Here is a 144179-nt window from a genome sequence, read left to right on the forward strand (position 1 = left end):
AAGCTACCCAGAATAAGCGTGAAAAAGACTGGAAGTTTGCTTGGGTGTCAGAAGGCGCGATGCTCATGACAAAGCATGAAAAATCAACTGTTGTTCATGTGACATGCAAAGAAGTGCTTGTAAATATAACATAAAGTTTCCATCCACTTCTCCTTTTGGCTACATCACACTATGCCTGAATGACGTACATAAAAGCTGAAATCGATCAAATCTGCACGGCCAATTCCATGCTGATATTTCATTCCAACCTACTAAGCCTAATGAAAAACCAGCACCTTCTTGAAGCATTTTTATCTCAACATACTCACTCTTTCCACGTCATTGCCATCAGAGAGACTTGACTAAAACCGGACGAACATGTACTTATGTCAGGGTATACAGGGATTTCACCCGCACATGATACACATTCTCGTGATGGAGGTGTTGCTCTTTTTGTAAAGAATGGCTATAGGGAACCTAAGCTCAAGTTTCGCCGCGCGACGGCAGCGCCGCATTCCTGGCGTGGTGGCGAAATGTGAAACGATGGGACTTCGCCGGAGCAGACGCTCCGCTAGCTTCCTGTGCACGCGTGGCGATCGCGTTGCGCCTGACTGTTATTTGGCGATACAAAAACGCTTCCGCTGATGCAAAACAGATGTACTAAGTAGCATTGTGTCATGGGAAGCCACAATAGTAGGCGAAGCACCAAAAGACGAGGCTCACGTATGAAACTTTGCAGATTCGTTTGGAAGCGTGTCCGCAAGACCAGTTTTCCAACTGTATGACAGCGTTCTGAGACGTCTCGCGTTCTTTGTGTAAACGAAAAGAGCCAATTTCCCCTTTCTTCGTAAACTCAGAAATGTTGACAGTTGACAAAGATGGCTTGGAGAGGCATCAAAAAGTACAGTGGTTGAACACCATGCATAAAAGGGAAGAGGATGGAAGATTATCCTGCTCTTCGCTCCCCACGTGTCTAGTTTTGCCGATTTTCTGTGCTCTAGCTCTCCCTGCTATGTGAGTGCTCTGAAAGCAACCAAATCAACAGATCCGACGTCCGCGATCGAGACTGATGTGTGAATGTGTCCTAAGTGTCCACAGCTGCCTTTTCATTTTTAGATTGACCAAGAAATTAAATATCTAGGAATGAGGCCGAAGATATGTCGGAAGTGCAGTACAAAAGTGATCCTTGCTATGGCTCGACTGACACTACTCGCACGGAGCACACCATTCGTGTCACAGGGTTCGTGAGTGCAAACCAAATATTATCACAAATGAGCACAATCATTTATTAAGAATCGAAATAAAACACAATGTAGTACAAGCTTGGATTTCACCTGCCTTCTGAGCCAGCGAGCCGGTTATGTCGCGTGCAGTGCACGGAGAACGCATGTGCTTATGAAATTGCTAGCGTTCTTGTCTTTGAAGAAACACCTCCTTCGGACTATATACTTATTCTTCTACTGCACGCTTTCCTTTGGTATAGTCGTAATAATAAAAAACAAATCCGTATGTAGCTCGCATGCTATAGGCCAAAACGATGGTAGCGAGCGGGCCACTTTATTTCACAGTACTGATGATACTTTAGCAGTTTTTAAACATATTATATACGACAATATAATTACATAGCGGACTTACCTCGGGATGCACTTCCTACGTTTTTGCTAACGTGGAACGCATTCACAATCAATATTTACTCATCCCCGTCTGCTCTACAGTGCAGACGTGAATAAAAAGTTAAGTATCCTTCATGGAAATACGCGTCAGTTTGCCCAATCAAGACGGAATGCACGTGGCATGTCGCAGTGCGCCTGCGGGGGCGTGTCAAGGCGCGTGCTCATGAGAGAGAGCGCACGGCGCACGCCGTGAAGGCAGCGAGCTGAGCCTGCGGCGTCCAGTGTGTGCTTTTCTGTCCACGCGACAAAGCAGCGCGAGACGTCTGCACATGCGCGGAAGCGAGCGAGCGAAAGGAGAAAACATGCACGGGATGCCTGGGTGGTGCCGCCGCGTGTATCCCCAGTTTCTATTTTTCTGTCAGAGATGGCGCTCCCTGTCAGGAGCAGCAGCGCCGCTCGACGGTGCTTTGGAAGACTATAGTTACAACCTGGCGCAACATCCACGTCCACGCAATCATCAACGCCTACATGCCTCCAGTCTGCTTCGTCTTCGGATGGAACGACTTCGGCTTGTCCAATGGATTGCTCCGCCGCCTCTGTGCCTGTAACCCTCCCTCAAGGAACTGTGCCCGTCGCACCGATTCAGTCTCCCTTCCAAGGCCAACTACAGCGTGTCAGCCCCTGACACCACCACAGACGCCGCCAGTGAGTCGAGCCTCGCTTCCACTTGCTGCTAACTCGTTCCGCGTCACCATCAAGCCTACATTGCGCTTTGATATAACGACTATCCCTCCTCGGTGTGTCCAAGCCACAATTGACCAAGTTCTAGGTTCTACTAACTACTGTGGATTTGTCGTCCATCGCCCATCGAACACCATTAGGGTGAACTTGCCATCCTTGGTGGACGCCCAGAAAATGTGTGCAGTTACTCAAATTCCCCTGGATGCGAATGAGCATGTCCCAGTGCAAATATATTTTGCCTCTGGCCCTGACACCCTCCGCTGCGTCGTTTACCATGTTGACAGCAGAAGTCCTTCTGAGGAGGTGCGAGCAAATATTCGCTGTTCAACTCACTCAGTGTTGCAAGCACGGCCTCTAGGGCGCAGGGGTTCATACCTACTCACCCTACAAGGCCCGCTGACTTTGCCTGAGTACCTAACCTATTATGGTGCGATTATCAAACCACAGCCCTTCGGACCTCGTCGAATATTTTGTTATCACTGCCATAAAGAAGGGCGCATGAAAATACCTGCCCTAATCCGGCAGCTGTGGCCGACATGAATGAACCAATACCGCTTTGTGCCCTATGCAAATCGGCGGACCATGACATGCGCTCCCCCGCTTGTCCAAAGAAGAAGCGAACGAGGCCGTCGCGCAAGCCGCCTGGAAAAGAAGATATTCCTACAAGTAATCGCTTCGCTGCTCTTACATGTGATGAAACCGACTTCCCTGCACTTCCTTTACTTGACCCACCTGCTCATCATACGTCTTCTCAGCATGGTTCATACGCACAAGCTACCCACCCTCGTGGATCAAATGGTACACCAAAACGGCCAGTGCACCAATCACATGTGGATGCCGCAGATGAAGACGCTGTTTTAGACAATGCCATTGCAGAGGCTCGCCAACGTCTAGACAAACTCACCCAGCTCCGAGAACAGCGTCGCTCTCACCCCTCTCGAAGAACTATAATACCTCGTGATAAGATTTCAAATGAATCACCTCCAATAAGCATAAAACCACAATCACGTGCAGACAACACGTTAACCCCGAATACCCCGACAGTGGATAAAATATTAGCCCTTATGGAGCAGGTGACCTCCCTCATCGTAGAAGTTCTTCGGCCTCGCAATGGATAATGCACGGTCTCTGGTGGTGCAGTGCAATTGTCGAGGTTTTGCGAATAAGGCCTCTGAAGCAAACATCCGTCTTCGTGACAAAAAGCTAAAGGCGTGGGCCTTCTTACTTCAAGAGCATAACTCACTTCCTCGCCTTTCAGGATTCTGCGCTTACCATTCACCTTCCATTCCTGATTGCCGTTGTATCACCTCTTCCCACAGCCCAGGTAAATCTGCAATTTATATTCACACTTCAGTTCCCCATACACCGATCGACCTTTCACGCTGGTTTAACACTCGCCAAGAGGTGGTAGCACTCCTAGTTAAGCCTGTACGCACGCCACTTATACTAGTTTCCTTTTATGGCCGTCCTGGTTCCGCATCTCTTAATCTTGGATGGGTTCGTTTTCTGCGTTCTACCTACTCTGGTATCTCTATTCTAGTCGGTGGAGACTTCAATGGCGCACACACCTCGTGGGGTTACCCGTCGGACTCTCCCAGGGGTGCACACATCCAGGGAAGCTTTTCAGATAATTCTTTTCATCTTTTAAACCACCCGCATACATCTACCCGTCCACGAGGTGGGCCTTATTCACCTGATTTGACTTGGTGGTTAGGCCCTGGTAGCCCTCGTTGGGCTGTTGAACCAGATACCTGGAGTAGTGATCACAGTCCTATCTTTATCTCTCTCACTCCTTGGCGGATACGTAAAATACGCCGTAGCGTACGAATAACATCTTGGGACTCTGTACGCGCAGAGAATCGCTTAACTGATTCCACACCATCATCAGCATTGTCTACTCTCTCTGCTGTTGTTGCGTCCCACACGATTACCACCACTGTAAATGAAGACGAGCCAAACCCGGACATCCACCTCCAGAATCTTTGGGCTCTGCGTCGCCAGGCAGATCATTATGCTGCTCGTAACCCCGATGACCCATCGGCTATCCCTGCTCTTCACAGGGCTAGCGGGCGTGCGAGGCGGTATGAAAAGCGTCTAGGAGGGCTACGTTGGGCTTCATGGTGTGAGCGCCTGTCCTCCAAGCAGAGTAATTGACAACTTTGGAGAGTGTTTCACGCCATGGAGCGCTCTTCTCAAGTTTCTGATTACACAGAGAGCATTCGCCTTGCTATGAATGCAGATGAGGACACATTTGCAAAACAGGCGGCTAGACAGTTTTTTCCCCACTATGATTCCACCTAAACTTCTCCACCTTGCTTACCGGTTACCGAACACCCCGATGCGATTACTTCTGACCTAACCATGGCAGAGCTGCTGGCCTCCATTGAACGCCTCAAATCTAACTCTGCTCCCGGGCACGACGGCATACCTAACTCCTTACTCCGCAACTTGGAAGGGACTGCTTTGCAGGCCCTGCTTGATGCATTCAATGACGTGTGGCATTCTAGTGTCATGCCGGACGAGTGGAAGCATTCTATTGTTGTTCCAATACCGAAGTCAAGTCATCCTCCAGTATCTCTCTCGGCCCTTCGTCCAATTTCCCTGACGCCAACAATCTGCAAGCTTTACGAAAACATTCTCGCCACTCGCTTATCGTGGTGGTTGGAATCCCATGATTGTTATCCAGAATACCACATTGGCTTCCGCCCGCAAGTAGGAACGGACGACGGTCTTGCTACTTCGGCTGCTGACGTGCTTCACCACTCTCCGCACAGACATCTTGTTAGAACTGTGATCGCTACACATATAACAAAGGCATATGATAACATCCTTCACTCAGCCATTCTTGCCTCCCTACACACTCTTGGTCTTCCTCACAGGTTTCTCCTCGCCATTCACGCATTTCTAACAACTAGAACATTCAGTGTGCGTGTCCATGGAAAGCCCTTTGGTCAGTTCCCCTCAAACAGAGGAGTGCCCCAGGGCTCCGTTCTCGCCCCTACATTATCTATGTGGCCTTTATTTCACTTATTCGAGCCGTAGAGGCCATCCCTTCTATACGCGTGCTTGCGTATGCCGATGATATAACATTATGGTGCTGTCACCCAGATACGTCTGTCCATAAGGCGGCCCTCCAGCATGCGCTGGATGTATTGACATTTCGCCTCCCTCCTTTGGGCCTAACTCTTTCGCATACAAAATCCTGTTTCATTCGAATTTTAAATAAAGCTGGCTTACGAAGAGCTCCCACTATAAATTTTATGATAGATAATACCCCAATTCCTCAGGTACAAACCATTCGCATTCTTGGTCTTCTTCTTCATTCCTCTGGGACTGGCACCCCGTGGCTGACAGCCATCGGTAAGACCGCTCACGCTACTTTAGGTCTCATTCGTCGCATAGCTATGCGCTCTGGCGGCGCGCGTGCTCACACGGCCCGCCAGCTTGTTCGCTCTGTCCTCCAGTCACGTATAATATACCAGGCACAGTTTCAACGCCTCACCCGCAGACAGTGGGACTCCCTTGAGGCCATCAATCATGAGGCTATGCGTGCAATAACGTATCTTCCCCGCCTAACACCCATACCAGTACTTCAGGAGTATGCCCAGCTAAATACGCTCACTGAACTCGTTGATCAGCGGATGGCAAACAGAGCTCGCAAACAGTCTTTACAACTACATCATTTAAAGACACTACCTCCATGGTCGTACTGCCAGCTCACGGACAATCTCCCCACTGCTTCCCCGTCGGTATCATCCGCACATCTGCCTGAAGGGTGCATATTATATACCGATGCATCACATACTGCAGAGCGAGGAGTTACTTCTGTGTATAGTCCTTCTCATCCGCATCTCAACACTCACGTGACATATACCGCGGATACGTGCACCCCTCTGGCACTGGAACTTCAAGCAATTTACAATGCTATACATTCCCTTCCACCAGTTCCTACATTCAATGCAGTTCATCTTTATACAGACTCTCTCACTGCCCTTAAACAGCTTAAGGCCGTTCGACGCACATTCCAAATAACACAGTCCATACATTTGCTATGTTCAAAGTACCCATGTCCTATTCGCATACACTGGATTCGCGGCCATGCTCGCGATCCACATAACATACAAGCAGATGCTATGACGCATATAAACACATCAGACGATCCACCACCTTCCCCTCTTTCCCCAAATCCGTTCCTGTCCCACGTTTCTGATTCGCAAGTTCTGCGCCAGCGAACACGCGCTCTCATTCCTCCGTGTTCGCACCCTCTCCCCCGTAGTCTTACTCGGCAGGAGGAGGTGACAGTGCGCCGGAGCCGGGCAGGGGCGGCTCTGGCTCCATCTGTTCGACATCGATGGCGGGAAAAGATCTACCAGTGACTGACAGGTGCCCTCACTGTGAGACTCCGCCTTACGTCTGCGATGTGCGTCACTGGTTGTGGACATGTCCATCAACAACGCACATTAGGCAACGGATAATCATGAAGGTGGGCCTGCGGTGGAATCGCGATAGTGATTATGAGAAATGGACAATGGACAATCGCTATACTGCGATCTTCTCGAATTCATAAGCACAACTGGGCTGCACTCCTTCTTTTAACTTTCTATCTCTTGCATCCTATTCCCCTTTTCTCAACTTATGCCTTGTAGCAAACTCTTCGGAAAAAAAAAGCATAGCATTCTTCAATCACTCACGAGCACCTCTTCTGAGTGTGAAACGCTTTCTGTTCAGCTTGAATGTCGGATTAGCATGTGGTTGGTTTATCGCCCACCGAAATCAGATGTAATGGCTTATTTTGAAATTCTTTCAAACGATATTTTGCAATTTGCAGGAAAAGCGCTATATCCCCGTAATTATAGTGGGTGATGTTAACATTGATACCTACAACACACGTCACCAAGATTACGTATATCTGCTGGAATCTTCCCACTTCCGAAATTTAATCTCCAAGCCAACACGCATTACTGCCACGTCGGCAACACTTCTTGACCATGCTCTAAGTAACATCAGTAAGGGAATTCAGGCTGACGTGTATATGGAGCCGATCTCTGATCATTTTCCAATTTTTGTTTGTTTTGATAACACTGGTAGTATGAATCTTCCTTCAGCCAAAACATTACTAGAAATTACTGCGATGGGCTCAGTAACAATGTTTTATTAAGGAATATTGACAAAGTATTTCATTAAAATGTTGAAGTAGAGTTTAGTAACTTGAGCTCATTACTAAAAACGGCTATAATTATTAGTACTTGTAAGATATGCACACGGTCCTATGACATGACCTGTTTGCCCTTGGATGACAAAGGAAGTCTTGATTGTATTGAAAATTAAGAATCATTGGTATCAAAAGTGGATACGCAACAAAGAATACAAATTTTTCTTACTTCAATTCAAATACTTCTTAACAAATCAGTGTCGCTACGAGAACACATGAAAAAATCAATTTTTACTCGCGTAATATTAAACGAACAGAGGGCGATACAAAAAAGATGTGGTCTAATGTTAACGAAGTAATCGGTTGGACTCAGAAATCTATGATCTTTCCGCCAAATCTGGATGAAGAGACTGTAATACCCACCCCTTATGTAATACCCCGAAAGAGGTCTTTAATGTAATAAAATGAAATTAAATGTTGAGAATTTCAATACCTTTTTTTTCAATCAATCAATCAATCATTTATATCAATAAAATATACGAATTGCAAATAATCTTGGGCCAATAGCCGAAGCTAGTTTAGGCCCGTACGTGCATACATATATATACGCAGCAGTGGAGACAGGCTAAAGGACATGAAACAAATGTTTTCAGGCTTATACACACGCAAACGTAATAAAGCGCTGTCCGTAGCAGCATAGATTCCAAGCACGGACAGTAGCCCTTGTATTTCTATAGTCAACACGTTTTATTGTATGATATTGAAAGAAATGAAATATGCATCTTGTTTCTAGTCACCCAATTATTAAATATCCAGGTCTTGATGGAATCACACTAAAAATAGCCAAGCAAAATTTTGATATATTAGGACCTCTCCTTTGCAAACTTTTAATTATTCCTTAGATTTTTCAGTGTACCCTGCTGATCTAAAGATAGGCGAAGTGTTTCCATATATAAACATTGAGACAGCTCTCGCCCATCTAGGTATCGACCGCTATCGATATTAAGTGTGTTAAGAAGAGGATGGACATTTTGCTGGACGCTGAAAAGACGCAGTCTTTGGAATTGTTATCAAGCAGATCGTCGCGCTGGTTTGAATCGCTCCGCTTCCTTGCCGACCTTGACGCTGTTTTCGATGTGTAGATTAAACCATCTCTTACTTTTGGCGGAGATGCAACTTATCGATCCCCTTGCCTGACGCTGGAGCTTCGCACCCGCATGATACCGGCAATTCGCATGGCCAACGATGAACACCCACCAACCGCCCCGATTGCGCCGTCGGTCGTCTTCTCTGACTCCTTACACCATTGAGACCCTGCGCTCATCAGTGGGACATACGACACCGACTGTGACTACCGGCTTGCTACATACGAGCGAGTGAGTTCATACAATAAGTGAGATGACGCAACAAAGTTAACGAACAATATCTTTTATTTGACCGAAGTTGCCAACCTGTGGTATCGTAACCACGAAGCCGAAATCATGAATGGAGACTCGTTTAAGGCGACCCTTAGCACCGTCTTTGGTCGTACTGCTACACGCAATCTCTGCGCCGAACAACGCCTGCGCCATCGCACACAGCGGCTCGGCAAGGCGTTTCCCAGTTACATTGAATTGATGTGCTCCACCTATGCAGTCACGTAAAAGCCCAGATGTCCGAGGCACAAAAGATCAAGCACATCCTGAAGGGCATCGAATATGATGCCTTTCAAATGTTAACATCTCGTAATTTTACAACTGTTGCACAAGTTGTCAGCCTTTGCCAAAGCTAAGATGAGTTGCGCAAGCAGCGCCTCCTTCCTCGACAGCCTTCCGCGCCAGTGGTAACACTTTCTGCCCTCTCGGCTACATCTGTGACCTTATTGCTGCTGCAGCAGCTCAAAGACTTCATCCGCGAGGAATGTTCTCGCCAAATATCACTACTGCCAACAAACTGCCAGCTCTCCCACAATTTGGCGCCTCTTCCACAGGTCATTGCCGACAGCGTGGCGAAGGACCTTCCCTCTGCCCCTCCGCCAGCGGCCATACCTCAGCCCACACCTGCCACTGAGACCCTCGCTTACGCCAACGTTCCTGTCGCTCCACCAATAACATGTGCCGTCGCTTCTGTCGCATCGCTTTGCCGTCGCTATCCGACCACGTCCATCCAGTTACGCTGTCGTGTACGCTAAGCCTCCAGGGACTGTACAGGAATTTTTTAGGCACCACAGCCTTTCATTCCACCTCGTCCGCAGCGTTGAAATCCGTGGCGAGCAAGTGATAAGTGTACCATCTGTTATTCTTGGGGATCTGCTGGCCATATTGCCTGGTACTGCCAAAATCGCACTCCCGATGATTTTCTATCGGGCCGAACGTCCGCTTCATGGCAGCCGACCCGAGATAAGTACGCAGCCACCGGTCCATCTGCAGGTTCCGTTACTAATGACCGTACTATCTTCTCGCCATTCAACCTCGCCGTGTCGCCGCTCCCTATCTTCTCTACGACGGCGTCCCAATCTTGTACAAGAGAAAAACTGAATGCCACAGTTCCTGATGCGAGAGCTGCGTAACGAGTGAACTGTAAGAGGCCTCACGCATCTCCTGCAAATCTTCTTGAACTTTCTGTTGAGGGCGTTGTAGTACTGGCTCTGGTCGACACCGGCGTCTCCGGCTCTTTCTGCCATAGCTGCAAGTCTTTGCCATTCATTGCACAAAGTGACGACTAGTATTTCAGGATTCTTGCTATGCACGGCAAGTGCCCAGCATGTAGAGCCTATAGTGGTGTGCACAGCTCGAGTCATCATACAAGAAGTTGTGTACGCAATATAGTTTGTCGTTTTGCCTTCCTACTCTCATTATCTTATCTTGGGTTGGGACTTTCGGTCGTGTCATAATGCGGTGATCAACTGTGCTCATGCCGAACTGGAGTTTTTTGCAATAGACGGAAAGATTAAACCTTCTCTTACAAGTGCAATAAGTATCATCCTTAATAAAATAATTGCTAAAAGGTATAAACGTTTTCTTGAAGGCCGTAACGTGCTACGTCCGCAGCAGCATTAATTTAGAGCTAAACATACCACATCCTCGGCTTTATTATCACTTTCAAAGATTGTTAACCATGTCTCCTATAGCCGACTGCCAGCTACCCTTCTCAGAAACTATCTCTCGGAACGGGAAATCAGGCTTGTGCGTTGTGCACTAGAAGAATGCTTCGAGAGCGCATCTATGCGAATTCTTCACGTCATTTCTAAGTGAATCAAGGTGTAGATCCTGCAGCAACATTAGCGCTGTAGTCTTCTGCACGCTCTTCTCAAATTTAGTTTTCTCAAAAAATTTCTCAACAGCTTCACTAGCTTTCTGTTCAGACGTTCCTTTGGGTAGCAGCACAAAACCACCTTCTTGGTCAGGCTGGACTATCATTAGTCCAGGCTGTTGCATATAGCTGACCAATTTTCTTTGCTGAGGCAAGCGCTTAAAACATTGACTAACACTTTTTGTCACCGCTTCAGCTCCATCACAAATGTCTCTATTCTTATCTCTCTCCTTTGCTGTTAATCCTATGCGTCGCACCAAGGCCCGTAGTTTCGGCTTCCCTGTTGTGGTCTCGAAGCAGTTTTGACCCCTTTTTCTATGATGTAGCGAATGTCATCCTAGAGCTCGACGCCACACAGCAAAACATGTAGCACCACGCAAGGTCGACATCAGCGACCGTTTTTGAGCCTTGTTAGTTTCAGTTTAGTCGTTCAGTCGTGTCCGACTCTTCGTGACCCTATTGACCATGTCACGCCACGCTTTCCGGTCTCTCACTATCTTCCTAACATCACATAACTTCATCTGCAGTGCCTCGAGGATGCCATCTAACCATCGCGTTCGCTGCCGACCCCTTCTCCGGCGACCCTCAACCTTTCCCAACATCAAATCTTTCTCCAGCGACTCCTCTCTTCTCATCAGATGACCAAAGTAGCTGAGCTTTAACTTTAGAATTTGACCCTCCAATGAGCAGTCAGGGTTTATGGCCGACAATATTGACTGATTTGATCTTCCGGCAGTCCAAGGGACTCTCAAGAGTCTTCGCCAGCACCACAATTCAAACGTGTCAATTCTTCGGCGGTCAGCCTTTTTCACAGTCCAACTCTCGCATCCATACATCACAACTTGTTAGAGTTCTATTTAAAGTCAACTGCCGTTAATATATTAACCAGTTTTACACACAAAAAGCTGGAATTTGCCTCGGGTCATGTGTGGCCCCCGTCCTGTCTGACATCTTACTTTCACGCATTGACACGGGACCTACACATTTTTAGGTGTATAGATGACAATCTGGTGATAATGGGCAAGCCTCATACTTTATTAACGAAGCGGTTGCAGACGTTATTGCTTCATTTAAAACAGTCGCCAAGGGTTACAGTTTACCCACGAACTCCCACGTGAAGACATCATACAGTTTCTTGACTTAGGAATTTCATTTTTGGAAGGGTGCATATCTTGGATGTATAATCCTAGCTCACAAAATGCACTATCTTCCCATACAGTTGTGCTCATTCGAAGGTAGTAAAGTGAGCGAGTGCCATGAAGTGCTTCAGTTCCGCGTTGAAAAATCATGTTACCACCAAATTTGTAGAAGTATACGAATCGTTCGAAATATTTCGAAAAAGGAATGCATTTAGGGCGCTGAAATTTCGGAAATAGAGCAACAAGGCCCAATAGTATGTGCGCGATTACAGAACTATAATACATTAGATAACCGTGACATGACACTAAGAAGGTTGCAGAAAGATACAATTTATTGTGCTCTTCTACACTCCGAATCAACTCTCAAAAATTTGTCCAATGATGATGACAGCGAAAAAGCCGCACTGTAGCATCAAACACCAACTGTGGTTCAAGCAGTGTATTACGAAGGTAGTATACAATATTCCGCTCATTTGTAATGCAGTGTATATTAGGCAAACAGGACGCTGTTTTAACGACACGGACAAGGAGCACTACTATCAAGTCAAAGATGGAAAGGGAGTAATCTTGCCATGCACAGCAGAGACTGTAAGTGTAAGCCCATTTTTTGAAAAAACAAGCTTCGTGGGCGCGGCAAAGATCAGACTGAAAGAGAGAGTGTTGAGGCGTATCACATCAGAAAAGCGGGAGGTCAATGTGCCAGCACCCTGCCATTGTTTCGGCATGATAATAAAATGGCCTTGCTGACAAACACGATTGACTACCACGTGGCAATAATAGCGCTGTACTTAAGATTAGCTTTTTCGGAATAAATTTAGTTGTAAGTGCAGAATTTTTCTTGTCGTGTGTGTTCTTCGTGTCGTCGTTTTTTCATGTTGCAAATACTTTAAAGATGGATAAGTAGCAACAGTCTCAAACTTCAGTGTTGTTGAACAGTATAAAATGATCTTAAATTATAAAAGTTCCCTAATGCTTTGTAACCTTTCCCCTCAATGTTCACTGCAGAGGCTGTCGAGCACAGGTTAAGCTGTACAGAATCCAAAACAAGAAAAAACGCTTACTTACTTAGGCTTTAGAGTCGAAGCATTAAAGAAAATTAACCTTAAGAACATATTTTGAAATAGAAAACATGTGAAGGTTTAGAGGTAGCAGTGTATGATTTTTTTAACAAGCTTCAAATTTCTCCGTGGCGCGCTTTTCAAGTAGCTGACAGCTGCCCTGGAAAGCTCTTATCGTACATGTCACAGCTGTCACAAAGCTTCTGCTCCATGTTATTCTACATTGCAAATGGTTTCAATGAACCCGACCACTATAGGTCGCCCAGTAAAATTGAGCACCGGAGGTCTCTAAGCTGTCCACTATTTGAACGTTAACATTTAAAACCAGAAGTTTTCTACAATTTGTTTATAGGTACAGCGGTGGTCTGAATCTATACATTTTTATTTGCGACTTTCCATTTCAGTTCAATTTTGCTTTTTAATATTCTAATGGACGTTCTAACGCAACAAAAGAGCTCAGGCAGAAAACTCGTTTTCGTATGATTTGTATTCCGAAATATTTGCCCCATTATTCTTTAGTATCCGTTGCTAGCTTGCACGTTAGGGCTGACAGGAAACAACGCGCATCTCTTGCTGCAACTCATTTCGCAGCATTCAGAAACAACTTGCCGACAGAGAAGATTTTGGTTTCTCCAGTCAAAAACAGGCGTGAGAATATTGCTCTTCCAGTCGTTTTCGGGTACAATTACCACCTGAACGCATACTGAAAGCTGCACGCAGCACGATTTCGACACATTATTGGTGCGAAATCCCGTGCATATGAGTACTTTTAGGACAAGTTTTGCACATCGTTTTTAAGTGGGATACGGCGACGGCCCTTCTGCCGAAAGAGCACAGTATGTTATAGCGTAAAACTCGTCTTGCCCTTTGTAGCAGAAAGTAATAATTGAAATTCACTAACACGAATTGTAATCCCCGCGTTCAGTTGGCTTGCTTCAACGCCTGTAATAAACGAACTCTCTCTGCAAAAGTTGTTTATTCCAAGAAATTTAATTTCGTTCTGCATGCAAAAAGTGAGGCTAGTGATGCCATCTTGTGGTGTCCCGGGCCTCTGAAGTCGTGCTGAAAAACAACGCAAGATTGCAGGTTCTAGCCTCTCCCTTGCGTGTCGTACATTTGTTATGTAACTGTGAAACCATTTTCTGGTGTACACACTACACAGTCGCAAAAAAGGGCCTGATGCTTAAATGGAGTGGTCATGTTTATCGGGCACTTCACTTGGATATGCGGAAATTAGCATCAGCAGCGGGAATCGATGTGCTAATGTACGTTCTTTAGCGCTGTTAAAACAGCAAGCGTGATCTCGTAATATCTCTGCAAGCATACCAGTTAAACGGAAATAACTGCAAAAAGACAAGAGCGGCACAAAGCGGACGTCACCAGTGCAATTATCAATATCCCTTCCTCACCAGCTCGTTTCCAAGATGTGAGCTACTGCGAAAGAGTAATACTGGTGGTTATCGAAATAATTGGAATCTTGGAATCGGCCACGTTTACAGCATACTTAGACTCCTGCCAGCTTACATGGGTTGTTTAAAATGGCAACATATTGTTACGGGGTGTTCCCGAAGCCTCCCTTAAAGCGCCAGGAGCACCTCAGAGACACCAGTGCACAACCACACAGCAGCTTCAGCGTCGTCGTTTATTAACCCAGCGTCCAAAACATCTTCGTCGTCTTGTTACATCTTCGGTTACACTCGTAACATTACCCCCCCCCCCTTGTAAATAAGCAGAGTCCTGGTGCTTGCTGAATCGCAAAGTGGGAATAGTAAGGTTTAAGACGTGCGACGCAGACAGTTTGTGTGGGTGGGGCAGAGGAGTCGCCATGGGAGACAGGGGCTGCTTTGATAGATCATATCAATTAGTTGGTGCAAGACTCGGTAGATATCCACGTATCGAGGCATTAGTTGGTCGCACAGTCCTATACGACGGGCCGGGTTTCAGAAGAGGAGGAGGGAGCCAGGTGGATAATGCACATCTGGGTGGTAACTGTTTTAACGGCGGTTCTGAGAAGCCATGAGGTGATACAGAGCAATGTTACAGACTGCGTCGTCACGTGCAGTGGCATCGAAAGCATAACTGCTGCGTGGTCTTCGGCAGGCAGCAAACTGTCGAAAGGCGGATGGGGGTTGCGGCCAAAGAGGAGAGAAAAGGGTGAGCAGCCGGCTAGGTCTTGACGGGACGAATTGTATTGAAATGCATCGAATGGCAAATTGACGTCTCAGTCGCGATGGTGGTGATAAACGTGCATAGACAGAATGTCCGTAAGCGTCCGATTAAGGCGATAAGTTAGGCCATTCGTCTGGGGATGGTATGCCATCATAAAATTGTGACAGGAACACAGCATGCCCGGGGCATGTCATTAACAACTTTAGAAATGAAGCAGAGGCCTCGATCACTAAGCAATTGACGGGGAGCACCATGAAGAAGGATGACGTCGTGAAGACGAAATCAGCTATGTCGGAGGCACAGCTGGTCAGTATAGCTCGCATAATAGTGTAGCGAGTGGTGTACCAAGTGGCGACCGATCTCGATATGTTCCTAGAAGTCGATGTCGGGAAAGGGCGAAGGAGGTCAAAGCCAACGCAGCAAAATGGGCCGGAGGAACTTCAATGGTTTGAAGACGGGCCACTCGGTTGAAGCTGTGGCTTCTTGTGCCACTGGCACAGGCACAAGCCACAATGTAGCCGCGAACAGAGGGATAAAGGCCCGGTAAGAAAAACGCGGCGGCGCACATTGTCATACGTGCGCGACACTCCTAGGTGCCCTGCTCTAGGGACGTCATACAGTTGGGCCAGAACAGTACAGCGGAGATGACTACCGACGACGAAGAAAAGGTCCGCACCATCTGGGCGTATGTTGCGTTTGAACATTGTATCCTCACGCAGCACGAACATGCTAACGGAAGGAGCAGAGTAACCAGTGTGCCGCTGATCGATAATGTGTCGTAGCAACGGGTCAAGGCTCTGTTCGGCGCCGATGCATAGAACGCCTGTGATGGACAACACGTAGACGTCAGCAGTACGTTCAAGTAATTCAGGAATAATGTTACGGACGAGAAAACAGCGGTCACTGACATTTCGCTGTCATCATACGTCTGTATGCTCTTTGTTCTTTGCGTTCATCGGCCTGCCACCCAGTAGCATTTTAGTGGAGCATGCGTGATATGTTCATCTCAGCTCATCCTAGGCAGGAGCTTCTGTGCCCACTGCTTTCATCGTCGACAGCGAGTTCCTCGAAAACATCAACTAGCTGCTCCCCAACTTGCCTGACTCGACCTGAGACCGCAGCTCTCCCCCCCCCCTCCCCCTTATTTTCAGCCTAGACCACAAGGAACGAAGCAAGACAACATAGCCCGACGTAAAGACTTCATCGATCCGAGAAGCCACCAACACGGTAGGACACATCACAAGACACAGCGGCTCAAAGACCCAATCAAAGACCAAAAAGACCCGAGACGCCGATGAGACACGCCCACCGACCCGATACAGCACAAGTAAGAGCATCGCACCTGCCTGTACCATTTGATGCGTGCCTGGTACTCAGCCATCGAATCCTGGCGACTTGTCGACCGAAAGCTTCCTGGGCCAGCCTTCAGCGCTCATCTTCTTCTTCTTCTCTCTCGTTGTAATGGCACATACCCACAGTGGGGGATTGGCCAGTATTCGTTGTAGGTGACATAATATTTTTGATAATGTCGATTTGACTGCATGATATATATGCTAATAATTAGGAGCTAGTGTTGCTGAAATAATTTGAAATTTTGAGGCGATGCAACAGAAAGCAATGAAAAAAGGAATAAAATTGTTAATTACTAAAATTAATTATAAAATGAGAAAATAACAATTCAGACAGATCAGCGCTAACACACAAATCGTCCAGTAGCAATATTATAATTATGAAGTAAGTCACACACCGGTTTTAGGGCATACCCTTTGACGGTTGCACCAAAGGAGAGGAGGACAGGAACTGTAAATGGCAATTCTAGGCGAGCAAGAGGTATTTCTAAATAATTTCTTCTCTGAGTAGCATACCTGTAGCAGGAGAGGATGTAATGTTCAATTGTTTCCACGTCATTACATGACGCACAAAGACTCGACGGCGTAAATCCAGAGCGACATAAATAAAGATTGAGGGAAGGAATTCTACAATGCATGAGCGTCATGGAGACCTCACATTGCCTCAAGGTACACCATCGGACATTCCAATGGAAATTTAAATGGTTAAAATCCGTGGTCGCAAGGAGTGGCTCATAGCTCAAGGAGTTTAAGGTTTGAAACCGTTCAAAACGGCATATATTTAGCAAGATAATATTGGGTACAACATCGGCAACATGTCCATTGAGAGCTGAATTTGCTAAATAATCCGCCATTATATTAGAAGCGATGCCGCAGTGTCCCGAAACCCACTGAAAACGTACTTCCTGTAAATGTATCGGAAGGAAAAACATCAGAGTTTCTTTCAAACGACGCATTTTCGGGCTTTCTAATGCTGCTAAGACTGACAGGCAGTCAGAGAGTATGATTACGTGAGTAATATTACTGGGAACGCTTTGAAGGGCCAAATCAATTGCAAGCAATTCAGCAGTAAATATTGGTGCGTAATCGGAGATCCGTACAGAAAAACTCCAATCAGGTGCTTGGGAGTAAATCCCTATTGCTGCATTTTCATTTCGTTGTGAGGCATCTGTGAAAATAGCTACGTCTCGTGGATACTGTAATAGATAATCTTCAAGGTGTCCCTTTGTTACCGTGGTAGTCAAGTGTTTTGCTTTAGATGGCAACGACTGGTCAAAGCACAGTGCGGAAGTAGCTTGAACATTGCCAACACGTCTTACTGACATAAGCGAAACTGCAATTTTGGACAGCAAGGACTGAGTAAATACAAATTGGGGTTGCTTATATTGCGGCCAATGATAATCTAGAAACTGAGCTTGGTGTGTAATAAAAATGGGAGAAGCCACTCCAGACAGAGATTCCAGTGCTCGTAAAAAGGTTCGCACAGTGAGCAGCTCAAATCGAGAGTTCGTCACGTACACGGGCCTTTAAATAGAAGACTGCATTTAGAACTGTTTTGGCAACCGCAAACATAGTCGTAAAGCGCGCCTCTCCAGTAGCCACAAAGGTGGTAGTTTGTATTTAGGACTGCCCGAGAAAAGAACACAGCCGAACTCCAGAATTAGTCTGAAATAAGTTTTATAGAGAAACAAAGGAGTATCTCTACGCATGCCGAATTTCTTATGGCTAATTCGAATCAGACGACCAAGGGCTCCCTCACCTTTCAGGCAATGACTTTTGATATGAGGCCGCCAGTCTAATTGGGAGTGGTATAATACACCCAAGTACATTAAGGATTCAACCTGTGGGATTTGTGAACCGCAATACGCAAGGGAGATATAAAGAGGGTGTGCCGGTGGGAAAACGAGTACTGAGGATTTCTTCACGTTGAGAATTCATTTTACTTTACCGAGCCAAACTTCAAGGGCATTCAAGTAGGCTTGCAATAATTGGTATAAAGAGTGAACATCTCGTGCAGAAGAGAAAAAAGCAATATCATCCGCATACACGTACACTTTTAAGTTTCGATGAACAGGAATATCTCTCATTAATATATTAAATAGCATTGGAGACAGCACCGATCCCTGAGGCACGCATCTAGTTTGGTAATAGGTTTCAGAAGTTATAGAACCTCTCGTGCAGAAACATTTTCTATTGCTTAAGAATTCTTTTAGCCATGCAAAAATGTAAAAAATTGACCTAATTTCGTTTATCTTATTCAACAGTATAGAGTGTTCTACACTGTCATATGCTTTGGCGATATCCAAAGTGACCAATGCCGACACTTTTTTCTTCTTCATTGCTAACCTAATTCTACCCTGCAAATCTCTACGAGCCGTCCAAATCGAGCACCCTTGACGAAACCCAATTTGTGTATCACTAAATGCATTCAGGGTCATCACATGGTTTGTAAGGCGCAGGTGAACTATGCGTTCAATAAGTTTCACTGGATTTGAAGTTAGAGAAATCAGCCGAATATTATCCAAATCAAAGCCTTTTTTCGGATCTTTGAGGATTAGTATAATGTTTGCAACTTTCCAGTCTTCAGGTAACCAAGCGCGTTTCCAGAGAAAAATTGACAATATTCAACACTTCCGAGCTGTGGTATTGCACTGAATATTTCAGCATAGCCACTGTAATACCGTCACACCCAGGAGCTGCTGGTTTGAGAGCAGCCGCTATACAATGCAATTCCGGTGGCTCAACTGCAATGAAATCAGCACGTGGCTTAGGCGAAGTAATGGAGCCACCGTTTGCGCTTGAAAGCGAATAGCAAGACCGTTCGCGATTTGTTCGAGTTACTCTTTTGCTTCATTGGGTGATAACACCTCTGACTCGATTACTTGTGGTGGAGAAGAACTTTGGTTGCGTTCCATGAACCTATACAATGCCTTCCGATTAGTTGGATTAGAGAGATAAATATTCATATTAGCATTATGCTCATCCTTTGCTATACGAATAGTTTTTTTTTTAAATGAAGCCGCATAAAATTTATAATTTATCCAATTTTGGGGACACTGATTTTGGGAAAGGCTCTTCCACGCAGCTTTTCTACGACGGAATGCTTTCTCACATTCTTCGTTCCACCATCGGCATGACATTTTGATAGGGACAGACGATTTCACAGTGAACACTGAACGCTCAGTGGCATCTATCAGAGAAGAGAGTGCTTGTTGAGCACGTTCAGAATGTTGAGGTGATGCTATGGGGGAAAAAGAGGAATTCAGAAACTTTTTAAAGCGTTTATGGTTGACAAATTTTTGTTCACAAGTAGTTACTCTAAGGGGAGTAGATTCTGTATTAAACGTAAGTGGAAAGTGGTGGCTAGATGTACCACAATCCACCGTAGCCCATGGTGAGACCCTTTATCCATTTGCTGCTAACGTTAAATCAATTACTGACCTAGAAGCTGCCCGCATGTAGGTTATGCCTGGACTATTACAGCAATGCACATCATTTATAGACATCCAGTTCCAAAGTCGCTGCCCACATATATCTGAACGGTAACCCCAAATAACATGGTGTGAATTAAAATCGCCAGCAATAGTCCGTTGGTTGAACTCAACAGATCACTTAAACAATCTGTTGTACGAACACCTGTTGGGAAGTAGACATTTGCAATAGTAAGAGCAGCAGACTGTGGAATTGCGATATCAACTGCAAGCAGTTCGCAGTCTTGCCCTAGACTTTTGTGTGACACCTTCGCCCGATGAAATGTTTTTGACGAAATTAATATAAGCAAGCCGCCACCCCGGCCGCTAGTGCGATCTGCTCTATAAGCTCTAAAATACTTTAGAGAAAATGGCCGATTTGCAAAAACCAAGTTTCTTGTAATAAAATTATGTCTGGGTTGAAACTTGAGATAAGATTTTGTAAATCGTGAAACGAAGATGCAATTGAACGACAATTCCACTGTAGTAATTTTAACCCCGCCGCGATTATTGTAGAATCCGGGAGGCTGTAACAGCCTCCTTTAAGACATCAATGTTATTCTGAAGATTAGGGGAACTTTGTTTACTTTTAGTGTTAAAATGGGCGTATTTTGAGGGAGAGGAAGAAGCGTGACGCTTCTGGGATGAACATGTCATCTCTACATCCGATGGGTAAACGGTGGACACGTGGGTATCCACAGGACCCTGACCCTGTACCTTCATTGAATAAAAAGGAGTAGGCGTCGTCTGGGAGTAATCTCCCTCAACAGAGGCCCTAGAAACCATAGGAGCATCGCATTCAGCTATACCAGGGTTGCCAACTTGCAAAGCTACAATTTCGGTCGAACCAATCTTTGTGGCTATGACCTGTGATACAGCTTCTGTAAACGTGCTTAACATACGCTCGAAGAAACCCTCAAGTGATTTCTCTACAGCTAAGACAACCGACTTTGTCATGCCTGTTTCCATATCCGAAGCTAGTGTTTTTGCACAAGCTGCATACGAATTCCTCTTATGGTCTAGCTGTGCGTAGGCATCTGCTCTAGAACGCGTTTTATGCTGGAGAATGTTGAGAACAGTTTGCTCATCTGCGCGTTTTGGGCATGTATCAGCATCAGCAGGGTGATCTGCGTGACATAGTGCGCAAATTACATCAGAGGTGCACATGTTAGTTGAATAGTTGTCTCCGCACAGTCTGAAGCGTGATGCGGATTTGCACGCCTTGCTGCTGTGTCCGAATCTCCAGCAGTTTTTGCACTGCAAAGGGCGAGGCTGCGGGGGTCTACACGGTACACAATGGGCCATACCTTAATCTCTGTTGGACAGTTAGCCCCGGCAAACGTCGCTATCATCGATTCTGTCGGCACCCTAGAGCCACCAGCATCCCTGCTGCAACGGAATAGTGATAAGATGCCAATGCCAGCCTCATTTAATTCCTCGATCATTTCTTGCGGAGAAGCCGACGAATCCACGCCGCGTATAATACCTTTTGCACATGCCAGCTGTTAAGATATAAAAGGCTTTACTGGCAGTGATGCAAACGATGTGCATCAAAGCAAGTCCGACACACACTGTATATTCCAGGACTTACAGAGGATACCTCTCCTGCCAAACGGATGCACCTCAGAGATTTCAAGGTAGTAGGGGGTGGCAGCCTTTAGCTGCTGCTGGATTATTTCTGGATTTTTCAACTTCAGGAATCCATCCACAGTTGGTACAAATGCCACCGGTATTATGGGTATTTCATTTCGTCCGAAAGATTCCAAGTCCAAGCTTTGGGCCGGCAGACTGGCAAACCAGGACGCCGACCTCCCCCCCCCCCCTCCTCCCCACTCGGGGAAGCTAGAGACATTATAGGCCTAATTGTACATGAATCCTAGTTTCGGTTGAAAACAAATACTGGCCAATCCCCCGACGTGAAATAGCCTCGCCGGAGAGAACGGTCAGGCTCGCGGACAAGACAGGATCCAGCATTCAGGAGAAGAAAGCAGAACAGCACACCAGCACACTAGCACAGTAGCACAGTCGCGGAACAAAACCAGCAAGCTTCGTCCTGTCCTCAGTCACAGCCAGTGCAAATTGAGGTCCGGTTTTCTTCTGTCGCCGAGTGCTTCTTTCTCATCTTCTTCATCCTTCCTCGTGTCGGTAAGCCGTTGTCTTCGTCCTTCTATCATCAGCCATCCTGTCACGTCCATCGTTGTGCCATGGATCTCATCGACATCGAGACACGTCCTTGTCCACGAACGGGACAATCACTCGGCGGTCCCGGGTAATGCTACGGACGAGGAAGAAGCAGCCAATGGCAAGGGCAGGAGCGCAAGCCCTAGGCCCGCAGCGATTTGTTGCAGGGTACATCTCGCTGTTCTCTGCTCTTTGCGCTCATCGGCATGCCGCCCCGTAACAGCATCCCGGACGAACTTGACGTCCGTAATACTGCAGCGCTTGAAATAGAACGCGAAAATTGCAATTAACGGCCGTCCTGGTGTGCCACAGTGGAAGAAGGTAGAAGAGCTCAAGACACGACTGCGAATTAGGGAGTTTTGCATGTGAGCCATTTCGCTACTGGAAAAAAGGTCTTGCCATAAATTCATGGCATCAGTGGTTACATATCTCTTTTCTATGACTGGCCGTCGTCTGCACGCTGCTGCTCACTCTGGAAACGCGGCAATATATGCACTTTCCTGCTTTGCGCCTTTCTCTCAAAATTTGGTGCACATCTAATCAAGAGGCAGTGGCAGTGTCTGCGAAAATTCCTAAAGGAACCAGTGCGGCTGTTACATTTTGCGTTTAACCAGCCGGTGGCACCCCTTCCACTATATACCTTTGCTTATTACGCGTCCGTCAGCAATACTCCGGGTGTCCGATTTTAGGCGGAGACGTTTTCAACGCCCCTGCGGATTCGGGGTATCACACTTTAGGCCTTCGTGGAAAATGTGTGAGGGACGCCTTCACGTACGCCCTTGTTGTTCTGCTCGAACATCCTGGGACAGCAACATGGCCTGAACGTCACACACGCTGTGATCCCCATGCTCCAGACTTAGTGTGGTAGTTTGTTCAGTGTGGTAGTTTGCTCCATCATGGCACATAGAGTCAAACTGCTGATAATAGGGTGGGGATCACTTCCCAGCAGTTTGACTCTATGCGCCATGATGGAGCAAACTGCTGGGAAGTGATCCCCACCCTATTATCATGTATCCATCCCTCATTGTTGCGTCCTTTACGCTGGAAATGCTCCGGAATAAACTGCGAAAGCATCTCTTTAGATATACCATCACTCTTTGTTGAACGCATATAAAGTGAGTTAAACAGTGCTACGCCCCCTCCTTCGCCTTGACTGATGTTGACCCGCCGGCACCAGATCACCGCCTGCTAACTTCTGGGCTTCCCGCTGACAAGATGACCTCTATTTTACGTGAGACCCTACTTCAGCGCAGGAATGGGCACGACAGAACTGTTTTGCTGCTAACGCTCCAAGATATGAAAATAGCCTCTGACGACGCGTGTGGAAGACGTGGTGTGAACATTTTTTAGTTTATTATCCAATGCTTCAATCTGGAGAAATGAAACGTTCTGCTTCGTAAGGTGGTTCATCTTGCAAAGGGATACTTTTAGCGCGAAACAAGTAGGAAACGGATGAAGGCAGATCACAAGACACGAAAGAGTGCTCTTTCGTGTCTTGTGTTCTATCCTCGTCCCTTTCCTACTTGTTTCGCACTAAAGGTATCCCTTTTCAAATCTGAAGAACGTTCCGCGCAATGGAACATGGTAAACATTCAGCCGACTCAGCGGCGAACGAATGATTTGCTTTTATGTTCTCGCCGAATGATTTCGCCGAACAAGCACCTAGAAATTTAAGTTTTAATTTGGTAGATATTCCACTACCTACCTGCAAACTTCCGTCTTCTGACGGTGCTGACAGAGTTGAGGGTCTGTTCTATTGCCCGAATTGTTAGCTACAATAGTTGATGCGAAAAGGAAAACTGCTTCCGGCCCGAACAATATTCAGTATGAGGTTTACGAGAACCTATAAGCCAAGGCGCTACCTAATTACTACACACCATAAACAAAGCATAGCTGCAAAGTGTGCCTCAGAACTTTAAATCCGCTATTGTCATCTTTATTCCGAAACCAGGAAGGTCTCCAACGGACCTTGCCAACCTATGACCTATCTCTTAACGCAAACAATGTGCAACCTGTCAAGAAAATAATAGCTGCATGACTGTCTTTATCTTGAGCAGCACGGCTTCTATCTCTCCGCTAAAAATATATTTCACCTATATTACGCACAGAAGACGGTTTGGCGCCCTTGGCATCCGCAGTTCTGTCACCCACCCGCAGCGCAATATGCCTACAGTTGTAGCTGTGAACACTGTAACGGTACAAGACCTCATTGGTCCTACTGCCATCCTGAACTCGATTGACATGCTCGTACTCCTTCTGCTGTGTGCAGGGTTGTTGAATCGTTTTTGAAAGGGAGACAATTTGCAATACGTTGCTGTGGTGAAGCGGTTGGACACTTTGTTTCGTTAAGCGGTGTGCCCAGGGTACCAGTATTGTCGCCGATATTATGCAATTCCGCTTGCATTCCGTCAGCATTGCGCCTAAATTAGATGCATGGAAAAACGTTTTTACAACGCTCGAATGATATCATGGTGTGCAGCGCTGATAACGTCTGCTTATTTAAGAGCCTCCCTACAATCACTTATTTTCAATTTAACCTAATGTTCATGTACTAAGGAGGATATGATGGATGAGAGAAAAAGCTACTTTTAAGCTGTTGGACAAGGCTCTAACCCACTACAATCAGAGTAACTGCGACGCACACCAAACGTATTTGCGAACATCGCGGAAAACCCTATACTTTTCTTCAGAAAGACATGCGGAAGTCTGTAATGGTAACGAAATTTGCAACAAAGCAACAAAATTTCCCAGACAATCAGGGTTGGAAATTACCTCTGATTACGCTTCATGAAATACTCTTCAGTTTTCCAGGGGCAAAACTGCATACACGTCTGTCACCAACCACTGTGGACCTTGTAAACTTGCAGCAAGTCCGATTTCTCGCTTTCTCTCAGGCACTCCACTACAAGTAAGTACGAGTGGAAAAATTTTGCGTGAGTGGACAATTACCAGTTAGAAAGAACGAAAGCTTGACTCTTTCGGGAAAAAATGCAATAGATTCAGTCTTTGGGCTTCAGTAGCAGAATTGCTCCTAAAACAGGCGGCGCTGCATGGTTCATCTCTTGCACGCCAATTGGTCAGGCCAGTTCTGCGGGCACGTATTGGTTATCAAGTCCAATTTCATATATTACAAGATCATAATGTGATTACTTTGAGGCAGTGAACCGAAAAGCTATGAGGACCATTACATAATTCCATGCGTCACACCAGTGGTGACTTTATAAGAGAATTCACAGCTCAATATCATCGACGAACTGGTGCAGCAGCGCCGTGATGCTCGAAGACTTAAAGCCAATTTATCGCTCTACACCGCGCATGCACTGATGGTTTATGCGACTACATACTCCGCTCTCTACCGCCAGCGTAACCTTCTTCCTGCCCGGAAGTATGCGCAGCTGAGGCAAAACAAGCCAACAGGTAATCGTAAACCAACGTCTATTAATTGACCATCGTCGCTTCAGCAGAGATTCGAAGAGCAAGAGGCTAACCTTCCAGAAGAGTTTATTGTTGTATACGCGGGTGGAAGCATCCACGTTTGTGAAGCGATAACAGGGGCCGCATCCAGCACAGGTTCCTTTCGGGAACCGTTCTCTTTCAAGCTGACGTCAATTTGACGTCAGCAAGACAGCGGGCGCCACCTCATGGCGAGGACGGTAAAGACAGCGGCCAATCGGCGATGGCGCCAGATCGTAGGCGTGTCAAGGTAAATTCAAATGGTCGAGTAACTTGGAAGAAAACGCGCGCAGCTGCCTATTGCCAGCGGCATAAACTCGATGATGAGGGCCCCTGCGAACTGTGAGGCAACTGGCAAGTTACTAAAGCACAGAAAATAAGATCTACCAGAACTCCACAGAACTAGAAAGTAAACGTAATATTCGCGCTCAGGAATGAATGCAGTCTTTGTTTCTTGCGTAAGAAAAAAACCGTGTCACATTTATAATAATATTTTAACTTGTTTCTAACGGCCTCTCTAGGCCATTTAGTATCCGCTGCGTAGTTGCCCAAAGCTCAGATATGGATCAGACCAAACATTTTTTCATGCGCGGAATGGGTGCGCCATCGGCCCCGGTTCAACGTTCATCGTTGCGTGCTGCGTACAAAGGGGGTTATCTAGCTGCACCAAACAGTCAGTATTTCATTCTGCTGGTTGAGGTAGAGCTTTACAACAAGGCGAAGACTGTGTGTGCTCTTTGAGAAACTGATTGCCGCTGCATGTGCGCATTTCCGGACGACGGGACAATGCTGCATCACAGCGCGGCAGCTCGGCTCGGCCAGTTCGGCCTCCCAGACACGTCTCAAAAGTGGTGGCTTGTTTTACGGATACACGTCTGCCTTAGCGGCGTATCGCTGCATGTTTTAATTGAACGGTGAAAGTGAGATTTTATTGCCCCCAAGACGCGTGTCGCATTGCGCAAAGCCTTCCGTCCCGCTCCCTTTGCTGCGTGTTTAGCTTACTGCGTCGTATTACCGCACCAACGTTCACTGAATGTGCTTTAGCTGTTATCACAGGCATATTCCTATTGTCTATGGGATCTTTCTTACGAACATGTTAAATGCTTAAGTTGCAAATTTGTAGCCTCACATTGACTCCTCTCAGTGGCAAATGAAGTGCGAGTAAAATAATGGAGTCGTGAACAGGGCGGAATTTATTGGAGCGAAGCTACATCGTAGATATTTTCACTTCTCAGACGTATTAACTTTTAAATACTAGCAATCCCAATTTGAATTGATTACCTAAGCCCTTACAGGTTGGTGTTCTAGCGCTAGCGTTAGTTATTCCGTTCGTTTGTTTTTTGTTCTTTGACACTGATATGTTGTACTTTGTGTGTTAACAAGGTCTTTTACGCATTTCTAATCTCTCCGCGTCTCGTTTGGATACCTACGCTCAGGTCATTTTGTTATCACGAGGATTTCATGAAGACCGTGACGAATGAGCGGTGGTCGCTTTCCTACACTTAAAGGGGCACCGTGACGAGCATAAGGCCGCTAATTCCAGCCAACCTCTAGGTTCTTTGTACCGGGCTGGTGTCAGTAAAAAAAGAATTACAAAACTCGATGCACGGAAACCAGAGTTATTCGGTTTATAAAATTCCAAATGCAAGAGAAAAAAAAAACAAGTCAGAGCTGGTGCGAGAGGGAGTCTCTCTCCCATTTCGCTCGCCCAGCGCTCGATTCGGGCGGAACCTATCAGAAACGCAGCTTTATAGTGACGTATCAGAAGCTATCCACAATGATAGCCTGTGCGCTTCATTCTATAGCCGCGCTTTTTGGAAGCGTCGTTACCATGGTAACAGCAACCACGTGTGCTGCATGACTGACGGCAAGCAAACGCTTCACTCCGCTTGTCCGCCGCCACGCTAAGACCACGAGGGTCATGCAGAAAAATGAGTTTTGCTGACTTGAGCGATATTGAACGCTAACCCCTACGTCGAAGTGAGGACCTCAGCGTTGTTCCTTACGCTGACAAGCCAAAGGAGGACGCGACACGAACAAGTTCACAAAGCTGCGCCGACGTCGCGAAAGATCAGGCATCGCCGCCTGAAGACCCTGAGCACGATGATGGCACGGATTGGTAAATACCGAATGACAGTTCATGTCTTTATTTTTAGAAGTGTTCGACACTCGTGCGGTTCTTCAAACTGCAGGTGTGATGCGGCCGGTGCGTCGCGATGCCAACGGCGGCACAACGGCTTTGCTGCCGGGACATGCCGCAATGCACTGACCGCGATGCGGCATGCATAACCGAGGATGAATATTTTTCCACCCTTTGCCTGGATGTACACGTGCTACGCGTCGCGTACTGCGACCTCATAGAGAGAAATGAAGGGCCTGAAATGGACGTTCACAAGTAGGTCTTTGTGCTTTGTTGCGTGTGTGTGTGTGTGTGTGTGTGTGTGTGTGTGTGTGTGTGTGTGTGTGTGTGTGTGTGTGTGTGTGTGTGTGTGTGTGTGTGTGTGTGTGTGTGTGTGTGTGTGTGTGTGTGTGTGTGTGTGTGTGTGTGTGTGTGTGTGTGTGTGTGTGTGTGTGTGTGTGTGTGTGTGTGTGTGTGTGTGTGTGTGTGTGTGTGTGTGTGTGTGTGTGTGTGTGTGTGTGTGTGTGTGTGTGTGTGTGTGTGTGTGTGTGTGTGTGTGTGTGTGTGTGTGTGTGTGTGTGTGTGTGTGTGTGTGTGTGTGTGTGTGTGTGTGTGTGTGTGTGTGTGTGTGTGTGTGTGTGTGTGTGTGTGTGTGTGTGTGTGTGTGTGTGTGTGTGTGTGTGTGTGTGTGTGTGTGTGTGTGTGTGTGTGTGTGTGTGTGTGTGTGTGTGTGTGTGTGTGTGTGTGTGTGTGTGTGTGTGTGTGTGTGTGTGTGTGTGTGTGTGTGTGTGTGTGTGTGTGTGTGTGTGTGTGTGTGTGTGTGTGTGTGTGTGTGTGTGTGTGTGTGTGTGTGTGTGTGTGTGTGTGTGTGTGTGTGTGTGTGTGTGTGTGTGTGTGTGTGTGTGTGTGTGTGTGTGTGTGTGTGTGTGTGTGTGTGTGTGTGTGTGTGTGTGTGTGTGTGTGTGTGTGTGTGTGTGTGTGTGTGTGTGTGTGTGTGTGTGTGTGTGTGTGTGTGTGTGTGTGTGTGTGTGTGTGTGTGTGTGTGTGTGTGTGTGTGTGTGTGTGTGTGTGTGTGTGTGTGTGTGTGTGTGTGTGTGTGTGTGTGTGTGTGTGTGTGTGTGTGTGTGTGTGTGTGTGTGTGTGTGTGTGTGTGTGTGTGTGTGTGTGTGTGTGGCATGCGCCGTCAGCGAGCGCGAGTTCGGCTATTTTTTTTTCTAAATGCAATTATCATACTTCATTGTTTTTTATCGCGAGGACGTAATTGAGGTAAATGCTGTTAGCGGCACCAAGTCGTTCCTCGTTTCGTCGTAACACGCAGAAAGATGTCAATACTGCATTGCAGCAAAATATGTATGTACACCTCTGCGCAAAAGTGGAGAGACCAACCACGGGTTTTGACAGAACTGTACACCAACTTTTTATGCAGGTGTAGCGGTGATTTCTAAGTTATGCATAGGGTAGCCTAACTAATATGCTTGCCATCTTGCCCAAGCATATTTGTCAGGTGCATCTTTATATACCGAAAAAGAATAATTCTAGGGGGTAGCATGGTCTCTTCACTTTTGCGCAGGGGTGTACGTTCAGCAATTATAGGAATAAAATAGCGCAGCAAATATTAGCAATTCCATGCACTGCCGATATTGCAATAAAAAAAAACATCTGCATGCATAAGATTAACAATTTAATTTGTTCGCTAAATCAGCGGAATTCCGCGTTGTAGGTCACTGCTCTGGGTACGCGCTCGCAATATTTTATGCAGTGAAAGAAACACAATAGCACCGGGGATTTTCAAATGTTTTACTCTTTATCCCACGAACCTTACATCCATGTTACACAGCGAAAGAATGCACACAAATGCAATTTTATTCATTACAGAAAATACAGGTACACAGCATACTGGCAGTTCACAAGATGGATGTGGGGCCGTCTCGGCCAAGGACATCGAAAAGCGATCCCATCCTGTGCAGTGTGCATGATAAGGAAAATATTCCCGTCATAAAATTATCAGGGTTTTAAATACCCGGAATTGTGAGCAAATTCTTTTTCTGTCGAGATACCCCCTTGCCCTTCAGAAATTTTAGCTGCAGCCCTTTTATATGGGAGCAGAAAACTGCTGAAAACTGAGGACAGAAAGAAGTCACACGGACAGGCACTTGACCAACAGCATTACTATATTAAAGTGCTCGGGCAGGTGCATGCCTGCGTCGCTTCATTTAAATCTTTGTTTCTCGGCGCTGTTTTTTACTCATGGTTTGGTTTGGTTTGTGGGGTTTAAAATCCCAAAGCTACGCAGACTATGAGAAATGCTTTTACTCATAGTTAATTACTAACTACCAATAAATCTATGATTAGCATCCCGAGGATTCGGTCTTGGTTTGGTTTAGAGGGCTCAACGTGTGGGTGTCTTGCTTTTTGCCTCTATCGAAAAGCAGCCTTTGTGATTTTTCTGTACAAGTAATACTCTTTTTGGGGTTTGTGGGTATGTATTAGAAGATAGCGTAAAACATATTGACGCAGGGAGATGCACAAATGATAGAATGCTCTACTCTGGCATGTTGACAAAGCAATGAGGTAGACACACACTATGACAAGTTCATAGAGTAAGCTCAGATGAAAAAAGAGCCCAATGTAGAGGAAATCTGCCCAAGTAATGGTTTTGCTTGGATGAGTTGGTACATGTTCCCGGAATTAAGTAATATGTTGTGTGTTAATCTTGCTGTCGCATCAACATGCTAGTCTCACACTATTTAAAGATGTGCTTCTAATACTTCTGAACCTCAAAGCTAAAACTTCGGGACGTGAAAACATGCCAAGCTTTTTCTTTGTAGATGTGCTTAATCATTTGCCAAGTTCTTTGTCATCGTCTTCCATACGTTTTTGTTGGTAGCGAAAGAATCAGGTTAACGAAAGGTGGCCTGGGTCATTCCTATTTTAAGCAAGGTGGTTGTTTTGTGTTAAACTATTGTCACATACCATTACTTTCATTGCAAACTTATAGAACATATTGCCACTTGTATTCATGGGTTCCTAGAGCCCAGTTCAGTTACATCAAATTGCCGGCATGGTTTCCAGAAAGGATCCTCTACAGCATCTGAACTGGAACCTGTGTGCCGCTGTTTTGCCTCATTCTTCGAAATTAACAGCCACATTGATACACTCTTTCTTAGACTAAAGCAAATCATTTTATGTACTAATAACAGGCAAATATCTGAATTAACACGGATTTATCTCCCCCAGATGTTTGTCTGGGACAAGTGACTAGGAAAGTAACTGATAGCAGTTCATCACTCTTTTTTTTTCGAAGAGTTTGCCACAAGGCATAAGTTGAGAAAGGGGGAATGGGATGCAGGAGATAGAAAGTTAAAAGAAGGAGTGCAGTTCAGTTGTGCTTATGAATTCCAGAAGGTTGGCAGTATAGCGATTGTCCATTGTCCATTTCTCATAATCACTATCGCGATTCCACCGCAGGCCCACCTTCATGATTATCCGTTGCCTGATGTGCGTTGTTGATGGACACGTCCACAACAAGTGGCGCACATCGCAGACGTCAGGTGGAGTGTCACAGTGAGGGCACCTGTCAGTCACTGGTAGGTCTTTTTCCCACAATCGATGTCGAACAGATGGGGTCAGAGCCGCCCCTGCCCGGATCCGGCGCACTGTCACCTCCTCCTGCCGAGTAAGACTACGGGGGAGAGGGTGCGAACACGGAGGAATGAGAGCGCGTGTTCGGTGGCGCAGAACTTGCAAATCGGAAACGTGGGACAGGAACGGATCTGGGGGAAGAGGGGAAGGTAGTGGATCGTCTGATGTGTTTATATGCGTCATAGCATCTGCTTGTATGTTATGTGGATCGCGAGCATGGCCGCGAATCCAGTGTATGTGAATAGGACATGGGTACTTTGAACATAGCAAATGTATGGACTGTGTTATTTGGAATGTGCGTCGAACGGCCTTAAGCAGTTTAAGGGCAGTGAGAGAGTCTGTGTAAAGATGAACTGCATTGAATGTAGAAACTGGTGGGAGGGAATGTATAGCATTGTAAATTGCTTGAAGTTCCAGTGCCAGAGGGGTGCACGTATCCGCGGTATATGTCACGTGAGTGTTGAGATGCGGATGAGAGGGACTATACACGGCAGTAACTCCTCGCTCGGCAGTGTGTGATGCATCGGTATATAATATGCACCCTTCAGGCAGATGTGCGGATGATACCGACGGGGAAGCAGTGGGGCGATTGTCCGTGAGCTGGCAGTATGACCATGGAGGTAGTGTCTTTAAATGATGTAGTTGTAAAGACTGTTTGCGAGCTCTGTTTGCCATCCGCTGATCAACGAGTTCAGTGAGCGTATTTAGCGGGGCATACTCCTGAAGTACTGGCATGGGTGTTAGGCGGGGGAGGTACGTTATTGCACGCATAGCCTTACGATTGATGGCCTCAAGGCAGTCCCACTGCGGGTGAGACGTTGAAACTGTGCCTGGTATATTATACGTGGCTGGAGGACAGAGCGAACAAGCTGGCGGGCCGTGTGAGCACGCGCGCCGCCAGAGCGCATAGCTATGCGACGAATGAGACAGAACGTAGCGTGAGCGGTCTTACGGATGGCTGTCAGCCACGGTGTGCCAGTCCCAGAGGAATGTAGAAGAAGACCAAGAATGCGAATGGTTTGTACCTGAGGAATTGGGGTATTATCTATCATAAAATTTATATTGGGAGCTTTCCGTAAGCCAGCTTTATTTCCAATTCGAATGAAACACGATTTTGTATGCGAAAGAGTTAGGCCCAAAGGAGGGAGGCGGAATGTCAATACATCCAGCGCATGCTGGAGGGCCGCCTGATGGACAGACGTATCTGGGTGACAGCACCATAAGGTTATATCATCGGCATACGCAAGCACCCGTATAGAAGGGATGGCCTCTAGGGCTCGAATAAGCGGAATGAAGGCCACATTAAATAAAGTAGGGGCGAGAACGGAGCCCTGGGGCACTCCTCTGTTTGAGGGGAAGTGACCAAAGGGCTTTCCATGGACACGTACACTGAATGTTCTATTTGTTAGAAAGGCGTGAATGGCGAGGAGAAACCTGTGAGGAAGACCAAGAGTTTGTAGGGAGGCAAGAATGGCTGAGTGAAGAATGTTATCATATGCCTTTGTTATATCTGTAGCGATCACAGTTCTAACAAGATGACTGTGCGGAGAGTGGTGAAGCACGTCAGCAGCCAAAGTAGCAAGACCGTCCTCCGTTCCTATTTGCGGGCGGAAGCCAATTTGGGATTATGGATAACAATCATGGGATTCCAACCACCACGATAAGCGAGTGGCGAGATTGTTTTCGTAAAGCTTGCAGATTGTTGGCGTCAGGGAAATTGGACGAAGGGCCGAGAGAGATACTGGAGGATGACTTGACTTCGGTATTGGAACAACAATAGAATGCTTCCACTCGTCCGGCATGACACCAGAATGCCACACGTCATTGAATGCATCAAGCAGGGCCTGCAATGCAGTCCCTTCCAAGTTGCGGAATAAGGAGTTAGGTATGCCGTCGTGGCCGGGAGCAGAGTTAGATTTGAGGCGTTCAATGGAGGCCAGCAGCTCTGCAATGGTTAGGTCAGAAGTAATCGCATCGGGGGGTTTGGTAACCGGTAGGCAGGGTGGAGAAGTTGAGGTGGAATCATAGTGGGGAAAAAACTGTCTGGCCGCCTGTTTTGCAAATGTGTCATCTACATTCATAGCAAGGCGAATGCTCTCTGTGTAATCAGAAACTTGAGAAGAGTGCTCCATGGCGTGAAACACTCTCCAAAGTTGTCGATTACTCTGTTTGGAGGACAGGCGCTCACACCATGAAGCCCAACGTTGCCTTCCTAGATGCTTTTCATACCGCCTCGCACGCGCGGTAGTCCGGTGAAGAGCGGGGATAGCCGATGGGTCATCGGGGTTACGAGCAGCATAATGATCTGCCTGGCGACGCAGAGCCCAAAGATTCAGGAGGTGGATGTCCGGATTTGGCTCGTCTTCATTTACGGTTGCGGGCAACAATCTGGATCTTTTACTATCAAGTCTGGTTTGCCCCACGGAAAGATCTCCGGGCCATTACTGTTTGTTTCACAGTGTCCACTGTAAAGCTAGCGAAGAATAGCAAGGCAACTAGGGGGTTTGCAATGAGGTACACACGCTGGAAAGTTCTGAACTCCATCTTAATTTAGGGTACACGCATTAAAGTCCCTTCCTGACTGCCTTTCAAGAGTTTAGTCTTCGGGTGCCTGCACTTGACCCATCCTCAACATTTAGTGCCGAAACAGAGCAATGGTTGGCGAACCGAACCTTCTAAAGGCATCGAGCATGGTTTCCCCATTGAGAGGCTCACATAAAGGGAGACAGCTCGAAAGGTGCACAGCCCCCAATTTATCAATCAAGCAAGTGCTCTGTGATATTTGGTACCCCAACACTTATCCAACTAACGTGCCTCTATGAGCACCTGAAGGCAAATAATGATGAGTGAAAGATTAACGATGAGCTCAAACCACACATCACAAGACACATTCATCTTTTCAATATCTAGTATTAGACTTCCTGAAAGCAAGCTCAGACACGGAGTGGTTCATCCTACAAGTAGACTCAATAATTTTTGACACCACCTGACCTTCTTGGCCCTTTCATTATCTCCATATATATCTTCCAAAAACTGGTCATGTGGAGTCGCATTAAATGGCAACAGTGATGTTATGTTCGTTGTTCGGCAGGTACAGAAGCAGAAGACGAGAACAGTAGACGATGATCTGATGATGGTCAGGAGGAGATATATGTTTACAGATGAAAAATATTATTTACATTGGCAAACAGTTACGGTAACAAGTCACACAGACAACTGCAACTTAAGACAAAATAGACTCTCACACAGAGAAGTCACTACAAGCCCTTACTTTTCTACCGAGCATCTCGGTTAAAGCCTAGGGACTGTAAATACGTGCTAAGCAGGGAGCCTCGATCTTGACTGACAAACATGGTCCGAGGACCGCTTTTTGATGACAAACATCAACGAAGGCCCGAGGGTGGTCACCTTCGGTGATCCGCCCCGAAAATAAAGCAGCCAATCAAATTATTCAAAACCATGCCACAACCCCCCTGGGTTGAGAATAATCTCGGACCCAGGTCCTTAATTACTTCAAATAAAAATACAACATTCAAAACACACACTCTTTCCACTCGCCCGTTCCCAAACCCTCTCACACGGCGCCTGTCTTTCCCTCCACTCATCAGCGTGTTTGGGACGCGACCTTGCAGCTGCGCCTTTGTGAAAGAAACGCCGCGGGGGATAACGAGACGAGGTCACTCAGCCGTCCCGTTCGAGGAAAAGGGGGCGAGGGGCACTGTCCCTGAGCAGTGTATAGTCGCCATCGCTCGGAATGTCCCGGGCACAGCGGGAGAACGCTGGGCTGATTGCCTACTTCGGGGGGGGGGGGGGGGGGCAAGCGTCGCGCCTATTGTCGCCCTCTGCTGACCGTAAGCTGGTTCGCAGAAGCGTGCCACTGTTGATCCCGGCTGCGTTCGCGTCTTGGCGACGCCTTGGGGCGAAAGGATGAAACAAACCAGGCCTCCCACGCGCCCCACGAGCCCGCGCCCAAGAAAAAGGGGGGAAAAGGAGAAAAAAACAACAACAGCGCATCGACCGCCAGCGCGACTCCACGTGCGAGTCGCTTTTCACTGCGGCCTTACACGCCCCTCCCAAGAGGGTAAATGAGCTTGGAATCCGGTCATTTCAGCCCAATACAAATAAGGCCGCAACAACCCGCGAAGAAAACAAAACATGTAAGACACTTCGCACGTGAATGGAAAACGAAATGAAACTCGCGACACAAGATGGGTATAACACAAAACAGATCACACTTTCGCATTGGCGGACCGGACAGTGTTCGTGAAAGTTCCGCGCGCGAGCAATTGGATGTCCTCACGTCAAGTTCACGTGCACTCCACCGGTCACATCACACATTGCACCGGGTACGCGGGAACATTCACGCGTCGTCGAAAGGCCATGGCTCAAGCGTGTGCTTGCTCTACGCCTCAAGTCACATTGAGGAGACGGGTTAACGCGTCGGCGTTACCATTGCTTGACCCTTTCCTGTGGGTCACCGTCACATTGTAGCGCTGTAAGGCCAGCGCCCATCCCGCGAGTTTTGCCCCATGAGGCGTACTAGTAGTGAGATAGGAGAGGGGGTTGTGGTCAGACGCCACGTTAATTTCTGCCCCGTACACCCAATGATCAAATTTCTTTAGTGCCCAGATAATGGCGAATGCTTCCCGCTCGATCGTAGCCCAGCGGGTCTGCGTTGGCGTGAATCGGTGGCTGGCAAACGCTATCGGCCTTTCCCGTCCCTCGTCTCCCATCTGCGCCAAACAAGCCCCCGCTGCAACGTCGGACGCGTCGGTGAACAGCCAATATGGCCTTTTAATGTCGGGGGTGTTCAGCGATGCAGCTTCGCACAGAGCTGACTTGAGCCGGTCGAGCGCGTTTTGCGCTTCCTGGCTCCACGGAATCGTGTTAGGTACACCTCACCTCGTCAAGGACGTGAGTGGTGCGGCCACCTCGGCGTATCCTTCCACGTAATCGCGGTAGTAACCACATAAGCCTAGCAGACTCCGTAGCTGTCTCTTTGTTGCGGGGGGCACGAGCCCACGAATGGCCGATATCTTTTCTGGGTCGGGCCCGTGGGTTCCGCCTCCCACTATGTGTCCTAGGTACTTAATGTGGGCCTGTGCGACCTGACACTTTTCTCGGCTCACTTTAAGCTTGGCGTCGCGCAACAAATCAAAAATTATTTCTAAGTGCCGCAAGTGTTCAGTCCACGAGGAAGAGAAAATGCCGATGTCATCGAGGTATGCGGCCGCATAAGCCTGATGTTTCGAGAGGAGGGTGTTCATTATCCGCTGAAAGGTGGCCGCGGCGTTCTTTAGCCCGAACGGCATGACGCGCCAAGCATATTGTCCCTCGTGAGTTACGAAGGCGGTCAGATGTTGGCTCTCCGGAGCTACCGGCACCTGCCAGTATCCGCGTCGCAAGTCGATAAGAGTGATATACCTAGCGCGGCCCACCTTCATGATGAGCTCTTTAGGGGTGACATTGGAAAGGCATCCGTGCGCGTCGCTGCGTTTAAAGCGCGATAGTCAACACACATGAGCACCGATCCATCCTTCTTACCCACGCATACAACGGGATGGGCGCACTCGCTTTCCAACGGATACACCAGCCCGAGGTCTAGCAACTCGTTTGCCTGGCGGCTCACCTCGCTCCTTAATAACTCCGGCACGCGATATGGGAAAGTGCGTTTGTGCTGGTGGCCTTCGTGCAGCTCTATCTTATGTGCCCCAACTCGTGCGACTCCCGGCGTTTCGCTGAACAAATCCGCGTAAGCGGCAAACACCTCCGAGATCTCTAGGCGGTCCTGAGTAGGTAGGTGTGCGAGTTTCTCCGCATCTATCAGACAACCACCACATCTCTCAAGCACAGACCGAGGGGTGTACTAGATTTCACCAAACTCCTCGTCTTCCTCGAAAACTACTCCGACATGGCTGACACGTGCGTAGTAGGGTCGCAGCCTGTTCGCATGCACTATCGCTGTAGCCTTTTTTCCCTTGTCGATTCTGTACGAGTTCTGCCTCTCTTGCGCGGTTACGACGAATGGACCGAGCCATTTGGGGGCCATTTTACTGCCAGGGTCTGTGTCAAAGAGCAATACCTGGTCTCCGACGACAAACGTCTTGCTCCGTGCGCGCCTGTTATACGCCTGCGCGTAACTTCCCTGACGTGCGCTCGCCGTCAAACCCGCTACTTCTGCTGCTACTTCTAGCTGCTCGCGTAGCTGTCGCAAATACTTCGCGGGTTCTTCCCTGAGTGTGTTCGGGAGGGGTTGCTGGCCTGTCCATGTTCGCTGCAGAATTGCTAGCGGTCCGATAGGGTCTCTACCGAATAAGAGCCGGAACGGCGCCACGCCTGTAGTGTCATGGGGGTCTTCCCTGTAAGCCCAGAGAACGAACGGGACCAGTCTATCCCAGTTCTTGGGATCTTTCTCAATAACATGGAACAACATGTTCTTCAAAACGCGGTTCCACCTTTCCACTGTCCCGTTGCTCTCCGGATGTTCAGGAGTCGAGAAACGCGGCGCGCATCCCAGTCTTGCTAACATCTCACGCGTCAGCTGCGCCGTGAAGTTCGTTCCCTGATCTGAACAGACTACCTCAGGTATACCTGTGCAGCTGAAAATCGTAAGCAAGGCGTCGCATGTTGCCCTAGCGGTTAGGGATCGCAAACAGACTACCTCCGGCCACCGCGTGCACAAGTCAACGAGGAAGAGAGCGTACCTATGACCCCTGCTCGACGGAACATCGAGCGGCCCGATTATATCGACATTTACGACCTGAAACGGATGGTCGGGTCTGGTGAGAGGTGTGATGGGAACCCTATCTTTAATTCGCCTGTCTGAGCGGACTTGACAGCTGTGACATGTCCTGCAGTGTCGCGTTACGTCCCCTTCTAAGCCTGGCCAGAAAAAGCTGTACTTAATTCTGGTCTTTGTCTTCCGTGGCCCCAAATGGCCTCCCCAAAGGGACTCATGCGCAAGGCAGAGTACCTCTTCACGCCTGCTAAGGGGGAGAACAAGTTGCTTCACTTTGCTACCGGAGATCGAGTCCCAGTGATACAACAAACCGTCTGAAACAAACATGCCTGCCTTCCCTGCCTTTGCATCAGCCCACGCTTTCTTTAAGGTTTCGTCTGATAATTGGTCGGATCTGAATACCTGGCGCTGTTTTAGGGCTGCGTCCGCGTCATCCTGGATCGAGATTACATCTTCCTTCTCGCTTTCTTCCAGATCTACTTCACAGGGCTGTTCCGTCGCCACACCCTGCTCACCACTCATTAGTTTGTCTGCTCAGGCCCCGCCGCTTGCTCCTCGTGTGATGTAGAGCTCAGCTTTGCGCTCTGCTCCGCCATGGTGACAGACGCGCTAACTGCTTCAGAGAAAGGGCAGGCCTTATTCATAACAAGTGCCTCGTAGCGACTGTCTATCTCCGAAAGCAGTTCCCAATCCTCCCTGGAGAGCAAACAATCCACTCCCTCTGCCAGCTTATCAGAAAGCGCGCAAACAATGTCTACTGCCTCGGGCCCTGCTATGTGCGCGGTGGGCCGCCTGATGCTTACCGCAAGAGTGACCAGTTTCGCGTTAACCGTCTCCCCAAAAGCCGAAACTAGCTTTATCGAGCCGGATGGCTCCCGACATATACTTGGCACGAGGCCTTCCCTAACCACGGTTATCTCGCTACCGGTATCAATTATAGCTGTCGCCGGTATCCCTGCGCACTCAATCTCCACCTGCTGTAGCTTTGATTTGCGTACCTCGTCGAATGATTGGGGCGTTTTCATCTCTGCTACTAGGGTTGTCTGGGAGGTTACTGACGCCGGTGTTTCGCATGTCTCTACGTTGGCTACAGCTACCTTTTGAACTCGAGCGCGTTTCTCCTTCTTTTGCACGTTTTGTGAAACGCGAGGGCATTCCTTGGCTCGGTGGCCAGGTGCGCGGCACTCATAACACTGAATTGCCCGTTTGCTATCATTGTTCGCCACTTGCGGGGATCCCTTCGGTTTTTCCGCATACAGAACAATTTTTTTCGCTGCGCGCCCCTTGCCCTTAGCCTGTTCGAACGTTTGGAGAACGTCGGATATTTCATCCGGTTTTAGCCACCTCTCCTCCTCACGAAGACGCACATACTCCAAGCCCTCAGGGCTCAAGCTACCCTTTATGCGATCTGCGATGATCAATAATACCAGGTCGTCTTTTGTTTCTACGTCCCGTGACCGAAGGTAGTACTGAAAGTACGTCTTAGTGCGCGAGGCGAACTGCGCCCAAGTTTCATCGCGGCGTTTCGTCGCGCGCTCAAAGCGTTCGAGGTATTCTGAGGGGTTAAGCTTCAGCTCCTTTAAAACGGCTGTTTTTACCGACTCGTAGATGCCACACTCATCGTCCCCGAGGTTACGGAGAAGGTACCTGACACGCCCAGCTAGTGCTGGCATGATTAAGTGAACGCGGCTTTCGTTTGGCACCTTGTACGTCGTAAAAATTCTCTCGACATCCTCGAACCATAACGGCACGTCCGCGTCACACGGCAGCTTCAATCCCTTAAGGACTTTAGCGCATAGGGAGACTGGATCGGGCCCCATTCGACGCTGATCGTCAATATCTGACGTTACAGACGTCTGCCCGCTTCCCGCTATCGCCATTGCAACCGCTGCATCTAGCCCAAGTTTCTGTAACTCTAGGCGTTCCTGTGAAAGAATTTTCATTTTTTCCAGCTCAAAATCTAGTTCCATGCGGCGAATTGCAACCGCATCGGATACCGACATCTCCGCTACTTCACGTAGCGCTCCTGCTACCGGCTGAGTTGTCGCATGCTCCGACTGCTCGCTGTCATCTGTTATATTTCCCCCCGTCTCTCTCTCGCCTACGCTCGCCATCATGCTCCGTGTTAAAACCATGCGCCACTTTACACTTGAGCCATAGCCACTTCAACAAAGCGCAAGAAATCCCGCTTACCCGTGCTGGTGTCGCATGTTGGCGCCTCCGTCCCTTGGTGCCGCAGCCTCGTCGGAGTCCTTCCCCAGAACGCTGCCTCTGGTTCGGGGCATGGATCACCTTGCTGCTTCTGGCTGGACGTGCGGACGCTTGTTGCCTAGTGGGTTCCCAGGGCCTGGGTGCTCTCTCTGGGTGATGCTCGTGGTCGCTGGTTGCCGAACCCTGTCGTGCTGCGCCAGTGATGTTATACTGGCTTCGAATGCAGTGAACTAGTGGACGATTGGCAGATGATTGAAGAAGGTCATATATATTTACCGATGGAAAATATTTTTTACATTGGCAAACAGTTACAGTAACAAGTCACACAGACAACTGCAACTTAAGACAAAATAGACTCTCACACAGAGAAGTCACTACAAGCCCTTACTTTTCTACCGAGCATCTCGGTTAAAGCCTAGGGACTGTAAATACGTGCCAAGCACGGAGCCTCAATCTTGACTGACAAACATGGTCCGAGGACCGCTTTTTGATGACAAACATCAACAAAGGCCCGAGGGCGGTCACCTTCGGTGGTCCGCCCCGAAAATAAAGCAGCCAATCAAATTATTCAAAAACATGCCACAACCCCCCTGGGTTGGGAATAATCTCGGACCCAGGTCCTTAATTACTTCAAATAAAAATACAACATTCAAAACACACACTCTTTCCACTCGCTGGTTCCCAAACCCTCTCACACGGCGCCGGTCTTTGCCTCCACTCCTCAGCGTGTTTGCGACGCGACCTTGCAGCTGCGCCTTTGTGAAAGAAACGCCGCGGGGGATCACGAGACGAGGTCACTCAGCCGTCCCGTTCGAGGAAAAGGGGGCGAGGGGCACTGTCCCTGAGCAGTGTATAGTCGCCGTCGCTCGGAATGTCCCGGGCACAGCAGGAGAACGCTGGGCTGATTGCATACTTCGGGGGGGGGGGGGGGGGGGGGGGCAAGTGTCGCGCCTATTGTCGCCCTCTGCTGACCGTAAGCTGGTTCGCAGAAGCGTGCCACTGTTGATCCCGGCTGCGTTCGCGTCTTGGCGACGCCTTGGGGCGAAAGGATGAAACAAACCAGGCCTCCCGCGCGCCCCGCGAGCCCGCGCCCAAGAAAAAGGGGGGAAAAGGAGAAAAAAACAAACAACAGCGCATCGACCGCCAGCGCGACTCCACGTGCGAGTCGCTTTTCACTGCGGCCTTACAGCAACCTCCCTGAAAAACTTCTTTACAAATGTCATGAATGGGTATGGCAGCTGCTGAAAATGAAAGTACTTGCAATTCTGCATTACAGTGGTGGTGAAAGCAAACTACCTAGCATAATGAAACTATATGTTTTTGTCATGCAAGCCCAATAGTATATGTTGCACCTGGCTGCATGATGATGACCACTCGTAGAGAAGCACAGCTGCTTATCACAGAGTCCCATGTGGTCCCTCATAAGAGAATGAGATTGAAGATTCTCAGACCACTGATATGTGAAAGGTTGCTTAATCACATATCCAGCATAGCTGCATACACTACACATGCTACATCAAATGTAAAGTTGCTTGAAATAACGCAAGCTTACAATAAGTTAAGCAACAGTGTAGTCTACACTTCCATTCTGTGATACTAAATAAGAAGTTAGGCTAGGCCTTGATTCATTAAATTTCACAGATTGCTCTTGCAACTATCATACCAATTTAATAACACCACAAATAGAACAAACAAGCCTGTATAAGTTTTCTCTTTCTCTCACATCATTCCTGACTACAATTGTCAACACAGGCCTTGCTATCCTTCCCTAGACTAGTGCTTCAGTTGCTGCATTGTTCCACACCTTGAAATTCACGGCGACTTTTCAATATTCTGAGTTGCAAGCTCCTTGCTTGTATCAGTAGTGCTGTATGCTGAAAATTGCCACATAATACTATTTTCTCTTTGTGTGTTAGACTCAAAACGTTTTGTAAATTACATTGAAAAGTCTGTATGTTCTGTACATGTTCTTGTTTGCTCTCTAAATTTTGTATATTTTTCCTACTTTTTTCCACTGCTGTGTAAAGTCTTAAAAAATGCTTCCATGAGAACAGTATCAAGGTTTCAAACATTCGGACTTGTCCAGGAAGCCGAATGAACCATCCTTTCCTGTATAAGATCTTCACCTGCCTAAAACAGAGGTTTAAATGTTTTTTGATTTTGATTTTGATTTTGGAGTGAAAAACACTGCTGAGAAACACGGATGCATGGAAGGAACGTGGGGAGGGACCGGCAGACCATATGAGGAAAGGAAAGTCTGTCCATGTCACTCCAAAGCAGCGGGCTTGTACTAGTGTGGTGGTTCGATGCCTCGGGAGTCGACGGCGAAATGAAGTCGTCACATTCATGCAGTTTGTTATGGGAACAGGCAATGACGGCACGGAGACGCTTTCTTGAAAACAAAACAACGAACCTATATTGAAATTTTTGTATTATATAGGGGGATCGTCAACAAGGTACAGCACACAGGTCTTCTGTCTTTCAGTTCGCGGAGAAGAGTAAATGTGATCCTCAGGCCAGCCTCTCTGTCTTGGCGGGCGAGTTCCCCTTTATGTCTACACTCCCAGGCGCCAGACCACGAGGTAGAAGCAGAGAGGTTGATCGCGAAGCAGCATCTTACTACTGCTGGCCTCCCACGCTGCGCAGTGCACAGGAGGAGATAACACCCCCTCACACACACAACACAAAATGAGGGGAGGAGGGATAGGGGCATATTTGTTGATCACTGCACACACAAAACTTTCATCCTCCCAGAAAAGCAACCACAACAAAGATATAGAAGGTGAACCGGCGGTTGCACAGTGGTTCCTTTGGGCGCCTTCAAAACGCAGGCTCTAATGTTGCCGTCTCCTCCTGTGATCACTTCCACTACCCTGGCAGTCTTCCGCATTTTTCGAGGTTTCTTTTTGTGGTGAATTAGAACCAAAACTTGAAGTTGGGCTAGATGGTGCATTGTAATTTGACTGAAGATAAAGTGCACGGGAAGACACACACAAGAGAAGAAGACACAGGACACGCGCTAACGCGCGTGTCCTGTGTCTTCTTCTCTTGTGTGTGTCTTCCCGTGCGCTTTATCTTCAGTCAAATTAGAACCAGGTCACCGACGGAGGTCATTGTAGTGTGCTGGCACTGACGGGTTAGCCAACCTATGAGATAAGAGATAATATTTATGCTAATGTCTCCAAAACTGCTCAAGCAGTCGTTGGTGATGCCCCCACTTAAGTGTCTAAGCTTGGGTTGACAAGATGACACATCAGGATATGATGATGGTAACGATGTATGTAAATCTCGTTTCAATCAGAAAGCGGGCTGGTGCAAGAACACAGAGTTCTGGCGCTGCATAAACATGGCTCGGGGCGGGAGTTCACAATGCTTTTGACCTCCTGTAGAACAGTTGTAAGTTCTTCGAAGGTGAGTCTTGCATGACTTAGAATTTTATGTAGACAAACCTCTACAGTTCTCACCATCCTCTCCCAGAATTCACCCCATCATGCTGCTCTGTTGACAGTGAATTTGCACTTAATTCTCGACTTAATTCTTGTCTTGGCACAGTGGTCGTGCAACTTTCCATCAAACAAAGTCAACTTTAAAAGTCAACTTTGAGGGTGTCCTAAGCGCCGTCGTGGGTATTTCGTAAATGACCGTCATGACTAATGAGCTCCTGAATAGGTGGCTGGGAGGAGGAAGGATGCGATGCTTGGCCTCTTCATTCGCATCGGAAAAATGCAACTTGCACCAACTCTGAGTAGTCCCTCCTTGTCTAGAATGGGCTGTAGTTTCCGGATGTTCGATTGAAAACCCACTGGCAGTCCTTGGAAACCGTTCGTGTCCTCTATTTATAGGTAGGCGCACGTCTTGTATGCTCGCTGGCTGGCATAGCAACTGTACACTTTGCGGTTTAAGTACAGGAGGAACACATTGTGGTTCTGTCTATCAGTCAAGAAAGGTCTACCAGCTCTGACATTTACACTTCCCACTTCTTGGCAATATCAGTAGCAATGAATCGTCCCAACCAATGTGCCGCTGCCATATTTCAAGTTTTGAAAGGGTCTGGCCTGCATGGTAAATGGCACTAGCATTCGGAGAGGTTCAAATATACTTGCGATTGTTTGCAGAATACTTATTTTGCAGCTGTGCTCACTCTTCAGAATGGTTGAAAGTGGCTTTGCGGCCACAGTAATTGTCTATTCTGGATTCCAAATAAGGCCGAAAGTCATCACAGTTTTATTTAAACCGTTCCGACCTTCTTGCGATGCGAAGATATCTTGCAAGCGCTTGGAGCTCAAAGACTACTTTTGCAAACTCATTTCACAAGCTTCAAGAATATCTTTTGCTTGAGAAAAAATCTCTGCCTCTTCATCCGTGTCAGTGCCAACTAACAAAGAGGTCGTCGACATAGATGAATTCTGCCAGAAGCGCGGCTGTTTTTTGGTTAGAGGATTTAACAGCTTTGAGGTGATGTTGCAGAGTGGCATTCAGCAGGAAAGGGCTAGCTTTGGTGCCAAATGGCACCAGTTTCACATGCCATTCTTTGATTTCAGCGTCAGGTTCAGCATTTGAAGGGCCTTTGAATCAGAGAAAATGTGGAGTGTCTCAGTCTTCTTTTTTGACACTGTTCTGTAAAAATGCTTTCTCAATGTCACCTGTCAGGGTGATCTGATACAGTCGAATACAGATCAGCAGTTTGACTAGATCAGTGAGAAGACAAGGCCCCTTCTCTATATGTTCGTTCAGGGAAGAAGCACCTTGCTCATGCAAGAATGCATCAAACACAAAGCGCACCTTTGTGGTTCTTGAGTCGCTGCGCAAAACTGCATGGTGAAGCATGTAATAAACTTGAGAGGGGGACTCCTTGTCAGTAGTCACGCGTTCACAGTAGCCCATCTGCATGTAGCTTCACATAATAAACTCGCACTGGGCTACAAATTCCTGAGTAGGCTGAAATCGTTTCCTGAGACATTTCAGTTGCTTGTGCACTTGGAATTGGTTATCAGAAAGGGGTTCGCTGTTTTCTTTCCAAGGAAGGGCAACTTCGTAGCAGCTGTTCTGCATTCTGATACTTCTTTCGAATTGATAAATGGTCGCTTCCATTTCCTCATCAAGCCCTCCAGTGTGTTCCACGATGCTGATGCTTTCCAAGTCCCAGAACCATTTTACTAGGTTTTCCGTGGTATCAAGCTCCGTGCTTACCCACAGGACACAGATGTTGGATGAAGTGTCAGCTGAGGTATGCAATGATATCGTGATATCGTATCGTGACTCTCGGAATGCGATGAGCCCAGATGGTTAGCCTGTTGATCTTACGACAGTGTCAGCAGTAAGATCTGTAACAAGAATGTCGATCATCATTATAGAATATATGGTTGAGCTTACATTCAGTCCCTTCAGCCTGTGCACATGGCACTGAACATGATCGAGTAGCTTCCTTAGGCCTCTCATGTCGTCCAATGATGCAATAGATGGTAGCACTCGAAGCTGGGCCAGGCTCTCCCGGATGATCTTTCGGGTGTAGACAGGTAGACAACAGAACTGGTCGGTTGTAAAGCATCGCCGTCCTCCCGCTCGGCTCCCACACCACACTGCACACCGGAGGAGGTAACACCCCTCTCACACACACAAAGCCAAATTGGGGGGGAGGGGGGGCCATACTTGTTGATCACTGCACATGCGCAAACTTTCTTCCCAAAAGAAAAGAAAACACAGAAAGCACAACACAGCTTGCTGAAATGCGGAGTAGTGAGATGGTGGACCGAAGCCGTCACATCACTGCGCACAACACTCAGGCAACAACCACTGCTTTTGAACAATAACATTATCACACGTCACTCTAACGCCACCACGTGCACACCACGTTGTCTTCTTCGGCACACCTGCCGCTACAGCAGCGCCACTAGCACCACACTTCCCCTGTCGTCCAGAAAGTTGTATGCGCAGGTTTGGGTGCACATAACTTGAACAGTCGTCAATCAGTTCACACATCACAACACGAGCACTAGTGACACACAAACGAAAATAGTCACCAAGCCGACGCGGTTACCATGCACACATCAGAAGGGAACAACTTCATACTCGTGGAGGAGACTGGGTGGAGCAGTCCGCTATGTGCTTGTAGCAGCACGATACAAAGGTGTTTTGATGATGTGTCTGTGCCGAAGACAAACTCCTTTCTCAAATTAGGCGACATTAGTATGGGTTGTTTGAAAGGAGCGCCTTGAGTGTGTCAAAAACTTCTTGGTGTTCACTATGCCAGTTAAGCTCGTTGGGAGCTTCCTTCTTGGTCAACTAAGTCACAAGATGCAACACTTCCGCGTACTCCTGAATAAAGTTTCTTTAGTAGCCAGTGAGACCTAGAAACGCTAGGATCTTTTTTTAGCTTGAGGTATTATGACCACTTGGATCTTGTCCACAGTGTCTTGAAAAGGTTGTAGTATTCCAAGTCCTACAACATGGCCTAGGAAACACTTGGTCGGAGAATCAACTTCGCTTATCTTAGGTTTAATTGTCAGCTTGGCATCTCGCACATTGCAGAACAACAGCTGGAGGGTGTGGACGCGCTCCTCCTAGGTCTCGGCGCCACCAAAACATTGTCAAAGTAATGGTGTACTTGGAGGACGCCTCCGATGACCTTCCTAATCAATCGGATAAAAGCCGCTGGGGCGGTCATAATTCCGAACGGCACGAAGTTGTAGTGATATAGGCCAGACTCACAGGAGAACGCTGTGGCTTCTTTCGAATCCGGCGCTATTGGTGCCTGCCAGTATCCCTTTGCAAAATCAAACTTTGAGAAGTACTTGCACCGGGTCATCTGGGAAAACATTGTATCGGCACAATGAATTGTTTCAGGGTCAGGAACGACCATCTTGTTTAGTTGTCGGAAATCAATGCATAAACGAATCATACAATACTTCGTTTTTACGACAGCAATGGGCGAGTGATATGTTGACATTGCGTTCAATAATTCCCAGACGCAGCATATCCTGTATCACCTTTTCAACTGCCTCCTTCAGGGTAAACGGTATGGGAAACTGTTGAACTTGGATAGGATTAGTCATAAGGTTGATTCTAAACTGCATAGACCCCGTTTGGCCAGGTTGATCCCAGAAAATATTTTTGAATCTACATAAGGTTCTTCTGGCTTCCTGCCACTGTTCGTCTGTAAAAGTTCAGCCGATATGCTGACGTCCCTTCTATATTGAGTTTGATGCAGCATTGGATATGGAACATTCTCAGTGAATGTTTTTTCATCTTTCAGTTCATCATCATCCTCATTAGCCGTGGCAGCTGCTGATAGCTGCAGAACGGCAGTTTTTCCAGGATGCGGAACATTTTCTCCGATGTCTTTTACTTCATCCTCAGTAGCCATGACAGGTCGCTAATTGCGGCCCAAAATCATACTTGTTAATAGGAAAAGGGTAACTTTGTGACACAAGTGAACAAGTGAACAACATAGACTACTTCATTGCGTCTCTCCAGAACTTCAAATGGTTCTTTCGATGACAGAATGGGTTTATTGAAGTCGGTTGGCAAGAGAACAAGAACTCTGTCACCCACGGCCAGGTCTCGCTTCCAGGCTGTCTTGTGCATCTTTCTTCTTGCTTATGCTTTTAGTGCATATGTGCAGTCACAAGCATCTCGTGCCATTCAAGGATCGAAGTCAGCGTCGGGAGCAAGTAAAGCCGCTGGTCGGAAGCACAGCTGCCAGGTGTCCACCGGCAAACGGCGACGCAGTCGTAGGAGCATGGGAGACAATGGCGAACCGAAGTCGTTGTGTCCTAGCAGCTCGCCGAGACGCGGAGTAGTGAGGTGGCGGACTGAAGCTGTCACATCGCTGCACACAACACTCAGGCAACAACCACTGCATTCGAACACTATCACAGATCACTCTAACACTCTAACACACACAAACCATGTCATCATCTTCGCACACCTGCCGCTGCAGCAGCGCCACTTCCACCACAACTAGCGCATTAATTTCACATCTGAAATTTACAAGGTTAGATCCCTGGTGCCACCAAGTGCCCACCAGTTTTCCCATTGGTAAGAGATTTATTGTGACCTTATGGTCGCTTCTTTTGGAGTGAAATGCTTAGAAAAAGCATTGGACCAAATTGTTGCGCAGATGAGTTGGCAATTAGGTCTGCCGCCAGACAACTTAATGCGCCTCGAGTTGTAGAAGCTGTAGAGTTGTAGAGTTGTAGAAGCGAGTTGACAGCAAATCAGGGGCTGTCAAATAGATTAAAATAATTTGAGGTGAACACGTCGAATGTTGCCCAGGAAACATAACCATGCAGGAGTGCAACACAGATGACTCGTGCAGCAACTGGATACGCATGCGTGCAATTATCAAATTACAAAAGTAAAAAAAAGCATGTTTGAGGAATTGTTTCCGTAGGTAAAAACATCTATACGCATGCTCCAACAAAGAAACAGGCCTACGCATTACAATATACTGCCTTCATCGTCTACATAGTTACGTGAGCAGTCACACCCACACCAGAACGGTGCCAAGATCACATCACTTGTCGTAAAGAAGTCCAAACTCAAGTTATTCGCAACCTTTGAGCACGTAGACTGCTCAGGCGTAAAGGTGAATAAGCTCAAACTTAGCCATGACAAAAATGCTGCATATTCGGTGAGCCGGCATCAGTGTGCAGCCTTTGCACTTCACCAAGGCGGCCCACTATTTACGGCGACCTTCATTGGCATCAAACATGTGCAAGCTTACTAAACTTCCCTTTCTGTGCCTTTTAGCACATGCCCTGGCAACGCAACTAGTCAGTATGGTTTTCATTTTTTTTTTCAGCATCACCGAACTATCCCCGCAATAACGGTAGGCAAAAGCAACTGAATTTTTTTTGCCTAACGCGTGAAAGTCACTAACAACTACAGCGCCACCGAATCTTCGTGATGAAGCTAGAGTGAAAGAGGTCTTTATTAAGCTCCATTCTCTTCTAGATTGAGGAAATATGTATAAGGCTCAACTTGAGATACCACTGCCACTCGTGTGCTGCAGTTATTTTTTCGAGGGCGGCCCCTGTACTGTGTACATGCAACCCACAACATGCCACCGCCTTGTCGCACTTCTCAGTCACTATATAAAATTTCATCGAATTTAAGATTTCGTAGGCGATACCATTAATGACCCACAGAGTGGCAAAATCATGGTCCACTAAATTTGATAGTAAAACACTACAGTAACCCGTTTGAAGCAGTTCTGAAGCAAAATTGTGATTTGAAGCAGGACGGAGCAGGATGAAGCCAATGAGGTAGTACTTCCACTCCTGCATATCCGAGCATTATGAGTGCAACCTTGTGAAATAAAGTGCACTATTATGCACAGCCCTTTGCTCCGCCAAATTGATCATCATAGTACACTGATTAGTGCAAAAGTGGTTCTTATATACTGTGGAAACTACTACATGCCTTATTTCATCAAACAAGCATCCCATCAGCTAATGGCCTATGCAACCCAAAACTAAAATGACCCAGGCACAAATGACAGCATACAGCGGGCAGAAACTTCGAAGCTATGGCAATTGTCAACTGCAATGCTCAACTACCAGAAAAGCATGCATCTCAGTCATCAACCAGCCACTGAGGCCAATCTTGGGATCCGATATATAGAAAGCACCAAATCTCATCGAAAGAGTACAGCTGTAGCTAACTACGGCTGCACGCACAGCAAAACAGGCCTTAAGGAACGTGCGTTGTGGCTTTTATCGTGTGTTTCAGGGCACTGGGAAGTAGCCCGCAGTGTACTCCATACAACTGAGATAAAGAGCAGCACCTATAATGAAGAAATGTTCTGTTGCGGAGCTCCAGTGTCGAAGGATCGCTGTCACCTCACCACTTCTAATAAAATACCTTGCACAGGACACTATGCCGAAAACAATGCACAGAATGTCCAGCAATCAGTCATAGTTTGTTCAAGCACACTCATGAGGGTTGGAGCGAGCGTTGTGCAGTTGTTGCTGTCTTCCTCGAGCATCAGGCGCTGAAGATTCAGGAGACGAATGGGTGTCCTAAAAAACAACCATCTTTCTTATGTAGCCCCCAGCAGTAGTCAGGTGAAGAGGACCATATAGGCTACCAAGTCATGGTGACAAAAACGAAGGGGAAGGCGAGGATCTGCCCCTTCGGGGTGGTGCAGTGGTTACGGCGCTCGACTGCTGTTCCCAAGGATGCCAGATTGAATCCCGGCCTTGGCGACTTCTTTTCGGTGGAGGTAAAAAGCAAAGCGCCTGTGTGCTGTGTAATGTCAGTGCACGTTAAAGAATCTCAGGTGGTCGAAATTTCCGGAGGCCTCAACTGTGACAGCCGGAAGCGCTTTAGCACGTAAACCCCACAAACCAAACCAAACCGAAGGTGAGAATCTGTAAGTATTGCTTCTCAAATATTGCGCCACACCAACATAAGAACAACATCATTGCCTGAACCTCGTGGATGCCATTGGCATTAGGTATGAGCCAGCGCTGACTTGGAAAATCGTGACTGGCGAGTAGCCACTAGCTCAGTCTTGGACTTCCTGCTTCCTGTCAATTGCACCAATGGAAGACGTTTTGTGGCACTGCTTCTCCTGCGCTCACGGAGTGACTGCTTGAATGATCCCGACTCAGCACAATGGAGCAGCCTCTGGTGCATGAGCTGCACAATGCATTTCACTCCACATACCATAGGTGTCCTTTGTCTTGACAGGGCAAGCGATTTCTTCACCCTTCTTTGCTCGCAGCATTTTCCGTTTCCATCTGGCATCCCCACTTTTTGTCACTGCTTACGGCCTGTTGGAATTTTCATTGTGGCGCAAAGCTGCGAGCTGTGTTCGGAAAAATCAAAGATAGAGATTAGCAAATGATTTCTCTGTACAAATGAGAAGCTATACTTGGCGTTCGCGAATGGCAAATTTTCGAGCTTTGAGTGTGCCTTGCACGCATCATCAGGGGGGTGAATGCAACAGACTTTGGAGCAAACCTGATCAGCAGGCTGTGATAAGACTCAGGGCTGTAGGTTTGGCCAGAACAAGACAGCTGCTCAATATCTATGAGCAGCAACTTGTCCTTAGTGATGGCGACGAGGCGTGCATAGGCTGGGGTACCTGTAAATGGGATTTCCCACTACACTGCATAATTATGCAGCAACACGTTTAGCATTACCTGGCAGCAGGCACTTCCCATCCGGTATGTCACCATGAAGGCATCTCGGGTACAAATCTCCATGACCATTATGTACGTTGATGACGTGGTTGAGCATGCCTAAAAGTTGTTCAATAATTTTAGAGACAACACACTGGGTGATGTGATGCAAAATAGTGACATTTCCATTCCACTGTGACCTGGAAATGAACTTGTCCACCACACTGCACAAAAAAATCACACAATCAGCAGCCCAGTAATAGCCATGTCCATTACGAGCCAAAAGCCTTTTTTGCATCTTATCCTTTTAAATAACTATCAGGTGGTGCAAGCTTACCTTTGCAGACTTTCTAACCTGACCTGCCAACAAGCACAGTACAGACACCTGCAACATTTCTTCTTAGTTTTGGCTTCAGGGATACAGATAGAATACTATTTGTGATGCATACCTGCTTGCCAAACAGACTCCATTTATTCTTATTCTCCTAATTATTTCAGCTTTATGATAATGATTATTGTCAATACCTGCCCAAAGGAGACATATTCCCTCACAAACTCAACACTGGAATGCCTGCATGCTTGGCAAGGGTTGAAGAGAAATGTGTAGAGCCTATACATTTTTCCAATTAGTGGTCACTGGGCATCAACATATCGCTCACCAGACTGCTTTGTGCACTTTATACTAATAGTATGGTGGAACCCACAGTGGAGTATTTAGACATTTTGCTCGCCCACTGGAAAGGATGCCATTAACATTAATGTTCCACTTATTTCGATATCACCTGATTACTGGCATTCAGATAGTCCATTACCAAGTTCACAAACCCCAGCCTGCCAAATGGTTATTTGGGTGAATAGCTATAGATTGCCAAAAAGGATGCATTGCCGGTAATATTCAATACATTGCCTAAATAGGTGACAGTGACCTGCTGCGGATAAGAACATTGTTTTACTCTTTAGCAGCAACATAGGAAGCTCCAGAAGTTTTTATGTTAAGAATAATTACAGGTTTCATCAAATATGCTCACTTTTCCATATGGCCACAAGCAGCTGTTCATCACCAGCACTAAGAGCCGCACACCAGTACAGATGGTTCAATACTGGCTGGATCCACTCCTGAAGCGCCGCGCAAGAATATTTTTTGCTCTCTGCTGTGAGCCGTTTCTTGATCAGTGCCAATGAAATGGTTACAAATGAGACACACTATACAGTGCAAAATATGAGGCCGTAAAATCCGTTTCTATTCAAAGTCTGCAGTACTGCACTGAGAAACAAATATCAATTGATGGAACAGGTATGTTTATTCTTTGAGGATTTCAGCAGGCATTAAACTTCTCCACCATTAAATACTGCACATCTGTACACAACCGAAACTGCTAGCAATAAAGTCAATCCCAAGAAATGAAATTTTAGTAGCGGTAGCAAACATTCCTTTAGCAGAGAACGAAAGCAAAATACCAGATTTGTTACTTACTCTTCGCAACATGCCACGTGTAAAATCTGTGGTTGATGCCAGGCTCTTTTGTTCGCATCTGCTTTTTAATAGCAGGGTGCCGATCAGTGGTCAAGGTGGCGACTGCAACACCATTGGACTTGAGCTCTTCAAAACCTTGCACCAGGCCATACTTTTGCATGGAGTTGCTTGTCTTAACTTGATCATCCTGCATAGTATTCGCACCAAATCACTGTTAGCACAAGATTATAAGTGAAAGCTACCAGTCGAAAAGGTTTCTGAGCACCTACCTCACCAAGCTGCACCTGTATGAAGTGAATGACCTTGTTCGACTGAACATCCATGAAACTATATGTCATATATTTGGCACAGAACACAGGGAAGTCGCAGCGACCATCTCCTGGCAACTCTGCTTTCCCTTTCCCATTCAAGTCTCATATTATGTCATTCTGTTCAGCCTGCCACACCTGTAACAAAATTCAGTAAATTGTGAATATCCTCGGCTGAATTTTCCCTATGCTTAATGCCCTTCTGCAGGCACATATGCAAAAAAGTATAGAAAGTGAACACAAAGTAATTCACCTGTCAAGCAGCGAGCTCAATAACTGGCCACGCTTCAATTAGGACTACAGCACTGTGCTTTGCATTCCTATTCTGCACTAATTCCTGGACATCCACATTTACATAGCTTGTTAGGTTAAACGTACTTCGTGCTCGCTGGATGTTCATTCGCAAATGGGATTCCGTTAAGAGTGAAAGTTCTAATTGGTGAGCCAAAACTTTACCCAATCCCTATTAGCAAGCTTCAAAATGCAAGCATTGACTATAAGCTCTGCACATAATGCAGCATTAAATGCAGTAATCAATTACTGTCAACAAAAAAACAATAACTCTCAATACAATATCTCATACCGTACAAAAAAGCACAATTTCACTTCTTTTAAAACTTCAATTCAGCAATAACTTGAAGGCCAAAACAAAGTATGCACATTTCTCTGGATACATACTTGTTGGACGGCAGGCTGGAAGAGTACACGCTGGTAGATGTAGTACATCTCAGCTGACGGGACCTGAATGTTTATCTGCTTTAGCAGTCTTAGCGTCTTCTCCGAGCTTGACCCAGAGAAGCATATGGCAGCACACAAAAGTAAACTTCCAACTGGCTTCCTCTTGAGCCTTGGCTGGCTATACCACATTTGTTCATGCATGTAGGGGCAGGTGGGGCTGATTGAAAGCAAAGACCCCGAGACTTTAGTGCTGACCTTGCATGGAGCTTGGCACACACCGCACACTTTAAATAGCGTCAGGAGGCAGCTCTCAAAAACAATAAACTTCCTCTCCACTACTGGAGATTCAGGAGGTGGTGGCTCAGCTCTGTAAATACGAAACGTTAAATGTAATTAGCAGCATAGCAGCCTGGAGTAAAAGCACAACAATACACGTTTGATATCACAAAATTTAATTGACCAGAAGGTAAAGTCTTACATGAATGAGTCCCCAAATGAAAGCTCGTACGTTCTGTCGCCTTTCACTGGAGATGGCTCTGGAGTTTCTGAACCAGGTTCACTTCTGTAAATACAAAAGTTGTAAATACTTTGCTTCATGATTGCAGACTGGGGGATGCCGCAGGTTCACGAAGCTAGCTCCGTACAATAATCCTTGGCAAGGTACCATTACACGTGCATGCAAACATGAAGTCTTACATGAATGACCCTCCGAATGAGCGCTCGTGTGGTTCCAAAGTCTCCTGGCAGACATGGTGCAGCTGGCTCAGGAGCAGGATCAAATCTGTATAAGTAAAATTCAGTAAATACTTAGCACAATAATTGCTTATTTAAAGGTGCGGCAATAATTTTAAGGCAAACAGTCTGGCAATGATAGGTAAACAAACAGTCTGGTAATGCTAGGTAAGAGATATAGTTACATCAGTAAAGTAAGAACATGAAGTCTTACATGACTGACTCTCCATGTGAGGGTCCAGGCACTTTATGAAAAGTAGGATTTGCTGTAGAGCACCTACGGGTGCCGTGCCTGCGTTTGACATCTACCTCATCCTCTACGCCAGACAGAGTGCAAGAAAGGAGCTGCAGTGATGGTGACTTCGTCTCTGTTGACCTGGAGACCACCCTCTTTAATGCAAGGCCAGTCTGTACACCTCAAAATAGGTGAATAGTGGCACAAGCTTGTTTTTAAAGCAGTGGAGAGTAGGCTGCATTCCTTTCCAAGTACACAGATAAAAAAATGATCAAACCAAAATATGATCACTGAAATAGTTAGCCAGCATATTGCCTTAAAGTTTAACTAATGTCATTAGTCTACAACTTCGATAAAAATGCCTTGGTTTTGCCTGCAAGAGAATAGTTGAAACGTGACTTCAGAATGAGGTACACTAAAACTGCTACAGTCTTCCGAGAGCCCAGTGAACTTATTTCCTAACCCTGGCAAATTTTAAGTATCGCTTTAACGACTGACGAGACAAGAACACTGTGCATTCAAAAGATCTGTCAATCACTATGACTAACCACCACTAACTATCATTATCTATCACTTTCTACCACTAACCAAAGTTCTTCACTGACAAGCTTTAAAGATAAACAGTCCACAGTCTCTATGGCGACTGCCTTAGCGTGAAGCTGAACAAGGAGAGCCAAGATACGTTTCTCACGTGCTCGGCGTGGGTGTCAGGATGATTGACAGCAATAAGTGTGATGGAAGTGTGTGACAGAATCGTGGCCGACCGTATTTGCTGTTAAAGCCTTAAAAACTTTATGTGCAGTTCTGACTCAACATGAACCAGAATAACATGTACACAACGTAAAAATGATGCATACATATGCGTAGCCTTTTTTTCCCAAAAGCACTGGCAGCTGCAAATTATTTAATTTTCGTTTAGGTTCTTCCACTACAATAGCAAAAGCCTGTGATAGCGAATACCACATATAGGAATGAGCGCCTACTTTTGGATGACAGCTTTCGTGCAGCTGCGTCGTCAGTCTGAGTGCCTTTGTGGTCATTGACCCTGCAATATGAATGATCTCCTGCAGCAGTTCAGATTTCTGTATGCTGAAAATAATGAACATCAGTGTAATGGAGGATGAACACCTAATCTTTTATTGAAGTTACTTGGCGAAAACGCACCTAGCTTGTGCCATGCGATGATGTCGACAGCATGCCAAAGCCTGGAACATGTTCTGCCGAGATTTCCACGTTCGCACCAACTTCAAGAATAAATATCTGATAACCATTCTCCTGTTAGAAAAAAATGCCTCAAAATAAAAATTTTTTTTGCTCCAAGAATAATTACAGGATGCCTCACATGAAAACCTGCAGATGACGTATCACCTCCTTCCTCTTCATTCAGTTCTGCTGCCACAAGAGACTCCTGCGAGATAACACCATAAGTGTCAACCACACCAGATAGAGAACAACAAACATAAGTAGAATACCACTTTACATAAAATATGCACTCACACTGTTTCACCATGCTAGTAAGACTTTTTAATTTCTCACTGCTCTAAAATTACCACAAAAGAATGTGTTCATGCGTGAGATGAATTTGTAGAGAAGCCATTGGGTTTTCATCAGATTAGCAGAGATATACAAACATCTCTCTGAAGCTGCTGACTGGAGCACAGAAGACTAACATTCACCATACTGTCCTCGCCGATCACGATGTGTTAGAACAACTTGACTACGCCAAATATTACCATAAATTAGTTGGGGAATCCCCTCCTGACTTCAGTAATAACATTTGCTCTCGATACGGCTATAAAGCACGCTGAATTGTGATTCTGATTCATGATTCATGGAAGGTAGACTGCACCTCAGAAAGAAAAAAATGTGAATAATGTCAAAGGCAGGCACGAAGGTAGCGGAAGAAAACGGTGATGCTTTTTCGCCTTACCTAATGAAAAATCCTCAATGCGAAAACCATGCTGAACTTCATAATATAGATGTAAGTTGTTCACCCAAATCGCATGGTCTGAACGGTACTGTTCTGAACCTTTCTTCTATACTTCTTTTTTATTTATTTCTTGTCTTCGGTCCCGCCCCCCTTTTATGCCTTTTTTATTTCTTGTCTTAGGCACGGGATGTTTAAAAATAAAGGTCATTCTCGTTCTCTGCGTCCGATACTCAGCGTCAAGCGCACAGCGAGCTCCGTCGGATGGTGGCAGCTGGAATGGTTGCTCAGAGTGCCTCCGTTATCCATGCATGCACACGCTCTATACCAACAGCTGCAAATGTAAAACTTCGAACCCTGGGCAAACCTATACTCATTCGAAAGTTTAGGAGAATATCCTATAAAAAGGAAAGCTATCTTTCCTCCACCTTGCGGATTCTCCTAAACTTTTTTGGGCTAGCACATATTCCCACTTCAGAGTTATTGACCTACTCGCTATCGACCTGTAATCGCGATGTGCTGATCGACTTGGTTAACTCAGTTGGTAGAGCGACTGCCTGAAAAGGCAGTGGTCCTGGGTTCGATCCCCGGACCAGGACAAATTTTTCTTTAACTACGAAGTTTATGAGAAACTTTCCTTTGTAGCAGTATGGCTGCGCTTAGATGGATGCCAACGAGTTATCACTCCGTTACAAGCACTATACTCACATGGTTCACAATATTCAGTACGTTGCTCAGCAGGGGCGCCTGTAGTTGGCACAGCGCCACAACGAAGCCGTCGGCGCTTGATACCAGCGTTCTTTGAGGAACTGGGCTTGAAGGCGCTTTGCTCAAAATGTTGGCAGTGTCACTCGGCGCGCCAAGAGCTTCCAGCCATAGTCTCCGCTGCTCGCCGCGGGTCGGAAAGCGATGAAACGTTACCTCTGGGCAATTTTCGGTACTCTCGCAGCCTACGGCTGCGCAGCGTCTTTTTGCCATGGCTCGAGTCGATATAAAGAGAGCGCGATCCGTGCGACGCGGGAGAAAATTGTCGAAAGAAAGAACGGAAGTACCGTTAGTAACGGGGTAACAGGGGCTGTAGAGGAGACATCCGCCTTGGAGGAGAGAGAGAGAGAGAAATGTAGATAGAGTAATTACCTAAGAGCAGCTTTGAAACTAGTAGAGAAATACGCCCTTTCTATGCCTTGCTATACCTTGAAGTAATCTGTTGTTCAGCGCATCACCGCCCCTAGTTGACAACACCACATTTACTTGAGTTTAGAGTCCCTATCTTTACAAGCACTTCAAGAACACACGCGGAACTAAAACAATTTTTATTTGTTTTCTACACAGTAACTTGTAGAAGATTCGATTATAAAATATAAAGTTCGTACTGAACCAATCAGAGAGGCAGCACTTCAGCGAGAGGGTACGTCACATCCGTTTACGAACTTTTGCCGTCGGGTGTCACTCACGGTGGTGCCAGAACGCTGATTATTGAAATGGATTAAAATATTAGGCGCTACGGTTTCGCTGTTATGATTGGGCTTTAGGGCATCGGGAAGGTGTAAAGAACCTAGCGGCGGGCACGAAATGCATGGTCTGGAAAACGTCACAGTGCCCCTTTAAAGATTTGCATTGTCGTGAAACGTCTATGTAAGCAATCGTGAATTAATAAAGCCTGGCTTTCTATGCAGCACAGCTTCACTCATTTATGCCCTTAGTGAAATCTCTCAAGCCATGGTGATTCTATCCATGTGCTTGCCGAATTCACTTGAAGGCCCTTATTCACAAACGTGCCCGAAGAAATAAGCCCCAGAATGGGTTTACATGACGCGCGACTAAAGCGCAGGCTAACGACGACGGAGGCAGAACGATGCTATGATAAGGTGGTTAAAGATGCCGTAACATTTCAGTTAACGCAAATCTTGACAGTACAAAATCCATGTCAAGTAAAGTTGGCTGAACAATTACGGTGTCCATTTTTCTGCCTTATCCGAGCATCGTTCGGCCTCCGTCGTTGTTGGCCTTGTATTTCGTTCATAAGTAAAAAGACAATCAAATTCACCGCCTAAAGTCACAAGCAACGTCACCTGTTTGTTTTGCCTCACAGTTCGCAGGGGGTGCCGGGAAACTAAAGCCTCGCTCAGAGTCGACACGCAGGCTTCTGTGGGAGTTACGCTACCATACAAATCTACCTTGGGTGTCCACCACGAGCACGTGGCTTTTTATGGCACCAAATACTTGTACCAAAGTGGTGTTAAGTACGAAATAAATCTAATAATTACATAGTAATGCAAACTAGTAAATAAAAGACTCAAATAGTCTTAGAAACTTCCTGTTCACGTGGCTTTTTATGGTACCAAATACTTGTACCAAAGTGGTGTTAAGTACGAAATAAATCTAATAATTACATAGTAATGCAAACTAGTAAATAAAAGACTCAAATAGTCTTAGAAACTTCCTGTTAACAACTGCCAAGCAATTTTCTTAGTTCACGAGTGCCTTTTCGCCGCTAGATGGTATCTAGCGGCAGACGACGCCGCGCGGCGGCGTCGTCTGCTTTCTCGCTCGCTGTGAAGTTTTTGTAATGTGAAGAAGAAGTCGGCCTGCTTCGGTGAATACGTAGTTGCTTACGCCAGCCGTATGCTCACAAAAGCCGAAGCGAACTACTCTGCAACGGAAAAGGAGTGCTTGGCCATCGTCTGGGCCCTCACAAAGGTTCGCCCTTACCTTTACGGCCGTTCATTTGATGTAGTCACGGACCATCATGCCCTCTGCTGGCTTTCATGGCTCAAGGACCCCTCTGGCCGCTTGGCACGGTCGGCTCTTCGTCTACAAGAATATGACATCCGTGTAATTTACCGATCTGATTGCAAGCATGCAGATGCAGACGCTTTGTCTCGTTCACCGCTGCCAGCCGACTTTGCCAGCCTCTCCGTCTTGGACTCATCGGCATCTTCGCTCGACATCTGTGACATGCCCTCCGAACAACGAAAGGATTCGTGGATCGCATTCCTTATTCAATACCTTTCCAACAATTCAGAGATTTCCCCTTCACGCGCCCTTCGCCGTCAAGCTTACCACTATGAGATTCGGGATCACCTCCTTTGCCGGCGCAACTACAACTCAAGTGGACGGAAATGGCTCCTCATGATTCCGCGCCATCTACGGCCTCAAATATATACAGCTTTGCACGCCGATCCGCAGTGCGGTCACGCCGGAGTTTTCAAGACGTGCACTCGAATTCGTCTTCGCTACTATTGGCGCGGCATGTACAACTCGATTCTAAGGTACGTCCGATCGTGCTTGACTTGCCAACGCCGCAAACCTGCCTCTCACCGTTCGGCTGGTGAGTTACAGCCTCTCACATTCCCGCTTAGACCCTTCTACCGCATTGGAATTGACTTCTACGGCCCTCTTCCATACACAGCTGATGGCAACCGCTGGGTCATTGTTGCCGTCGACCACCTGACGCGATATGCCGAAACCGCCGTGCTCCCAGCTGCAACAGCTCGAGATGGGGCTGGTTTCTTATTGAAGAACTTCATTCTCCGCCACGGTTCTCCTCGTGAATTGCTCAGCGACAGAGGCCGTCCTTTCTTATCTGACGTCGTTCAAGCCCTGCTCGCTCAGTGCGAAATCATTCATCGCAGTTGCGCCGCCTACCACCTGCAAAGAAACGGCCTTACTGAAGGATTTAATCTCACCCTCGGTGACATGCTCGCGAAGTACGTCGGATCCAACCACAGAAACTGGGACGTTGTACTTCCTTATATCACCTACGCGTACAACACTGCTACGCAATCCAGCGCGGGTTTCTCTGCCTTCTTTTTGCTTTACGGTCGGCATCCGTCTTCTCCCCTTCATCAATCTTCATTGTCTTTGGCTTTTTGTGAATTAATTACTACTAATGATCTATATCAGTACGTCACTGAACCTACTCGGGAAACTCAGCACTCATCTTCTGTAACCGGCCATCGGCAGTGCGGGGCACTGTTATCATACCAGAAATACGTGATCACAGTTGTGTTGTTGCTAGTGTTAGGCATTTTCCTTATTTAATTCCAAAAGGTCTCCCTAGGAAAGTCTTTGTTTTTACCAGGGGCGATTATACATAAATGAATAACAAACGTGCTTCCTTCCTTCCCAATTTTATTACTCTATGCCAGAGTTGCAGTTCACTCTGGGAGGTATTCAAAAACAAAATTGGAAAGCCTAATTGATAAATACATCCCAACAAAACTTCTTTCTGGTAAGCGGCGCCGCGACAAACCATGGATCACGCGACAAATCAGACGGCTTGTCAGGATAAAACATCGCCTTCTTCCATCGTATAAAAAGAATCGTTGCCCTGCTGTATTGCAGTCAATTCGGGCCCTTGGCAGTACACTAAAAACTGAAATTAAAGCTCATAAGGATACCTTCTTTAATAATCTAGGTTCTAGACTGCGTAGTAATCCCAAAGAATTGTGAACGTTTCTGAAACACAACGGACGCGAACCAGTCGGAATCCCCAACTTAGACGTCGATGGCGACCTTGTTACTACTAATGGTGATAAAGCTTGCCGCTTTAATGCATATTTTCAGTCTGCCTTTTAGCCAGCGTACATCGGAGAACTTCCGAACACTCGTGAATCTATTACCTAAACCATGCCTGAAATTGTTTTTACTTACCAGGGTGTTTTAAAACTGCTTAGTAACATAAGGGCTGCCTCCGCCAGCGGCCCTGATGGTATACCTACCTTTGTTTTCAAATCATGTGCGAATGAAATTGCTCAATATTTAGTCACCTTGTTCCAAACATCGCTAACTCAGCATGTTTGCCAAATGACTGGAAAAATGCTAATGTTATCCCAGTGCATAAAAGCGGTTCGAAAATGTCTGTTGTTAATTACCGACCCATTTCTCTGAGTAGCGTGTGTTGTAAAACATTGGAAAATATAATTTACAGTGCAGTCATGAAACACCTTAACTCTCATGACTTCTTTACGCCAGTTCAGCATGGCTTTAGAATGGGTTTTTCCTGTACCACCCAGTTGCTTGAGTTCAGTAATGATCTGTTTTCCTCTTTTGACCATGGATATCAAATTGATTGTGTATTTCTGGATTTTAAAAAAGCCTTTGATACTGTACCTCATGTGCTAATATTACATAAGTTACGTTGTCTTGGTCTGCATCCCAATATCATCGACTGGCTTCATTCATATCTCCAGGACCGCATGCAGCGTGTTGTAATTAATGGTTGTCACTCCGAGGCCGTAAACGTCTCCTCAGGTGTGCCCCAGGGATCTGTCCTTGGACCCCTTCTTTTTCTCCTTTTTATTAAATATATTGTTCTTGACCTCACCTGCCAAGTTCGGCTATATGCTGACGACTGTGTGATTTGCCATGTTGTGGAAAGTTCTTCTGACGCATCAAAACTTCAGGGAGACTTAAATTTTATCCAGTACTGGTGCTCAAAATGGCAAATGTCTTTGAACATTTCAAAATGCAAACTTGTCTCGTTCACTCGTAAGCGTTCCCCTCTACAGACCTGTTACTCAATAAATAATGTTCCCCTGCAAAACGTTTCTGAATATAAGTATCTCGGCGTATATCTCACATCTAACCTTACGTTGACGAGACAAGTTGAGCATGTTACATCGAAAGCCTGCAGAATGTTTAATTTTTAAAGCGTAATTTCAACAAAGCGCTGTCAAATGTCAATTACCTCCTGTATTTTACTTACATAAGGCCAATTCTTGAATATGCATGCCCTGTATGGGATCCCCAGTTAATTTACTTATCTGACATGCTCGAACGCGTCCAAAATAATGCTGCCAGATTTGTGTCTAACATCTAGTGTCATCTAGTGTCACGTCTATTAAACATCATCTTGGTTGGGAATCTTTAGCTCACCGCAGCAAACATTTCAGACTGCAGATCATGTATCGCATTTATTTTGGAAAGTTCAGCATTGACAAAGATTGGTACCTGCTTCAACCTCACTTTTTATCTAGACGATTTGATCATCAGTGGAAGATCCGCGAAATAAAATGCCGGAGAGATGTGTATAAAACCTCGTTTTTTCCACTGACGATCAATGAATGGTACCGGCTGCCAGCTGGCATCACTGAGTGTTGCACTGAAAATTTATTTCGGGCTTTTTTATCGGATGTGTGACGTGGCGCCCAGTTCTCTTGCGTGTGTTTCCTTCATTACTTTGTTTTTGAGTGTTTTCATCACTTTGTACGTCGCGCAGTTGCCCCCTTTAGATGCATGTTTCTCATTCTGCATTATCACTTGTGTCGTGTTATTTTCTTCATTTTTATGTATTTTATTGTACCACTGGCGTTCCCAGAAATATTATTTGTCATCTCCCCCCCCCCCCCTGCAATAATGCCTTCGGGCGCTGCAGGAATCTGTAATAAATAAATAAATAAAAAATAAATACTGTCGTCCCCTACAACCCAGACGCATCAGAATGTACCACAGTGACCGAAGCTGCACAGCACGCAGAAGAATGCCGCCAGATTGCACGGACGTTCACAACCGACTTTTAGTGGAGCCAAAAATATCGCCATGGCGACAATCAGAAGAATGCACCACACTTCGAGCCTGGCTCATTCGTGTGGCTCTGGGTTCCATCCGGCCGTTGCGGCCTCTCAACAAACCTCATCTCCAAGTATCATGGGCCCTACCGCGTCGCCGAGCGCACTTCACCAGTGAACTATATTGTCGAGTCGCTTACGCCAGCTTCCGATTTGCGACACCGTGGCCGTGAAACTGATCATGTGCAGCGCCTTAAGCCATTCTACTATCCCATAGTATATTCGTCCCCTTACGTCGCCGGGATGGCTCCTGTTTTTCTGGGAGGCATTGTGAAGAAGAAGATGGGCCCCTTCGCTGAACGCTGACGAAGGCGAAGAAGTGTCGAATTGCCAACGCGCAGACACCCCAGGACGTTTCCCAGCCAGACGCAGAAAAAGCCTCGCACTCGAACGAGAAAGACTGCGACTGGAAAGACTACCTCTGGAAGCGTTCCAACGATCTGGCGTTCTAAACATTCCTGTGGCGCTGGTGCCCAAGGATGGCGGATTTATTAAAATGAATAACCCTGGGACTGTTCGAGCTGCTCTCCAGACAGCCTCTTCCCTGTATGACTCGATCACAGAAGTGAGGCAGTTTGGGCGTGGCGGGATACTGTGCCGATCTCCAGACCTCAATTGCGTGAAGGATCTGCTTAAATGCAATTCATTTGGATCGCTTCAGGTGAGCAGCTTTATCCCTACTCATCTTGCATGCACAAAAGGATTGGTCCGAGGAGAGGACTCTTCTTTAACTCCAGCCGAGACCCTCGACCTTCTTTCGGCGGCTGGTGTAGTAGCGGTGTATCGTTGCAGCCGGGAGGTTATTAATACGCGGGTACCAACAGAGTCGGTGATTGCCACATTTGAGGTAACTTCATGCCCGTCAGAGATAAAAGCATGGCCAATGATCTTCCTTGTGGATCCTCTTGAATCTAAGCCACTGCAGTGCACTAATTGCTGGCTGTATGGTCACAGTGCTCGTGGTTGTAAGTTCTCCGTGCGGTGCTCCAAATGTGGCGATGGTCATCATTCGTTATCATGTTCACAACAAAACGACAAATGCTACCTTTGCGGTGGAGCCCACGCTGGAAACTCCTTGGAGTGTCCATCTCGAAAACAGGAGCTGAAAATTCTAGAAGTAATAGATAGAAAACGCTGTTCGCGTCGTGACGCTGTAACAGAGGTTAAGGAGCGATTACACGGTTATGCAGGTGTGTCAGCCCGATCAGGTGGGCCTCTGGGTGCATCAATCTCAAAGGCGATAATGACTGCAGTGGAAGCATCAATGACTAAAATGGTCGACCGAATAGTTGCTACTGTCACACAGTGTTTTTCTAACGTTCTGGCAGTTCAGCTAACGCAAGCCCTGCAATCAGGAACAGCCCCTTTCATAGCAAACATGCCCTGTGAAAGCTCTCAACTGCTTGAAAGCACTACTGTTGCTTCGCCTCACAGGGCTGCTCCTCCAGATGATGATGGAAACATTAATGACGCAGAGATGGTGGAATCAGATGTAAGAATTCTAAAACGGTGTGGGTCTCCAATGTCCAACCATTCTTCTCCGCGGTCCCAACCAAAATCAAAGAAACATCAGCATACATCAAAGCCGAAGGATAATATTTTGGGGCAGGCAGTTGCTGCTGCCCAGATTTTGCAATCATAAGGGCACTAAGAGTTATGCAGTGGAACTGTCGTTCAATTCTAACAGCTTCAACAGATTTAGTTTACATTTCTTCTCAATATAATCCACACATAATTATTTTGCAAGAAACTTGGCTAACAGCCGAAAAGAATTTCTACTTATAAAATTATTAATCATTCCGACAAGATCGCCAACCAAAAGGAGGAGGTTTAATTATATTTGTCTATACAAAATTCTGTCACAGGGCTAAGATTTCTTTCCAGCTATCTTCTATAGATTGTGAGTTATTGGCCCTAGACTTTGAAATTCCAGGGCACTGTCCGTTTTCCTTAGTGAATGCTTATTTCCCTAGCGGTGTACAAGATACAAAACCTCTAGATCTGCTATTAGTTAATTGTCGAAACTCAGTTCTTCTGGCTGGTGATTTTAATTAGCATCATGTGTCATGGGGCTACAAGACAGATAGTTGTGGCAAGCGTCTTTGGGAATGGATAACAAACTTTTCCTGTCGAAATTCGGGTTCGACCACTTTCATAAGAAAACACAGTCAATCTGTGTTAGACTTAACTTTTACCTCTGCCAGTCTTTTCGTTAATAATTGGTCGACACTTGATTGTGGCACCTCTAGTGACCACATACCGATTGCGTTTGAGGTTAATCGCCCTGTAACTCCATCGACTTCTCAGTTGAAGTCATTTATCAACTATAATAACTTTCAGTTAATGTTACGCTCTAATCTTGAGTCATTGACTTACACGGATGAAGAACAAAAATCAAAACGCTTATGCTCGGTGACTGAGGATTGCCGTAAGAAGTCTGAGATCTTGGTACGGAGCTCAAAGGTGAATACTTCAGTTGTTTGGTGGAATGCTGATTGTTCCCGAGATTACAGACGTAGAAAGGCGGCATTTTGATTTCCTCTCTAAATCTGGCAATCGAACTGCTCTTTTTAGTTTTTTACGCTCGCGGAAAAATTCCGCAAGCACAAAATCTACATTCCTTTATTTTGACTCCCCATGAAGCAATAGACACATTGAAATAATTGCCAAAGGACTGGAGAAGCGTTTCTCGTCTGCACTTCCTTCGGGCTCGAAATCTGTAATGCCAATGGAACCAGTTAATAATGATCCTCAAATTTCCGTTTCTGAGCTTTCTCCTATAGTTATGAGATTACCAGCCGCTGCTCCCGGTCTGATAAAGTAACTTCAAAAATGTTGAAAATGCTTTTTGACGAGCCACCTGAGACGTTATTAGAGCTAGTAAATTATTCCATCAAACATGCTTGGATACACCCAGAATGGAAACTTGCCAAAATAATTCCTTTACTTAAGAATAAAGGCGGTGCCTTGTCCATTGATAATATTAGACCAATTGCATTAACATCAAACATTGTAAAATTAATTGAAAGGTTCATACTTATACGTGTTTCGGAATTCATGAATAAACAAAATATCCTCAGTCCTTGCCAAATTGGTTTCCGTCAAAAGTGTTCCATCTGGAATGCACATGCTGATCTCGAGAGTCAAGTTCGTTTAGCGCGGCGCCAAAAAATGCACGCTGCCTTGATAACGCTAGATATAGCCAAGACCTATGATAGCGTTGAGCATAGCATTCTATTGCAAAAATTAAAATCTCTTCAGTTTCCACATTATTTAGTAGTCTGGATATCTGAATTCCTCCAAAACCGAGAGTTTTACTGTGCATTAAATGGCACAGTAAAAGTTCATTCTCGCAGATATAAGCAAGCCAGGGGAGTGCCGCAAGGAGCAGTCCTTTCACCAGTCCTTTTCTACATACTACTCAGCTCAATACCAGTTAATCATGACGTTCGCACTTACGTAGATGCGGATGATATTGCGTTTTTTGCAACTGCATCGGATAATCAATCCCTTTATCTCCACTTGCAAACGTACCTAAACTCTATTGAGAATTGGTTGTGTGGCTTGCGTCTCACATTAATTGTAAACAAAAGCGCAGTCCTCGTATTCAATATAAAAGATTCTGCAAGTCTGTCTGAAATCTATAGGCAGCAAATAATACCACAGGTTAAATCAATAAAGTATTTAGGGGTCACTTATGATGATAATCTTTCATGGCAGCCCCACATTAACCATATTGCTACGAAAGGGGCTCGGGCCGTGGGCATGTTGCGCCGAATTATTCGTCCCAGGTCTGGAATGCGGAGAGATGTCCTTTTAACGATTTATGTTATGTATGTGCGTCCAATTTTAGAGTTCGGTTAAGTCTTGTTTTCTGGATCAGCAGCTTATAAAATTCGACCGCTTGTTCTTTGGAGCGAGAAGCGCTTCGGTTGTGTCTTGGACTCCCAAAATTTTTTGCCAACAATGTGCTCTACCTTGAAGCCCGGATTCCATCCTTGATATATCGATACAAATTCTAACCGTTCAGACGTACTTAAGGTTATATGAATCAGAGTTTCACCGATCTATGTCTATTTTTTGCTGCCAACCGACCTCCTTTTTCGGTGTCCATTGGCCTAAATTTCACACCCCGCAGGTTGTTATGGTCAAAAATTTGCTGGACCTTTTAAATGTTTCTCTTCCTAGTGTTCTACAAATAGAAACCATCGGTTCGTCTATTGAAATTGTCTTTGACGACATATTCTCGAATAATGCTAAAAACTTATCATCCGTTATTCTAAACGGATTATTAGAAGATCATTTAAGAAGCCTTTCTGCTAATTTAGTTGTAGCTACTGACGCATCTCAAAGTAATGAAAAGGCGGGTGTGGGTATATATTGTCCACATTTAGACTGGTCTTTTTCTGTCCGGCTTCCGGACTTCACCCCAATTTTTGAAGCGGAGTTTCTGGCGGTGGTACTCGCTTTACGGAAATAAGACTCCTCATTTTCTAAAGTGGCTGTAATTTCCGACTCTCTATCCTTGTGTTCATCTCTGTCTTCGTCGGTGGATTCTGCAATAGTAAAACGCTTTGTCTGCCTCATCCCTAGAGATTTGAAAATTGTACATATGGTATGGGTACCAGGCCACAGCAATGTGACTTTAAATGAATATGCTGACAATTTGGCAAGAGAGTCCCTTAATGGCCCCGTATTATCTATCCTTCCGGCGACCGCGTACATCACCGCAGCGAGGTTTCGAAGAAACGTTCTATTAAATATAAAAAATTGACATCTTTTAAGATCTGATGACTACCTGCATTTAAATTATTCTTGGAATAGAAAATTATGTCATTCACGGCAACTTGAGATTTCACTAACAAATCTGCGATGCCGTATCCCACCTTTAAATTTCTATCTTTGCAGGTCTGGTTTGGCACTGTCTCCCGTCTGCGCATTTTGCGGTGAACAAGAAACATTAGATCAATTTTTATTACTACGTTGAGAAAACAGTTGATGGAAAGGCCATTGCAACAGCTTGGCCTTAGTTCAAGCAGCCCGACATTGTTATCATTTGGCGCCACCATCCTTGGGCACAGTCACAGGTCTGTTTTTACCGCCATGTAAATTTTTTTACTGGACGCAAATCGTTTGCCTTGCTAAAAATTTAAACATCGCTTGTTCTACAATTGTAGTGTCAATCTCCCGTGAGTGTTACCACTTTTCATTTTATATTTAACTTATTTCCTTTTCGTTTCCTTTCCTCTATCCCTCAAATTCATTTTTTATGCAAGTATATTTAAAAAATATATATTCTTTGCTACCCAATTCTTGGCCGATCACCCTCTGTGGGTATGTGCCATAAGTTATTTGGACAACAACAACAACAACGACTGTGTTGGTCTTGATAGCCCAGCTTCCCCGCCGACCTTGACGCCGTCCTCGACGTACACGGTCGTCCACTTCTACCTTGAACACCGCTCTGCGTGGCCAGCGCTCCGCGGAGCGCCTCTCGCGGGTGCCTTGGGAACGAGCGCGCAAGCGCAGTGACAGGGCACCCGCGAGAGGCGCTCCGCGGAGCACTGGCCACGCAGAGCGGTGTTCAAGGTAGAAGTGGACGACCGTGTACATCCTCTACAGTGCGTTCTGTCTTTCGCACAGAAAGGCAAATATCCAAAGAACGAGGTCAACAACGCCCGTAGTATGCAGTCCGAATAACGCTAGCTCTATGACGCATACCTTGTACGACGGAGGAGTTGCTGCTGCCGTTGCGAGTACGAACGAGCTGCTTGATACCGGCCCCGCACTGGCGCGTCCGCGCCTGCCTATGTAGCTGGGCAGCGTCCGTAGCCTTAAAGGCCGCTCAAGTGTCGTGAGTATGCGCGACATTTCCGTGAATAGGTGTCAATGTAGGAGGCAGCCGACGACACATGGAATCCGACCGCACTCGATCCAGTCAGCCACCGGCTGCTCCCCTTCCGCTGATGTAGAAGGAGGCAAAAACTCAGCCCGCACACTTCCGGACGCGAATTATTTGTCTCTACGACTGCCGGATTCAAATGGTCGCACTCCTGTAGGCCGAGAGCTCCCGATCGCAAAGTAACGATCGAAGCGCGTAGAGCACCTTAGCTTCTGACGGCACCCCGGCATACCCGTTCGTCCCCACTTCGCTTCGCGATCGGCACACAGCCTTAGCCAGTTTTGCCGCAAAACCGCATGAGACATGTCGAAGGCGTCGTCTCGTTTTTCTTTTTTTTTTACTGCGTCAGGTCACTAAACCCGCAAAGCGCTGCCCCCCCCCCCCCCCCAAAAAAAAAAAGAAAAAACAGAAAAAAGGATACCACGGCCTTACTCAAGCAGCTGCGCGGCGCGCGCCGTCGCTCGACTACGGCCCTCTCAAAGCAGACCACCTCGTCGCGGATCTTGCTCCGGCCGGCAAACCAGTTCCTTTTGGAGCGGTGGCCCCACCCAGTGACGTAGGCGAAAAACGCGGAGCTGCCTCCGGAAGTTTTGGGGGTCACGCCGGACGTGACGCAGCAACCAATTAGGAGCGGCGAAAGAAACCAGTTCCCGAACGGAACCGTCGCTAGATCTAGCCCCAGTAATGCGCTGTCCGTACAGACCTAACCTTAATTAGACCTCCCCATTTCAACTAACTGAACCGCCCACATTATTTTGCACCGAACTCGATGCAGTTCAAACGCCATTCCGCTCTATGGCAGCCACAACTATGCCTCCTACGGCGCACTATCTCATTCATACTGACGTGCTGCAAAACGGTCGGTTGATTCGATGTGTCAGGCTGTCAGCCGCTACCCAGGAATATGCCAGGGCATCCATAAGCTCACGGCACGGATCCCCCAGTCTATATACGTGTTGAATGGGTTCCACAGGACCTACTGCCTTCTCAAACATATGCAGATTTAGCAACCCGCCTCGAGATCCCAGGATCGCCATTGCTTAGACTCCTTACTTTAGATAACGCTACTGTCCTTCCATCAAGAAAGGAACGCCCCGGAGCCACACTGGCGCTTTTATCCCTCCGTTTGTCTCACCCGAGCAGAGGAGGTTGCGTTTCGAAAAACCCGTGTCAAATTGCCCTTACTCCTGCCGTTACTCGAACGTGACCTTATTACCGACATTTATATCCCCATCTAGGGTGGCCGATGTGAAATCTTGAAAGCACCGAAGCCAAAAATAACGACTTCCTTGGGTGCTGCCCAGCACTGAGACCAACAAGAATAAGGCGCCTCACGGTAGCGGGTCTTTGAACTGGGCATCCTGTTGCATATATTGCCTGGACCAGTGACCACATCAGCGCTCGCTCATAGAGTATTAGCAAACCATTTTTCATTATTTCAATATTTCATCGCCCTTCATTACATAACCCTGTCGTTATATGAGGTAATAAACAATGTTCATAAAGAAAACCACAGCCTATTATAAATAAATGCCGGTATGGTATCATTACGGGAGGATGAGCGTAGAAACACTGTGACATGAAGTCAAGAACCTCATGCCTTGATTAGAAGGGGATAATATACAATTTACTGGCTAGCGGGTCTAGCGCGTTCGTTCATCTCTCCGCCATTAATAGCTTCGTAGTTTTGTTCGCTGCACAACAAGGTATAATTAAGCGGTCATCCCAATGAATATCATGAATAATTCCGGATAACAGGATAGCGAGTGCGCTCAGGAGTTGTTAAAATAGGAAAAGCTATACATCCCGAATAATGCCATCATTTGTTTATGTGTTCACCCGAATTTCAGGTTCAAAAGCATATATTTAAGCGCAAAAAGAAAGGACGACCGAAAGACAAGACACACACGGCCGCTACTGCCAACTGATTTATGAATGATGAACGAGGCATATAAATGTGTGACAGGCATAGCTTCGTTCTGTTATAGAAATCACAGTAAGCGCGATAGAAGGTTCATCTCGGCATTGTGCAATATGATAGATGTGTCACTAACACAGTTCTGTCCTTCTTTATAGATAAAAAAGCTTCCAAGGTTTCACAAAGAGCTCTGCCTAGGACTGATACGCAACGGAAACATAGCTCACAATTGATGCCCACGTGGCTCACATATTTATGTGCGTCGTTCTCACTACAATAAACCAGTTCTCAGTAGCTCCCGTGTTCGTTTTCCGTTTGTGCCGCCCTGTCATTTTACATTAAAAATATGCTTTATCCCTTTATCCCTTTTAACTTCAGTTTCAGGGGTCTTCAAAAAGCGGGGGCTAAATGCTATAACCGCAGACGGATTGCAGCAGCAGGCTCGGCCCTTGGTCCTACTGTTAAGCATTGTAATTGTTCACGCAGGTTGGCAAGCCTCTGAACAATCCAATGCACGTGCATACCTTTTCATATTCCTGGAAGCTGCAATGCGCCCTGTCTCATGTTAACGCAACCGTTCAGTTATAAAAGAGTTCACTTTCCGGAATCCCGCCTTCGCTGAAGCATCTGCGCGAACATCCTGCTTCCTGCATTAAAGGCTGTGAACACAAGTGGCCCAGTTTCTCTGCAGTACTGGTTACGGTCATTGAACCTGCCGCTAGGCTTCGTTATTTTTCATTCAGATTGCTGTCAAATTTACTTGTAATTTAGGCTACTTGACCTACAACCATTGCTGCGGCCAACTGTATACGTTGTTATTTCCTTTGTGCATGTTTTTTCAGAGATGCCTACAAAAGCCTCTCAGTTCGTTGGTTTCGTATTGAGGAAAAGTAAAAAAATACTCATGTTAATCGGAAGTCAATATTTTCTACCACCACCTAAAGGTAAAAGAAAACAGTTTCGGTGCCACATCTGTTTTAGCAAGAGCCGCGACATTTTCGTACGTGTCACAGCATCCTCCTCGGGTTTCGTCTCAGTTGATGTTCGTTTTTTTTTTTCCGCACTGCATCCGTGCATTATTTGCTTGCGGCTGGCACGTGCTTGCAGTTGTGTTCACTTCAGCTATAGCCTTGATGACCGTTCGATCCCGTATGCGACATTTATCGTGAAGTCAGCATCTGAACTCGGTGCTGAGCTACCAAACAATGCTACCACACACATACAATGAGCTACCACACACACTCCTCTCTTAAATGTCCTCTGGCTTTGAGGGTAAAATAAATGAAATGAAATGAAATGAAATGTTTTGAAAAGGCAGATGAGCATCATCAGCGACTTAGAGGTCGCTTCACGAAAACAATGGTTGTAGAGGAGTACGACGTTTCCCGAGAAAGCCAAAAGTGGTAGCGAAAGCTAAAACAAGCAAACATAAAGCCGATTTTCTATAGCCACTAAATAGCAATGTCCACTCTGTTTTAGAGGCAAATGAGTAAGCGATTGATACTCATGTCTTTTAATCAAATAGTAGGTAAAGAAACAACATTCAATGGGTAATTTTGTGCAGAAATTTGTTTCTCCTCCAAATTTTCACCGTACTCTTTATTCCTAGATTTTTCACATCTTTATCTACTTCTCAAAAAGACTGCCAACTGCGCACTCGCCTGTCGCTTCAGAACCCCAGCGCGGAAGTAGATCGCGCAATGCTGAGCGTATTATCTCTGTACAAGAAACTCCTGATAAACGGATCATAGTTTGCTAGCTCCGTGAGGTTCCATTGTAGCAGAGTTTAATTTACAGAAATCAAAAGTGTGTCGTGCCCAACGTGGGAGACCTGTGTGGTATCTTTTGAAAAAAGATGTTCTGTTCTGTTGATAATGTTGACTTGGATATTGTTGATCGGATGCCTTCTAGAAAGGACAGGCCAATATTGGACGCTTCAAATACTGCACTAAAGAAATACGACTCCTTCGAAAAATCTCGGAAAGCACGCCTTGACACCATAAACTTAGATTTCTCCAGTGCAGAATTGAATATAGTGTATATAAATGAACACCTGACCATGAAACACAAGAACCTCCTCACGAGAGCACTAACACTCAAAAAAAGCGGTGGGCGTCTTCAGACAAAATCCTGCAGTATTTTGGAACATGATAGAGAGAATAGCTATGCTTTCCATATTAATGAAAGTCCAACCTGTACATCTTCAGCTGAGAATATGCGCACTTCTTCAGTCCATCTCCTTTATTAGAATGGTCTGATTGTAATGCCTATAGACCTAATATGTTATTATTCTCATTTATACTGTAAGCAAGAAGATGATACAGCGCCGACACTAACGACGATGAAGACACCGATCAGCTGGCGCGCGGACTGAGAGCTCGGACCGTCTTGTTCGAGCGAGATTGTGCTTCGCTCTAGGATCGTCTTGTCTCACCGGTCGCCGTCTCCAGTCCTTCGAATAACCCCCAATAAACCCCTCTTCATTTGGTGGAACGAGCCGGGGTACGACTCTTACACGATCACCGTGGAGCTCCGCAGCCGTACGATACCTATCGCGACAAACGAGGTAGGCCAACAGCTGGTGCCAGCCCCTTCGCAGTCCATCTCATGCTGCGGTGCCATTCGGCAGCGAGACCCCGCAGTTTTCAGCGGGAAGGGTGACCAGGACGTTGAAGATTGGTTGGCCTCGTACAAGTGGGTGAGTCGTCATAACAACTAGGATGACCGCATGAAAATTAACGTCATCTTCTACCTGAGTGACGTTGATAACCTCTGGTATCGAAATCATGAGGCCGACATGCCAACTTGAGCCAACTTCAAGGCAAAGTTCACGGACGTTTTTGGTCGTCCCCCAGTTCGGAAACTACGCACTGAAGAAGCCCTGCGCGTACGAGTTCAGCATGAAGGGGAAAGCTTCACAAGCTACATTGAAGACGTTAATTTATGCAAGCGTGTCGACCCGTCTACAGATGAGGCTGCCAAGATAAAATACATAATGAAGGGCATTGATGTCAATGCATTTCACATGCTGTGGGCAAAGAGCCCAACCACGGTGGCATCAGTGTACAACAGTAGGTCGAAGTACAACCTTTGCCAACGTTTCGACGAAATGCTCAAGCAACGACTCTGCACTCGTCGCTCTCCCGTACCTGCTGCGTCCACCTCTGGCCTGGCGGGGAGCAGCGATCTTTTCAACATCATCATCATCATCAGCCTGACTATACCCACTGCAGGGCGAAGGCCTCTCCCAGATTTCTCCACTTAACCCGGTTCGGTGCTAGCTGCATCCACTTGACCCCTGCGAACTTCTTAATCTCATCCGCCCACCTAACTTTCTGCCGCCCCCTGCTACGCTTTCCTTCCCTTGGAATCCAGTTTGTTACCCTCAGCGACCATCGGTTTTCCTCTTTCGCACTACATGTCCTGCCCATGTCCATTTCTTCTTCTTAATTTCCACTAGAATGTCTGTAACTTGAGTTATTTCTCTGACACACTCTGCACGCTTCCTATCTCTTAATGTTACCCCTACCATTTTTCGTTCCATAGCCCTCTGGGTTGTCCTGAACTTAAGTAGAACTCTCTTGGTTAGCCTCCACGTTTCAGCGCATAGGTGAGTACAGGTAAGATGCAACTGTTATATACTTTCCTATACTTTCCTCTTTAGCGATACCGGTAAGCTGCTAGACATAATCTGCGAGTGCTTGCCAAATGCGCTCCATCCCAATCTTATTCTTCTTGTTATTTCCTTTTCATGGTCCGGATCTGCGGTTACTACCTGTCCTAAGTAGACATATTCGCCTACTACTTCCAGTACTTCGCTACCTAATGTAAACTGCTGTTCCTTCCCGAGGCTGTTGAATATTACCTTAGTCTTCTTCATATTGATCTTCAAGCCTACCTTTCTACTTTTCCTGTCTAGGTCATCAATCATTATTTGTAGTTCATCTCCCGAGTTGCTTAGCAAGGCAATGTCATCAGCAAATCGCAGATTAATGAGGTATTCTCCATCTACCCTTATCGCTAACTGCTCCCATTCCAAGTCTCTGAATACTTCCTCTAAGCAAGCTGTGAATAGTACTGGGGAGATTGTGTCTCCTTGCCTAACACCTTTCTTTATGGGAATTTTGTTACTTTCTTTATGCAGAACTATGTTTGCTGTGCAGCCGCTATATATATCTTCCAGCACTTTCACGTACGGCTCGTCTACCCCCTGATTTGGCAATGCCTGCGTCACCACTGAAGTCTCAACTGAGTCAAATGCTTTTTCGTAATCAATGAATGCTATGTATAAGGGCTGGTTATATTCCGAGCATTTTTCTATCACCTGATTGATGGTATGGATATGATTGATAGTAGAGTACCGTTTCCAAAACCCTGCTTGATCCTTTGCTTGATTGAAGTCTAAGGTTATCCTGATTCTATTAGCGATTACCTTAGTAAATACCTTATACGTAACAGACAGTAAGCTGATTGGTCTGTATTATTTAAGGTCCTTAGAGTCCCCTTTCTTATGAATGAGAATAATGTTTGCATTCTTCCATGGTTCCGGTACCGTCGATGACACCAGGCACTACGTATACAAGGTGGCCAGTTTTTCTAACACGATATCCCCCCCGTCCTTCAGCAAATCCGTAGTTATCTGATCCTCTCCAGCTGATTTCCCCCTTTTCATAGTTTCTAATGCTTTCTTGATCTCGTCTTTCGTCACTGGTGGAATGTCTGAATGTTTGTCCCTACCGCCAATCTCATTACGGTCCTTACTACTTTGGCTACTGTAGAGGTTTGTGTAGAACTCCTCGGCTACTTTGACTGTCTTATCCATATTCGTGATGACGTTGCCCGCCTTGTCCCTTATCGCATACGTCTGGTTTTTGCCTATGCCCAATTTCTTCTTTACCGCTTTAACGCTTCCCCCGTTCTTCACAGCATGCTCAATTTTCTCCATGTTATGCTTCCTTATATCGGCCACCTTGCGCTTATTGATTAGCTTTGATATCTCGGCCAATTCGCTCCGGTCTGTTGGATTGGAAGCTTTCATTCTCTGGCGTTTCTTAATCAAATCTTTCGTCTCCTTAGACAGCTTACCGGTATCCTCTCTAGCTGTCCTCCCGCCTGTGTGTGAACACGTGTGTGAGTGGGGAGAATTTGATAAAAGACGAAGAAGGAACACCACGTTTGGAGAAAGAAGAGGAAAACGTGGAGGTTGGCTCGAGGGGCACTAGGCACAAGCAGGGGATGATGATGATGATGGTTATAAACTCTTTATTTACTCCCACAGAAGGGGAAGCAGCCGAAAGACTGGTTGTACTGCTTAGAGAAGGTCAGCAGGGATCCCTTGGGACTCCACGGGATCCCACTGACGAGCAGGGGAGAACAGGCGAGCAGCGGAGCCGCTTGGTTGTGTACGGAGCTCGGAGCGGTGCGTCTTCTGGCAGGTCTGACCCGGGGATCCAGACCTGGGGCCTACCGGCCGCATCCTGTCCTGTTCCTCCTGCTGTCCCAGGCGATCGGTTTCGGGAGCACCATAGCTGCAGCTCATCGCCGCTTGCTGTAACTGCGGCTCATCACCGGCACGGGCGTTCGGCGCCATGCTGAGACCAGGCACGTCGGCGAGGCCTGACGCATCGGCCGTGGTACGGCAACCCGATGCCTCTTGCCTCTACTGGGCCCCATCCGGTGGCCTAGCCTTCCGCTGGGCTTACCGAGGCCCTACTGCACCGACCCTGCAAAACGCTGACCACCCGGAGCGTCTGCACCGGCTTCTCCATCCAACAACCTGGTGACTTTTTGACAATTTGTGTTTTGTCATCGTCCCACTTGCTCGCCCTACTCTCGTCCCGTTCATGTGTGTACATAAAATTATTTCTTCGTTAAACTGGTCGGTCTGGTCATCTATTTAGATTGCTGTCTCTGAATAAGCCACAGAACAAGGTGGCCAGAAGATTTAAAGAAACGAACCTCACAATTGTGGCGTCCACGGCAGGACCAGGCCGGCCAAGCAGCATTTTTCCCGCGGCTAGAGATTGGAGAAAAATGAGTGCACCAGAGTTGCTTGCGGTAGGGCAACATATAGGTCTGCAGGGAGTCGAGTTGCGCGAGTTGGTTGAGAAATAATTGCAAAAGGCAAGGGAAAACAAAGCGGCAGAACGCCAAGAGAGAGTTGCAGAACGTGAAGCGAAAGCTGCAGAACATGAAAGAGCGAAGCAGCGCTTGGAGCAAGAAAACCAGAATTTGCAGCTACGAGTACGCCTTGCGGAATTGGGAGAAAACGCCCCTAGTTTTGGAAGCACTGAGCACGGTACCGTACCAGCTCCATCATTCCCAATTAGTCCTCATGGATTGATTCCACTGTTTAATGAGGAAAGGGACGAATTGGACGCGTATTTGAAGCGTTTTGAACATGTCGCCATTAGCCAGGGCTGCCCAAAAGAGACGTTGGCCACGGCTTTGAGTCTGTGCCTCGGCGGAGAAGCTCTGTCTTTGGACGACTCTCTCCTGAGGACTCAGTCAATTACGATGTAGCGAAACTTGCCTTACTTCGGAGGTTCCGGTTCATGGCTGAGGGCTACAGAGAGAAGTTTCGTGGAAGCAAGCCGCAAGATGGTAAGACAGCTTCCCGGTACACCACAAGGCTGTTAAGTTTTTTTGACCGCTGGGTTGAGATGCGAGGACAAGGTCGCACGTTTGAAGTGGTTCGGGACATGATAGTGGCTGAGCAGTTTTTAAACAGCTGTCACAATCGTTTAGTTCTCTTCTTGCGAGAACGTGATTGTAAAACGATGGACGAGATTGCTGAGGCCGCCGATCACTTTCTTGAGGCTCAGCGACAGAATAACCTCGCGGTTTTTAAAGATAGAGCTGAGCAGAATTCTGCGAAACCGCTGGACGCTGCCCCATATTGCACTTTATGTCGCAAATCTGGGCATGAAACCCAGTTGTGTCGATACGGAAATTCAAATAACCGGGAGACGTCTGCTTGCTGCTCGTCCCCTCGATATTCCCGCCCTGGTCGTCAGCTGGAAAGAATATGCCTAGATCTTCGAGGGGACGATTCGGCTCTTAGTCCATCTCAGATTATTACCAACATGCCGGTGGAGCATGGAGAACTGTTCGGCCAAGCAGTGTCGGTGCTGCGCGATACTGGCTCTAATAGCATCGTGGTGCGTCAGGCTTTGGTGCCTGAGGCTGCATATACTGGTGAACGAGCATCTTTAAGTTTAGCGGATAGTTCTGACACCGTGTTTCGTCTACGAAGAGCCGTGTCATTGCTGAGCAGGTCGACGACGTCCTACAACGTGGTGTATTTCAGCCTTCATCTAGTCCGTGGTCGTCTCCCGTGGTACTTGTGAAAAAGAAGAATGGCTCCCTACGATTTTGCGTTGACTACCGCCGTCTTAACAAAATTACACGTAAAGACGTATACCCACTACCCCGCATTGACGACGCCATCGATTGTTTACAAGGAGCTGAGTTCTTTTCGTCCCTGGACCTGCGCTCTGGTAAATTGCAAGTCCCTATGGCAGACTCTGACCGTCCCAAGACAGCCTTTGTTACCCCTGATGGACTATGAGTTCACTGTGATGCCATTTGGTCTTTGCAACGCTCCTGCTACGTTTGAGCGAATGGACAACATCTTACGCGGCCTCAAGTGGGACATCTGCCTTTGTTGTTTGGATGATATCATCGTTTTCTCTCCGGATTTTCCGACGCACCTCGTGCGCTTGCGCCAAATCCTGAGCTGTCTCACTGGCGCCGATCTTCAACGTATTCTGGAGAAGTGTCGTTTTGGCGCCCGCAAGCTGACAATACTGGGTTATGGTGTTCCAAAGATGGTGTCCAGCCTGATCCAGACAAACTACGTGCGGTTTCTGAATTCCCGAAACCGACTTCTGTTAAAGAGCTGCGCAGCTTCGTCGGCCTATGCTCAGTTTTTCGCCGTTTTGTACGCAATTTCGCTACCATCATTGCACCGCTTACAAAATTGCTGAATGGTCCCGCGCCGACTTGTCTACATGGACCCCACTCAGCGATGATGCCTTCACTACGCTCCGACGTCTGCTAACTTCACCGCCCATTCTCCGCCATTACGATCCATGCGCTCCTACAGAGGTGCACACTGACGCCAGCGGCATCGGCCTCGATGCTGTCCTCGCTCAACGCAGGCAAGGCTTTTCCGAATATGTGGTTGCTTACGCTAGCCGAGCGCTAACGAAAGCTGAATCTAACTACACCGTCACAGAAAAGGAGTGTATTGCAATCGTGTGGGCCTTAACAAAATTTCGCCCTTACTTATAAGGCCGCCGCTTCAACGTCATCACCGACCACCATGCCCTCTGCTGGTTGGCCTCCCTGAAAGACCCTTCTGGGCGCCTCGGCCGCTGGGTTCTTCGCCTTCAAGACTTTGACTTTGAAGTGATATATCGATCGTGACGCAAACACTCCGACGCTGACGCCTTGTCCTGCTCGCCGCTACCTTCTGCACCCTCGCACTCGATATCCGAACCCTCCGTTGCAGCCCTCCCTTCTGACGACCTGCCTTTTGAACAACGCCGGGATCCCTGGATGTCGTCGCTCCTAGACGTCCTCACCGCTTCCTCAACGTCTTCATTCCCGCGAGCCCTTCGTCGCCAAGCTTCATATTTTATGATCTGGGGTGGTCTGCTGTATCGCAAAAGCTATCGCCCGGATGGTCGCAAATGGCTCTTGATCATTCCTGGCCATCTTCGCATAGAAATTTGTGGCCATCACCAGGCCGACCTGCAAAGCGCAAATGCTGGCTTATTGAAGACATACGAGCGTCTCCGCCAGCGGTACTACGGGCGGGGGATGTACAACTTTGTCAGCCGCTATATTCGCTCCTGTACTGCTTGTCAGCAGCGGACGTCTACTCCGCGCCCCTCCGCCGGCCCATTACAGCCATTGTCTTGTCCAGTGCCACCCTTTGATCGTGTCGGAATCGACCTCTATGGCCCTCTTCCATCTTCGACATCAGGCAACTGCTGGATAATAGTCGCCGTGGATCACCTCAATCGCTACGCGGAGACTGCAGCCCCGCCAACGGCTAGTGCACGTGACGTCGCCTCCTTTATCCTACGTCACTTCGTTCTACGTCACGGTGTTCTCTCATGAACTTCTCAGGTACCGCGGCCGCGTCTTCCAATCACAAGTGGTCCACGAGCTAGCTTGCAAAATAATACATCGGACCACCACAGCTTACCATCCTCAAACCAACGGCCTCACAGAAAGGTTTAACCGAACTCTTGGTGACATGCTCGCTATGTACTGTTGAATACTGCGCTACTTGATATACAGAGACAAATGGAAGACGACACACGAATAGAAGACGACACACGAATGAAGCGCAAATTGTAGGTAAACCAAAAGAAAGAATTGAAAGAGAAATCGTAGAAGCCTTCTTAATCGAGTCAGCAGAAAAAGATACGTGCGTTAGTACATCTTCTGTGGCTCTCACAAAAGAGGAGCTAGATATGATAGCTGTGCAGATGCGGAGTTGTGGTCGAAATGATAACGTGCGTGATCACACGCATGAATGATGTGTTTGTAATTTGACAAGAATGCCTTTTGTATATATGTACGTGTTTTGTCGATAAAAATAAATAGTTGTAAGTTTGCGCTTCATTTGTGTGTCGTCTCTTATTCGTGTGTCGTCTTCCATTTGTCTCTGTATATCAAGTAGCGCAGTATTCAACAGAATGATCAACCAACTGGCCCCCGTGTTTGCATTATTCGCTATGTACGTTTCTTCTGACGCGTCTAATTGGGATCGGGTGCTTCCGTACGTCACCTATGCCTATAACACAGCGTCTCAGGCAACGACTGGATTTTCCCATTCTTTCTCCTATACGGTCGTGAGCCTTCATGTTTTCTGGACACCATACTTCCTTACCACCCCGACAGTTCAGAGTACACTTCTCTTTCTGCGGTGGCCCGTAATGCTGAGCAGTGCCGTCAGCTGGCTCGCTCATCCACGTCGGACATTCAAGATCTTCGCTGGCATGAGAGCGATCACGGAAAGCCCGCTGCTGACTTTCCTACCAACACCCTCGTTTGGCTCTGTGTTCCGGCTGATTCCAAATTCTCTGAAAAGTATAATGGTCCTTATCGTGTATTAGAGCGTACATCACCTGTTAACTACGTCGTGGAGCCGGCAACGCCTTCTTCGGACCACCGTCGCCGCAGCCGAGAAGTTGTTCACGTCAGTCGACTTAAGCCTTACTACGATCCCCTTGTCATACCCTCGCCTTAAGTCACCAGGATGGCTCCCTCTTTTCGCCGGGGCAATTGTAAGGAAGAGGACGATACAGCGCCGACACGAAAGACGATGAAGACGCCGATCAGCTGGCGCGCGCACTGAGAGCTCGGACTCTCTTGTTCGGACGAGATTGTGCTTCGCTCTACGATCGTCTTGTGTCACCAGTCGCCGTCTTCAGTCCTTCGAAAAACCCCCAATAAACCCCTCTTCAATACAGATATTTATTTGAATTTATTTTACCAAATAATGGAAAGAATTCAGAAGATATTACTAACTCAATGTCAGCTACTCAACACCAGTTCACCGTAAACTGTGTCAGCCAGACTTCGCAGTAAGTTGCCTACCAAGAACTAAACTTGCTACATTCTTACAATGGAGAATGCCAGCACTCAAAGCGAGACAGCAATCGTTGCTTATTCTTGCTATCACTATCGACATCGACTTATATCTAGTGTTGATATTATGCACTCAACTTTTTTAACCGTTTAAAAAGATGCGTTCATTGCCTGCGTATACCAGTCATTCTCGTCTCCTCTCAAAAACAGAAACAAAAATTACAAGGGGTCGGCGCTGCTGAACAAAATATTGAGCGAAAGCATTAGCTGGGGGTGTCAGAGCGTTCTTCTCTTTTTCTTCTTCCTCAGCCCAACATACAAAGTACCCCTTTAACCATTCCATATGAACGTGCCTTAGTGGTCAACAGGGGTAACGTGAATACCAAGCTTCTAGCAGGCTGATTGTGACATAACCGTCCCATGTGAAATGAGAGACCCATATTGGCAGCTTCTGCCAGCCCGTGTGTCACGTCGGGTGTGACGTCCCAGTGTCACGTGGGTAAGATGTAACTGCGGCCGGGGTCGCGTATTAGCAAGCCATATCTAGGAGCACTCGAGCAGACGACACGTTGGCTCTGAGCAGCGCCGCCTGGCGACAAATAGTGTATATTTTGTCTAAAACAAACAAGAACACCTTTAAAGGCCACCGTTCCAGTCGTTTTTGTGGCGCAGTAGATCAACATCAGTCATCTATGCACTGATGCTACTGAAAAATTTGTCCGACTCCTGTGTTGTAATTTTTATTTCTGAGTGTTTGTTTTTGCACCAAAATTATATTCTGCCTTCAGTGAGTGTATGTTACCTTTAGGTAGCGTTCAGAGAGTCTTTCAGCAACAATCGGCATGACAACAGTTACACTAACCAATTACATTCCCCATTATAATTTCCTGCGTCAGTGAGTGTATGTTACCTTTAGGTTGCATTCAGACATCTTTTAGCAACAATCGCAGTTTACAGTGAGATATGTTATCTTTAGGTTGCGTTCCGAGAGACCTTTGAGCAACAATAGCCGTTTAACTCGCTCAGAGCGTCATCTGCTCCAGTGCGCCTACGGGATATGGTTTGGCAATATGCGGCCGGGTAACGGGAAGGCTTGGAATTGCGAGTAGTGTTGCTTCCGCAAAGAAATGATATTAGATTGGGTGGCGTCAACATTACCCCAATAAACATAACTACCCTGTTATATAATTATTAGTTGCACGTCTTAAATTATAGTTCAAACTCATTTATACATAAAGTGTTACCCAAGATAATTACCGCTCTGCATGTAGCTCCCATAAAGACCGGTCTAACTTACCAGTTCCTATTCTTATCCAGTTCTATAACATTGCTACCCTTGCTAGGTATACGCCGGCCATTTAAATTTTGAACGTTGTGCAAGGAACAAACTCCAATTATGCGGACAGATCGCTGAGAAAGAAGAAGTGTTTTTGCGGACTAGTTGTCTACAAGCTAAGCCACCACCTCTCCAGTCCTTTTCGCTAGCAGTGCCCGCTACAGTGCCTCGATCCCCGCTTAACACTTGGTAGAGGTCGCGGGATTTATCTTCCATTTCCTCGCCCTTAAGCTCCGGAGCCATCGAATTCCTATTTTCATGACTGATTCCAGCACCAACTATACCGGCTCCGCTCCGTCGGCCCCTTCTACTCAATACTCCGGGGTGCTCGACAACGAGGCACGCCGGTCTTCAGCGGTACCGACGATCAGGACGTGGATGACTGGCTTTCGTCGTGTGAACGCGTAAGCACCCTTAATAAGCGGGATGACGTCTTGAATCTGAACAACGTGATCTTCGACCTTATACAAGTAGTAAATCTGTCGTTCACAAATCACGAGGCTGACATTCCATCTGGGCCTCGTTCAAATCTCGCTTTGTGGAGGTCTTCGACCGCCCTGCGATCCGCAAGCTTCGCGCCGAGCACCGTATGCTTAGCGGGTACTGCAGACGTATACTATGGGGACGCCGCCCAAATGTCAAGAAAAATAATTTTCCTTTGTCCCTTGCCACTAAGTATAATAGAGAACCCTTCACTAGTTACATCGAAGACATTTTAGATATCTGCCACCGCGTAAATGTATCGATGCCTCAAGCTGAAAAGATTCGCCAGATCGTGAGGAGAATCTACGAAGGGGCATACAACATGCTCATGGACAAAGATCACCTTACTTTAAGTGATGTTACAATGTGTCCAAACCACGATCGCGACTATGTCTGATGCCCTGTCAGCTCCACTCTTATTCAATACATCAAAGACTTCGCATGGGAAGAGGGTGCGCGGCAGTTATCACTAATTCCAAACGTTCCGCAATCCCGTTCACACCTGGCTCCGACCATAAGCCAGGTTATTCAGGAACAGGTTGCCGAAGCACTTTCTCTCCCTCGACAACAAAATCTATATGCCGATCCGCTCAATCATGTCGACGCTGTCCCGACGCCCGGACCCACTACACTATATTATGCGGAGGTTGTCGCACGACCACCCTCTCCTACGCCTTTTCTATCGTACAGTTCGCCTAAGCGGGCATTTTTCACTCAGCGCCGCGCCCCACCTATTCTACGCCCTTGGCGCACATCAGACAACCAGCCAATTTGCTTTGCATGTGGTCTCCCTGGCCATGTTGCAGGCCTGTGCCGCCGTCTCCCGGCCCCTTACATCTTGGATCGGAGCTCGGTCATCTACACGCAGCCGCCGTCTCCTCCACGTGCGCCACCTCAGCCCTCGTCCCACTTTGACTACTTCTTGCATAACAACCGCTCAGCCTCACTGCGCCGTCGCTTACCTTCGCCGATGCGTCGTCGTTCTACCTCACGAACGTCGGAAAACCCCTAGACAAAGTTCCAGGCAAGAACTGCGCTTTCGTCGACCAGTGAAAGTCCTGCTTCGTCACCGAACAATTTAATAAATCTCACCATTGAAAATGTTTGTACCCTTGCGCTTCTAGATACTAGAGAGTTTTAGCTGAGCGTTTTTAATGCCAGCGGAGAGGAACGGACGAGCGCAGATGCCACTGCGCATGCGCAGGTCGCTGGACTAGTCAGCGCTTTTACGACGCGAAGCTTTACGACCGCTGTGCAGCTCTCTCCAGCGGAGCGATGGGCAGCGCACGAGCGTGCGTAAGAGCGCGCGGGCGCGGGAATGCGTGTATGGGTAATCCAGATGGCAGCTGTCAACACAGCCACCGGGGTTACTGCGCTGTCGATGGCGAACCCAGCTCAGGCCCATTTAGAAGTTTAGAAAGCCCAGAGATGTTTCACAGCTGAGGAAGACTTGTGCCTTTTGCGTGAGGTCGCAACGACGAGACCGTTTGGAGTTGGAGATGACCATAAAGGGATCGATGTTGTGCCATTGTGAACCATGTGATGGGCAGCGAACTTACGCTGCGCAGAGCAAAAGACCGCGTGGATTTACTATTCGGATGCTGGCGACAGCAGGACGTCAAGGTCCTTAAAAGATGAGTTTTACTTTTGTACAACTAAAACGTTTAATGCCAATGTATAGAAATACAACTGACGCGGAGTGAGATAAAGATTATGCAGTCTTTTTAAACCTACTCAATCGGCCGTCAGTGCCGCGCGGCCGGCCTCGATGAATGATGAAAAAAATATATTTCTAGATGATACAGCAGCAGGAAAGAAAAAGCCGCACTTGCGTGTTATAAAGCGAATGCGGGCCACAGTATCTGTTCGGGTTTCGTTTACCGCTCGGGATAGATATTCAAAACCTCACAGCAACCACATAATAAGGCGAGACCTTTGTTTACGCTCTCGTCGGGCCGCCGTGTCGGTTCCAAGTTTTTTTTAACATACTTTGGCGTCTTCACCGCAAGAGCTGTGTACGCGGCTTGTATACCCACAGATTGTTTGCAGACGCCTTGCTTATGCAGTCAGGCCGATTCCCTTTTTCTTTTTAGTTTCTATTGAAAGGCGCTGAGGTCAGCTCCGCATTCCGTCAGTTAAATTGTGTTCATTAAAAAGAGATTCTACTGCATTCAAGGAAATATTACCGATTCTAGGTTATCTGTGAGCGTCCGCTAGATCGCTGTTCAAAAATTCGACCGAGTGAACACGCCTCGTCCCTTTATTGTACGTTAAAATTATATAAGCGTTACTGTGACTAGAGTTGTTTGACGGAAGTTCTTGGTGGGCATGATAGAGGTCGTTGTGGTGGTATGAGTGATTTGTCTGATACTTCGAATGTGAGGATGCGGCCGGGACGGGCTTGTCCTTGAACACTTAGATCCGGGCCGGGCTTCAGGTTAGGACTTAAGCCCGATAAATAATCTAGTTCCGCGGTTTCCTCTGAAGAGAACTTTGCATGCTTAATAACTGAACCCGCGTGTCGCATGTCAACTCTCTGCTTCTGGTAAACATCTATTTGAAACTCTTTTGCTTCAGTGGAGAAGCTGAACTGAGTTTAAGGTTGATGTAAAGCTGCTTGTCTTTTTTTTTCTTGTCTTTTTTTTTTCAGGCACCCGAGGGTCATATGGCATCGAGCTTCAGCTGATCTCCATGCGAGAAAGAAACCACTATGAGCTAAGCTGAAAAGCGCAAGAAATTGATAAACAAAAAATTGAAAATGAATTGCGGCATCTGACTCTAGAGGAGCGCAGGTTAGACCTGTAGGAAAGAAAGCGTGCGCTTTAAATGAGACGTTATAACAGAGAAAACGAGAAGCTGCTAGAGAACGTGCAGAGGATGTTCAACAAACAGACTCAAGCAATTTTTGATACTCAGAAAACTGTCCTGGTAAAATCTTGCATATATTGTGCCTAAATAAAACACATTTCGGAAAGACGTCCAAGTGGTAAAACTACCGGGGAGCAAGGTAAGTTTCAAGATTTGGTGGATCAAGGCCGAAGTTTTGCGACACCTAGCGCCATACAAACATGTATGAAAGTTTGCCAAAAGAACACTAGCTTTATAGATACGCGGCACATTCTGGCGGTAGTTTCAAGACGTGAAACCACTTGTGGCCACTATATGGCCGCATATTGCCCTTGGTGTACCATCGATGAAACCCCAGCAGTTTGTCAGCGCGGCCCCTTTGGAGTAATAATTCTGAAAATATTAGTGAAATTTTACGCTTAAGAATTTTTCTTCACAACATTGACATTGATTCTGCTGCTTTACATGCGAGAATTTCTCCAATGTGTCAAGACTGAGCCAAGAATGGTTATTTGCATCGTAGAGCACATGAAAAAACCGCTCGTCGATGCGGTGCCTCCGTGTGCTGTGCGATGTCAGAGCACGTTAAAGATCCGCAGGTGGTCGAATTTACACCGCAGCCTCCCACTATGGCTCTTTATCTATCCACTTTCACTCAACCCTTCCTTCCTTTCCTTACGGCGCGGTCCAGGTGTCCACAGAAGCAAGTTTGACATATACCGCTCATTTCCCTTCGTATGAGCCAATTATAATATTATTATTACACCTATGTCACGCAGGCAGGCAGGCAACTAGAAGCTGGCCGAGCACTAACCGGACGCCGGGTTGTCAGACGTTATTTCTGGCAGGAGCTGCCAACTCGGGTCTATATCCTTACCCCAAAGACGAGTGCTATAAAAATCAGCCTGCCAGGACGCTTGCATTCACGGTACCCCTAGGCTACGCAGACACGCTCCTACTGCTTGGTTAGAGCCGAGATTTGTATGTGCGCTTGTAGCCTACGCTATCATGTCATAGCCTTAAATGCAGAGTTTAAGTGTGTCCCATAATTGTGCAACTAATCCTTCACGAAACCACAAATTAAAGCACTGCTTAACCATGTGATTAATCACAAGTCCGGCCACTGGTGTTTACAGGCAAAAGAAGCTTCCGCTTCCATCCAGGTTTAACCAGAGCTAAACCACAACTCATTTTTTATCCCATCTTGACTCGGTTGTCTCGTTGTTGGGGCCGTACGCCATCGAACGACACACGAAGAGTGCTTGTAAGGCAACATGTGTTACCTTGTACGCTTTACTCCCTGTACCTTTTCTCCTGCATTCTCCATTAAAGTGTAATGTCGAAGAAACTTGGCTTGTTGCCATGACTGTGCGGGGTACGGTGCCTACGCTCTTAACGCGATACAGGCGAATATAGGCCAGCATATGAAGAGCAAGCGCTTAAAATTGAGATTAACAAACTAGACGCTGTGAATCAAAGACGCGTCGCAAGACGTGAGACGAGAAGCTGTATGAGGGGGGCAGTCTGCTGTGTTGAAAAGCCGCATACGGAGTTGGAGCTCCATAATCAGCAAAACTAGCCCTTGGTATACCTGAGCTTGCGAAATCCAGTTGGACAACCCTTTCTTTGAAGCCTCTCTTTTATTAAGAGAGGCTCCGTGTTGTGATCCCTGGCATTATGCGGGATGTAGAGGTAATCGGAGAGGTACGATGCAGTGACGACAAGAGGTAAGGTCCCGAATTAGTCTATATTTGTAGAGGCAAAGAAACATATTTGTAAGAAAGAAGTCCGTCAATGCGTTAGCGGTGAGAGGGAAGGTAGATGATTTAAGGATCTCGCTAAAGAATATTCAGCTTTAACCAAGGAAGACGGCCTTGGTGTAGAAGCGATGAACGATACATTCAAAGATATCATTAAAGCGTGCGCGGTAAAGTAGACGGTAGGATAGTTGTAGAAGATATCGGTAAAGTATTTTAGCAGTAAAAAGATTTGATTACGAAACATCAAAATATAAAAAATTCCAACCCAACAGATAGATAAAACTGGCAAAGCTATCAAAGCTACTCTATAGGTGCAAAGTGTCTGACAAAGGAAGTATAACAGCGGCAAAATCGAGCGGGCTCTAAAGAACGGTGGCAGCTTTAAAGCAACGAAGAGGAAATCAGGCACAGAAAAATTTTAAGATATACGCGATAATGAAAAAGGTCAGAAATGCCCTCAGTAGTATGGACAATATAGGGAAAGTGCATGAGGAGTTCTATACCGACCTATGCAGTAGCCTAAGTAGTGAAGACAATAATTAGTAAAACTCCAAGCTGAGCTTGTTGGTTCATAGTTATTAAAAGCTTTTGCAGCGCTAAAGTACGACACACAGAAAAGCGCCGTCCTGAGCTTCATTTTTGTGTGTTTCCCTTCAGCGCTGCAAATTCTTTTAATAACAATAATAACATTGCCTGTAGTGAAGAGCAATGAGACGTTCCGCTTTAGGTGCTCTAAAAGGATGAAAGCAGCAGGCGATTATCAGGTAACTACATATTTGTTGAAGGACGAGGGGAGGGGGGGATATAGTGCTAGGAAACCTCGCTCCCTGTATAGAGTGTCGTGACGCCGGGACTAAGTCGACCCGGCCTTCACTTGGTAGCGTGCAGAGACTCTGGGTTGATGAAGGATTGAATCTTCGAAGTTGTGTAAAATATATACAGGCAGGTTTAATGGCACTTTGAGAAAACTTATTTACATGAAAAAATGGTATATCAGCAAAATGGCAAGCGTTAAGAGTTCATAGCGAGAAGCGTCTGGATGAGCCGTTTACCCAGGGCTCAGAGCGTCATTTCGTGCTCTGCAACGTCCTTAAAGCCCCTATGTCCAGACCCTCTCTGAAGATGGTGGCCAATCAGTTCAAGGGCACACCCCTCAGATATCGGTAACCAATCGAACACATCACTGCACTGATGGTCTGATGCACTGACTGGTCCAGTATTGTTTCGTCGGGCGTGGTCGCTTGTCGGGTAGAGCTTGGGAACGGCGAGGAGGTAAATTTCGATTCTTCTGCAAAGATCCGCTATGTTGGTTCCGGCAAGTGGATTTCCTTCTCAGAAACCCAAGTGTACGTGCGCGCCACGAATACTGCTCCCAGCATTGTTCCTTTCCGGCAATTGCGACTCATTCCTGCATTCACGGGAAATCCTCTAATGGCCGTAATCCTCAGCTCCTTTCTTCTCCTGTACGTCAGCGGACGTGTCACTCCGATCGTCTCCTTTGGACAACAGGCATTCCTCACTTGACAATAGCGCCTCTCGACGGGAAGGGCGAACAGTTGAACAAAAGCACTTCCGGCTATATCTCACAAAGCGACGTTTCTTTTTATTTTTCTTGACGTTCCCTTGACAGGGCCAACTTGGCAGTTGTAGGGTCACGACAAAGCAAAGCATGCTAACACAAAGAGATTCATGTGAACACGCTCACTTAGAGCCCTTGCACAAACAGCACATATCAATACCATGCCCACAGGCACACAATTGTGCGCGCAAGCACGCACCTTGCACGGTCACAACAGCCTCCTTCCCCGCCAGAAGAGTCACGGAGGGCAGCAGTCGCAGCTGCTGCATGAAGGGACGACCTAATGGCCTGCACATGAACGCTTGAAGCTCGCTGTCGCTTGTCGCGTTGTCTTGATTGTCGTGGACCAAATTGCTTGAGCTGTCTCTGAAACTCAACCACATGTCTAAGCAAGCACTCGGCTCCCGTCTGAAGAGACCAGGAAAAAAGAAAACTGCCATCGTTGTCCGAAAAAAGCCCACACTTAAGACGCTCAGGACCCACGTATGCCTAGAAAACCAAACGTGCTGCTTTACATAGTCACATATATACAAGCGCACGAAAAAAAAAAAAAAAACCTGAGTATCAATTTGGATACATGGTGAGGAGCACCTCGGACCGCTTAGAAACAGCGGCTAAGCGCGTCCGCATTCCCAATTAACTTCCCCTTTTTGTATCTTATTTCAAAATTGTACTGCTGTAAAATCAAGCTCCACCTCAGAAGGCGACTGTTCTTCGATGTCGCAGTTTGCAGTCAAGCCAAGGGGCAATGGTCCGTCTCTACGGTGAATTTGGCCCCTCCAAAATAGCACTGCAATTTTTGAATGGCCCGTACAATGCAAACGCACTCTTCTTTACGCCTACCGGGATTTTCACTGCGTAGTTAGTGTTAGTAAGCTTTGCAACGACTTCATCAGGTCCTTCCCACTGTACTTCGAGCTTATTCTGCCTTGAACTTCTCAGCAACATAACCTGGTCTCCGATACGAAACGTCCTTTGACGGGCTGACTTATCATAGTACACTTGTGAACGAGCCTGGGCTGACTTCATGCTGACCTCAACGCGTTCCTTAGTGTTATGTAAGCGATTCAGGAGGTTCAGAATGAATTCTACTACTGTTGGGTCTTCTCCGCGCCCCTTCCAGGCTTCGCGCACCATTCGCAAAGGTGAGCGCAGTGACCTTCCGTACACCAACTCGGCTGGGCTAAATCCAGTGGATTCGTGCAGCACTGACCGCAAAGCGAAAAGTGCTGCAGGCAGGCAGGTATCCCATTCGTGCTTGTTTTCATAGCACAGTCCCCTCAGGACGCGTCTGAGAGCAGAATGCCATCTTTCTACGCTGTTGCTCTGCGGATGGTGGATCGAGCTGTGCACTACCTTAATGCCGCATCGCTCGAGAAGTGAGGTGGTGAGGACACTTGTGAAAACGCTACCTTGATCACTTTGGACCACGGAAGAGAATCCAACTCGTGCAAACACTGACAGCAGCGAATCCACTACACTCTCGGACGTCACCTCGCGCAGCGGAACAGCCTCTGGAAACTTTGTGGCTGGGCATAACATACTGAGGATATAACGGTACCCTGACTCTGCCACAGGAAGTGGCCCAACTACATCTATTACTAACCGGTGAACCGGCTCGGTAATGATTGGTACTAACACCATCGGAGCTTTCCACTTATCTTGCGCCTTTCCAACCCGCTGGCACGTGTCGCATAGCCGTACAAAATTTTCTGTCTCCTTAAAACATCCAGGCCAATAGTATTCTTGCAACAGCCTCTGCTTTGTTTTCCTTATTCTAAGGTGACTGACCACGAGCTGCCATGGGAAAGTCGCAGAAAGTCTTTGCGGTACTTTTGGGGGAACGACTAATTGGTCCCGCTCTACTCCACGCTTATCCTTGAATAAGCGATACAGCACTCTCTTTCTCATCTCGAAAGAAATATTCTTTGCTGTCTTAGTGGCGCGGTGGCGCTCCCTTATCTCCTGTATCTTGGGATCATTGGCTTTCTCCATAGCTAAGTTCTCTCAGGTTCCACTTAGAAGTCTCGTGAGATTACTAGACACTGGCGGCAAGAGGTTACTCTCAAGAACGTCCTCATTCCGCGTCTCATCAAGCTCACTTTCAAGTTGACTTATCTAAGATGCCTCGCTCTGAAAGTTTTTAGACCTGTTATCTTCCGCATCGACCATTGTTTTAACTGCCGTTGCCTCGGCTGTGGAATTTTCTTAAATGAGCAATGTAGCTAGTTCTCGCGCCTTTGAACGTGTTAAGGCTTGCACAACTCTGTCTCCGAAAAGGATGCTCCTCTTTCGCAGCAGCATGTCCGATTTGTTGGAAAACAAATACGGATAGCACTTAGGAAGCTTTGCTGAAACGGCAGCCTCGGTTGTTACCTCGCCGAAAGGGCCCTCGATGACCACGTTCGCGATTGGCAAGCACGTACTCTGTTCCTCCACTACCTGGCGGATACTATACAGGCACACTGTCCTGTATAGTCGGAAGGCGACACATACGCCGTATGGACAACATCCATCGTTGCGGCCGAATCGCGCAGTACCTTGCAAGGCTTCCCGTTGACTACTAGGTCATGCATGTAGGGTTCCAAAATCTTCATGTTTTCATCGCAGTCAGTGACATACGAGAAAGCAATCTTTTCTTTCCGGCAGTCGACGGCAATGTGACCCTGCTCATTACACCTGTGAGCGGCTTCCTTGCCTCAAGCTTGTTCTTTGTTTTCTGCGCGTTGGTCACTTCTCCACGTTTCTCACTGCCGTCCTTTCTAGGAAGTTTGCCTGAATAAGCCTTCCTTTCTTCGTTTGGAACTCTAGCAAAGTGCCTTTCCTGACAGTTATTCACACTCAACTTGGAATTGCGGGGCCTATCCACTTCTGGGTTGCTCAACTGTCGGCGCGAAGCGTACTCCTCAATGAGTTCGGCAGCTTCAGTTGCCGACTTAATGTCGCCTCGATCTTGTAACCAATTTCTTTATTTTTCTGGGAGGCAGTTATAAAACTGCTCCAAAAGAATTCGCTTGACTACAGCGTCCCTATCACTGTAGGAATCAGTGCTCTTTAGCGACTCGCCTAAATTGACTCTTAAATTATAAAGGAATTCAGGGTAACTCTCGTCCCTTTACTTAGTAGCGTTCCGAAAACGTTGTCTGAACGCCTCGGCGCTAAGCCTATACTTTCTCAGAAGGCAAGCCTTGACCTTCTCGTAGTTGTCCGCGTCCTCCTTGCTTAGCCGTGCGACAACCTCCGCTGCCTCACAGTGCAGAACCGTCAATAATCTCTGAGACCAAGTGTCTCGCTGGAAGGACAGTTTTTCTCAGGTTCGCTCAAAGTTAGCCAGATACAGAACGATATCCCCTGATATCACATATGGCTGCATGTACTTTGACATCTTGAAATCTGCCTCCTTGTTGAGAAGAGGTACCGCTAGCTGGGGACAATTGCCCGACCTCTTGCTCAACTCTACTTCTAATTTCCGGAGCTCAATTTCCTGCTCCAGCCTTTTTGCTTCTCTCTCAATTTCACGTTCACGCCACTTTTCCTCCTTTTCCCGCTCTTTCTGCTGTCTGAGCTGCTCCTCCTTTTTTTGTCCGATGAGGTTCCATGCTTCACTGAGCTCCTCATCATCGGTTCCCAAATCAGTGATTGCCTGTAAAATCAAGGGTTTTCGTGTCAAACCACTTGTATCAATTCCCAATTCCTCACACACTAGCAACAGTTCCGGTTTCTGCAGCTTTTGTAGGTCCATGATCGCTCCGAGTGTCGGCTACTTCCAAAACAACTGTGCAAACTACCAAACCTAAAGGCGTTTCAACACCCTTTACCAGTTCTAAAATCTAACCCTGTTCTAGAACCTGGTCAACATCAGAAGAAAAGCCAAGCACTCACCCACACATGCGATCGATGTTCCGAGCTGCTCTCTTGTTGGCCGATTGTTGCTCCTGCTTGTTGCTTGAGATGCCACCTCCGATCACCACATGTTGTGGCTTGTAGCTTCAGATGTCACCTTCGATCACCAGATGTTGTGGCTTGTAGATTCTGATCCACCTCCAATCACCAGATGTTGTGGCTTGTAGATTCAGATCCCACCGCTGCCACCAGTTGTCGTGACGCTGGGACTAAGTCGACCCGGCCTTCATTTGGTAGCGTGCAGAGACTCTGGGTTGATGAAGGATTGAATGTTCGAAGTTGGTAAAATATATTCAAGCAGGTTTATGGCACTTTGAGAAAACTTATTTACATGAAAAAAGGGTATCTCAGCAAAATGGCAAGCGTTAAGAGTTCATAGCGAGAAGCGTCTGACTGAGCCGTTTACCTAGTGCTCAGAGCGTCATTTCGTGCTCGTCCCTAAATCCCCCATGTCCAGCCCCTCTCTGAAGTTGCTGACCAATCATTTCAAGGGCACACCTCTCTGATATCGGCAATCAACCGAACACATCATTGCACTGATGGTCTGATGCACTGACTGGTCCAGTATTGTTTCGTCGGGCGTGGTCACTTGTCGGGTAGAGCTTGGGAACGGCGAGAAGGTAAATTTCGATTCTTCTGCAAAGATCCGCTATGTTGGTTCCGGCAAGTGGATTTCCTTCTCAGAAGCCCAAGTGTACGTGCGCGCCACGAATACTGCTCCCAGCATTGTCCTTTTCCGGCAATTGCAACTCTTCCCTTCATTCACGGGAAATCCTCTAATGGCCGTAATCCTCATGCCCCTTCCTTCTCCTGTACGTCAGCGGACATGTCACTCCGTTCGTCTCCTTTGGACAATAGGCATTTCTCACTTGACAATAGCGCCTCTCGGCGGGAAGGGTGAACAGTTGAACAAAAGCACTTCCGGCTATTTCTCACAAGGCGACGTTTCTTTGTATTTTTCTTCACGTTCCCTTGACAGGGCCAACTTGGCAGTTATAGGGTCACGACAAAGCAAAGCATGCTCAAACAAAAAGATTCATGCGAACACGCTCACTTAGAGCCCTTGCACAAACAGCACATATCAATACCATGCCCACAGGAGCACAATAGTGCGCGCAAGCGCGGACCATGTACGGTCACAAGAGGTCCCAACCTGGGCAAGGGGGGTTCCGAGAGCAAGCGATCAGCGCCTTCTTCGGCGGCAAATTCATAACGCGATAGGCGGGCGGCTGAGGCACTTTATTTCGCTATGTACCTGCCATAGTGCGATTTTTAATTAACACGCAACCTTGACGGACATTATGGGTGAGGAAATCTTAAAAAAAGGGAAAGATTGAATGATGTTTTTGGAAGCAAAATGTATGTCGCAGGTAAGCGACAACATAACATATAACGTACATCTCCAGATAATTCCCGCCGGGGTGGCGCAGTGGTTACGGCGCTCGACTACTGTTCCCAAAGACGCGGGATCGAATCCCGGCCTCGGCGGCAGCTTTTCGATGGAGGCGAAAAGCAAGGCGCCCGTGTACTGTGCGATGTCAGTGCACGTTAAAGAACCCCAGGTGGTCGAAATTTCCGGAGTCCTCCTCTACGGCGTCTCTCATAGCCTGAGTTGCTTTGGGACGTTAAACCCCACAAACCAAACCAACCAACTATCTCCAGATAATTGTGGCAAGACCATAATTAGGTTGGCTGTATAAATGATATCGTCCATGCATCTACACTTGTAATACTGACGACACAAGCATTTTTCTTGCCGGAGATAGCATATCAGAGCTTCCAGATAACGCAAACTATACACTTAAGCAAATAGAACACTGGAGTAAAAAAACATTTATGGATTAACGCAACGAAGGTAAAAGTCGTTGTCTTGAGAGGAATAAAAGAGCTGTGCTCTAAAACCGTCAGGTTTTGATTACCATGAATATATTCCTACAGTCCATGCCCTTAGCAATCGTAACTTCATTTCGAACACTATGCGTAATATTTAGTGAAAAATGTCGTTGGATGACCATGTTAGCTTCCTTGTAAATAAATGCTCAAATATTATTGACCTTCTATGACACAGTAACCATGAGGTATTACCACAAATTGTAATGCTGATGGTGTACCGTATTATTGTTTCATTCTCGTCTCAACTATCCTCTTCTGACGCAAATTACATTTCCTGGAAGAAAAAAAAAACTTCTTGAACTATGCATTATCAGTAGGCCAGGCAGAATTAAAGTATAAAAGATTATGCAAAATGTTTGCATTTTATTCGCCTCCACATATATTGACATGGCGCCTCAAAGCTACTACTCGAATGAAAACATCGCCACAATTTCTGCATTTTCTCACTAATCATTAAGCATGAATGAACGTTTTCCTCTGAGAATGCCTTGACGCTTTCAAGATTGGGACTCCTGCACGCAGTCAGCGTATTACGTACTGCTCTTGCACAAAATAACGAGGCGCCACGGATATAATGCGTCACTAACAATTTCGGCATCAAGTCGACGTTAGGGTACACGAAACCATGAAAGTCCGCTGAAGCACTTTTTCTATGTCTAAGATAATGAAATCTGGCATACAGCATCTACATTCCCTTATTGGCATATTCATTACAATAAATAGTATTATTAGGCTGCTGGTTAGAAAGAGGCATGCTCAAATAACAGCTAGTGGTTAGTCCCGCTTAAAACGCTGCGACGTCCATCTTTACTTGCTGTTTACAAACACATTTCGCTGTAGCAACTAGAGATGGCGCAACGTACTCGACAGGGCGGATCCAAATGTTACGGGTGCCAGATTCAAAGGCGGAAATTCGCACTCCATGTAAAGATGTAATAAACTTCGGGCCACGTTCACATATGTGGATGCAGCGTCTGAAGGGCTATTGTGATTTAACATGGGGTACAACAACAGCAGGAAAGCTTCAGAGGCTGCATGGGTTGCAGAGAAAGAGCGAGACACAAGGAAGAAGAGAACGATTCTTCGTTGTCTTCTTTCGTTCAATAAACATTCAGTTGTTAGTCCAGCCTTGTCCTGTCCTCTTCTTCCCCGTGTCTCGTCCTTTGGCTGGCTAAAAATGGACATTAGCAAATAGACCATACCAACTTCCTTAACAACTTAGCAAAAATAATACTTTTCTTTAGAGTGCTGCGCGTCGGAATTTGTTTCAGTATTTTTGCAATTGATTTAGCGGTTTTGTTCGTGACTCATTTAACTTGCTTTTTTAACTTGTCGCAAATGTGGGCCTCTATTTGTTTGTTTTCATTGTGCATTTGTTCGTACGTTGATAACTGTAAACTGAGAGGGGCTTTATTATCTCGTTGTTTCCTTATCTAGCGCTGAAATGAACATGACCATGTACGTTTGTTTTATTATCCATATGCCTGACTACTGCAGTGCTGCCAAAGTGGGCGCCCGTGGCTTCAAGCTGTCAAACGGCGGCTTTTACCCCGGGCTCCCGCCATCATTTGTACCTGGATTTGTACCTGGCAAATTAATTGAACTGAATTTAATTGAAAACCTTATTTCTCAACATTTTTACCCTATAAACAGACTCGCACTGCTCGTGGAAACTGTTCGGTTTTCTCCGCATGATTATACCTCAGCTTTTACGCATTTGGCATGGGCGCTACTACCCGTTTCTCACACATTTCGTTTCGAACTGGATTACATTCATTTGCATTTAGCTCGTGAGCATATAAGCGCGGTTCAGCCCACTGCGACATTCTACCTGGCGCGATCATGGGTGTCCGTTCTGCAACATTGCTGATATCGCCCCCAGAGTAGATTCCTAATAAAAATTACGCACGAATACACCACGTAGGTGTAAGGACTCCGCTCTATTTTTGTCTGCAGGTGTTGACTTGCGCGCGTGTCTCTGCGTACGTTAAGCGAAATTTAATTTTAAAATTGGAAATATCGAATAATTGCACCTAATGCTCAAGCGTATATTTACGAATCCTTGCGGCTGCAAACGTTGGAATGTTTTGCTTATCAGGCAAATCCAGCAATCCAGTGATGTTACGCCCTCTAACTACAGCCGAAAACTGTCGCCGAGTCGCTCAGTGAGCTGGAAAGCACCAAAAAACGCACTCGAAGCAATGCACACAAGTAAGTCCACTTGTTGAAACGTTGCCTCGACCTGACAACTGAGGCGTACCCCATTTACCCTTGTCCAGTGCGTCTTCACACAATTCAAAGCGGTGACGTCTAGTGAACAATGGCAAAATCACATCATAGATGATTCGAAAGCAGTGTGGTTTCTGCTCATGGGCGCACTAGAGAGTGCAACATGCAATAGCACAATAGGAGCATTATTCAAGGAATAGAGAATGCTGTGCACTTACAAACACCGGTGACATTTCCAGAGGTGTGGTCACATGCGTTACTACAGTGTTTCACCGCAAAAGCCCACTACAGGATTTTTCATGCGAGTTTCCGTGCGGTACTGATATTATAAATCCTCATTTCTTCGGAATTGTTGAGTTCGATTTAGTCTGAAGGAGACAAGATCTCTTCATTCCGACCCTAATCTCATTACGTACTTTGGTCAGTGTCTGTCCCTTAAAGCAGCAACTTTATCGGGCCTAAGCACGTCTTGAGCAGTGCTGTAAGACACAAATGGTAAAAATGTCGTTTAACGTCAATGGTAACAATACAACCACTAAATTTCATTGCCTACATGCAGCTCAATATCACGCGCCCTACTTAAGCAAAGCACTGGAGAACACTCAGAATGTCCCAATAGAGAAACAACGCATATTGGCATTCTATTTTCGCAGCACCTACTTTCCAATGAAACAGACTGCCTTCTGAGGAGGTCAGCTCAACATTTTTTCAATAATGTGGCCGGCTTTTCTCATCTATTTGTGAGCGCAGTGGGTGTGGTCTTCATTTTTGCGCCGAGCATAAAAAGGGTAAATTTCTTCTGTAAACGCTAAAGCTCTCGTAGAAATTGTGCGTCACTTCCTACCAATTTAAAGAGCTGTGTCTCTTTATACTCATAAGAGCTCGATATATGTCCTTACCTTATTGTTGAAAGCGCAAAGTTTGCTGCTGATGACCCCTCTTGTGTCTGTTTAATCTTCATCAGAGCTGGATGTTGATCACGCATGCTCCTTTTTGTACATGCACTTGTTACTCAGTCCCCTCCCGCTTTGGCTACTAAAAGGTGGCTGGCAGTATTATAAAAATTGAAAATAAATACATACGTCTTTCTAAAACCACTTTGAGTGTCGGATGTTGCGTTGGAAAATAAAGAACGAAACGGGTACAAAAACAAAAAAATGCAGCTGAGGAATCTTGTCTTGCGGCACCTCTTGAGAACGCAATCATCTAGGAAGTAATAAATTATAAAATAACAACTGAGGTGCTAGCGCTCATATTACTTTAGGTAGGCCGAAATGGATTGTGTAACAGAATATGGCTACGATACGGATAAAAACATGATAAAAGCTTTCTAAGCAAGAATAGAATGCGTAAGTGGCCTGTACAAAATACGTAGCAGCGATCCAGCGCACTAAAGCAAATGGACGTTTTGTAATACGGAAGTTGGACGCGTGTATTTCCTTTATAAAATCTTAATAGCACGGTGAATTTAGCACACGGCTGGGTATTCCAAGCTCATGCATGCTAAGCCAAGTACAGTTCTGTTATCAGAGAGCATTAGGAGCAACGCGTCGTTTAAATTAATCCAGAACCCTCAACCAAGCGTGGCACAATATATTAAGCTTCAAGACAATATCCTCATATTGCTGTGTAAACTGGAGCACCAACAGATGTATCTTCACGGACTTTATTATATGTTAAGCAATGACACTCACGAGGCTATATACTTCAACACGTTGTCCATTCACTCCTACTCTGCCTTTGTCAACATTTCATTAAATAAATTACATCTTGCACAATGAGAATCACGCGCTCAGTATGCGCTTGGTGAAGTACGATGCATTTGCTCACACACGTTTCTTTACTAGCACTTGAGGCCGTTTTCTCCAAAATTTTTATTTTGTGTATTAATGTGCATAATTTCTTTTGCCTCGTTCAACGTATGGCATTGCACTTGATTACGCTTTCGCTGAGCCCTATCCCTGCAGGCGAGGACTGCTAACATTGACGCGATGAGAAGGCATAATACGCAGAAGACCACGTAGAGAAGATTGTAAGAGCCCTTTGTGTCACGGAAGAAGCCTAGAAAAGAAATCATAAAAAGACATATCTTAGACGTACTGCGCTAAAATCTTTTCTGAATACAAGAAACATGGCGCACTTACCGATGATTGATGGTCCGCAAAGCCACACAGGAATAGTAGTCAGGCCAGCCACTCCACAGCAGAAGCTCACGGTAATTACCGCCATGTAGTCCCCCATGAGAACAGTCTTAATGCACAGGATATAACCTTGAGCTAAGCCTAATATAGTTGTAAGTGCAACCAACTCGCTGAAATTGTTCACCAGGGGCAAAAGCAGGAAGCAGCTTCCGGCGGCCAAGAAGGTAGCAGCAGCCATAGGGCAGCGGCTATGGCGGATCTTGTCGGACGCAAAAGGTACGACCAGCCTTCCAATGAGGAGACCAACGGCGTTGTAGATAACTATCTGATTACCGTTATCAATCGTCCATCCTTTATCGACAGTGTAGGCAACAATAGTTATCGAGAATGTAACGAACACGTACTCGGATATGATTGAGTATAAGACCAACACGTAAAACGGAAAGGATTGAAAGCTCTCCAGAGCAACCTCCGCTATGCTGGGTGTTTTCTTCTCGTCGTCTGCAGAACCTCTCGGCTGCTTTTTTCGCAGCCAATAATTTGTATTCTCTTGCTTAGTGCCAATATCATCAACTTGCTTGTTTGAACCTGTACAGAGGTTAGTTATACGTGCTGCTACATTTGATAAGGGCACCTTACAGGGTCTAGGGTGCCTTATTAGCATAATGAGCGGCACCACGTGGGAAACTAGTGCACCAGTTATCAGCAGGCAGCCTTGCATTCCATAAATGTCCGTGAGTTTCCAAAGTAGCCTTGTCCCCGCCATCCCGGATGTAGCTCTGAAAGTCCACATGATAGCAGTAGCCGTCCCTCGGTATTCGTCAAAGTAGATGAGCAGGTACAAGCAGAGTCCCAGTAAGGAAACACCTAATCCAGTACCTGCAAAATTTAGAAGAAGACTTGTCAGGCTTGTTTTTGGAGTATCTGTTTACCTTCAGTCGGCTACAATGTATCTGCGCAAATTTATTCCAAACTATAATAGTTCATGTCAGTTTTTCAAAGGCACAAGTTATCTCAATAGTTTACAGAGCTGCATGAAAGTTGAATGAAAGGAACCAAATGCTTGAATAATTGCTTAGCAATCGTTCCATGCACAACGCCTGGCTTCCTAAATTTTTTTCAACTGAAAAACCTAAACTTCGTTATTCGGCGTTTGTTTCTGAAAGCTTTTTATATGACACAATAAGGAAGTGACTACTTATAAAAAAAAATTTATAAAGAAGTCAACTTTATTTTGAATAAATGATTATTTCATATTTGCATAATGCAATGTTACCCACTCCGTTTCAAGTATGAGGGCTAAACACGAATCCTCACAATCGCTGCAAGACGATGGCTTGAGTAAAGTGAATTGAGAACTCAAAGGTCGATAGAGGGCTACATTTTCGTGTTACAGCACTGTGCCGATGATCAGTTAGGTCGGAGACCAGTCCAGAAAGAGCACTGTAGGCTCCACGAGGCGTGCGACGACCATAGCAGACTTTTCGATTGCATATATTGTACAGAGACGTTGAGGCCAAGGGAATAATTCGTTGTCCACTTCACGGCTAAAACCTCAGTTGCCTCATCGCTTCGTGAAGGTGACCAAAGTTTATTAAAAAAACGTCTTGAGCGAACTATCTTCTTGGGTTTTGCTAAGAGTGATAAACCAACGTTAGCGTACATGTTTGTTAACCTCTTCTCTGTCAAGACAATGAGGAAAGCCTGAGAAAATATGCCGACATATCTTCGTCGCTCAGTTCATAGTGAGTTCTCTTTAAAAAAAAATGTAACTATACTTTCAATTCAGTAGAGCTCCTCGAATTCATAAATGGCGTAAAAAAATGTTCGAAAATGGATTACCTCCTTGACATTAATGCAGTGCGTAAAAATATTGAGCACTGCATTAATGAGAAAAAAAATATTAAAAGAAAATAATCTAAACGACCAACCAACGTGCAATTGAAAGTAGTTACTGTTTAGTAGGACACAACTGTATGGTAGATTCCCAACCAAAAATCCCTGCCTTCCGCCCTCCTTTTCTCCCCCTCCTCCTTCCAAGTTATGCTACAAAGGTCCTGTCTACATCGTTCGCTGCAGTATTTGCGGTTCCTTTCTTTTATGCTGGGAAGTAGCTTTGTTACAATGGTTTCCAACTACGCGCTTCCGCGTGGGGGCTGTCTCCTCTCCTGCGGAGCAAGTGGAAGAGGGGAAGGGGGGGGGGGGGTCACAGTAAAGTGATGTTTGACTCATGGCTACCAGTAGTGGTAACGTAACGAAAGGAGAGACAATGGCTCGTCATAGAAAAACTGGGGCCATCCCGTGCTAGAAATTGCAACAACATGCATTAGCACAGTGTAGACGCCTTTGGTTCACTGTGTAGGAGAAGTTTTGTTCTTGGCGGATATACTAGTCGTTCACAATGGCACAAATTTTCATGACGATAATACTCATCAAGGAGAAGGAAAATATTAAAATGTCATCATACGATTTGGATTCGACTTGGTAATATCCACTGTTATTGGCAACCATTTCGCAGCGACGTAATTAGTTTCTGCGGTGTTGTGAGAGTCATGCCTCTAGGTGGTATAATCATTTCTTAAAATGATATATCGTTTCGAAGAAAATCGGCACTGGTACGAGAGGAGCCCTCGCGCTAGGCCAACCCCTAAATAATCATTCATTCTATCGCCATGTTGTGCCGTCTTCAGGCTTGCCATCACGGAACAGTATATATAACCTGAAATGATTTCCATGCAAAAGCATATATCACCTTATGAACAACTTCAGGAACTCGAGAGGGTGCGCATTGTAAGTATGGTTTAAAACTCAGTAAACTCTTTAGACTGCAAATTACCACTCTTGCAAGCACAGAAAAAATTAACACGTACTTGCAACTCCAGCTGTCATCGCACTTCCCATGTCGTTGCTCGCCCACGGTTGCGAGTTATTGCCATCAAGCTGTTTAGAATGAATGTAAATGTTTACTTGTTTGCCCTTTTTAACTCTATTTGCCATAACAAAAGCAAACTGCAAATTTTATTCGCGTTAATATAGCCAATAGAATTTTTATTGAAAAGCAGGAACATATTATCAGTTGTAAAAGCAAGGGTTTGTGTAGCTGGTTTGTTTCCTTGTTGATTTAACCTAAAGGGCATCCCGATAAATGCTGTTAGATAAGCTGGTTATCTGAAACAAGGAATTGGTTGTTTTTTAAATGCAGCTCATATATGGTGTCATATTCTATACGCTACGAATAAAACAAAATGTTGAATATTTAGAAATGTCCATTGCAAATTATTGGATATGCACAAAATATAGAAAGAATTACTATCGTGAGATGTACGATTGCTTGAGACGGAGTATACCACCAGGCCATGCTGGCTTGGTTGCTTTGACTGAGCACAGAGTCACGCCGTCTTCTGTGTGCCGCAGCACGCATGATTTGACTCGGTTGAGTAGTTTTTCTGAGATGATACCTCGAAATAATTACCTGATACAATCAATAAAGCATGAAACACCATGAAACACCGGTTCTTGTGGTCTTTCTAAGTAAATAATAAGCAAATCATGCAGTGCATATGGCTTACTAATATATTAGCACTACAGCGCGTAACAATTCTAAAACGACACTTTTTTTAACTTCATATAATCCTAGTAGCCTGCACAAAAAACGCACCTCATACAGTTGTAAGAGTCATTCCCACCTCCTATGCTTATCGTCTGAGTCTACTCTGTCATTGGTGAAAAGGGTAGGAAATCCTATTTTTTCCTACCTGCCACTCACAACTCCTTGCATCGCCCCGTTATGTGTTTCGCTTTGCGCAGTTTAGTGATTTACCGGGGTGTACTTCCGGACTTACCATATATCACGCCGAATGTGAATGTCATCCAGGCAATGTTGGGGGCGAATGCAGACGCCACAAGACCGGCAGAAGCAAAAAAGCCGCCAATGAGACTGATGTGATAGACGGATATCTTGTGCTGCATCTGGGTGACAAGAAGACCTGCAAATTCATAAATACTAAGACTTTGAATTGGCTCCAATACCTGAAGTACTTGTCATCAAAAGAACAGAAAAAAATGCTGCAAAGTTCACAGTTATCACAACCCAATAATTAAATTGCATAGGTGTCGGCTTATTTCGCCGAATTTTCAAACCTACAAAATGTGCTATTGAAGCATCTCTAAAGAGCGATGGCGGGACATTGCGAGTTCATGGTATAGGAGGTATTCAAGTAACGTCACGGGCAGCTCAGTGTGTAGCACGGAACAGCTTTAGCAGTGCAGCGGGAGCAGGTTATTATGATATCCTCGCAGCCTTTGGTGGTGCTACATGCACCACGAGATTGCCGCCACTGTAACTTAGGTGCACACTCTCTATAGTACTAGTCAAAGTTTAGTAGCTATGTTCCTGGTGATGTGCTTCAAACCATAAAGAAGATAGAATGATAAGCAAATCTAAAGATTCCTTCTGTAAGCCTCCAGGTAGTTCATTTCTGAGTTATTGCTAACAGCTTCCTTGCAAGTAATCGACGTTACCGACTTTAGCACCTTTAAGTGTGCGGTATATATGTAATCTCTTTCTAAACACTGTTAAGTTCCTTTGTGTCTGCTTTCACTGTTCTCATTTCTGTGTTGTTGTTTTTTTGCCGCTGCAAGCCCAGTATTATTCGTATTGGTATGCTGTCATGAAGCTTGTTTCTTCCCACTTCCCTCTGTAATTCTTTCGGGCCTTCATGTTATGTATGTAAATAAATAAGCAAACAAACCCATTTTATTTTCCTCTGAAAGAAAATGCGCTCTATCAGGATAATGTTTCACGAAACACGTACCAGATTTGCCAAAAGTAACCGCGCTGCATGTTTTGCTTCTCGCTTGTTATCTAAGGCCAACATGGATTCTCACAGGATCAATTTGTTGCCAAGTGAGGACGGGAATTCGCTTTTGCTTCACACAAATTTACAGCTTCAGAAGTGCAATGAATTCTCTGCTATCCCGCCGGAATTGGAGCACGCAGACTGATTACGTTTGGTTTGGTTTATGGGGTTTAAAGTTCTAAAGCAACTAAGGCTCTTAGAGGCGCCGTAGCTAAGTACTCCGGAAATTTCGACCACCTGGGGTTCTTAAACGTGCACTGACATCGCACAGCACACGGGCGCCTTGCATGTCGCCTCCACCGAAAAGCGCCAAAGGCTAAGGCGCTATAATATATCAGCGTTGGTATGTTTTGAAGTTTAGGTACCTGTCCCCACAACAGGTAACTAAGCACCTCAATGTTATTAATTGCTTTCCAGCCAAATAGTTCGTCTTTCTTTGTTTGGGCTACAAAAATAGTTTACAACAAAAAGGCCTTGTACAATTTTTATTGTTTTCCACCGCAGTCTCAAGTGGTTAGGCTGCTTAACTACTTGTTTTAACTGGGTTCAACCCAAGCCGGATGGCCACGTTTCGATGCAACTAAGCATAAGCAATTTCGTTAAAGCCTACAACCAAGGAAGGGTTTCGGTCTTGTTTCATACTGTGCGGAAGAATCATAGACAAACGTTTTCGGCGATTACGTTTACTAGTGCGCATGTATGTAATCATCTAGGATAGCAGGCAGTAGCTATTGAGTTCTAGAGGTGAATGACATGTGTCGATATACGATATGTGGTGAGTGGTTTGGTCCGCAGACATGAAAACCGAAAATGGACTTGGAATGGAAACACAGTTCATACTGTGGAGCGAACCCACTGTTTGGGAGAATGTAGGAATCCTCAGAACGGTGCGATGTAGTGGTCGTAAAATTATAACGTCCTAAGTAAGCGGGAATTCAAACTGATATGAAAGGAGCAAAGCATGGATATCCCGGCTGAGCAGATATTGAGCTCAAGCCAAATGTGACGGCATAAAAACGCACGCAATAAGCGGTGTTTCCTTACAAAAATGTCTATGATCACTTTATGCGATGTCTTTAGACAATATGATCATAGAATCTATCGACCATCAAAAGAAAGTCTTTAGAACACGTATGATCCATGTATGACCTCCCTTCCGACAATAGGCCACCGTGATTGAATAGAATGTATTTACATAGAACGTATTTATACCTCCTATGATTAGCCTATTGATAGCGTATATGGACACTGTAACGACTGTGTTCCGATAATTGGCCACCGTTATTTTAAAGAATCGTGTTCATACAAAGTATTAATATCTTGTGTTATGCTAACTATATTTCAAGTGTCCAATAATAATGTGTATTTTACTCACTGTTGACATGCGTGTAATATTTCGTGAAAAGTGAGAGTAGTGAAAGAAACAGATGCAAATTCATACCTTCATTTATTGCACAAACCCTTGACACAGAAACACTTGGTTTCCGATGGCAACGACATTGTGTGTTTGATGTAGCGGCCATATCAAATTTATCATGATGTCACCTAGAAAAGAAATACACATGCTCAAAATTTCTCTGCCAATTCCACACGCTTTGTGCTAGCATCACACACATCTCTCTTCACTGAGATGCCTCTTTTTCCTCAAAATATGCTAACAGGTTTCCAACCACTTTCTGTACAAACTATATTGCAAAACACCCTCAGGAGATAGAGACTATTGCTGTGTTTAGTTGTATTCCTTTTAATCCTCTATATCATTCGACATTAGTTTATCACAATAGGGGCCCAGGAAACAAAGGAGTGAAATTTACACGCCAGTATGCTTGGTCATCAGATAAACTCTCTCCTCTGCCATTTGCTACATCAAGCAAATACACATGTTGAACAAAACTTGAAGTTGGGCTAGATGGTGCATTGTAACTTGACTGAAGATAAAGCGCGCGGGAAGACACACACAAGAGAAGAAGACACAGGACACGCGCTAACTCACATCTGGTTTATTTGCAGCAATAACAGCAAATATATGCTGAAAAGAGGTCCTGCGCTCTACATAACAATCACATAAGGACAGAGAAAAAATATAAGGAATATTACAAAACATGATCAAGGAATATCACAAAACCCGATCAAGAACACTGATCTCTGCCTTCCAGAGCCGCACCGACGTATCGCTGACACACCTATCTCCCCTTTTCCCGATATGGAATGCCTCCAAAAGCTCACGCGCTGTCTTATCACGGCCTCTGCCCAGAATCTTAATGTCAGCCAGTCGCGGCTCGCACGCAGTGCAGTTCGCGCAATGCGCTGCCAAATTTGTCCCTCCACACCTTAAAGACCGCAAATGATCCCCTGCTCGATCATTAATACAGCGCCCGGTCTGGCCAATGTAGGCCTTCCCACAGGTCAGCGGGATCTCATATACGACCCCCATGCAGCAGTCGACAAACCGCTTAGAATGTTTTTTCTCACAACCGCTCGATTTTCCAACACGCGAAATGCGTGAGCAAAGCTCCGCCGTCTTCTTCGGAGCGGAGAACACCACCGGCATGCCGTGTCTGTTCGCCACTTTCTTCACGTGGTGCGCAACCTTATGCATATACGGTACCACAACAGGTTTGGCCGTATTTCTCACCGGAAGAGTTTTCTTCCCAAAACCAAGGGAGCCATGTTTGGGAAGAAAACTGCTCCGGTGAGAAATACGGCCAAACCTGTTGTGGTACCGTATATGCATAAGGTTGTGCACCACGTGAAGAAAGTGGCGAAGAGGCATGGCGTGCCGGTGGTGCTCTCCGCTCCGAAGAAGATGGCGGAGCTTTGCTCACGCATTTCGCGTGTTGGAAAACCGAGCGGTTGTGAGAAAAAGCATTCTAAGCGGTTTGTCGACTGCTGCATGGGGTTCGTATATGAGATCCCGCTGACATGTGGGAAGGCCTACATTGGCCAGACCGGGCGCTGTATTAATGATCGAGCAGGGGATCATTTGCGGGCTTTAAGGAGTGGAGGGACAAATTTGGCAACGCATTGCGCAAACTGCACTGCGTGTGAGCCGCGACTGGCTGACATTAAGATTCTGGGCAGAGGCCGTGATAAGACAGCGCGTGAGCTTTTGGAGGCATTCCATATCGGGAAAAGGGGAGATAGGTGTGTCAGCGATACGTCGGTGCGGCTCTGGAAGGCAGAGATCAGTTTTCTTGATCGGGTTTTGTGATATTCCTTGATCATGTTTTGTAATATTCCTTATATTTTTTCTCTGTCTTTATGTGATTGTTATGTACTGTGCATTGTTATGTACTGTGCAAATAAACCAGATGTGAGTTGGCACGTGTCCTGTGTCTTCTTCTCTTGTGTGTGCCTTCTCGTGTGCTTTATCTTCAGTCAAGTTACACATGTTGAGCGGCAACGTATCAGTACGTATACATACATTTTGGTGCATGCTACCAGCAAGTGATGCCACTATGCCTGTTTGCTCCCATTTTTCCTGAGTGATGCCTATGTTAGCCATAGCAGATAACACACACACCTAAGTAATTACTGAAGGAGACCAGCTACACCAAGCACCTAGGTGAATACAAGAGCAATAATAGGGAATGATAAAGTATATTATAGTTACCCTACAATATGCAGTCACACATACTTTTTGCTACATATGCAGGTAACAAGTCTCAATAGTGTACTCCCAGACAGTAAGAAAATAAGAAAGTGCCACTCATGCCCATCTTTTCCTTTCAAGAGCTGGTCACCAAGGTAAAATCTTTATCGCATATGAAAGCAAAATTTAGAATACCTTTCTTTTATAAGAAGTCCACATGGATGCTGAAGAAACTACGCTGCTATGTCCCACTGCTACTTGTCCCGGAAGTCAGGTTGCCTTGTTACTTGTCGGCACAGACCACGGCAACAGGGTGTCTCCAGATATGGTCGAATGAAGCAACAAGAGGACTGCATATACATATGAGAACACTAGTCAGAACAGCACGAAGGAAGATTTTTTGAATAATAAAGGAAAAGTCAAATGCACAAGTAAAAGAAACATAGGAGGAGTATTTCATATGGTTGCTGAGTGACAGTATGAAAAGCCCAGAATTGGAAACGCAATGCTCCACTGAGGAAAATTACATAATTATAAAATACATAAATACATATAATCTAGGTAATCTCGGGAATAGTGGCAAGTCTTATGTAGGCACTATCTTTTGGGGATACGTGGAAAGACAAGTCAGATGGGGTGGTAAAAAATGACTGGTTTGGTTTATGTGGTTTAACATCCCAAAGCAACCCAGGCTAAGAGAGATGCTGTAGGGGAGGACTTCAGAGCGTTCGACGAGCTGGGGCTCTTTAACGTGCACTGATATCGCACAGGACATGAATGCCTTTTTGCTTCAATTTTGGGCTTACTGCTGAACTGGTCGTACTCAAAATAGGTTGGCGCTACTTTTATTTAAATTTAGACAAGGTCCTTTTGAGGATACAAGACTTGCATGTGTCCCAGACACATTCAGGGAGACATGCTAGCCCTATACAAAGGCTTAAAACGTGGAGCGCTTGTCTCATTAAAACCCACCCTGCCCCGCATTATCACCTTTTAGTACCTAGTATTGCCTGCTTTGGCTCATCAATAGTAGGCTACCGACAATAGGAGCTAAATTATTTCATCCTTAAAAAATCATGCAGCTTACTGCTGGAATATGCAGTCACACATACTTTTTGCTACATATGCAGTTAACAAGTTGTAATAGTGTATTCCCCAGAGTAAGAAATCAAGAAAGTGCCATTCATGTCCATCCTTTCCTTCAAGAGCTTGTCACCAAGGTAAGATCTTGATCACATATGAAAATCAAATATAGAAGAAATACCTGCCTTTTATAAGAAATCCACATGGATGCTGAAGAAACCATGCATCTACGTCCCACTGCTACTTGTCCCGGAAGTCAGGTTGCCTAGTTTTTACTTGTCGGCACAGACCACGGCAACAGGGAGTCTCCAGATATGGCGCAATGAAGCATCAAGAGGACTGCATATGCATACGAGAACACTAGTTTCTGAAAGATTTCTATGCAATAACAGGAAGATCTTTCACTATCAAACACAGTTGCAAACAACACTAAAATCTAATGAGCCCATGTATGTTTCTCTTAAAAATGTGCGGACGAAGGAAATGTAGTTGCTGCTCCTTTTATTTATTTACTTGTAACTAATACTGCATCATTTCCAGCTATAGCATGCGTGAACACAATGCAAACAAACAATAGAGGTGAGCAAGCTTATCTAAAGATTTAGAATGACTTTTTGTAATAAAATGAACAGAAATCATTTAAGTAGCCATGTACAGGAGACAATGCATGTACTAAAGCAGAGCTGCACAGATTTAAGAGCCTTAAAAGCTCTAGCAAAACACCCTTCTTGTCACTGTTGCCTTTTCACAAACACTACAGGCTGGCCGAGAGCTAGTTATGATACAATATCTAATTATCGCATTCAAACTGATCACTTTTTCAAATACATTGATAAACACAGGTACACATGGCTGAGCTTTCAAAACATCATGTGTTGGACAAAACCCTCATTATACTCTTGGATAGGTCTGATAATAAAGATCAGCATGGCGAACAGCCATTCGGCGCCTCCATGCGCTATGCAAGCTTAATAGCCTTATCATATTTTACAGAACACTTGTAATTTTCAACACCTGCGAACCAAATTCCATGAGGGTTTAAAAGGACATCTTTGAGCAAAGTTCACTGTAGGATATTGCCACCAAAAAAACCCAATCACAACAATTTATAAACACATGTTCGACAGCCTCCGACTTTCTGTACAAAATACAGTTCACACCCTATGGCAGAAAGATCTCTCTCTGCCATCTATGTTTATCCAGGCAGAACCCAAACATGCAATTTAAAAAAGAAGATTTTTAGCAGGCTGTAAAGGCATTCGTTTTACATGTTAGGATGCATTATTATTTGATAAACACAAAAGGGCCGCCACACTGATACTTCCCTTCGTCTTGCAGCCCACCTCTTCTGTAACAAGCCCCCTCATGTTTGCAGAACTCAAAAACACACAAAAAAATTAAACAAAAAATGTTCTCCAACAGTTAAATATCAACATATTACTTTTGTTATTGCTAGTAACTATATGGCTCTAAGGTTAACGATGCATTTATTTAGGTTGTGAATAAAATGAGTTCGGAAGTTAATTGCAAATCTTGGTGACTAGCAAGAAAGTAAATATTTGTGTATATGTTGCTTTGAGCAAAGTAAATGTTCTCATTTAGTCACAGAAAAACAGAATACCACTTGAACGAACGTCACTTCGACGATGCATTCAGTTGTACGAACTTTATTAAATCCCCCCACTGAAGCTCTATTGAACACTACGCAAACACACTTCATTTTAACAAACTTCAGTTATTGCTCATTTCAGTTCAACGAACATTTTCTGCGGTGCTATCCTGTGTCTTCAAATTCTTACTGAGCACTTAAAAAAGCACAGTCCGCACTCTTTGTAGCATATTTTTATGTTAGGAACCACTCTTCATTATCGCGTGAAGAAAAGTGGCCGTTATTTAGCTTTAAAGTGAATTGGCTGTCTAAACTAGCTTGTGACCAGATGAATCCATAGCTGTCTTTGCACGCTTAATTAGCTGTACAGTCATAGCCAGTCAAAGCCAGATCTTCAGCCCTACTAGGCCCTTTAGCTCAAAGAATTGCGAATGTGTGCATTTTGGTTAACCATGATCTGCTTGGAGAAAATGAAAGCCTTTTCTCCTCAGCAGGCCATTGTGATAGGTAAGATTCTCAGGAGCTTGCACAGTAATCGAGTTCAAAACCACTGTAGTCCTTTCAAAAGTGCTGCAAAAGGTTACGCATTCTTCACTTGCAAATCAGTGCAATGACAAATAAATGGGCCCAGATAAGATTTGAACGACCTAAAAATCTGTGACAGATTTTCTCTTCTTGGGCTCCAAGATTACCTCGGAAGGAGACTGCAGCCATGAAATTAGGAGACGCCTGCTTCTGGGAAAGAGAGCAATGGTTAGCCTTGACCGCCTGGTAAACAGCAGAGACATTAGTCTGCCAACCAAGATCCGTATAACTCGTGCTATGGTCTTTCCAGTTGTGATGTATGGATGCGAGAGTTGGACTGTGAAAAAGGCTGACCGCCGAAGAATTGACGCGTTTGAATTGTGGTGCTGGCGAAGACTCTTGAGAGTTCCTTGGACTGCCAGAAGATCAGATCAGTCGATATTATCGACCATAAACCCTGACTGCTCATTGGAGGGTCAAATTCTAAAGTTAAAGCTCAGCTACTTTGGTCATCTGATGAGAAGAGAGGAGTCGCTGGAGAAAGATCTGATGTTGGGAAAGGTTGAGGGTCGCCAGAGAAGGGGTAGGCAGCGAACGCAATGGTTAGATGGCATCCTCGAGGCACTACAGATGAAGTTATGTGATGTTAGGAAGATAGTGAGAGACCGGAAAGCGTGGCGTGACATTGTCCATAGGGTCATGAAGAGTCGGACACGACTGAACGACTGAATTGAATATTTCTTGAAGCTAATGGAAACAATCTTCCACGCATTTATTTCAGTCCAATAAACTTTCATTTCAACAAGCTTTTTCCTAAGGTCCCTTGAACTTTGTTCAAGTGAAGCATCACTGTATGTGTACATATGCTGAGGCAGTCTAAATAAACAGTAACTGAATGTCAGCATGAACATGCACACCTATGCACAGTGCAGTCAGCTATATTATGAAACTATGTCAATGAGCTATTAAAATTAGGTTTATTCAATTTTGCCTCAACTAGAAATAGTAGGTACTACTGCAATAAAACAGCTAAGTATATCTCCTGTTTTAAAGCTCTGAAGAGGCCACGAAAAATTTTCTTTAGTGCAGACTATGAGCAAGATTCACCAACACGTCAGTCTTGCGCTAAATACACAGCAAGAATCATATAACAATACCGAGCTGGTTTCAAGCTTTGCTTTAATGAAGCCTGTTACACATCCGCCCTTTATACTCTCAAAAGAAAACAATAAATGCAAGAAAGCATGAACCAGTAAAACTTTTACAGTTATAAAGCAATCACATGAATGCAAAAAACATCAGCATGTGATACCTACCATTTTAATGTCTCCTTTACAGGAAGGATGCTTTAGGGCAGGGCATCCATGGCTGATAGAATAAACTGCCTCAACAGATTCATGACGCTGTCTGCTTCATATTCAGGCAGCACTCCCTCGATAGCAGAAGAAATCTGCTGCAAAAGCAGTTTGACAATACAATTGCATCAGCTGGACTGCAAGCATTATTGCCAAACAAGCCATAAACGCAGTAAAAGAAAGACTTCATTAAATCCATGCTTCGCAAATCCATAACATATTATTACTTTCCCTATACTACTAAAGAAAAGCTGTCTCAGAAAATGAATTCCTAGCAGCTCTAGGTCACATGCCATAAGTTACCAAAAAACTCGATCCTATCATCTGTTTCAATTCTGACCCTTGTCAGCAATGTCAAACATTAATAAACGAAGAACTTCCATAGTTGAAATTCACTTTTCAAAATATGTTGTTTCTCTGTGAAGCTTAAAGGCTCTTAGAAATTAAACAAAACAGAAGACTAAGTTTGAAAGCTCTAGCCACTTACATCACAGCCAATTGTTAGTTTGAACCACATAACTTGCACGCCTCCGTAAAAAAAAAAAAAGAAGAAAACCGTTGGGACTTAAAAAAACAATACGTACTGACCTACTGAGGATACAAATATAACTATTACTGTGTTGGAGTCTGCGAATTGTTATGAATAAAACGATATATCAACCTCCCCCCCCCCCCCCCCCAATCTGTGCCTACTCGAAAGGAAAGCTTAAAATACAGTATAAATTTACGCGCAAAAGTCGTTGCTTATGGACTATTCCTATCAACCTCGAATTACCGGTTCTATGTGCAAATAGCTCAGCAAAGAAACCCTATAAATAAAAAAAGATAGGTAGCGAGCGATCGCACACATCTGATGGAAGATAAAAATAGCGTCTACATCGCTTTCACGCAGTACAAGGCCTCTCTCAATATTTGAAACTGACAGTTATGGCTGCGAGGCAAAGCGGTTGTTTAAGTTTGAATAATTGGTAATAACTCCGCAAAAACAAACGCCTTAACTATCTGAACTTTGTTGCAAAATGATCGGAAAGAGGCCGCGGACCATCGAGGATCACTTTTTAGAACTTAACTAGGTGCTAAAAAGGCTAAACGATGAAAAATCTTCCTAGCAAATTGGTCGTGCTGTGTGCAGCAAATTAAAAAATGGGTAAACGCGTGTAAGTTAAAAACTGCTCAGTTCAGAAACATAAAATTTTCCGTGAGTATGCGCAAAGGGCTTATAAAAAAGGAATGAAAACGTTTGGCAACTTACATTGAAGATTTCTGGCAGAAAGAAGTATTTTTTTCCGTGCTCGACGTCGCCAAACGCCGCCTCCCCGAGAAGTTTTTTTGCAGGTCGTCTTGGTCTTCCGTGCACGATCACGTGACACAATCACGTGACGCATGCCTCTATTTTTGCAGGAATTCTGAGAGCAATCACGTGACACATAGGTGCCGTAGCCAAGCTGTAGTCTCGGCGTCCGCTCACGCGTGTATTGCGTGTATCGTGGAGTTCGCTTTTTTGTTTGTTTGTTTTTTTAGTCGCGCTGCCGCGCCAAGGTCGCCGCGCTGCTCAGACGAAAGGCGGGAAGCGTGGAATGCCGAGCGAGCGCCGGTTCTGTGCGTTCGCAATCTTTCGCTTTCGTTCTTTTTCTTCCGGTGGTTTTGTGGGGTGGCTGGTATTCGAGGCGACGCAGAGACTCGGAGTGGCGTGCCCGCTTCTTCACAGCGCGCTGCATGGATCGTGTGTTTGCTTTCCTCATTGTAATGAAAACTTGAGTTCTGACCGTATGCGGGGCCACACATATTGAGTAACTGCGCATGAGTTATTTGCACACACGCCCGCTCACACACATGCAGATTTACAGTGGCGGAAAAGATATAGCTCTCAAGACTGAGAGCATTATCCTTTTATGCTAATTTAACACGAAAAACTGATTGCTGATTTGGTTACTTTTACTCGGAGACAGCTTCGTGAATATTTTATGAAACTTTGAAGCCATCCTTTTCGCTGTATTGATGACATCACTGCGGTATTACCATGAAATTGCGCTGTTATTCGGTAAACACATATCTATTTTCCTTTTTTTTTACTTTTGATGCTGTTTATCTCTGTAATGCCTGCAATGTTTATGCCTGTAATGTGTTCCATGTAAACTCTCAAGCAGTGTGCAACTGCTTTCTCGCTGAGGAGCCCCCCCCCCCCCCCCCCCTCCCCCGTCCTCGGATTTGAAAATAAGGTTGATTGATTGAGTGATAATTTGATTGATCGATTGATTGATTGATTGAAGGGCGCGTAAATTATAACGTAGCAGTCAAATCGCCAGCGCTACCTAGCTGCCGATCCTTGGTTCGATCGGCAGCTACCAAACTTTAAAAAAATAAACTAAAGGAAGAAAGCGTGCAACGTCTGCTCTGTGATTTGCCGAGGGCAGCTCCATGCCGTCACAGGTTTGATACCATGCTGTCTACGTTGGCAAGCCTGCCCGCTTCTCCTTTCACACCTTCCGCACTTCAAGGGGAAGGGGGGGGGGGTGAAGAATGCGTGCTTGCGTGCGTGCGTGCTGCTGTGTGCTTTGCTCGCAGGACGGCTAGACGCTCCCCCTCCTCCAGTTCGAAGGCGTGCGCTCCGATGGTCAAGCGCCTCCTTGCATCCTCCCCGCGCATTGGATTTGAGACACCTTGCAACCACCCTCTCGAGAGGGTGGCTGCAGCTAGAACTAGCATAACGTTTTTAATGGATCACAACACACGGAAGGATGAATATGTTCAGCTACAGCTGGTTCATATTCCGTGGTTCTGCATGTTAATTGCTGTTGATTGTGCCGTAAGGGCGCTTAATTTATGCGCAGAGCAAGGTCAGTGCTGCGGACCGCAGGTTGCGCGGTGATATAGTTCACGCTGAATGAGCGCGATGCGAAGGCAGAGAGAGAATATGCGTGTTTCTGCGGGCGCATTCTATGCTGTTATGTGTGCTAGTTCGCCCGCACCGCCCCCTTCCGTGCGCCTTCCCTCTTCCTCTCTCGTTTCTTACCATTAGCGCGCCTCCCTTCTCTACCCTTGCCCTTTGCACGCTCCTCACCCAGACACCACCTCCAGCAAAAACATAACAAACAAAAGTAGAACCTATAGAGCACTCGCTTGGTTGACGCACATGCCCAAAGGCTGCTGTGTGGTCTCGGATAACCTCCGCGAGCGAAACATACGATGCGCGCGGTCAGGAACAGTATGGCCGCCTTGCCGGGAGCTGTGGCGCAGAAGTGAATAAGACAATTACTAACATATTGAGTGCGGCGCTAGAAAATGTCGGCGACGCGGACGCCGATTTGTTTCCATAAGTGGTGGGCAGGGGCGTAGCGTGAACAGTGGGGTGGCTCGACGGCGTCTGGGAGCACAGTTCTAATCCCGATCGTGTCGTTATAAAAGAAAAAAAAGGAGAAGTTCATTTTTTTTTTTCTGGTGAAAGTTTTGTCCTCGTCAGGGAAAAGCACTCTCCATTTTCCAGTAATTTCGGCGCGTGAAAAGGGAAGGGGGCGGCGGGGGGGGGGGGGGAGCTCGTTCGGTATTTTACTGAACATGTGCATATACTCAATAGTTGTGTGTATACCATCAAATAATGCTAAAGTCCCGCCCATACAGCTTCTGGGCTACGTGGATCCGAGCGTCCAGGGCGTGCGCCTCTTGCAGAGCATCGCGCGATGTAACGCAACACCACACAGCGCACATTCGCAATCGTAAAGTTGGCGGCGCGGTGGCTGACGCCGTGCTGTGCGCGTTTACCTTCTATTTGTGATGTTTTAGTCTTTAATGGTGCGAGCGAGCTCGATAACAGGACTCAGTGCGTCCTCAACAAGAGCGGACGCTTGACGAAGAAATGCGCGATGAAGAAAGAGTGAAATTGTAACCAGTTAAATTTTTCAAAATATAAACTTATACGTTTTTATCAATAATTCTTGCAAATTGGTCGTATCAATTGTCTTTTTCCATTTCTTTTTTAGGAGATGTTACTCATAATAAAAATAAAAAAGTAATTCAAATATGATTTGTAATGAACAGCATGCACTCGGTCAGTTATTGGGACTATATACTTTCGATCTGAACATTTTTTCTGACATGCCAAATTGCTTCAATATATTGCAATAGCTGTGTATGAGTGGTATAACCAGACATAATTGTCGAGGGCGTTATACGGCATCGATAAAAAAAAATTGCAAAAAAGGCAAAAAAAGGAGTTCAAAAACTTTAGGAAGGTGTTTTGACCTCGAAACATAGCCCTGGTTACGCCCCTGCTGTATATTGACAGGCGCATATACAGAGAAGTATATTCGCCTAACTTGCTATGTACTAACTTTATATGAACTGATCTAAATACACAAAAGTAACCGTGTATGAACTTCGTATTTACACATCTTCATAGAGATTAAAAGTACGTACAATATTGATAGAGTCAATAAGGTGTTAATACAAATTCTAAAGACTGTTGACGACCATTTTTGTAAGGGTTACTGCAGCTGTCACTAAAGCGTGCAGGTTAAAGTAGATAGCAGAAAACTTAAAAGGGTCTCCGTAATATCTCTGAGGAAACAATTCAAGATAAAGATAGATGACTGCGTGAAAGCGTCTAACTGCACAGTTTAAATAGCGATTATGAAGTAAAAAGGTAACCAACAATGGCAGTGTAAATTGTAGATAATTCAATGACTTCTTAAGAATGGAGGTAACGTTGCTAAAAGCGATGAAAGGAAAGTGTAGGCGTCGGATGAATTTGATTTATGTGATAAGTGACAGGTAGGAAATGCTATTACAGTTTTGAATAATTAGCCAAGGATATTTACACAGGTCTATGGAGTGGCCGAAGAAATGAGAAAGTTGATAAGAGAGCCAGGAGAGAGAAACAGTTCTACATTGCACCGGTACCTAAAGGGGAATAACAAAAAGCCCCAGACGAAATGCAAAGGGGGAATAAACCCGCTGAGATAAAAGCAATAGCAAACCTTATGAAAAGTAGGGCGGAGGGTGGGGGGGGGGGCATTGCATCTTGAATAGTGGCGACTTTGCATAAATAAAGACTCGGGACCTTGGAAAGTTCGACAGAAACCTGATAATACCTTAATTCATTAATAATTGGAAGTCGTCTACTCTAAACAGAAGAGCTTGAGGATGGTATTATTCGCTGTTTGCGAAGCTCCTGATTGAAAAGAGGTAAAAAAAACGGCTAATTGAACGAAAGTAGCTTTAGGAGAGTACCCCACAATAAGCCATATGCACTTTGCCAGACAATGATAGAGAAGTACGCAGGATATAACCGCCGCCTAATGCAGCGTTCTTATATTACGAAGAAGCTGCCAACATAGTGGCCGCCGCTGAGTTAGCTTTTGATGGGAGCGGCAGTAATTATTCGGCGAACTTGGCAGTGTTGTAGGCTCCTCTATTAGACAATTCATCGGTTCAGATGATCATGCTGTCTTTGTCCTATCAGGTGGTTGTTTGGAATGGCACTATTACTAAGGAGAATGCAACTGGAGGTTTTAATCTCGCATTTATGCTCTGGAGAAACGTTTTTAGTGTTTCCCTGCTGATAATATTGAGAAGCTTTGCAGCGCACAGGCTGACATCACGGAGTGGCTAGGAGTACACACCAGACATAGTTGCTAGCAACCGAGCGCTTTGAAGCGTACACTACAGCATATCTCATTTAGGTGAAAGAAGGGGTTTAGAATGGGCGTCTTACCCGCAATGCTATGTGAGATGACTGTAGTCATGGTGACCCAAGAGGCTTGACCGTGGTTGATGAGATACTTTTCCTTGAACAGAACGGTCATGTAGCCGACGCAAGAGCTCACCATGACCAACAGGAACGCCGAGAGTGCCACTGCAAAAGGTACGCCCCAGCATCGATCCACCAATGCATGTTTCCTTGCAGCATTCATTGTGACCGCTGAGCAAGGAGTACTGAAAAGAAACAAAATTAGACTGCGTTTTAGAAGGGAGGTAAAAGAAGCAACAAAATTTCAAAAATTTTATGTTGAGTTCAGGCGAAGTGACAGAAAACTTAGTACCTATTTGTGATTCGATATGCTATCAGGGGTAATACGGCTATTAGGGTTTCGTAGACTAGACTAGCCTCAAGACCGCTTGCAAATATGTTGTAAAGTCATACCAGTAGAAAAACACTGCAGAATGTCTGTGATTACAACAGAATCACAATGAAGTTTCTGGCTGTGAACCTGTTGTGACAACAGAAATTTTGTAATAACGTCAGTATTTTCTCTGGTTGACTAATGAAAGTGCCATAGAACAAAGAAACAGAACACAGAGCAAATGAAAGAAATAAAGGAAAACGATAAAAAATAAAGGCTGCCGAAAAGTATATCACTGAAAAAGGTACAGAACTAAAGAAACTTATGACGTTTACAATAGAATTACAGAATATTTGGTCGTGTTTTTGACACAGTTCTGTACTGCTTTTCGACAGTAAGCACCATAACTACTCTTGCTGGAGCAAATAATTTTCTGCATTAAATATAGATCTACTGCTTTCAAAATAGCCCCGTGCTAGGGTCACAGGCGGAGTTAGCCAGGCGCCGCTGTATTGCAATATTGAGCCCACGACGGGCCTTCCAAGCCCGCCATGAGGTTCAGCGTGGCGACATTGTTGAGTATTTAAAATGTGAACTGCGCATTGAGCGTAAATAAGCTTGTCCTATATATTTAGAGAACTGACCAACGAAGGCATCGAGATGGCTGTAATGCTGAAAGAATGTTTGGTGAACACTACAGGTACAGAGAAGGCTTCAAAGGCAATCTTCAAATGTCGCAAAACTATAGCACGAAGCTAATTTGAAGACGGAAACTAACTGCGGTTAACAACGCAATCATAGATTTCTATGAAAGTGAACCATTTCGTCGAACTTTAGATATTGACCCATGAAGCTGCAACCATTTTTATTCCAATACAAATTAAATGTAGAAGCTGTTCAGCTTTTTTTAGCTGTACCTGTACTCTTAGTTAAAGGCTAATGAATAATTATTCTACTATTACAATCCGGAATTATCAGGAATTTTCCTAAATATACAGTACAAACTCTTAGAGTTCGTTATTCGCCTTTACCGAGATTGCTAGCTGTCTAGGTTAGCTCAGATGACAGAGCGGCTGCCTCAGAGAGGCGATTTTCATGGGTTCGAACCCCAAAACGGAGAAATTTTTGTCTGACTACAGAGTTTCTGAAAAAGCTCAGTTCCTTCAGTTGTACCTAGATGACTGCGCTCGAGTCAATGTAAATGCGTAATTCCACCATTAACACAAGAGAAGTGCCCTTAAGCTGTCGGATCATGCTTCCCTTCACTGGCTTATATGAGACTTCAAATTACTGTTCAGGAGTCGTAGTGCATGAAACCGAGCAGATGCTGAAACAGAATACCCCCGCGGTTTTCTTGACACGAATTGACGAATGCACTCAAGCAAATGAACCTTCAGGAGCTAAGAGTTTATAGCAAAAATCTCATGTACTGAAATTTGCATTTGAGAACACGCGCGAACACATCTTTGATCTTTGAATTTGTCATTTCTCTTTTCTGCTATCGTACAACGCCAAAGGGCGTGGGTGTCCGGGGATACTTCGAAATAACACTTATGGTGGCCATGACCAAATGGCACAGTTTCTTGTTAGCCTGTGTATACGAAGTACTCCTCTGAAGAATTTGAGCTCCGGAATTATTTTGTTTCCGAGATGTTCAGGGTAGCAGGCGGAAAAAAAAAACAAACAACTTTATTTGTAATATTCTGCTGCCAACCTAACAACATCTAGTGGATACAACAAAGGTGAAAAGGAGTTTATCAATTTTGCTCTCTCTACCCGCACCATGCGTCTGTTGATTTCAAGGTGCCAACAGGACGACTGAAGTGTACTGTGCTCTGCTGAATTGAAATAAATACCTAGACACAGTGCGGACAGACCGCAACGCAGCCCGGCCGTCATTCTTTATTATAGTCCCTGCTAGTGGTTTGTGCTTTTGGCCGATATTGACAACCTTTTTTATTCTTTTTCTAGTCCCTTTTCACTGCTGTCAAGAATATATGGAATACAACGCTCCCATTTCGTTTCAGAATACTGCGGGGGTAAACGCTGAAAATATTTTGGGACTTTTAAACATATATTTATGCTGCTGGCTTATCTCATTTCACAATTGGTTCAGTTCGCAAATGAAGAGTATTTGCACTAAGTCAGCCGTTGTCCCTGTTTTATGTAATATTTTAAGGAATCCTTGATCGCCATTCACGATATCCTTTCACGCAATAATAAATTGACTGCGTAGATTGACTTCGTTACGGAATTTGTTTTAATTGTTTTAAACTATAGTGCCATTGCCGATGAGGATGCACTTAGGGATTGTGCTGAACATTTTCCCAGGACATGCCAAATGGGTGGCTTTCATCTACGAGCTTCCGATTAAGTAAGCCTGCACTTCCTGAATTTAAGAATCAGGTTCACATATCGACCTCCTTCACTCTGGCTACGTCACGAAGATGTGGTGGCACCGTCGTCAACAGTGACTTTTGCGCGGACGAAAAGACAACTTTCAGTCGCTTTTGACTACCGTTATAGCGATGCAGTTTGTTGCTGCCGAAAAAACACAACACATCATGATGCCTCCTATTTGATTCTCCCTGGCATGGGCTGAAAGGCGAAGGAAGTGAAGTTTAGTAAGCTTGCACAGATTTCTTGCCGACGAAGGTCGCCGTGAACAGCGGGTCTCCGCGGTGAAGCGCGAAGGCTGGATACCGGCCCCGGCTTATAGTATATGCAGCAAACATTTTGTCATGGATAAGCTGGAGGATATTCACCTTTACGCCAAAATGGTCTGCCTGCTCAAATGTCGCGAACAACTGCCGTTTGGCCTTCTTTACGACACTTCATGTGATTTCGGTAATGTTTTGGCGGGGTTCCATGTATCGTTTTTTTTTCCTCAGCGCTGAGGATCGCGAAACGCATAGCCTTGAGTGCATGAACCCGACAGGATAAAGGTCGAGTCAATTATTCCAGATATAGAATCATTCTGAATGGGAAACGCGTTACTGGTACTTTGCTGTGTTCATCTGCGTTTTGCCATTTCCCTCTAAAAGTGGACCGGACTCGACTTTCATCGGGTTCATGCAAACCTCTTGAGCACATGATTAGCCCTTTCCCTCTAAAAGGGGACCGCGCTCGACTTTCGTCGGGTTCATGCAAACCTCTTGAGCACATGATTATTTTGTATTGGTCACAGTGGCGCTTCCGGGCGTCTTGTCGTATGATTGAAAATGACTGCAGCGCCACCTGTGTCGCTTCATTTTCAATAACCATCTAGGCTATTCGTACTCACTTAGAGCGGAAAAAATTACTGCTTTATTAAATCCATCGCATTCCAGATATATTCGTGAAAAAGCTCGCATTAACATGACACTCAAGACAGTTTCAAGAATCAGCTGAGCAGGCTTGTGGCTGCTGGCTTTACTCCCTTGATTGTTATGGCTTTGGCAGAAACGCGTTTGCAGAAGACGAAGACCGTGCTTGAAAATGTCTCATTGTTTACTCTATGGGATAAAGTAATAACTTAAGTGTTGCGTCTTACATTCACAAGATCTCCCAAGGCCTTCATAAGGTACAAACTGACACCACTGACTGTTACTTTTGTTAGCGCTCGAAAGCTTGGCTATTTGGGCCAATGCACCATTGATGACAACTACAAACATGCATGCCGGCTTAAACAGGCAAGGTAACCGCTTTGTGGAATTTAAAAACACATGTCAGACAGCCCACCCTCCGCCTTGACTAGGAGATTTATGCTAAGCGGGAAGCGAAATTGTTTCTTACCAAAATTAACACCATTGGCTTAAAATATTGACACGATACAATTTTAATTCGTTAAAAGGAAAGTTAGAGGTGTATCTGTCACACGTGCTATGGACACCTGACTGCGCCTTAAGGAAAGAAATAAAGGTGGGAGTGAAAGTGAAAATAGAGAGGTCATTTGTAGAGCTACGTCGTAATTTCGGCCATCTTGAGATCTTTAACGCGCACTAACATCGCACAGCACATGGATGCCTGTTCGTACTGCCTTCATAAGAACCTTCGCGTTTTTTCCGACATGCTTAACCGCATGTTTTATTTATTTATTTTCAATAACTCAAATGCGTCTCGGAAGGGATTTACATCAAGGGTGGTCTTGGGTAATACATACGAGTTCTTCGATGAAGTGCTTGAAGTGGACGTGATTGCAATGGCTAACTGCAGCACCAGGAAGTTCATTCCAGTCTTTAGTGTCCGTACGAAAAACGAGGATATATGGGCTGAAGATAGGTATACTGTGTTGTCATAGCTGAGGCGAGCGGAGTGGTGGTGTGCTGATTGAACGACAGAGTTACGAAGGAATTCATGAAAGAATTATGGAATAAGGAGAGGCGGCGACTTTAAGGCGGTGAATAAGGTTGCGGAGGTTAGCTTTTCCTTTCAGTGTAGCAGTAGTAGTCATGTATGAGTAATCAGAAAAAAAAGTGCTGCACGGTTCTGAACACAGTCCAGTAAGTTAATGTGAATAACTTGGTAGGGGTCCCTGTTAAAGCTCGTGCGTACTCGAGCTTAGGTCAAAGGGAGGTGCGGTATCTTAATAAATTTATAAAGGCATAGGCTAATCGAAGGTTGCAGCGCAAGTACTCTAGAGCACGGTAAGCTTCATTTGTTAGTGTAGTTACATGATCAGTTCCTGAGAGGTCGGCGGATAAGTTAATTCATAAGTATCTTTAAGTAGTGAAGAAGATGGAGGTTGGGACCAAGAAGCGTGTATTTCCGTATAGTAGGGGTCTGTCATCGTTGAAATATAAAAAGAGCTGATTTCCTAATTTTTAAAGACATAATCCATTTGTCACACAAGGTTTGAATATTATCAAGATCAAACTGAAGTGCCTAAACGTGGGTTATGCTGTGAATAAGGCGATAGATCACGCATTTATCGGCGAACGAATATTTGTGCAAATGATATTGTTACCTGGAAACGCGGTACCAAAGTGATGTGCTCACTGACGAAGACGACGACCGAGGAACACGGGCACAACAAAGCGTTGAGAAAGAGGACGACGCTGACAGAGTGGACACTGCACGGCTACTGAAGTCTCAGCGTCGAGTTGAGCCCATCGCAGTGCTGTTACATTAAGTACATCCCCGTAACAATATTATTAAGGTCATTTATGCAGATTAGGAATAGACGGAGACATAGAGCAGTGCCTAGCGGTATTCCGGAAACAACACGAAAAAAGTTGGAGCCATCATTAGTGAACACCAACTGACGACGATTGGTTAAAAAGTCTCGTATCTAATTGAAACTAGATCGTTGAGGGACAGAGATGAAAGCCTTAGAAATAGACATTTGTGGGGTACGTTATCGAATGCTTTTTCGAAATCTAGAAACAGGGAATCGACCGGGGTGTTGGTGTCAAGGAGCTTATATCGTTTATGAAGAGGACTGGCTGAGTGTCATAAGAGAGCCCCCTGCGGAAAGCGAGCTGGTGAAGAGGAAAAAGAGTTGGCATCTATAAGAAACTTTACAACGTGAGAGTAAATTATGTGCTTCATTATCTCCGAACCGACACTTGTGAGGGATATGGAAAGGTATTTGTTGGAGAAAAACGGATTATCTTTCTTTGCAACTGGAATGACCTTCCCCACTTTCCAGTTCTGTGGAACCACACCAGATGAGAGCGACTGCTGAGAAATGCGTGATAAGATGACACTAATCGCATGTGTCATATTTTGGAATGGATGCAATCGATGGCAGATGGTGAACGTAGCTGCAGGGAATTAATTAGTGCTGCAATGTCGCCAGCGATAATTGTTATTTTAGGCGTGGGTGAATGATTTCAGGACTAAAAGAAAGTAGGTCAGTGCCAGGTTCTGATTTAAATACTAAAAGCTGCCTCGAGCAGCTTTTAGCCCAGGTGCTCCAACCAGCAAGCACCTTGTGAAAATAAACGATTTGATATGATTTGCAAAAAAAAAAGAGAGTAGGTCAGTGCCAGGTTCTGATTTAAATACTGATTTCCGCCACGGAAACGCTAGGCAGGGCGTTTGCTTCAGTGTAACGGGTCATGTAATCAGTGGCCACGATGATCCACTTGGTTTCCTGTCAACGAAGCTGGAAAAGATACGAGAAAGGTAATGTCTACTTGTTAAAAAAGCTTAGTTACGGGTAGTATTGGGTTCAGTAGGCCTGCAGGTTTCGTCAGGGGTGTCTTACGTCGCTAGTACTCACGGCATATATTGACGTAATGGGTGACGTCGGTGACTAAGCATGGCCAATAATACCTTTTCCGGATTTGGTGCAGCGTGCGTGCAAGGCCGAGATGCCCCACCGTTGGCTCATCGTTGAAAACCTGTAGAATTTCCTGAATCACCTCTCCTGAAAACCTGTTGAAACCTGAATCACCTCTCCGCCAAGCATTTCCTCATCTTGATCGTGGATGGCTTTTCGCGTGGCGATACACGGTAGGGGCTTTGACGAAGAGGTCGGGCGTGTACATCTGGGATAATGTGATGCTTTTCACAGCACAGCCTGGAGCATTGCAGAAACAAACGAGAGTGGCCGGAATCTTCGAGACACATCTCGGCGCATCTTGCAGGACAAAGAAACTGATAAAGCGGCGTTTCATGACAACGAGTGTGAACAAAGAATACAGAATAATTCAGCCTGCCAGAATCAAAGTGACAAGGCTGAATGCCGGTGGCTATCGAAAAAAGAACGAACAAATATTCGAATGGTTTGCGGCAATATAAATATTTCCATCTTCTTATGTATCATAATCGAAGGAGGGCTAACGTAGGCATTCCTATCCGCTCTGCCATCCGCTCTGCCATCGTGTGCCTCTATCAGTTCGAGGGCTACTCTGTTTCGTTTCTTTCTGACAATGCCGGTTTCTGGAAACCTTGCTTCGTATGTCTGCTGACCATCCCTCCCGCACTGTTTGCGATGAAGCAGCAGATTTGAACTTGTTTCGTTTCTTAGAGAAGGTTAGTGTGCCGTCACATTTTCCTTCATAAAGCGGCCCGTATGTCCAATATAAAACTTTCCACAAGTAATGGTGATGCTTTACACAACCCCAGCAGCACATTTGGTGAAATGATCTGCAGGCTTGCTTTAACAAAACTTTCTTGCCATTTTGAGAATCAGTTATTCGGCACAGGTAGACGAATTTTTCCGAATTTTTCCGAAAACACTGTGGGAATCCTGTACTTGACGGCCACAAGGTTCAAATTATCTTTAAAGTGAATGTACATTCAGAATGTTAATTTGTATTTGTTATAGATATCATTTTACCTCCTGTTACCCTCTTGTTGCTTATCTCCTGACCTCACAAGTTGTTGCGCCCTTAGATAATGGCAAACGTACGACGCAGGCGACCGGTCCCCTCTGTTTCCCTTTGCTTCTGTCCGCTACCTATATTGGCTATACAAGCAGCCGTATTCGTTATCAATAAAGAGTTGGCATTAAGGCATGACCACCAACCTTATTTCATCTTGGTTTATTGAGGCAACTGATAAATAAAATACAATACTGCGCTTAAGCCTGCTGATGCAAGCAACTATCGAAAGCCAATTTACAGTACTGTTTTAAATTACTGCACCGCTATTTTCATCGCTAGTATCTTCGTCATATAGCGCTATTATCACCGTTATCAAATAAGTGTACTGTCATTGTCATCGCTACTACCATGAATATTATTATCAGTAAATGCAGCTTCAATATCGTCGCTGCTGTCATCAATATCATTAGCCCTAACTGCGTCGTCATCTTTATCGCTACAGTAGTCCTAACGGAAGACATGGGCTATTACGATAGATTTCTCAATATCTCGGCGTGGAGATTCCGGTGGAGATAAACAATTTTTCTTATGCAGCATTAGGAGAATAACTAGGAGAATGCGATTGGAATGAAGCACGTTTGGAAGGTACTCAAACGTTATGACAAGCAGCTTACCGGTATCATTCAAGAGCACAGTGTATAACGGTTGCATCCTACCGGTACTTACCTGTGGGGCTGAAATATGGAGGTTAACGAAAAGGGTTCTACTTAAGTTGGAGACAATGCAGAGGGCCATGGAACGGAAAATAGCTGGTGTAACATCAAGAGATAAGAAGCGTTAAGAATGGGTCAGGGAAATAACTCAAGTTACTGATATTCTTTTTGAAATTAAGAGCAAGAAATCGACATGGGCAGGGCATATAGTTCGAAGAGAGGATAATCAATGGTCTAAATTGGATTCCGAGGGAAGATCAGAGTAGCAGGGGACGGCAGAAAATTAGATGGTTGGATGAGATTAACAAATTCGCAGGGGTCAAGTGGATGCAGCTAGCACAGAACCGGGTTAATTGGAAGAAAATGGGAGAGGCCATCGCTCTGCAGTGGGTATAGTCCGGCTGATCATGAGGACAAAATATTTTCGGCAGACATTCCCAACGGAGACTCCCTGTGAACTATCACAAACCTGACTGCGACCATAGGCTTTAGCATTACGAATTACGTGAGCGTTGAGCCCTTCACCAATATTGAATTCGTTGTCTTCGTTTTAGTCCCAACAGAGAGCTGTATAAGCCATACGATGGTGCCTGCATAGCGTTTTTGGATCGGGATACAAGGCTCTGAGGGTCGATTTAAATCTCTATTCAACTCTTACCAACCAGACGATGTTATATTTTCATGACGTCAGGCCCAAAGGTCAGCAAACCGAACCCGGCCTTGCATGTCACATGAAAACTAGATACCCCCGTCATGCTCACATTTTTTTGTCCGCACCAACAAGCTGGCACCGAATTTTCTCTCCAATAGAACCCTCAACGCTTTCGTTTGAAATGGGTGAACGAGAGAAAAGGTTCAACCATTCAAAGCTGCTGAACCAAGGGTTCAGCGCTCGCTCAATCAAAAGGAACACTCACCGGTATTAAATTTCTCTAGAACCACTTGTGGTCGAAGACTTGTCATGGATGTGTGTATGGAGTGTTTGGGGTCTTTTCGTTGAGCCAGGTGGTGGCGAACTTACTTACGGCGAGTTTGTGGGAATTGGCGGCTGGGGTTCAACCGGCAGAACTCAGTTTACCGAGCGAAAGCTGAATTAAACATTGTCAGACTCTGCTTGATGTCGTTTTACTCCAGCATGGCTGTCTGTGAACGTTAAGAGAACACAGCCGAAGCGCTGATTCAATCTAGAGACTACTTTGCGGCTCTCTTCGAACCTCGAGGACACCAGTCTGGTATAGTGTACACGAAGTTGCCGACGACGATTTAAGGGGCAGGCTCATGGAAGCGAGCTACATGGGCAGAGGTGGCGGCGGAGAGAAATGGTAGGCAGATTACTGGAAGGCTGTCTGGCGTTTATCATTTAACGCTGTATATTTGTGAATATATGCGCCGGTACAAATCAGGTTTGGCAAATTCGTGAAAAAGAAGCATCTGGAGCTGTTGTCCGATTTACAACAAGGAGTGCCACAAATGCGAAAAAGGAGCGAACTGAGCACCACCCCTGAAGTCTAGGTCCGGCGTCAGATGACCTTCACGAATGTTAGTAGTAGAAATAATTCTCTTAAAAGGACAGGATATTTTTCGACGACCTCATGATGGGATTTACAATCAATCAGCAGAAACACCGCTTGCGCCTGCGTAGAACAGTGCACCCAAAAAGGAGAAAAACTAAGAAGACTTACAGCCGAACAGAAAAGAAGACGATGTTGGCGCTGCTTCTCAACACACTGCCAGAGATATCTTGGGCGGCCTTTTTGTGAAGGAGGGAGAAAGCTGAGTGTTGTTGATTCGTATCGGGGACCGACCGGCTACAGCGATAAGACTCGACCAAGGCACCTTGCTTTAGAGTGTAGTCGATCTAAGTCAGGGTCCTGAAGAAGGTGACTTTTACGTTATCGGCCTAAAGGATTATATTGTGAGCAAATGTATTATGCCCCCCCCCCCCCCCCCCCCATGTTTCGAACTGTGCCGCAATGCGATGTACCCCTTGTTTCGAGACAAGCACAGTGCGCATGTCTCTATGCCTGGAATATATTTTCATGCAGTGCTCGCATGCGGCACAGCATGGTTCAGAAGATAGAGGGATATCGGTTACTCTTGCTCCCGACGGACGTTGTAAACATGCAAATTGGTAAATAAGACACAAACGTAGAATGACGTAAATGTCTTTAGAAATTATCTGCATGGCTCATAGATTTCAGTTATGGTCGAATCACCGACGACCATACACGTCTCAATGCCGAATGCGGAAACTCTTCGGGAAGCAGTGCCCGCGATCACCTTTTTCATTGTTTGTGCTGAAGAAAAAGGATATTATGAAGTTCTTCTAAGCTTAAAGGAGGTGATACGCGATAGAAAAATAGTAAACATTATTCTCACGTTTCGGCCGGGATCCGGCCTTTGTCAAGGAATGTGAAAAATGTTTTCACCCTGCTATTTTTCCTCGCGATGTTCGTCCACTATAGGCTAATCCTAACCTGCTAACGACCGGCTGATTATTATTGAATGCAGAATAAGAAGCTATCTTTCATGACTTGCAATATATTGCGGAACTATAAGGTAAACAGTTGGGGAAATTATTAAAGACCGGTCAAATAGAAAATAAACGCGACTCGAAAATATCGATATTGGCTACATAGCAACCATTTTCCTTTAAAAAAGTGATAACACCTTTATAACGAAAGGTTCTGGGCAAGAATACACTGAATCCAACGCGCTCCTCGGTTTACTTGCAGACAAAGTCTTCAAAGACATGGGTTAGAAACATAAGAGATATTGGTTGATGGAGGCCAACCTAGTATTCTACGATTACCTAATATCTTAGGGTACGGACACACTGGCGGGAGAACGCGCGCGGTGTGCCGCCAGCGGTAGAACGCCCGCGCGGCAGAGAGGCCACATCGGTTTCGCGCGGCGATCGCCGCGGAGGTCATGTGACAGCGCTGATCTCGCCTTGTGTCCGACTGTGTGAGCTGATCTACGAATCTTTTTTCGGCCAGCAGACCTCATTCGAGCTTCTTCTTGTCCCTCATCATCTACCGCGACGATCGTGTTTGCTCCGCAGCACACCGCTCGAGCATTCGAAACAAATTTACTGTCCTGTTTACATTTTCCCCGACCTGAATGTTCAGCGGACACTCTAGTATGAAAACAACTCGCCTGCGAGATCGAATGCTTTGCCGATGATCGCTCATCGGTTGATTTTCGCGTAAAAGGGGAATAACCGAGCAGCCTCAAGAAAGTGTTCCATTATTCTCTCACTGAGGCGAAGTTTTCAACACCGAGGCACAAAAGGAGAATGCTCACTTCGTCGTTTATTGCACGGAGCGCTTGAGTTAACTTCGGTAGCAGGCACGAGATGGCGACACTTACGCGCACGTCGCTGAGCCGTACGTCTCTAATTGGCTCTTCTGATTCGCGGCACGCGGCAAGCCGCCGAAAATGGCTCCTCGACCCATTCGGCGCGCGGCTGGTCTACCCGCCGCCGCGGCAGGTTTTGCGGCAAGCTGCTTGCCACCGGCGGCATGCCGCGCGCGTCTTCCCGCTAGTGTGTCCCTACCCTTACCCTGCTCGGTAATACATGGCAAGAATAACAAATAATAATGAGCTAGACAAGGAAACGTCCTGCCGCGGTTGTGCAGTGGATAGGGCATTCTACTGCTATGCACAAGGTTGCGAGATCGAATCCCGCCAGAGGTGGCAACGTTTCGCTGGAGGCGAAAAACAGGGCACCCTTCTGCTGTGCGTTGTCAGTTCACTTACCTTTTGATTGCCAATGTTTCTAAAGTGGAACATATTTTTATTTTATTCCCCATCTGTCGCAGTTTTTTTTTTGTTTTCGCATCCTCACTGATACTTGTAAAACCATAGCAATTTAAATTTTTATTGTGAAGCTAGTCAGAATGTTTAAATGCTCACGAAAAGGCATATTTTGCGTTCCATCAGCACCATACGTTTGTTGAATTATTTTGCAGGAAAAATATAATGTTACAATCAGCAAAGCAGAAATAAAATATCGGCATATAGTAAATGTTACTGGGCAAAAAAATAAAAAAGAACTCTAAAGACACTAGGTTTCAGTTTTCACCGTTTTATGAGATTTTTCCATTTTTTGGAACATTGCCGTTTTACGGCGTCAAAAGCAGCGTAGACTCGCACATACATTTCGCCGTGTTTTTCTTCTTTTTCGGCTTGTTGATGGCGCCCTCTAGGTGCCATTTGGCACAAACTTTAACACTATCTTTCCTTGGCATTATATTGTCATTGCGTTTGTACGTGGCACGTGGAAGGAGCAGCACTCAACTGCAGCGCGTAGCCGCATCAGTCATTGCGAATGAAAGTAGAAAACGACTTCGGGGCTAGTGTAATATTGTAGTACTATACTTCTTAACGCCATCACTCTCGTTGTAGGTCCTTGCACAACGCTTCTTCACACTAGAGGCTGCAATTCACCTTTTCTTCAGCCTTCCTGACCACGAACGCGAAGATGCGTCTGTACGCCCATTACCGCCTGATTAAGATGGCAATATTACTAATGAGGAGCACGTGAACGAAAATGACTCCTCTGAAGTCGTTCCCGATGATGTTTGCGGGCGCGCTGAAGTTACGCTGTGCTGCAATGAAGACGTTGATTTTTTTTAGTCAATATGTATTGCCTCTGGGCATCAGTAGGATATGAGATGAAGGATAAATGAATGATTAAATGAATGGAAAAGGGTTGGCTGATTTTATGAAGTCCAGAAGTGAGCGATGATGAGGTCCCTGCGTCCAAGTGACGTATGAGGCAGGATTGGTTGCTGAAAGGCCAGCTATGCTCAGGTGCCGGATTCGTGTTGGTTTGAGTGCTGGGCAGTCCCACAGCAAGTGGTGGATGTCGGCCGCGACAACTTCGTGTCTACAGATCGGGCATCCTGGGCGAGGATATAAGTGTTGGAAGTATGACCACGTCCTGGTTACAGCTGGTGTAAGGCACCAGCTGTAACCAGGGTCAAAGGGTCAAAGCTGTAAGAGGGGTCAAAGGAAGTACCTTTGAAAGACAAACAGAACCACCTTTGCAGGCTGCGAGGTTCGAAACTGGGTTTGGGCCCACTGCGGAGGAGGGGCGCGCAGCGGGGTTTACGGAGCTTCTCCCAAACGCCGCAGTGGGCCCAAACCCAGTTTCGAACCTCGCAGCCTGCAAAGGTGGTTCTGTTTGTCTTGCAAAGGTACTTCCTTTGACCCTCACCTGAATTGCTCCCTTAGAGCCTCAGCTGCAGCAGTCCTAAAAAAAGGGCCACACAATGGGCTGTTGCCGCGCAAGGCGGACTTATTGTTGTCCGATGGCGGAACGAATCACTGCCACATCGGTCGAAGACGAAGACGAAAGAAGAAGGAAGCAGCTTTTGGTGCTCCGGAATATTTGGTTTTATCGAGTCCTCAGGGTCTCGTTTGCAAGTGCGTTTGCTCGGAGGGCCCCTGTCGTCTTCCAGGGACCCTCCGGGGACCTCTACTGGCGTCCGTCCACGCTGCAGCGATACTTTGCAACCTTCAGGGCTCAGCTGGCAGCCTGGGTAGGCCTGACAGTAGCTCGAACAACCATGGCTGACACGGGTGCTGTTGCTGGCAACGCTGGCATCTTTGCTGATTCTACCGCGAACCCTCCAGCCACAGCGGACTTTTCCGACAGTAAGGCTGACCTTCCGGACGTTACTGCTTTCTTGCAAGATTCTGCCCCGGAAGTGAATGCTGATTGCCATTCGCATTCGCCTTCGGAGACGAGTTTGACTCATCTGACTACCTTACCTGGCTTCTCCCAGCATCCTGCGGCCATTGAGCCGTCCACAGATCTTGATGAATTTCCGCTGGGTTCCGACGCTGCCATTTTGAGGGCACACGAGCAGCTGATTTCTACGATCAACGCCAGCAAAAGTAAGATTGGCCCTGGAGTTCGCGCTGTTCTCGTCTCCCTGGCTTCGTCTCTTAATGCACAGGCAATGCACTTTTTTGGTTGTGCTGTACGGGACAGGGAGCGTATCCGTTCTTTACATGACCAAATCTGTTCTCGAGACCGGGAAATAGAAGCTCTTAAGGCCCACAACGCGGAGCTTTCTTGTAGAACATCTGCTTGCGAAGTTAATCCGCTGAGGACTGGACGTAATGCTTCTCGGACCTTCGCAGCAACTTTGCGGGCCGCTCCAGATTCCGTGGCACCTCGCGAAGCAATTCGCAGATCCACGAAAGGTATCCAGGACTTTATAAGGCCTCACGAGCATCATACTGTCGAACCTCACCAGATGGTCTTAACGTCTGCGGCCGCTACAAATCATGTGGGGCAGGAAGTTGCAACTCTGCTCAAGGCATCAATAGACCCAGAATCCGAGGGGATTGGCGCTCTCACCCTCCGGCCCACGCGTCGTGCCTTGGTAGTAACTTCCAAGGACCCAGGAGATCTTGAGCGTTTGAGGGCAGCCATCACCCGCATTGAGGCCACCAATGCCTCAATTAAAGTCCGGGTTCCTGCGAGGAGGAACCCGCACGTTCGGCTATCAGGTGTTGACCCGGACGTCCTCCCGGATGACTTGGTGGCGGTCGTCAACCGCAGGAACCCCGGATTATGCCTCGATCCAGAAACATGCAAGGTCAGACTTTCTTTTACTCAGCGATCTGGGCAGCGAGTGCACATCATTGAGGTCGACCCTCCCGCCTTCTCCCGACTTCGCGCCGCACGTAGGGTCACGATCGGTTGGACTTCAGTAGAAGTCCAAGAGGATCTACATGTGCCTTTGTGTACCTTTTGTGCACAGTACGGTCATGCCCTTCGAGCTTGTACACAAAAAACTTCCCCGGATAAGGCGTGTTGTACTCGATGCTCCGGTTCGCACCCCCTTGCACAGTGTCCCAGATCGATTAAGGACCCAAACGTAAAATGCGCCCCATGCGCAACGGCAGGTCGCCCTTGTGCGCATCCTGCTGGTGACGTCACCTGCACTATCTTGCAGGATCGAGAGGCTCGAATACGGGCTAGAACCAACTATGGCTTTTAGGACCACGGCTACCCCTCGTCCCAACCTTAATGTTAATTTCTTACAAGTAAATTTGGATCACACACGCTGCGCGACTGCCCCCATGGTTAAATGCATTCAAGATAATGACATCACAGTAACTGCTGTCTGCGATCCATACATTACCCCTAAAAAAGAATTTGCAGGAATTCCTCCTTCATTTCATAAAATTTACTGTACTGAAAATCCCCGCTGCGTTGTATTGCTCCACAATCCTAATTTTGATGTTTTTCCTACTTTCATTTCACCTGAGCTTGTTGCCATTTTGTGTTCGACATCGACTTATCAATTTCTTTTCATAGCAGTATATATACCACCTCGCGCAGATATCGAAAGCTTTCTTGCTTTACTGGCAACTTGTGTACAGACTTCACCTACAGATAATATTATCATTTGTGGTGACTTTAACGCAAAAAACATCCTTTGGGGCGGAAGTGTTACGGACCTGAGAGGAACTCACGTTCAAGCATTTGCTGCATCCAATAACTTGGTTGTTATTAATAATCCAAATTCCTTGCCAACATATGAAACTCCGTACGCTTCAAGTTGGATTGACATCACATTGGCTTCCCCAAACTTACTAAGCGAGGCTTATTTTTGGGACGTTTTGCCAGATTCATCCCTTTCAGAGCACAGATTTATTTCTTTTTCTTTCATTTCTCAACCTTCATCACAGTTTAAGAGGCTTACTAGAGCCAGCTCATGTCGCTTAATTTCCCAGTTAGCGTCTCTGAATTGGTTTCAGCATTTTTACAATCATCAGATCTATTCAGCGCCTGCCCTAGATAGCGTCCTTTCAAAATTTAATCAAATATTTATCAAACTCTACAACGAAAACCTACGTTCTGTTAAATCTACATTTCCTGAGGGATCTGTTTGGTGGTCGGTTGATTTGCGCATGGAGCGCTCACGTGTTCGGGCTCTTCGACGTCGTTTTCAACGTATTTCCGATCCTACACAGAGAATTTACCACCGCTCAATTTATTATAAAGCTCTTGCTGTCTATAGAGCTAACATCAGACGTACACACGACAATTATGTAAAGGAACTTTGCTCAAATGCTACAAGGAAATTCCTTTTTGGCAAACCATACAAGTATGCTTTTGGAAAGCTCAGGACTCCTTCAATAATTCCTATGCTGAGATACCCTGACGGTACCTATACAGAGACGTTTCAAGACACTATAAAGCTTCTGATGAATACGCATATCGCTGCGGACGATTCTTCTTTAGATCTACCTTTACATACTCACGTTAGGGATGATATTAAGCAGCCTTATAATAACTCGATCCAGGATCCACCGTTCACTCTCGAAGAAATTGAGGCTGTTATAACTTCAATGGATTTAACGTCTTCTGCTGGCCCCGATCTTATCTCTCCTCGTTTTGTCGTTTCCTTGTTTAATGCTCATCCCTTCTTCTTTTCCTCAATTTTCAATTCTTCTCTGTTTTTGGGTCACTTCCCACAACCATGGAAAATAGGCAGAGTTATTTTTATTCCCAAACCCAACAGACCACCGGACCTTCCGAGCTCATACCGCCCGATTTGTATTAATTCTTCGTTTGGTAAAGTACTCGAGCGCTTACTTTATGGTCGACTGTACTACTTTTTATCAAATAATAACTTGCTTCACAGGAATCAGTATGGTTTCACTCACGGCCGAAATTCTGTCCAGGCCATTTATAAATTACGTGAATTATTACAGGACTACAAACAACAGAAGCACCCTGTGGTTTTAATTTCTCTGGACTTTAAAGGTGCATTTGATAGTGTTTGGCACCCTTTAATCTTGCGTTTTCTAAGGCAGCATCGATGTCCAAAAAATATATATTCCCTTATAGCTTCCTTCTTAGATGACCGGCATTTAACATATCAATCTCCTTCTTGTTCTATTTCGGCTCCTTCTACTCTTGGTAGTCCGCAAGGTTCACCTCTTTCCCCATTACTTTGGAACATTGTCCTTTATGACCTCCTAAATATATCTCTCCCTTCCCCAATTCACATTCAGGCATATGCCGACGACACCATTATCCTTGTACCTGGTAAGACAAGTCGCGAGTTATCTACAAGGGCAACCAGCGTTCTGACTTTAGTCCAGCAATGGTGCACCGAAAATCGTGTTCAGTTAAATGCACAAAAATGCTCTTATGTTTTGTTTCATAATGGAGTACCAGCATTACATAAGCGTAAACCCACCATCCGTCTTGGAACTCACAGCCTTAAGTGCGAGCCAACTATCAAATTATTAGGGGTCGTTTTTGATTCGTACCTTACCTTTATTCCCCATGTAAATCACTTGCAAATTAAAACTTTGGCCTCTATTACTAAGCTCCTTAATTGGTTTAATTTACACTTTCGCGTTTCACCTTCTCATTTGCGTCAACTTTATCACCAAGTCATTCTCCCCTCGATTACGTATGCTGCCCCTGCATGGTGGTATCACTGTCCTCTTTCTAGACTAAGAGATCGCGTCCTATCACTACAGCGAATACCACTCCTCGCTCTTACTGGCGCCTACGCTACCACGCGAACAGCCGCACTTTGCGTGCTTGCAAATGTTGTTCCGTTGCCTATTCATCTAGACCAGTTATGTGCCGAGTTCAAGCTTTTTACACTCCGGCAACCTATAGTTTATGGCAACGTTACATACAACCCTGCTGAAATACAACCATTGTTCAATCCCTGGGCTGATCATCCCTCAATCAAGTTTAAATTTCATTTTATTAAACTCACCTACCAGGAAGCCATGTTTTGTTCTTCCCAACGCGCACTGCATATCTATACTGATGGGTCCTTCACACTTCACTCCGCGGGCGCAGCTTTTGTAGTACTTAACTCAACCCAAAACATACTATTTGTTCATCGCCTTTCTTTGCAGCCACCTTCCAGTGCGTATGAAGCGGAACTTGTAGCCTTTAATTCTGCGGTTGAATATGCTCTTAACAACCCTCCCACTATGCCTATTCATTTCTATACAGATTCTCTGTCTCTGCTCTCTGCCATCTCTTCAGTAAATTCGTTTAACCCCACAATTCTTACCATTAAAAAGAACCTGTCGCGCTTATCGTCTCTCGCTCAATTCATGTTATTCCATATCCGGGGCCACTCCGGCATTTATGGCAATGAGTTAGCCGACCAAGCAGCTGGTACCGCAGGACAGTACGGCTGTTTACATCCTTCTACTCTTTCAAAACGTTATGTCCGTTCACGCTTACATCGTTCTTCCCTTGTTTTGTGGAGCACATATTGGCGCGAAAATAATGGCGGCACAGAATTATTTAATTGGATACCCGATACCCTCAATATACCACGCATTTGTCCGCCCCGTAATGCGATTACAACTCTAATTACAGGGCATGGCAGATTTCCTTTTTATTTTAAAAAAGTACGTCTATCCTCCTCTTCACTTTGTTCCTGTGGCAAGATGTGTAATGACGTCCGTCACTACTTCCAAGACTGCTCCCTTACTGCTCCTTTTGTTTCTCGCCTGAAGTCTTTTTGCTCATCAGATATAACAACGTCTCAATACCCGACGTTGCTTCGAAATCCTGTCGCTTGTGCAATTTTAATTCAAATGGTTAAACACATAAGCAGCACTATACCTGACTATTGTCGCTGACATCATTCTGTTAAGTAAACTATTTGCTTGTTATTTCGCATTCTTTAAATTATTATGCCGCAGGGTTTATTTTTCTACGTATCTCCTCTGAAAGGTTACCTATGCGTTTTCTTTTTCTTTTTATTTCTGTCCTAATAATTTATATATATATGTATATATATATTCTTTTCAAAACATGCGTTCCAATTATGTACGTAATCATTTAGAGTTGATTTCCTTCTCTCTAATATTTTCCTTGAATTCTTTGTTTTTCTTCTCAGGTACCCTTTATTTCTCTTTTTTTTTTTTTTTTTTTTTTTTTTTTTTTTTTTTTTTTTTTACTGGCTGCCTTATTCCTTGGGTGCAATTTTGACCTGTTTCCTGTTGTGGCGTGCACGCTGCTGCTGCCAACAGCCCATCTCTGGCTCTACAAGCACCAGTGGATTTCCGTTAGATCCGTACTGTACTTGAGACTGGGGATGAGGGACTCCTCGGAGTTTCCTGCCGACCCCCAACCACGCTCAGTACAGAGGAGGAAGATTGCTCTTCCTTTCAGCCTGTCTGATACGGACACGCCCACGTGCCTGCATGGAGGCGCCTATGGCTGTAGTGCGCAGGTCACTTATGCCTACTGGATCACGTTTCTACGTGTCCATTGGTATTTCGTCGTGGCGTGCCCTTCGATGCCGCCAACTCTCCATCTTGGTTTTTACAAGCACCAGCGGATGACCTGCTGATCCTGTGCTTGAGCCTGATGGTGGTGGGGGCGAGGGTCTCGTCGGAGGGTCCTGAAGACCCCCTGCCACGCTCTGCACAGGGGAGGGCTCCGTGCTCCTGTGTTGAGCAGAGTGCTTAAGGCATGCCTTTCAGTTTTCCTGGATGTGCTCGTGACTGCAGGCACTCTTGCCTACAGAGCCAGGTCCGTATGGGCAGCATGCATACTGCTATGAAATGAGTAGAGTTATTTTTTGTTCTCTTGTTCCTCTGTGATATCTGAAATTTTACTTATTTTGCCTTTTCTGCTGCGGTTGTCACACGAGTCCGGTATAGTGGTGCTGTAATTTTTTTTTTATTATTATTATTATTTTTTATTATTATTTTTTTTTTATATATGAACCTTCCTCCATAGTTTCTCTTACCCGTGCATTTTGCGGTTGATATAATCTGGCATAGTGACGGACGTCTTTTCGCATCAGACTAGATTTAATAATTTTTTTCTCTCTCTTAATGTTTTATCTAGGTTTTGCCATTCTTTCTCATCCCCTACCTCTTGTCTGTGGTGTCGGAAGTTAATTTTTTTTTTCTTTTGCTTGATTCTTCTATTCCTAAAATCAGTATTTTCTCTCTTTAATTCGTGGACCAACGATTACAATGCCGTAGGAGACAGCAATTCTCTATTGTTCACCCGATTTTATTTCTTTGTTGGGGACTGTCCTGTTTACTTTTCTACCCCAGTCTCTCTTTTTTTTATGCTTTGAGTTTCGTACGTCTGCCTCTCTCCCCGTATTGTTTTGTCATTTTGCGTGATGGTGGTTTTGCTGCTGTTCTTTCTGGTTCTGGTTCGTGTTTTGTTTCACTTGCAGGTCTGGATGCTACCTTCTGGGGTTTTCCTTTTATTCTTCTTAAACCAGCGTGGACCACCTTTCGACATGGACTTCGTCTTTTTTTTTTTTTTTTTTTTTTTTTTAATACCTTCTATCGCTTTTAAAAAGTTTTTTTTTTTTTTATCTCGAGCTGCTGCTCGTTTTTATTTATTTTTAATTGGTTTAAGCCTGGCAAAGCTTTTGCTGGTCCAGGCTCCCCCTCATTTTTTTTTATGTTTTTTTTTCTCAGTTCGAGGGGGCGAATAAAATGGTAAAATGGTGTAAGGGCAACACCGACCCGGATCCTCCTAAGCGCAACCTCCTCTGCACGGGTGAGACCGCGGGGAAGGGATATCGCACACGGAGGGATAAGTGCACGTGTGCGGCACCCGAGGTGCTCTTTTCTTGGCATAAGGAGGGTAGCGTCGTTCACTTCGAGGAGAGTGGGATTGATGCGTCTTGGTTCACGAGGCGGGTTCCTAAATCAGCTTGACTTTGGGAAGGCAGCAGCTCCCGTGGGACCCACTCAATGCGTATTGATTGTGGGATGCACGCCGCAAGTTGGTGGATGTCTTGGCAAATTTTAGGGCAGCGGCTGACACGTCGGAGCAGACGTTGAGGTGCGTCAGTGTGGATGACAACGTGTGCTGTAGGGAGCATGGTTATGGAAGCCACGGAGCAGAGTGCCTCCTGAACTGCGACGAGCTCAGCGCAGAAAGATGTAAGTGGTTCCGAAAGCTGAAACGTAGTGGTCTGATGCAGGCTAGGTCTCCGTGGACAGTAGATTGCCGTTTTGGCTTCACAGCTCTGCAGGCTTCCATCTACGTACACTACTATGGAATCTTGAGGCAGGTGAGTATCTTGCTCTTCAACTTTCTGGCGAAGCAACGATGCCGAGTTGGCAGACGTTGGTCTGCGGATGTCAGTTGGCTTGTTGTCACCTAACTGTATAAATTTCCAGGGAGGGAGAACTGGCGCAGGTGGCTGAATAATAATGTGTGACGTTGCATACGCCCTCAGTGCTTGCGTAGAATGTGACAAAGTGGCCTTGAGTCTGCGAGCATCACGGCGCTGCTGCACCAGTTCATCGATGGTGTTGAGCTGCGCATTCTCCTGTAACGCTATGACCGGCGTGAATCGTGGAAGACATGTTATGGTCCTCATAGCTTCTCGATTTACGGCTTCAAGGCGATCCCATTGTGCTCTTGTAAGATGCTGGAACTGGGCCTGATAAACAATATTTGGCTGCAGAACCGCCCTCACTAAGTGGCGTGCTACAGACGAGCCAGCGCCACCCGTTTTAGGTGCAATTCGTCTTATTAAACTCTTAGTTTGAAGTGCTTGCTTTTTTGCCTACTGCATGTTCGAGTCATTGGCAACGCTGAAAAAAAAACAGCGTGGATGCAGTCGACTCCTGAAAAAGGGCGCAAGTCTTTAAAGAAGGCTGGAAAAACAAAACTCTTAACGCGCTCCCTTAGCGCAGTAGGGGGGGGGCCATGTTACCTTTGACGAAACACTTCCCAGAGATAACACTCCGTTATTGCTAGAGCCATTTCCTGAGCTAGCGGACATGAGGCCATTTATGCTGTTCAGCAAAATGCTTTCTCCAGAATGTTTTGGTTCACTCGCTGAACTGACTACAAGGTACGCACTTCAAAAGGGGGAGGAGGAGGAGGAGGAGGAAGGCACTGGAGCGGACATAGGTCAAATTTTCTGTTTCTTACTTTTAAGCGAATATCACTCCTCCTTTCCATCTGTGGACTCGTATTGGAGTACCGCAGCAGACCTTTGTGCCCCTTTAGACAGTTGAAAAGTTGTTTTTTTTTTATGTTGTGGACAACACTCAGTTGAAAGCAGGCGAGAAGGTAGGCAAGCTTAAGCCGTTTTACGACGAAATATTCAAAACTTTCCGAAAGTTTGAAGTGTTCTATGAAACTCTCAGCATCGACGAGTCAATGGTCCCCTATTATGGCCACCGCTCATGCAAAATGTTCATTCAAGGTAAACGTTTTAAATTTGGGTATAGGATATGAATGATGTGCTCTGAGGCAACCGGTTCTTTATACTGCAAGTGTGACGGGGTGGTCTTCACATGCAGGTGGAACGACGATGCAGTCGTCGCCGTCTCTTCAAACTGCCTCTGTCATGAGCCTCTTGGAACTGCAAAACGCTAAACAAAAAGATAGACATTCCTCAACCATACTTGATAAAAAAATACAATGAGGGCAGGGGGAGTAGTTGTTCTCGACCGTCTCCTCGGATGTTATCGCCCATTACTTCAAAGCAAAAATTGGTGGTGGAACCTTTTCAGCAATGATCTGAACATGGTTGTCGGCGCACTATTGCGCCTTCACTACGAGCTTCGAAAAGGAGCGCATGCCGCCATGATGCACACAGCATTTCTGCAGGACTTCACCGTTTCCTTGCTGCACCTCTAGAAAATAATCTCTGTGCGGCTTAGACCTGGGTTCATTCGAGACGGGAGGAGAGCAAAACGGATGGCCACTACATCATCTCAGCAACTCAGGGCAGATGTGCAGAGTGCAAAAAAAAAACAAAAACACGACGAACCAGTGTCAGCAGTGCAAAAAGAACCTTTGCAGCTTTTGAAGTGTCACGGCCGCTCGATGTAAACGCACAGGGTGCGGCCTGCTGCGTCGTGCCGCCGTCAATGGGCAAGCGCGTCCTTGGGGAGTTTACAGTTGCGCCCGCTATTTCTGCTGATGGCGCCACTGTTCGGGGACACGTCGTCGCCGGGGTCGCCGGCTCTGAGCACGCGGTTTGCTTCCTTTCTGGACGCGTTCGCCTGGCGTATACGTGGTCAACGCAAACGTTTTTGTGTGCGCGTGTGCAAGCACGCTAACGTTAAGACGGGACGCGTTTGTTTTTAAGGCGAAAGCCGTTCTAAGCTCATAGAGTGAAAATCTGTGCGCAGAAGTTGTGCCTGTAATCTTTGTGTCGCATCTGTGCTGGTGTGTCAGTTGCAAAAAGCGGACACGCAAGGAGAGAGATTAAGAATGAAAATGATTGATGGTGATAGGTAATCAATAAAAGTTATAAATTGAAATTCATGGAGGTAATGATTAATGCTATGACTAATAAAGATTATTAATGACTAAAATAATTTGAAATGACCAGTATGTCAACCTACGACATGTAATAACAGCAACTGATTAGAAATGAGTAAAAATGCTTAGCGGTGTGCGTTAATGACTATAATAGCTAGGCATGACTCATCATTACTGCTAATGACTACGAAATGACCAATATGTCAAACGAAGACTTGTAATGACGACTACAGATTCTAAATGAGTAACCTGCTTAGTTTTGAGTGGTAAGGACTACAATGACTACGCAGGCAGACTCATGATGACTGGGAAACGACCAATATATCAAACGACGACTTCAAATAACTGCAACTGTGGTAAACGATGAGAGGCAAACGATTAGAGAAGGGTAGGCTTTCGCCGTCCTCCGCTTAAGAGACCTTCTAAGAGACCCTCTAATTTTATCTGTTGCACTCGCTTCAGGCAAAGCCAGCACCGAGGAGTGGAAATGCACTCGCTTGCTCTGGAATGAAAGCGGCGCTGAGGTTAAAAGGTCCAAATGCTGAAGCATAATGCCCTACCAGCGGCCGTTGAATTTGCTGAGGGGCAGCAGATTTGACTTGCTGGTGATTAATTATAGGTTGACAGCGCAAACATGACGGGAACACAGGAGAAGAAAACGGCACAACCACGCTAGTTTTGACGTCCTCTTTTCCTGTTTTCCCGTCATGTTGTTTAACCTATTTAATTACCAGGGAGCTGGCTAGTGAACTAGGATTTTTAACGATGTGTGAAGTTGATGAAAACTATGAGGTAGCCCCAGAAGCTTTTCTCGCAGGTTATGTTGCTAGGACATATCAAAAAAAGGTACTATGGTTGTTTTTATATAAGCATACAATTTGTTCTAAATTCTGCCGCTAGTCTGAGTGGCGTTGCAAGCAAATAATCCTGTGCCTACAACATTTGTTTATACTGTTGAGACTGTTTGAGCCGATGCGATAAACTGAAAAGCCCCGTTCCACAGAAACTCCGGCGCCCACTCTGTCGGCGGAAAGTCGGAACTTACTCCTCTGGCAAGAGGCACTTTTGATGGTGATATGGCCAGATACTTTCGGCGCAATTAGAACACATGACATGTTCAATGTGCCAAACCAGAGAGAGTCAATAAGACGTAAAGGTGAAATGGGAATTGAAAGTGGGACCCTTAGATCCCAAGTCAGGCACACTATACTCCTATAGGGCAGGCTCGTACGGCTTCGGTAAAAAGGGGCTTTATATACTTATGTGTAGGGTGCTATTCATATAATGCGGTTTCTTAAGGCTGTATTATAATGATATGCGACAGAGGCAGTAATTAAGGAATACGGTGAATAAGCAGGTAGCAAAGTGCGGGTACGGTAACCAGGCTCCGCAAGGAGACTTAAGAACCCCAATTTTTATTTATCACTACCAAGTTGTTGCTTAATTAACGCGATATTTGGTCATGGTTTTGAGGCGGCCGGTCAGTCGTGCAAGAGACTGTTGCAGTAAATATGAGTCAACTGGACCAGTTACAGGTTAATGAAAACCAAGGACAATGGAGGCTTGAAGTCACCCGCAAAAGAAGAAATCAAGCTTTGTCAGCTTACGAGCACCTTCAATAACAGGATAATGAAGTCTGAAGAAATCCGGCGAAGTACCAAGCTGTGTGAACTTTTGATTTCAGCATTGTTTTCTCAATGTACAGAGTGCCTGCAGCTAATCTATGAAAACAATGATCGTGCCCATGCTGAGGAGCTATGCAAGATATCGTGAAGTTGCTGCACCCACTGATAGCGAGCTGGGCTGGAAATGCCAGCTCAACAGTGGAGCGACGTTTATGGCTATGGCATAAACCTCTCTCAAGAAATGTTTTCCGTCTGCG

General features: G+C 45.9%; 1 protein-coding gene and 1 pseudogene across 5 annotated transcripts; both read right to left on the reverse strand.

Moving 5' to 3' along the window:
• Window positions 1-50614: 50614 nt before the first annotated feature.
• LOC146194635 (uncharacterized) lies at window positions 50615-76771 on the reverse strand (annotated as a pseudogene).
• Window positions 76772-99122: 22351 nt separating this feature from the next.
• Window positions 99123-118888, reverse strand: LOC146194636 (monocarboxylate transporter 9-like). Of its 5 annotated transcripts, XM_084597478.1 has the most exons (8): window positions 114236-114421; window positions 112945-113081; window positions 109680-109833; window positions 108607-108761; window positions 106261-106364; window positions 103803-103946; window positions 99964-100839; window positions 99124-99880 (listed from the first exon to the last, which is right to left on the reverse strand). In XM_084597478.1, the coding sequence occupies exons 5-8, from the start codon at window positions 106340-106342 to the stop codon at window positions 99663-99665; spliced, it is 1320 nt and encodes a 439-aa protein (XP_084453604.1). In that variant the 5' UTR covers window positions 106343-106364; window positions 108607-108761; window positions 109680-109833; window positions 112945-113081; window positions 114236-114421; the 3' UTR covers window positions 99124-99662. The 5 variants fall into 5 exon arrangements, with proteins under 5 accessions (XP_084453607.1, XP_084453603.1, XP_084453604.1 ...); XM_084597479.1 differs by lacking the exon at window positions 109680-109833; XM_084597481.1 differs by lacking the exons at window positions 106261-106364; window positions 108607-108761; window positions 109680-109833 and having other exon boundaries at window positions 99123-99880; window positions 114236-114422.
• Window positions 118889-144179: the final 25291 nt, after the last annotated feature.

This window comes from Amblyomma maculatum, chromosome 3 (genome assembly GCF_055883805.1).
Source record: "Amblyomma maculatum isolate TAMU_Amacu chromosome 3, ASM5588380v1, whole genome shotgun sequence".
In the NCBI taxonomy this organism is placed as follows: Eukaryota; Metazoa; Arthropoda; class Arachnida; order Ixodida; family Ixodidae; genus Amblyomma; species Amblyomma maculatum.

Excerpts from the sequence above, each read along its gene's own strand:
- LOC146194636 (XM_084597477.1), bottom strand. The coding sequence starts at position 118,808 with ATGGTGAGCTCTTGCGTCGGCTACATGACCGTTCTGTTCAAGGAAAAG. Across the intron at positions 103,947-118,693 it reads CATCTCACATAGCATTGCGG|GTCTTCTTGTCACCCAGATG; the intron begins GTAAGACGCCCA and ends ATGAATTTGCAG. Across the intron at positions 99,881-99,963 it reads TTGCGGACCATCAATCATCG|GCTTCTTCCGTGACACAAAG; the intron begins GTAAGTGCGCCA and ends TTTCTTTTCTAG.